At 36.7% G+C, this 144179-nt stretch overlaps 1 long non-coding RNA gene across 3 annotated transcripts; it reads left to right on the top strand.

Annotated features, from left to right (window-relative positions):
- Window positions 1–60583: 60583 nt before the first annotated feature.
- On the top strand, window positions 60584–133596 carry LOC121490449. Of its 3 annotated transcripts, XR_005987682.1 has the most exons (4): window positions 60584–60898; window positions 81594–81648; window positions 129363–129503; window positions 131300–133596. It is a non-coding gene; the product is annotated as an uncharacterized LOC121490449 (long non-coding RNA). The 3 variants fall into 3 exon arrangements; XR_005987681.1 differs by lacking the exons at window positions 129363–129503; window positions 131300–133596 and adding an exon at window positions 113901–114499; XR_005987680.1 differs by lacking the exons at window positions 129363–129503; window positions 131300–133596 and adding an exon at window positions 94616–96307.
- The last annotated feature ends 10583 nt before the right edge of the window (window positions 133597–144179 follow it).

The following is a 144179-nucleotide window of genomic DNA, read 5'->3' as shown; positions in this document are numbered from 1 at the left end:
AGAGGGAGAAAGTTGGATCGTGAGAATTTAAGAGTGCAGTGAAGATGCACGAAACATTCAAATCTAAACTTTTTTAACGGGACAGAATGGTTTAGGAGGATCATGAGTCAATAAATGCAAGTCCTGCCTTCAGTGTATGGGACTGAAGGGTCAGGGAGGCAAGGAGAGAGGCAAATATGCTGAAGCTTGAGATGCCCGAGTACTGGGGCTCCTGGGTTCCTCACTGTTCCATTCTGTGTGCCTATGGGAAGGCCATAGGGGAGCTTGCTCTGAGACTTGGGTAACTGCTGGCCTTAAAAATGAGCTTTTGGGTGCTGGGTGGTTCAGTTGGCTAAGCATCCCTGTGGCTCTTGATTTTAGCTCAGATCATGATCCCAGTCATAAGATTGAGCTCTACATCGGGCTCTGCGATGAGCATGGAGCTTGCTTAAGATTCTTTCTCTCTCCCTTGCCTTCTGCTTCTCCCCCACCTAGTGATCTACCCCCCCAACCCCTCAAAATAAAATTAAAAAAAAAGCTTTTGTTCTTGTTCTGCCACTGGCAAAGGGTCTCTATAAAAACATACATGCACTTCGCTGACTGCTCGGATGATGGACATAACTCTGCCCTTCTGTGATCATCAAGGATCCTTTTTGTGAGCCTCCTTCAGGAGCCCAGAAATGACTTTCTCTTTCTACTTTAAACTTAAATGCATCTTGTGGATTCATGTGGCTGCTTTAAGATAGGGACTTGTTTTATTTTGCTCCTTTTCTTGCCTGCACCTTATCTTGTGTTAGCCTTAGACTGGGAAAATGAAAACCCCGGGGGCAGTTGGGAGCTTCTGCAGCCCAGACAGCAGGGGCCTGAAGAGTGCTCTCCTCTCTGTGTTTTTATGTCCTTTCAAAATGTCAGTTAACACCTTTAAAATAAAGTCTGCCATCAAAGACACACTCTTCTCCTCCCTGTCTGGTGTGCCAAAGATAGACATTACTCTGTCTGCTTCAGTTCTCAGCTTCCTGTCATGTTTGGCAAAAATTTAATTGCCTCTCCTTTCAGAACAACTTTTATTTGTTTTCTTAGCCTCAACATCTCCTCTACAGGAGAAGTGGGGTGTTTTTTTTTGTTTTATTTTTTTTCCAGAGAAACATAGCTTTCGATTCTGCCTCTTCATGATTGGCTTCCCAATGTCTTCTAAAATGAAATTTTGTGCCCAGAAAAGATGCCACGGGAGCCAGGCAGTGTTGGTTTATTCAAGGGTGACAGTTCCCACAGGGAGCCAGCTCGACTCAGCCTCCACTCTCGGCTGTGCCTCCACTGCAGGCAGCAGCATCTCTCTCCTGCCTGGTAATACCCATCACAGGCTGATTTTGCAAAGTGAATTAAATAGTAATTATAATCACAATAATACTTCTTCTCTGTCGGCTTTTCTTATCTTAAACTTACGTTCCTTCTCTTTAGAAGGCCCTTGCCCTTTATCCTGGTGATTTTGTATTAATCCTTTGAAACCTGGCTCAGATGTCATCGGGGAATGAATACAGCTTTCTTCTCCATTGCCGGAGCCCTTTACACATACACAGTGATCACAGTGCTGCTGCACTCAGTGCACGGGAGGGTGACTCTGTGCACACGGACCTGACAGCTCCACACTCGCACTCTCCTTGCCCCAGACTGTGAGATGCTTAAGGTTAATGAACATATCTTTTACTTGATTCATTCTCAGATCTTCAACATCCAGCCAAGGGTCTGATACATAGTAATCATTTAAAAGATATTTATTAACTAAGTGAATGAAGGTGAATGGTACTTTTGCACACAGATATCACAGTTCATCCCATGGTATGTGGGATGCAAGTTGATATCCCAACAGGAACATGGATTGAAACTATTCATGGATGAACTGATTATGCAAGTGTTTACATAGGACCAAAGGATGAAGGAAAAACAAAGTTTAGCTATTAAATTAAAAGGAATGACTAGCTGTCTCCTTTACTGTTTCGTGAAAGAACTGAGAACTGCTTGAGACTGGCAAGCAACCGGAATGATAAGACTTAACAACTGAGAAAATGAGAGTACATATTCAGGAGGGTAAGCTGGTATACCAGCATGAGGAAAGGACTTTCAGAGAAGGTATGGAGAGTACAGGCTTTCTTGGTGTGAGAGGTTCTGAAGCAGGGATGCCACTGGTCTTTAATAGAAGGGAGTGATCCTGACTATAGATGGCCACCCGGGGGGAAAACATCTAGAGAGGTTGCAACTAGAACTGGGGACTTGATGTTTTGGAAGAAATTGCTGGAAATCCAAGCGAGGATGAATCATGCATGGGCCATGTTGTTAACACTGTCCCAGACCAAGCCAGCCAAAAAAAAAAAAAAAACAAAAACAAAAAAACAAACAAACAAACAAAAAAACCCATCTCTAAGTTCATGACCCCAGCACATCTCTTTCACCATTACTCGGTGACACAGTGTGTTATGGCAAGAGAGGGTCTCTCATGGCAAAGCAGACATCTCACCCATTAGCCATCTGACCTGCAGAAGTCACTAACCCTTGCTAGGTCTCAGTTGATTTATTTGTAATATGGTAATAATGGCATTTTATCTGCCTAAAGGGAAAGGATTGCACTGAATGATGTATCAAGCTCTTTAGCTACTATAAAATCCATCATATCTCCTTGGAAATTCAACATTGTGTCACTGGATTTTCTTAAGAGTCTACTGTTTGAATTATTTCATTATCGAGCTTCATGATAGATGTTCGCCACGTAGCTCAGATAAATCATGTGACCCACCTTGGGTGACCTAGCATGACCACCTTTGGAAAGGACTTTCTTGTTAGCAGCATTGAAAGCCTGCGTTAAAGCCAGATGAGCTTTATATTTTAATAAGATGGTTGAATGTTAAAAGTTGACTTCTCCTGAAGATCTGAAGTGTATAGAGCTAGAATGATATCTAAATATTACATAGTAGTAAAACTCTCACATAAATGTAATTTTCCTTTAACTTGACGAGATCTTGGCATTTTGGAGCTCATCAAAGATATGTCTAGCTTTCTGAAGAATTAGGCATTCTAGAAGGTTAAATAAGACTTCTAATGACAAGATAATATACATATTTTATTATATGAAAAATATAAATGAAGAACCCCAAAGAAGAAAATTAAAATGGCCTCTTAGAAATAACTATAACATCTCTCTTTCAGTGTATTTATATGTCATACATATCTACCTTTTCTGTCTTGTGTGTGTATGGAAACCTCTATCTACATACATACACATATACACACATGAATCCATAAGCGCCTACATATATATGTATGAATACCATTTTATAACTTGCTTTACCACTTAATAATTTAGCATTTGAGTCATTCAAATTACTTTGAATCTTAAGAGAAAAATGCAAACAATAAAGAAAATTGTAAGAGCATATAAAAAAATAAAAATTTCCTTTACCTTCCCTTTCTCTTTCTAAGCTCCACTCTGCATAGGTGACTGCTTCAGCTCTTTCAGTTTGCAATTTTCTAATTAATATGCTTAAGAATGTATGACTTAGTTTCATTCCAATAGGTATTAGTCTTTTGCTATGGCAGATGAGAAATCAGGACTAAATTCCCACCTCCCTTTCTCTTCCCTCTACATCCCCATTTTAAAAGCTGTATCATTACTTTTCTTAGTCTTATTGTGGGTTCACTTCTAACTGTAATTCGTATATTAAATCAGCTTTGAAATATGCACAGCAGGTCTTTTCTATGTAGGATGAAGAAAGAACATACCTCATTTTCATTTAGCCTTCTCCTGCATTCCCTTAATTTTACATCATCAGTGTGTATAGCATTGTTCTCTTGACCTGTAACCATAATTGTGTTTTCTGTGCTTGTTTTTTTTTTTTAGAAATTTTATTTATTTATTTTTAAAGATTTTATTTATTTATTCATGAGAGACACACAGAAAGAGGGGCAGAGACACAGGCAGAGGGAGAAGCAGGCTCCATGCAGGGAGCCGGATGTGGGACTCAATCCTGGGACTCCAGGATCACACCCTGAGCTGAAAGGCAGATGCTCAACTGCTGAGCCACCCAGGTCTCCCTCTGTGCTTGGTTTTTAAGTTGATTATAAAAATTAAAAACCAATGAAATAATGTAGTTGGTAAAAGTACAGGCCTTGGAACTGTATCACTTGCTTCAAAGTCTTCTATTTTGTGTCTAGGTTTTTAGTAATCTTTTTATTTATTTATTTTTTTAAGAGAGATTGCCCCTGCCTGTGCACACAGATTAGTGGATGGGGGCAGAGGGAGAGAGAGAGAGAGAGAGAGAGAGAGAGAATCAAGTAGATTCTGCCCCCAGCAGAGCCCAATGTGAGGCTTGATGTCACCAACTTGAGATCATGACCTGAACCAAAATCAAGGGTCGGGTACTTAACCAAATGAGCCACCCAGATGCCCCTGGGTTTTTATAATTTTGGAAAAGTTATTTAACTTCTCCGTGCCTTGTTTTCTCATATGTAAAATGGTCACAAAATAGTATCTACCTGATAGCAATATTGTAAGCATTAAATGAGTACTTGTCCAGTCCCTAGAACAAACGGTGTGCATGGTACATAGTAAGTGCCCAGTAATATTTCTTGGAGAACCCCAAACTATGAATGGGTCCATTTCACTAAACCTGTGCTGTTCAAACAAAAATGTCCTAAGCATTTAAGTGAAATGTTTTTTCATCTTATGAGTTATTAGAAGAGAGAAATGCCCTCATCACATTGTTAATCTCTTTTAGGAACTTACTTATTAAATTAATTTAAATAGAGATGGAGAATATAGCAACAGCATAGAGAGGCTTTCTTCTTGTAGATTATTAAATTTGATTTAATGTCTGTCATAAAGTCTTTTCAGAACCAGATTTGATTCTTTGTCTGGCCTCAAAGACCAGTTCAACATGGCAATCACAAGTAGAACTGGTTGACATTTTTTCTATGGTACATTCTGCATCTCTCATTATTCTGGCTTAATGCATCAGATTGGCTTTCTATGACCCTGACTTCTTAAGAGTTTTCTTCATCTGGAAAAATTACTTGGAGAAGCGAACTAGGTGGCTTTTTGCACCTTGAGGTTGGTGCTTCAACTTTATTATCTATGCACTACCTCTCTAGTACTTTATTCAAGGCCAAGTTTCCTAGACTGAAGTTGGAGTTGTTCAAATAGCCTTAGTGACCTGCTTCTGAAAAGGGCTGTGCAGAAAATCCCATTCAGAGGCATCCATGTGTGGATAAGCACTTATATTTGGGGAACAGTAAAAGTTCAGCATGTTTGCAATTAAGGGAGTTCTGAGGGAGTAATGAAAGATGAGGCTAGATAGGTAGATGAGTTGGGGGGAGATGATGGAAGAATGTAGAACAATTTTCCAATGAATTTTAAATTTGTTCTGTGCTATATAAAGAGGGAATGATGGGAACAGTTACTGTGGAAGAGTGCTGTGATCAGTTTTGTGTTTCTGAAAAGAAATCCTGGTGGAAGTTTTTAAGATGATTATGACAATGAGACACTGGAAAGAAAGAAGACACTGATTGGAGGCTATTAGATTTAAATTTTTGGCTTAAACCTTAACACCCAAACCATTTTTAATAGAATTAGTGGGTCATACTATTCAGTTAGATATGAAAGATTATAAAAAAGAACTGAAGTTTATAAGGTAAGCATTATAGCAGGTTTTGGGGAAGAAGACAAAGAATACTGGCTTTTGTATGCCTGTGAGATACTCAGATAGAGATGCTTAGTTGGTAGTTGGAAACAAGGATTGGAGATCAACAGAGGGGAAGCCTGGAGACCATGATGTAAGAATCATTCAGGTAGAGGCTGTGGCCAGTGATACTGGATGAGCTCTTTTCATAGAGACTCTATTGTGTAAGAGGGGGTCTGGGGACAGGAACAACCCATGGACCACAAGTATTCAACAGATGATTTGAGGAAGAGGAATCAGTGGTAGGGAATGTATCTTGTTCACCTTTGTGTGCCCAGTGTCTAACATGATCTCTCATACAGATGCTTATTGAGGGGCTTTGTGAGACTAAAAAGAGAATTTAGGAATGAAGAAATGAAATCAAGAGTACTAGCGATCTGGAAAGCAGAACCAAACAGAAACGCAAGCAAGAAGGAAGACTTAAGTTAAGATGAGAAATGTCCTTTGGATGAGGCTTTAGTCATTTCCTACCTTCGCAAGATTGTGTGTTTTAGTAGGATGGTGGAGTCAGAACCATGTTGTAACGAGCTGAGGGATTCATACCAGACAAAGAGGAGGGTGAAAAAGTTAGATTGTGAAAGGAAAAGCGGTATTTATAAGATGAAGAGTAAAAATCTTATCTACTAATAAGCATTCATATTTGATGATTTTGTGGGGGATGGAGGGACCTGAGAAAGGAAAGACTATAGAATGAATAAATAAAATATTTTAAAAAATCATTAAAAAACAAAAAAAAAGAATGGAGAGCAGAGGGCCTCTCACTTGATACTGAACATTCATTGCCTGGTGTTGGTTACGTGTTTGTGTCTGAGTGTGATTTAGCGCAAGAAGACCATCAGTTGTTAAGAGGCAAGGTCTCACCCCGTACTTCTATTCTTCCTCAGCCTATCTAATACGTGACATGTATGTGGTTATTATTGCTTGAGTTATAACCACTTAATATCACTGTAAAAGGAAGTATTTAGAGGTGATTTTCTGGATAATTGCTTAATTATTTGTTTTTAAAGTAGACTCAATGTTGAAACAGTGCCACAGATCGCTTAGCAGTCAGCTCCAAGCCTCTTGCTGTGTAAGTTGGTATGTAGTTGTGCACTTGAATTGGTCTAATTTGTTTAAGTATTTGAACACTGTCACCTCTTTTTAATGGGAAAATTGGCTCCATTCTTGGTAACATTAAGAAGTTGCTAACTCTACACTTTGGATTGGGAAAGCAGATTCTCTCTTCAAAAAGATAAAATGTTATTCCCATTTCTCTCCATTTCACCTGTTCTATGCCTTTTTTTTTCTTTTTTAACCTTCCAGAGGCCGAGGACTCTGCTGAAGCTCTGGGCGCACATAGATTTCTCTGATTGGCTGGCTTTGCAGTCTCCTGCCTATTTTTGCAAACCAGTTGTCTGCTTACATTGAAGGCAAAGGGGAGAAATGTTTTTACAGTTATGCCTTGAACTTGATGGTACCAGTAGATGTCACTCTGGACAGCAGGATAGAGTATCCCTATTCTTAGCTCTGGTTCAGAATGGTCTGTGATATTCCTGCTCCCAACCACTTTCGAACATCTCAGCACTGACACATCTGAATTATGACATTCTCTGCATTGCCAGTTTTACTTCTATGTTGTGAAATAAGAGGGCTGGGAGAAGTGCCATTTCATCTCGTTCTCATTCAGCTGGAATGCCAAATGCTTACACAGTTACACCAATCAACTAGGCAAGAAAAAAATGGTTCAGGGAAGAATGGGGGAAATATATATTTTAAAGCAGCGTATCTGAATTCGGTGTTCGGGCACATTAAATTCTGCTGAGACTTAAGGCAGGGGAGAAGCAGTGAATACTTGACTTACTAAATATGTATCCAGATCTGGACTAAGCTGACCTCTCCCTACCTATATAATATCACTTTCTACTATTGACCCAAATCACTGATTTTCAAACCAGGTCCTAAATTAGGGAAAAGAGGAACCTTCCTAAAATTTGCAGAAGTCAATAAAGTTAAGAAATAAACTTTCCTCAAATTGATTTTTTTTCCTTCCATATCCCATCCCTTCTCCACAAACCTTTGGAGTCTGCTTTAGCACATAACAAGATCAATGAGCAAATAGCAAACAGGAAATGTTGAGAAAAGGATAAGTTTAGCTGGGTAGATTCATATTTTGTAGACATAGGTTTGTGGTTGTCATTCTGTATGTAATTTCATTTCATCATATTTTCTTTTAAAAGTGTTTCCATTATGGGCATTGTGTACATTGTATATAAGATTGTGTGTATCAGTGAGTAACGTTGTCATCTGAGCAAGAGTGAGGACAGTGCCCTCCGTGAACCGCCCTCCACAATTAGTCTTGGATATTCATTTTACCCTGTGCAAGCCCTGCCCACATTTAGGTCAAAGCTCTTGTTAGAGCTTGAATCCTTCACTTGGAATTCCCTTCCCCCTTCCTTACTAAATGTATACAACCCCACCAACACTCAGGAGCTCAGGACCTCTCTCCAGCACCCCACTTCCCCATAAGGAAATGTTGCTCAAGCAATAGAGATTTTCAAAGAAAGGGAGTACCAAGATGGTACATGCAGAAATAAAAGACTTTTCCTTGGGAGGTAAACATGTGACAGTTTGGGGGCTAGAGTTAATGGCTCTGAGAGCTCCTGGGAGGAAAGCTCACTTCCAGCAGGTGTGATGGGACACATCTCTTACGAGGTAGAATGGACACTCAACTCCTTGAAAGCTGTAGTAAATAGGATATGGGTCCTCTAGGAAGAGAGGACTTGAAGAAAAACACAGAGATGGGCAAGGTTCGAAGGGGGACAAGTGACAGTGAGGTCCAGTTGTCTAGAACACAGGACTTACAACTCAGAGTTATTAGAGACAAGGCTCATATGACTTCCTACTGAGTTTTCCTTTCTACTGGGACTGAAGACCAAACAAATCATAAAAAATATTTTTTCAAGCACATGTGACTCTTCCTTCTCCATGTCAGTTGTGAGTTTGTGAGTCCTTCCATCAATCCCATCTTCCTTATGTTCTTTATATTATCTTTTTTTAAAAAAGGTTTTATTTATTTATTCATGAGAGACACAGGCAGAGGGAGAAGCAGGCTCCATGCAGGGAGCCCAATGTGGGACTCGATCCTGGGTCACCATCCCGGGTCTCCAGCATCACACCCTGGGCTGAAGGCGGTGCTAAACCACTGAGCTACCCAGGCTGCCCCCTTTATGTTACCTTCTTGAATGTGAATCAACAAGAATTAACAAGTTTAATAATAATAATAAATAAATAAAAGACAGTGCCTGACTTTTCTATATATCTTGTCAAGGTTTGAGGGACTTGGACTACCACTAATCTTACTGGTGTTGTGTCAGCTCAAAATATGTTACAAAGAACAGGTATATAGAACGCAAAAGGAAAGAATTCTTAAAGGTATAATCCTCTTTTAGAGAGAGAGGAAGAGACACAGATAATACTGTTTAAATTAAGGTTTTCTTAGTATCTCCATTATAATTTCCTTCTTCAAAGGTTATATAGGTGTTAAATCTGTGACACTGTACTGAACAAGTGAATACCTTTCAATACCGGAAACAATTTTCTCCCTAATAACTATATTCTCAAGATATCATTTTAATACTATTTTTTTTCAGAGGTTAAGGACACATTTCTGTTTTTCCATGTTAAGATGACCTCAATGTTTTACAAAATGAGATAGGTGTGCTTCCAGGGGCTTTCTTTTAAAATTAATATTATTTAATCCTCTGAAATTAATGTATTTACTTAGGAAATATCCTGCAGAGAAATAAAAGGATGACTTTCCACTATATGAAAAGTTTCAAGCTAAATCTCAATCTTCTCTGTTGACTATCCAGTTAGATGAGGCAGTGAAGTATTGGATTTTCTTAAGAGTTATAAAATCCTTATTAATCAAAACATGTTACTGCAAAGCAATGGATTAATTGTTTGCTTTGAAAATTAAGGAAAGAGCATACAGAAGAGAAAAAAGATATTAAATAGTATGATATTTCATTCTGTTCGGAATTTAATGAGCATCCTGATCACCTTATTTGAATTTCTGACCTTTACCATATTATCAAAATTCATTATGTGCACAAAAATCTGTGGAGATTTCAGATCCACTTATTACAGATGTAGAGGACTTGAGAAAATGTGAGACTTTTGAAACTTTGTTAAAAGGATTCTGTGATGTCATTTAAATAGGGCACATGGGAAATACCTTTTAACATTGAGTCATGCAGTATTTACTTGGTTGTAATACGAAGTTGCAAAATAATTTAACTTCCAACATGGTCACCCTTTTTGCAGAGGTTTTTACAGAAGTAGTCTCCTCTTTTAAACTCATAGCACTTTGTACTTATAATAAATGACAAGTGCCACATAATACGTGAGAACAAAGACCACAATTTTCCCACCTTTCTTTCACCAACACAGCCAAGTAATTGAACTTAGAATTGGTAAATAAATGTTTGTGAAGTAAATGTCATGACCCACTTGATGTCAAGTATTTAAAACCAAAGAGGCTAAACACAAAATTATATTTCAGCCAAAAGAACATAGAATCACATTGCTGTGACATCCTCTGTATTGTAACATAATCCTTTTGGCCAAACATTTATCTTTCAAAATTGAAACTAGCACATGTAAGAATGCAGACAATTTTCATTTCCATCCCTCTACATGTCAGTGTATCCCTTTTCTTCCCTCTCTACATCTCTTCTGCAAAAGTAGCACAGGAGCACAAACTTAACTACTTTGCTTCTGATTCCAATCTGAAATGGTTTTCTAAGACCCGAGTATAAATGAATATGGAAATTCCAACTTTATAGTATAGATGTAGAAAGGAGAAAAATCACCTATAAATTATCTCAACTAGATCTAAATTAGATTCAATATTGTCAATGATTTTCTTCGTGCTAGGCTTTAGATTGGGAACTTCATGACTACCCAGAACAAAAATTTAGTCTTCCCAGACAAAGATCAACTTCTTAGGTAATTTTCTCTCTAAGGCTCAGCAATGTAAGTTAGAGAGCCCCTGGCAGTAACAATTTGAACCAAGATAATGCCCTTTAGTGGAGCCACATCTATCAAGAATATTAATATTTGCTCTGCTGTTTTAGATGTACTTCTGAGATACTCTCAGGACAATAATAATTCTAATATTCACTAATATTTGAGTGTTACTTATGTGCAAGGCACTGTTTTAATCTCTTAACAGGTATTACCTCATTATAGAAAACCAATGAGTTGAGTAATTGTATTATTTCATTCTCTGGATGAGTAAATCAAGGAGTATATCACCCAATCTTATTGCCTCATGTTCTTTTTAAAAAGCATGTGTAGCAAGTAATTATCCTGACTAAGGGTAACTCAGGACTTATGCATCAGGGCTTAGATTGATATCTTCGCAGGATAAACATACTTTAGCTTGAGAAAAATGGGGAAATTTTAGATTTTTTGAGGATACTGATTTAATAGTATGGGGCTCTTAATACCAATTTTGCTCTTTGCCTCAAATTGTAAAATCGGTTTAGTATTGTTAAATAATCTTTAACTCTATGTTATAAACTAAAATGTTGTGGTTAGTACTTAAGTCTGCTCTTTTATATTTAACTTTTTAAAGAATTTTATTGCATGGTTGTAGTTATTCATATTTTTAAAACAATGCTGACTTCTAAATAATATGAAGTTTCATTTTTTGGAAAAAAAATAGATCCTAGTGTGAGATTTGACAAATATATAGTAAGTGCTAACCTGTGCACTTAATAGAGATTTTTATAAGTTAGTTTTAGAAGACTTTTCATATTTAACATGGTGCTCTGATTTTGCTTAACTGGCCACTGGAGTTGGTATAGAAACTTAAAGCAATCACGGTATGTACAACTCAGTTGTTTTCTTTTCTTTTTTTTTTTTTTGTTGTTGTTTTCTTTTCTTAAAGATTTTATTTATTTATGAGAGAGAGAGAAAGAGAAAGAAAGAGAGAGAGAGAGAGAGAGAGAGAGAGAGAGACACAGGCAGAGGGAGAAACAGGCTCCATGCAGGGAGCCCGACATGGGACTCGATCCTGGATTTCTAGGATGACACCCTGGGCTGAAGGCGGCGCTAAATCGCTGGGCCACCGGGGCTGCCCATTTCAGTTGTTTTCATTAAAAAAAATTTGAAAATTAGAATCCATCTTAATATAAGGAAAACCAAAGTTAGGGAAAAAATGTGAGCTTGAGATTTCTTCTAAGACGGAGTTTGCATATGGCTAATTTCTGAATAGACAACCAAATAAAGCCTCCTGATAGTTCTTTGTAAACGGGAATTTCTATTCTTAAAATTTGGGGAATCCAGAGTCCTGAGTTCTATTTTTGTGCCTACCATGACTTTGGGGAAATTATACCATTTGTATTTCAGTTTCCTCAAACCAGAAAGGGAAGAGAGGAAGGATTGAATTTTATCATCTTCAAGGCCCTTTTCAACAATAAGTGGACCATTTTATTCTATTCTAAGCCAAAAATGGCCCAGATCCTCTTTACTCTAGTTTAAAAGGGAAATTAAGCCAATCTAAAATGACAGTAATGAAAAAATGGGTAACATTCATTGAGCATTCAGCAATTCAGTTCATTGTAAGGGCTTAGTATATATTTACTGATTCATTACTCATACAACACTGAGCTTTTGAGCTCATTCCTGTTTAAAATTTAGGAAGCTGAGGCACAGACTTAGGGAAATTTGTGAAAGGTCTTGTACCTTGTAACAAGGTGGTAGTTCCTGATCCAGTGAGCAGGGTTAAACAGGCCAGAGCCCAAGCCGCAGCACTGCCATCCTAGAGGAATCAGAGTACTTCAGTGGAGAATGGTCCCTTCTCTGGGTTCTTATCTTTGGTAGGGATAATGGAAAATATGAAGAAATACTTAATAGCTGAAAAAATCAACTCTAAATCTCTTTGGGGACTACTTTATCATTTTAAATGATTTCTGAAACATTCTTCTTTCATGCTTAAGCAAGATTCTGATATAGTATCATATTGGCAGAGGTTGTAAAGTGTCTGTCAGGTTGGCATTATAGTGCTACCCTGGGCTTTTCCACTGTCCAACTGAAAGCAATATTTATATAAAAGATCACAGAGGCTGAATTGCAAAGCCTTTCTCATTCAGGCCTTGCTGGTGGCACTTAAATATATCAATTTCAAGCAGCCATGGGCCATGGCAAATAGATGGGGAAACAAAAGAAATGCTGCACAATATGCTCCTCTTTGATGAATTAAAAGAACAAAAGAGTTCTTCAAAACATTTTGTAGGAAGTGTGCCTGTGCATTTTAAATGGTGTTTTAGTTTTAAATTATTTGCTGTATATTTTTTCAATATAAAGGTTTCCTGGTATTTGTTCATCTTTGTTTGTAGATTATGAATTATTTTTACAGTCATGGGTTAAAACTTGGGAGAGACATATATGGCCAACTGGCTATTCAAAATCTCTCAAAAGTGGAATTTTGGCCCCACCTAATTTTAATGTAATGTATTTTCACTGGGAGAAGGTTTACCTCCAACTGATCCATGCCATCTGCTCCAAAATCAGATTGGAGAGTTCAATTTTCTGGGACACTTTCAAAAAATATTCTCATCAGCCAGTGGTAAAAATTTGTTCTATTAAATTGAACCTTTTGAGTATCTGTGGTAGACAGATCCAGCCCTGTCACTGAGTTTTAATCTCCTCATCTTTATCCTCCAGTGAAAGAAGGATTCCCACACTCTGGCTGTGGGGATGGCCCAACACGTGACACTGACAATGGACAGATAAGTTCAAAAAGTTTGTTAGTCACATATCTACTGTCCAAGGGAGCAGGACTCCACATGTCATGCAGGTAGAGGTTGTACTTGGAATAGAGTAAACAACTATTCACTGTTACTGCTGTTGGAAGTAGGTTGTTTAGTGTTTTGAGGTTGGAATGACCCTTGGTTTTTATAGGAGGATGTGAGTGGCTTGAGAAAAATTCTATGAGCTGGAAAGAAACAAACTTGGTACTCAAAACAGGCCTCATCTGTTCTTGGCCTCTGGTGAAGAGGGCTGTGAGGCTATGGTTCCTTATCTGTGGGAATGGAGGGATGGGTAATCTATGAACTTAATATTAGAGATTGTACAGAAACCTAAGCTTTCTGATGTTTATTCACATCTCACTGAAACAGGTGGGCTTGGGTACAAAGTATATACCACCCATATATGAAAAGGAATTAAAACAAATTTAAATGTGTTGGATCTTGTGAGCATCAAGAGTCAATTAGTTTCTTCACCTTCCCTAGCTGTACTTCTGGTATTCAGAAATTAGTGGCTAGGGGGTGGTGAGAAAAGATTGGGCCACCCTGCCTGTGTGCTTCTCAGAATTGCAGCCCACCCTTTCTTCTCTGGTCAATTTCTGGGAACATGATTGATGAGAACTTTACAGGTTTCTGAGAACAGAGATAATTAAAAAGCTCCAAATTCTATTAGAGATTAATTTTAGATAAGGACCAAGAAGTATTTAGGAACATTAATGGAATTTACTTTATGGAATCAACCAGATACATATAATGTTTTCTTGATGTGTATTCATTAAAAAACAATGTAGAACACTGAAGCATAGACAATTATTGTTTTGAGAGCTCTGGATAATTAAAGAGCAATCTCGGTTTATTAGCAAAGAAGTCTTTCAATTCATTTTGTCTTGGTTACTGGTAATGTTAGATCATATTTTTTTTTTTTAAAGAGTGAAGGTTATCTTAAGTCATTGGATACTTTAAGAGACGCTTCAGATGGAGAGGAGGTTAAGACAATTTGAGAAAGGAGTTAAGTCAGTAACAAAATCTTTGCATTTTGACGTTAGCAATCACTCTGTCTAGGTGTTCCCTGGTCCAGAGTATTTGTTATAGCAGCCCAAGCCAACTAATACCATTACATATGTACCAATATGCCCTCTTCTTCCTACCTTATAAGGATTTCAGAATCTCTTGGAATGGTATGGAAAATATTTATAAGAGCAGGGCTGGATACAAAATTTTGAGTTTCTGTGCAAAATGAAAATGTTGGGACCTTTGTTCAAAAGTGTTTTTGGAAAAAGGTGCCATTTTTAGAAGCTGTAGTATCTTTAAGTTACTAAAATATACAATTTTTTCCTTTCTCCCATGGTTTGTCTTTTGACTCGCCATTTTTTATTTCTAAGAAAAGAAAAATGAAATAATTTTAGATTATTAGCATATGAATCACTAAACTGTACACCTGAAACTAATATTACACTGAATGTTAACTAACTGGAATTTAAACAAAAACTGGGAGAAGCCTAAAATATTATTAGCATGTATTTTTATCATTCATCTTTATAGTTAACACATGAATGAACACAGGTTTGAACTGCGTGGGTTCACTTATACACAGATTTTTTTTTCAACAAATACAATACAGTACTATATACATATATTTTATGACTTTTTTGTTTATATTTTTGAAGTATAGTTGACATGTTAGTTTAAATTGTACAACATATTTATTTAACAACTATTTGTGTCATGAATTGTTTACCATGGTAAATGCAGTTACCATCTGTCACCACATAAAGTTATTACAGTATTATTGACTATGCAGTACTTTTCAACCCCCTGACTTATTTATTTTATAACTGGAAATTTGTACCTCTTAATCCCCCTCATCTATTTTGCCTATTGCCTTATCCACCTCACACTGGCAACTGCTAGTTTGTTCTCTGTTTTTCTTATTTGTTCATTTGCTTTTTAGATTCTACATAGGAGTGAAATCAGATGGTTATTTGTCTTTGTCGGACTTATTTCACTTAGCACAATGTCCTCTAGGCCCATTTTTATTGTTGCAAATGGCAGGAACTTGTTCTTTTTTATAACTGGGTAATATATATATATATCCCATGCTCTTTATCCATTCATCTATCAACGAACCCTTAGGTTGCTTCCATATCTTGGTGATTGTAAAAAAAAAAAAAAGCTTCATAAGCATATGGTACATGTACCTTTTCAAATTAGTGTTTTTTGTTTTTCTCAGATAAATACCCAGAAGTGTAATTATTCGATCATATGGTATTTCTGTTTTTAGTTTTTGAGGTATCTCCATACTGTTGTTGTCCATAGTGGTTGTACCAATTTATATTCCTACCAACAGTGCACTAGGGTTCCCTTTTCTCCCCATCCTTACCAAGTTGTTATCTCTCATCTTTATGATACTGGTTATTATGACTGGTGTGAGGTGATAGCTCATTGTTGATTTGCATCTCTCTAATGATTAGTAATGATGAGCACTTTTTTATGTGTCTGTTGGCCATCTGTATGCCTTCTTTGGAAAAATGCCTATTCAGGTCCTATGCTCATTTTCCTTTTTTTCAGAGGGGGGGTGGGTGGGGTAGTGATAGGAGCAGAGAGAGAGAGAGAGAGAGAGAGAGAGAGAGAGAGCCTGATGTGGGGCTCCATCCCACAATCCTGAGATTGTGATCGGAGCTGAAGCAAGAGTCAGATGATTAACCAACTGAGCCACCCACATACCCTACTCTGCTCATTTTAAAATCAGACTATTATACAGCCCCCCCAAATGAATAATAAGTTCTTTACATATTTTGAATATTAACTCCTTATTAGATATAGGATTTGCAAATATCTTCTCTCTCAGTAGGTTGCCTTGTCATTTGGTTGATGGTTTCCTTTATTGTGCAAAATCTTTTCAGTTTGATGTAATCCCAATTGTTTGTCTTTGCTTTTTTTCCCTTTGCCTGAGAAGACAGATCCCAAAAAATATTGCTAAAGTTGATTTCCAAAAGATGATTGCTTATGTTTTTCTTCTAGCAGTTTTATGGTTTCAGATCTTATATTTAGGTCTTTAATCCATTTTGAGTTTATTTTTGCATAAAATATAAAAAAAGTGGTCCAGTTTTCCTATAAGCATTTAAGAGACTTTTTCTCACAGTGTATTTTTGCTTCTTTTATTATAGATGAGTTGACCATATAAAAATTGGTTTACTTCTGAGCTCTTAAATCTACTCTGTTGGTTTATGTGCCTGGTTTTGTGCCAGTACCACATAGTTTTGATTAGTGTAGTTTTGTAGTATAGTTTGAAATTGAGGATTGTGGTATCTCCAGCTTTGTTCTTTCTCAAGATTCCTTTGGCTATTTGGGGTCTTTAGTGGTTCCATACAAATTTTGGGCTTTTTTAGTTCTATTTCTGTAAAAAATGATATTGGTGTATTGATAGGGATTAATTAATCTGTAGATTGCTTTGGGGAGTAGTAGGGACATTTTAATTTTTCCACTCCATGAGCATGGTATACCTTTCCACTTGTGTTGTCTTCAATTTATTTATCAGTATTTTTTATTTTGAGAATACAGGTCTTTAACTTCTTTGGTTAAATTTATTACTAGGTATTTTAGTCTTTTTCATGCGATTATAAATGAGATCATTTTAGTTTCTCTTTCTGCTATTTTATTATTAGAGTATTAGAATGCAATGCAACAGATTTCTGTATATTGACTGTGTATCTTGCAACATTACTAAATTCATTTATTCTAGTTTTTTTTTTGGTGGAGTCGATGATTTTCTATGTATATTCCCTTGTCACTTGAAAATAGTGATGGTTTTACTTCTTCCTTACCAATTTGGATATCTTTAATTTCTTTTTCTTACCTGATTTCCATGGGTAGGCTTTTCAATACTATGCTGAATAAAAATGGTAAGAGTAGATATTCTTGTTCCTGATCATAGGGGAAAAGCTTACAGCTTTTCATTATTGGTATTTGCCCATTTGTAATATATGGCCTTTATTATTTTTAGATATGTTCTTTCTAAACTCATTTTGCTGAGATTTTTAATCATGAATGTATGTTGAACTTATCAAGTGTCTTTTCTGCATCTATTAGATGATCATATAGTTTTTATCCTTATTTTGTTAATGTGGTGTATCATGTTGATTGATTTATGTACATTGAACTGTCCTTGCAACTCTGGAATAAATCCCACTTGTTTGTGGTGAATGATCCTTCTAATGTGTTGTTGAATTTGGTTTGCTTATATTTTACTGAGGACATTTGCATTTATGTTCATCAAGGATATTGGTTTATAATTTTTTCTTTTTTCTTTTGTTACATTGTTGATTTTGTTATCAGAGTAATGCTAGCCTCACAGAATGAATTTGGAAGCATTCCTTCATTTTGAAATAGTTTAAGAAAGATAGGTATTGAATCTTTAACAGTTTGGTAGAATTCACCTGTGATGCATCTGGTCCTGGATTTCTATTTGCTGGGAATTTTTAAATTACCAATTCAACTTCATTAGTAGTATTGATCTGTTCAGATTTTTGTATTCCTCCCTATTTCAGTTTTGGAAGACTGTATGTTTCTGGGAACTTATCCATTTCTTCTTGTCCTCTCTTGCCTTTATTATTTCTTTTTTTCTTCAACTAACTTTGGGCTTGCTTTTTTCTTTGCCTCTTTAGATATAAAGGTAAATTGTTTGATATTCTTTTGTCTTGAGATAGGCCCATATTACTGTAAACTTCCTTCTTAGAACTGCTTTTGCTATGTCCCAAAGATTCTGAACTGTGGTATTTTTGTTTTTATTTGTCTCTGTGTAGTTTTTTATTTCCTCTTTGATTTTTTCATTGACCCATTGCTTATTTAATAACATGTTATTTAGCCACCTCATGTTTGTGTTTCCTCCAGTATTTTTTTTTTCAGTTGATTTTTAGTTTTATACCATTGGGGTTGGAAAAGATATCTGATGTAATTACAGTCTTCTTAAATTTACTGACCTATCCTAGAGAGTGTTCCTTGTGCCTTTGAAAAGAATGTGTGGCTTAAAGCGGCTATTTTCTTATTGGTTTCCTGTCTTAATGATTCATCCATTGATGTAAGTGGGGTATTAAAGTCCCCTACTATTGTAGTATTACTAGCAATTTCTCCCTTTAAGTCTGTTAATATTTGCTTTATGTATTTAGGTACTTCAATGTTGGGTGCATATATAATCACAATTGTTATATCTTCTTGTTGGATTAAACCCTTTATCATTATGTAATGACCTTTTTGGTCTCTTTTTAGAGTCATTGCTTTAGAATCTATTTTACTGGATACATGATTATTTCTAATCCAATTGGTTTTATGGATTTATTTTTCTTCCATTTGCATTAAATAAATATTTCCATCCCTTCACTTTCAGTCTGTAAGTGTCTTTAGGTCTGAAAAATCTCCCGTGGGCAGCATATAAATGGTTTTTGGTTTTTAAAATCCAATTAATCACCCTAATGTCTTTTGATTGGAGCATTTAGACAATTTACATTTAAAGTAATTATTGATAGGTATATATTTATTGCGATTGTGTTGTTTGCTGCTTGTTTTTGTAGTTCTACTCTGTACCTTTCTTCTTGTCTTGCTGTCTTGTGTTATGGTTTGATGGCTTTCTTTATTGAATACTTGGATCCTTTTAAAAATTTTTGTGTATCTATTATAGGTTTCTGGTTTATGCTTACTGTAGAGTTCATATATAATACCCTAAGTGTATAGCAGTCTACATAGAGTTGATGATCATTAAGTTTAAAAATATTCTAAAAGCACTACATTTTATTCTCTCCTCCATTTTATATCATATTTTATACCTTTTTGTGTATTCCTTGACTAATTTTTGTATATATAATTGATGCTCCTATTTTAAACTCCTTACTAGCTTTGTCAGTCATTGATCTACTACCCTTACTGTATATTTAGTTAGGTTTTTTTTTTTTGTTTGTTTGTTTGTTTTTTGTAATTTCTTTCTTTCCTAAGTTTCTTCTACTTATGGCCCCCTTTTCCCCCCCACTTAAAGGATTCTCTTTAATATTTCTTGTAAAGCTGGATGGACTCCTTTAAATTTTCTTTGGGTAATACTTTCTGTGTCCTTTAATTCTGAATAAGAAACCTTCTGGGTAGAGTATTCTTGGTTGTAGGTTTTTTCCTTTCAAGATTTTAAATCTATCATGTCCCACTCTCTTCTGGCATATAAAATTTTGCTGAAAATTTAGCTGACAGGCTTCTGGGGTTTTCCTTATATGTAACTATTTGCTTTTATCTTGCTGCATTTAAGACTCTCTTTTATTTTTGTTAATTATTATATGTCTCATTGCTGGCCTCCTTGGGTTGTTCATTTTGTTGAGGCTGTGTGTGGATAGGGTTTTTTCTCCAGTTTAGAGAAATTTTCAGCTATTTCAGGTAAGTTTTCTGTCCTCTTGTCTCTCTGTTCTCCTTTTGGGATCCCTATAATGTGAATATTATACTTGATAATGTTGTGGGAGTTGCTGAATCTATCCTCATTTGTTACTATTCTTTTTCTTTTTGCTGTTCAGCTTGGTTGCTTTCTATTACCTTTTTCTTCTCAATCATGGAGTCATTCTTCTGTACCCTCCCAAGTCTTGACTATTTTTATGACCATTACTTTGACCTCTTTATCAGTGATTGCTTACTTCTGTTTCATGTAGCCTTTTTTTCAAAATTTGGGACACACTCCTCCGTGTCCTCATTTTGTCTAACCCTCTGTGTTTGTTTTCTTATTAGGTAGGTCAGCTCTATCTTCTGAACTTAAAAGCACTGGCCTTGTGTAAAAGGCTTCTTTTGGTGCCCTATCACATAATCACCTCTGGTTACCAGAACTAGGTACTCTCTCGTGTCCTCTCTGCAGCTGTGTGTGTCCTTCTTTTGTGGCTGAGCTGTGACTGCAGGGCCTGCTTTCTGTGCAGCTGGCTGTAAGGCCCAATTACACTAACTCTGGGTGCACTGATGGGCAAGGTTTGCTCCCATACTCCCTAAGTATCGTGTAGGAGATGCTTTGGAGTGGTATCTGCTGGGGCAAGTGGGTTGCACCAGGTGGGAATGCTAGGAAAATGCTCGTGTTGGTAGCAAGGAAGATGGAGAATGTCAGCACTGGCTCCTGAAAGTGCCTGCCTACCTAGGCTGGGAGAGGGCAAGACAAAAGACACCCATCAACACTTTTATTCCCAGAGAAAGCTCCTACAGATCCTGCCCCTACAGCACATGCCCTGCAATTACTTAGTATATCTCCTTCATGTATATCCCAGGGACTTTACAAATTGCTGCTTTTGTACTGCGTCTTAGGCCAAGTTATTCCACATGCTGGCTCTTTAAGCATGGAGACTCTGTTTCCTTTAGCCCTGTAGCTCTCCCAGAGTTAGGCCCTAATGATTTTCAAAGCTAGACGTAATGGGGACTTGCCTTTCCAATGTGGGTCCCCAGAGCTAGAGATTTTAGGGGATGCCAGATGTAGGGCCTGATCCCCTCACTCCTTCATGTTTATGATATCCCTTCCATGTGTGGGTTTTCACGTTGGGGGGTTGATTCCCAGTCACAACTCTGCCCTTCTTATCTTTTCTGATTTGGCCTTTTCTCTATGACTAGCTGTAGAAGATCTGTTCGGCTGGTCTTCAAACCTTTTTCAGAGTGAGTTGTGACACATGTAGTTGTTTCCTTCATGTGTCCATGGGAGGAGATAAGTTCATGATCCTCCGGCTCTATCATCTTTGAGATTTCTCTTTTATGATTTTCTTAATATTTTCTTTTCTATAGCTTACTTTATTGTAAGAATACAGTATTTAATATTTTGTATGTTTATGTGTTATCGATTAGTAGTTAGGTTTTTAACGAGTTAAAAGTTAAATGTGGATTTTTTTTTTTTTTACTGTGTGCATATATGGAGGTGTAGTTGGCATGCTTACCTCCCACACTGTTCAAGGGTCATCTGTATATTGTGCAATGCAGATTTTAAGTGCAAATATTAAAGCATTTAACCTGTATGCAGAATCACCAAAGTTGCACATTTCTTATTTTGTAGTTTGTACATGTACATTTTGTTCTCACCAGAATAGCAGAAATACTCCACAAAACTAACACAACTGTTTTTACTTCACTTGTTGGTACAAATTTGCTTCATCCACACTCACTACCTATGTCTATCTGATATGTCAGGAACGATTTAATGGAAAAAAAAAGACTATAGTTCTATCTTTTCTTCCTATATCATCATTTTCAGTGTGGGCTATTGGCTAAGACAGGAAGTAGCAGAAAGAAAGGATACAATAGGATTCTTTGGCTATTTGTGTTTCTTAAAACACCACTGTCATCTTTCTGTGTTTGGAACAAGTTCTGTTTTAATGTGAAAGCCTGGCCTCTTGGTGCCCCTGCTCATCTGTAATAGACATACACATTTACCTTGTCCTTGCTTTGAATCTTCCTGTATCCCCACACATTGTGGGTCTACTGACATTCTGTGGTCCCCAGGCATTGTAAATTCTATATGCAAATAAAATGGCAAGCACAGGGAATATACCTACTTCCCATTCTCCTCTGCTCATGTTGTATTATCCCACTGGTGTTCCAAAACACAAGTTCAAAAGTAAAAGTATAAAGAATTCAAGATAGTGACATCAGGTACTAAAATAACTGTGAGACTCTTCTGAGCAACAGACTGTATGACTGCACAGATCATATGCCCATGATGTCATCATGGGTAGGTGTATATATACACATGAACATGTTATACTTTTTTTTGACAAGAAGATACAGACCTTTTTTAGATTTTCAAAAGAGTATTTGACCATGACAAACTGAAAAAAATTATTTTTGAATGATCATAGTTCAAGAGAAAACCATCACTCTGCAGAGAAGATGGTGATTCTTCTTCCCCTCTTTCAAACAATCTAAATTGCTGGTACCACTCCCAATGCATTTCACAGAGCCATCAAGTTTGGAACTTCCCCTTTGAAGGTTTTACTGAAAGGAAATATGGGTACTACTATATCATAAAATATCTGAGTTAGAATAATATCTATCCACTCCATTTTTATATATGAGGAGAAGGGACTCTAGAAAGGTTCATTGCTTGAGAGCTTATGATGGTTTAAAAGCATGTTCTGATCATTGACCTTTAGGATTATAAAGCTAGGGGAGAAGGCAGCTCTAGGATGGTCAAAGGAAAGCTGAGACTCTTAAATACTTGAAAATAATGCTTTTGGCCAAAGCAGTCACTGTTCAGTGATGAGTAACGTCTTGGGTTACATGTGGCTGGCAAAATAAATTGCCTGCATCCTGCCTCATCACCTCTGTTAGGCAATGATATCACACAGTGTAAAAATGGGTGTTTTATGCAGGGAAAGGACACTAACATTTGTGTGCACCATTCCGGAGTCTTTGCTGCTGGTGGATGCTGTGATAATTACACACAAATATTCATTCAGTCTGCCAACCATTTCTTTGTAATTGACAGTTTCTGACTCCTGGGCTCACTGGAGAATTGTACACTTGGTGCAGCCCAATAAAAGCCAGGAACGGGTTTGTATACATTGCTCTGTCAGGCAGACACAGTTCTGGGATGTTGGAATCGTTCATTTCAGCCTTTGCCACATCATCCCACACAACTCCAGCCAGGATTCAGTTGCATGAAGAATTGCTTTCAAGCTTTTAAAGTAAGATGGTTTGTACTGTGAGATAAAAACTGGGAGATTTATGATTGTAGCAATAGTTTTCCTACCCATTTACCAATGTGGACTTTTTTTTTTTTATTTACTAGTCAATATTCATAGGTTGAAACAAATGATTTACCTCTTTGATTTTGCCTAATGGTAACTGAAACAAATTTGAAAAAGGCACTATAGTGGTAAAATGCAAACTTCTATCTCTAAAACAGGGAAGGCAAGGTGGAGAATATTTAGAGGTTACTTCTTCCTTTTTAAGTTTCAGACTCCACGTCAGAAACAGTCAACATAATGTGTCATTGCTATTCAACAAATGAAGCAGTCCCTGTTTATAATAAAAGCATATGGTAATTTGGAAACATCAAAACACATGCTATAAACATTCTGGAACTAAAATATTTGTCTAAAAGCCTTGACTGATCACTTGCATTTTATATGCTTTGTCAAATATTCCTTCTCCTTATGTGTCAGAAAATAAAAGCAAAGGCTACAAATGAGTACATGCCTATAATGGCAGGGGAAGAAAAGATGACTGATACACATAATTCTGCATATGCATTATTTTCTGCCTTATTAAATATTGGGGTGAGTGAAAACTAAGATCCTTTTAAGTATCTAAGGTTATGATAAGTTTATTAATTTTTTTTCTTTGGTTTCATTTTCAATCCCTTTTCTTCATCTACATCTAGCTCAATTAAAAGGACCTGGAACTACTAGCAATAACTTTCTCTTTGCAGGGTCTGTCATTTCTATTCTTTGTCATATACTTATAAGAATCACTTTGAACAAGGAGATATTACAGCAGGGTGGCTAAGAGCATTCACCATAAGGACCAGGATATCTGCATGGACTCCTGCATTCCTCCTTTTTTTTTTTCCAGAGCACCAGAGTCTTATCTTTAAAAGGGTATTAATATTTAATACCTCACAGGATTACTATGAACATTACATGAATTAATACATCCTCTGGACCTTGCTTGCCTCACATTATTGACAGCTAAAATTGTAGTACTAACAAATAGAAGGCAAGTTTTCTTTTTTAAAAATTTATTTATTTGAGAAAGAGAGCACAAGCAGGGGGAGGAGCAGAGGGAGAAGGAGAAGCAGGCTTTGCGCTGAGCACAAGGGGGCTCAATCTTAGGACCAGTTAAAATCAAGAGTTGGATAGTCAACCACCTGAGCCACCAGGTGCTCCTAGAAGGGAAGACAAGTTTTAATTTAAAAAATTCTAAACTATTTGAAAAGTTTTCCAAAGATTTCAATTTGGCCTACTCGCTAGTTGGTTGCTTTACTTTATAATTTCAGTCTGTCTCTTGCTATGTGTGAAATTGGCCTTTGGCTTCTCTTCCCCCATTAATATATTTCTACCTCTTTTCCTCAATTGGGGGAGCCTTTCTCCTTCTCCTCAGATATTACATGATTTTGTTTAAGGCAGTTCAGGATGGTGCCCTTCAATGAATTTACACTGTTTGATCCCAGTTGGCAGTGACCATTCATGGCTTTTTGTCACCATAATCCTTTCTTATGTGCTTGGTTTAGCTTTCTGACATCTGCTTATGTAGACTGTAAGTTTCAAAAGGCTACTATTTTCTACTATCATACTTCTTACAATAGTAAATATCTATCTTCTACCCATATGTACACACACATATATGGTGTTTACGAAATGGTTATTTTTTATTTAAATTCAACTTTATGGTTAAATAAATGCTTGTTAAGCAAATAATATACATTCAGTATGCCTCATCTGGAAGTTAGAATAAGAATTTAGATTTGGGGATCCTTAGCACAGTGCCTCTCACATAGTAGGTGTTCAAAAACAGTGCATTGAATTCAAAAGCTACTTATTTTCCAGGAGGCTTTGTTGGTTCTTAGTGACATAGCACAATCCTACTAAATGATTTACTGAGAGCCTAAGGAGAAATGGCCTCCCCACAATACAGGTGACCCTTGAACCATGCAAATATTAGGGGTACCAACCTTCCATACAGTCAAAAATCTGCAAATAACTTTGGCTTTTCAAAACTGTAACTCACTAGTAGCTTCTTGTTGACCAGAGGCCTTATCTATAACATTAACAATTAGTTAATATGTATTTTATATATGTATTACATACCATATTCTTAAAGTAACTTACAGAAATGAAAAATGTTATTAAGAAAATCATTAGAGGTACCGGGGTGGCTTGGGCAGTCAGGCATCCAACTCTTGGTTTTGGCTCAGGTCACGATCTCAGGGTTTTGAGACTGAGCCCACGTCTGACTCCATGCTAAGTATAGAGTTTGCTTAAGATTCTCTCTCCTTCTCCCTCTGCCCCTCCCTGCACACACACACTCTCTCTCTTAAAAAAAAAACAAGGAAAATATATTTATACTACTGTATTGTGTTTATTAGAAAAAAAATCCGAACTGGACCTGCACAGCTCAAACCCAGATGTTCAAAGGTCAATTGTAACATGCAGAATTAGTGAAACCGCTCCGGTGAGGTACCACTATGATTCTAAAGATGTAATGTCAAAGCATCACCATCTTTTACAAGCATCTTAGCTTTCAGTTTGCTAAGAGACATTTATAGTTCTGTGCTAACATTTACTTTTCCTGGGCTATCTACATTTCTTTCCTGTAACCCTTTTCCTTCTATTGAGGCTCCTCAATTAGTACCAACTCTCAGTTTCATTTTTCTAATTATTTGCATGGGATAAGTCATTTCTGTACTTATTATAGTTTTTATTTCATATTTTTATGGTTTGGCTTTTCTAGCTTGGGAGAGAATGCCCCTCCTGATACTAGCTAATTCTTGGAGATTGCAAAAGGCTCAGCCTAGAGCATGCCTTTGATAAGTAAACTAATGGCTACAGAGCCATACCTCTATCTAGCTGGTACACCAAGGAAGCATTATTCCTCCCTCTGCCTTAATTATCCAGGGCTGGGTACCAGGCAACTAGAGACTACCCCTATGGATCAGAGTCTAGCCAAGCCTGAACTCTTTACTCTGTATCAACTTTCCTATGGGAACCCTAATAGTGGCTTAGGTTCGCCCCTTGATCCTGCCCCTTCTGTGTCTTGACTACCCTGGTGTCTTTCTTATGTGGCCATGCATGGCATGCTCCTGTCTCTAGGACCTGCGGGTATAGCCAACTTTGTTTCTCCTGAGCCTTTCCTATATCTTCTCGTGTGGCCATGTATGACTGAGTATCACAAAAATGAAAACAAAACAATTTCTACTGTATCAAAGAGTTCTTAATTGACAAAAGTTGCTACCTGAAAATAAATATAGACCATGCTTTAAATAAATGTGACATTGGGGAATAATTATTGTAGTTACAACATATGATGATGAGTACTGTAATAGAAGTATATTCAAATGAGGGGGATTCATTCAGGTCGAAGTAGTATCTAATGGATGCTTCCTGGAGGAGGTAATATGCCAAGTTCACAAGTTGGGAAAAGGATAATTCGGGTATAGATAGCATGGTATTCAAAGCATTGGGAATATGAGAGAATGCTTGGGTTGGGTAAAGCGATGGAGAAAGAGGACAAAGTTTATATAGAACAAAGACTCATTCAAAGCTTTTTTTGTCATGCTAAGAAAATGTATTTTTATGTCATGATCCTCAATTTCCATTCCCTGCCCTGACGTACATGGAAGATGATGTCCACATAGAAAAAAAATTCCCGATTTAACTAAAATGCTTACTAATTTGATAACTACATTTAACAGTTTACCCTAGCTCTCAAATTAATAGTTTTGCTTAAGCAATTTTTATTTTAAAGAATAGCTCTAATATTCTCTTTACTATATGAAGTATGGAAATTACTCAAAAGCTTTGCAGCTTTGTTACTAGTAACAAAAAAGATGACACATTGATCATGATATAGTTGCGTCTTGATAGATGGTTTCAGAATCCCTGGAAAAGAACATGGTTTAGGTGCGAGAGAACACTGAAAGTACAATACTAGCTAGAAACTAATGGAAATTGTCCATTTGGTATCTTATGAATGACAGTAGGACTGGAGGCAAGGCAAGACCAAATCTATTGTTTAGGTTGAAGGAGAAGAATGAAATCACAGTGGTTAAACAGCTTTTGCTACCGTTTAGATGATGAAATCATTGTTATTAGAGAAATAAAGTTAACATGAGCATATTTAGAAGTAGAAGGAAATGTTGGAGAAAGGAAGTTTAATGCATCGTATAGGAATACATTCTGCTACATATCACACACCTTCCACTAATATTAACTTAAATAGGAACTTCTGTTATTTTCATAAATGATGTCCAGGTTTTGGTAGGTATTTGGCATGAGTCCTATTATTCAGAAACACCTTGGGGGATGCAGACTCTTGTCATGTTTTGAATCTACCATCATTCCTATGTTTGCTTTTGGCTTCAAGATTATACTGCAGCTACCTCAGCTTCATATGTCTCTTTTCAAAGCAAGAAGGCAAAAACAAAGGATATCTGTGTAGCAGCTTAAAATATCATGTCTACAAAAATTATACATTGGGCACATAGTGTATAGGAGTCATTTATTAAACATCCATGTACTAATAGGTTTCTCAAAATAGTTTTGGTATACAGAATATTAATGATGAGAGGTAAGAGAGTAGATGCCATCAATCAGGGAAAGATTCCAGAGACAAAAAGAGAAATGAGAGATCAGTAGGGTATACCAGTATACAGGTACTTGGTTAGGAAGAGAACCGAGGTTTGGAGATAAAGAAGCAACAGTGAAGGAATTGGAAGACAGTGCTATCAAGGACCTAACAGGAAGTTTCCTTAGTGTGAAATGATCAGAAGTATCATAGACCACAGAAAGGCCACAGAAGAGTGAACAAGAGCTCTGTGGTATTAAGATGGACTTCAGTAGCTTCTTTAAGAACTGTTTTCATTAAGTCTGAAAACAGTTGCTGGTGTAGTGAACCATGAATCAGAAGTGTTAAATAAACATGAATGTGCACAAAAGTTTGGTAGTGAAGAAAAAAGGGGAGAAATTCAGAAGTACCATGAAAGATGAAAAATAGGAGGTTGAGAAAGAAGAGTGAGTGAAGAAAATAAGTGAAACTAGATATGAGAATATTGTGTAATTTTTCACAAAAATTGTGATGAGCATTTAGGTCAAGAACATAGGGGATGCCTGGGTGGCTCAGTGGTTTAGTGTCTGCCTTCGGCTTAGGCTGTGATCCCGGAGTCCCGGGGGTCGAGTCCCATATCGGGCTCCCTGTATGGAGCCTGCTTCTCCCTCTGCCTTGTCTCTGCCTCTCTCTCATGAATAAATAAATAGAATCTTAAAAAAAAAAGAGCATAGGCAAGTCCTGGGTTTCAGAGAAAACTTGTTTTAAATTCTCTCCAATGATCACGTGTTGCAATTATAATAGAAAGGAAAAATTATCATTAAATGCAGCTTGTGTTGACCTTGGAATAAAATACGGATCATATGTGGACAGAGCCCAGTGCATTGTTTGGCATATATTCACATAGTTCCTCTTCCACTGAGATAAAAGGGAACCATTTGATTTAGGTACTTTTAGAAATGGAACAGAAGGGAAAACCATAGCTAGCAAATTCCTTTAATTTTCCATCTCTCAGAATACTGCTAAGCTTAAAGGAGTAAGAAATTAATATACTCTCTGATCCTATTGAGGAAGGGAATCATCTCGACCTGAAGAACAGCTATTCAAGTAATGTTTATGATTAAGGTCTTGTGAGAGTACAACCCAGTTCATTAACTGAGGGGTTGGAAGTCTTGGATACATGGATGAAACCCTGACCTTTCCATCAGAGATGACCAGCCCTCAGGTTTAGCAGCTCAGATCTTACCATGTGAGAAAATACCAGAGGCAGAGACTACCTTATTTATTCTTTTTTTTTTAACCTGTAACTAAAAATAAACGAAATACTAAAATGGTTTTTATGAGTGATCTCTATGGAGTGATTTCTCTGCGAGTCAGAGAGAGGCCATCTTTGGATGTCTGGGAGAGATGTCCAAATTTTCTACCTCGAAGCTTATTAAATTCTAAAAGCACGCTTACACAAAAGATTCCTGGCCATAAAGAATGTTATCACACACGTAGTGCAAAATACAGTCCAACCACTTCAAAATGCCTCAATAACCGTCCATTATACTTTAACTTTGGACTTCAATTACCTTTTCATAGCTGCATGGGATAAGATAAGTGTCCATTTACTTGAGAGGTATGGTACTTCTACATTCCCACATAATTCTATCCCTTCAGTATGCTATGGGACTAGGAGCTGAAATAGCTTTCTTTTTAGAGAAAGAAGGGAGAGATGTTCTTTCATTTTTCCATCCTGCAGGTATTTATTAAATAGACTAGGGAGGAAGATCCAAGCTTTGTCTTAGCCATTTACTCTATCAAATCTGTAGAGCACAAGCCCTCTAGTGCTGGAGTGAGAATCATCATTATGATGAAAATCCAGATAGGATTCCGTTGCTCCCCCAGAGAAAATATTATTCGTTTTCTGGACCAAACTCTCCTATGCTACTCACTTGCCTTACATATTTCTATATTTCACAACGAAGGACCTCCATTCTTGTGTGTAGGACTAAAGCAAGTTTGCAAGACATTTTAAACTTTCAGTATATGAAATGAGCATAAAGACCTCATCTGTGGCCCTTGTTCCAGCAGTTTTCAAAACCAGTTAGGAAATACAACAGCAGCAATGGGAACTAGCTGACTGGAGTCCTTGAGACATAAAATTTAAGAACCACCTCTAAGAGAAACTATACAACTTTTCTAATTCTAACTATAACCAACATATATTATCCTAGGTACACATAAAAATAAGTGAGCAGGCCAATATACTTCCCTTTTCATGTCAGCCACCCTGAGAAGAGTAGAAATAGCTACCTCTTAATACAATTAAACTCTATCACAGGTGCAAGTTGGGCCTTTTGGGAAGTAAGCAGTAATGGAATCAAAATAATTGCAAAGGTGTCAGGAAAAGATTGTTGGGTAAAAAAAAGTGAACATGGTTCTCAGGACACATTTGTCATCTATGGAAGCCCCAAATCTTTTGAGTATCTCTGCCCTACTCTGATGGTTCTCCAGTATCATGAAACTAGGCTTCCCTAGGTAGAATTATTAAATCATCTTTCCTAGGTTCCATGGGCATTAGGTGTAGACATTTGACCAGCTTCCATCAAGCAGACTTCCTCCTCCAGGAGAGGGGAGAAACTTCCGTGACTAAGGAGTCCTGGCAAGCATGGTCTCATGGAGTAGTGGGACCTGTTGCATCGGCTAAGAAAACTGCTGGCCTATAGTTCTGTTTCCGTAGCCTCAATTAACTAGCAGAAAAAGCAGTGGGATTTCCACTGAAACAGTTTTGTGGTATAAAAGGTATTTTTCCTGTTTCAAGCAGTATAGCATCCAAGCTTGGTACATGGTCCTTGTAGACATTTTGTAAGATATCAAATGCCTCTGGATAAATCAATTTTCTACTTATCTAGAATGAATTCTCTTGTCTGAAACAAAATATTGACTGATAAACTGTTTGGTTTAGAAAAGGCTGTTGTATGTCTAGGATTCTTGGATGCAAAAGCACAGAGGAACCTTTAGAAGTACTTGGCTGAGGAAGTAGCTCCATCTACAGCAGTCCTTTACTATTTCAGTACCTACAGGTTTTACAGGGAGTTTTGCTGTTGCCAATCTCATTTTGATGTCCAGCTGTAGGAAACATTTCCTTATCATTAAATAGTGTATCAACATCGATGTGATAAAAATAGGATAGGATTTTACATAGGTCAACCCATTTTTCCTAGAGGTATATTATTACCTCTGGATAAATTGACTACTATTATGTTCAAAGATTTTCAGTGACTGCTATATCGATTTCTGTGATAATTTTTGTCATACCATAAAATTCCCATATCCTGACCTGATATGAGTAGTTCCTTAGAACTAAATCTGTAACATCACACTACTACGAAGTGAAATTAACAGTGTCACAGATTAATGCGTCTTTCAGTAGCTCTAATAACTCAAAAGGTTTAATGTCTGATTAACTAGAATGTAAGTACTATGAAGGCAGGTGTCAGTTTTGTTTACTGATGTAACCTGAGCCTCTTAGAACAGTGTTGGGACACATTTGAATGAATATTCATTCAATGAAAACAGAGGCCTGCTTTTAGCCTCCAGGTAAGTGGAGAGCTACTATTGCTATGACTTCCGGTTTATAATTCTCCGTGTGGTAAGTCTTACTCATAATTAATCTCTGATATATATTCCATGGGCACTGCTGAGTTGTTTTTACTTAGATTCCAGTTAGTTAACATAGAGTGATATTAGTTTCAGGTATACAGTATAGTGATTCAACAAATCCATACATCACAACGCTGAGTTTTCTCCCATTCTCACAAAGTACACTTTGGTTTCCTAAAGGGTCAAACTAGTAGTTGAACATGGGCCATCTTTTTAATATCGATTTGTTTTTAATTTTTCTTTTTTTCTAAAGAAATGATAAATTATGCATATTTATCTCCTTTTTACTTCAAGAATTTCTGCGTAATTTGTTCTTTTTTATGGAAGGTTTGGATTAGGAAATTTTTCTGCCTACTGTAGGTTTCCTGCCCCTTTTACTATACAGTTTGGTGTACTTTAAATATGGCTTGGTTTATTTTGCAGCCTGTCAAGGCAAACTGTAGCAGAGACAAGATAAGTGGGGTTGATTTTTAAGCACTAAAATATCTGATCTGTGGTGAAATGTTTTAAAAAACCTGAATAAACTTTTTTTTTTTAAAGTCAGTGTACCTTTATCATGCACTTTTATATACAATAGCCTATTGAGTGCTTATAACTGTGCATTGGAATGAGTTAACGTTTGGAGATACAAATGGTACTGTCTATACTTTTGCAGAGATTTTTAATCTCTGCTTTACAACCTAAGACTAATATCACTATGGTTTTTTTATTTACTCTAAATCTGAAGTGATTTTATTATGTAAGGCAAATGGAATCTGTAATTTTAAAGCCAGTCCACAGGAGAGTTGACAATTTGCAAGTTGGCTTCATCAGATCAGGCAAAATGAAAGAGTCAGAGAATCCCAGCAAGACAGACATCTTAGCATTTTGTAACTTCATCTTAGAAGTGACATTGTATCACTCTGACAGTACTCTTCTGTACCTTAGATTTGAGTCACTAGATCCAGCACACATTCAAGAGAAGAGTAGAGAGGATGTGAATAGTAAGAAGTGAGGATTATTGGGAGCAATTTTAGGAGGTGATTTGAATTCTTTGGTTCCTGGACAGACTTGCAGAATAGTGTTCCAGATGTGAGTTTCTAGTCTCACAGACCTGCTTCAACTTCCTTCCTCTCAAAGGGAAATATAAGAGATGAGCATAGATCTGATGTTCTCCATCCTGGGTCCAATCCTGTCCTCAAAGTGTGACTTCAATATGACCTTGTTGCTAATACTCATTCTTGTTCTGGTTGCTCCTTATCTTGGTTTTGTGGTTACTGTGCCAGTAGATGGTTCCGTTTTGTACTTCACTCTCTATCTACCTCGGCCAATTTCTTCTCATTTCCCATAGACCTGTACTTGTGAAGATGAATCACCAGAGAGTCACACACTCTACCATTCACTGAGTGCTATTTGTATGCCATGTGATAGGAGATATTATCTAACTTAATATCCACAACCACTGATGAAGTAGGCATCATTCTCATTTTACAGATCATAAAACTGAGAGCCATAAAAGGTATACATCAACATCACACAGCTAATGAGTAAAAAAAACAAAACAAAACAAACAAACAAAAAACCCTTGGATTTAATACAAATCTCTCTGAATTCAAAACTCAGGCCCTTAACTTCTGCTTTCTTTCCAGAAAATCTCACGACTGATCTAATTTCCATAGGCTGTTATTACATCCTACACACTGTAAGTCTGACTCACTTCTCATGCATTAAAAACAATTCCATTTTGAGGAAAACTGCTTGTCATTGTGAACTACACTGAGTTTTGAGTAATCCTCTATTTCTGACCCTTTGCATTATATTTGGTGCTAAAAAACATCATTATTTACAAATGAGAGGAAAAAAACCCAGAGCAATAAATCGTTTGCCCATTTCACACAGTTATTATGAAGTAAACTGTCAGTTGCGCCTTTGCACTAATGTATGCTGTCTCTTGATCATATTTTCTTCTTTCCTGTGAAATGGCAGTAGGATTAAATGACTTATGATAACTCTGGCAACTCTGACTTGTCACCTTCCGATCCATCCTTCATTCATTACCTCTTTAATTTGCTAAGCAATCACATATTTGCACTTACAATGTGGCAACATAATTCATGCCAGCTTCTCTCCTTAGGGCTGGTGTGACCTAGGTGCCTAATACAGTCTCCATCTGTTCCATTTCAGCCACTGTTCTCTAGTCTAAAACCTCCTTCCTTAGCTGTTGCTGGCTGACCTCAGGGCCCCCTGCATTGACCATTTACCATATGCAATGCCTTTCAGTTATTTGCAAAGTCAGGGTTTGAAATATATTTCCATTACCATCCCTCCCCTACACTCTAAGACAGCATCACCACCTGCCTACTAGTCAGAGCCTCTTTCCTTATCTCTGAAATGTGAATGTCCTGGGGAGAGGGCAAACCATACCTCTCCATTCTAGCCAGCCCTCTGGGGCCCAGTTTCCAGCCATCAAAAACTTCAACTTTATCTATTGAATCTATTAGGCACAAGGCACTGTGGGAATCTTTAGAGAATATCTCACATTGACTCATTTGCTCCCCAGGTAGCCAAAGAACCAGGGGAAAGTTATATATTGTCATGGCATTTATTGAACCCAATTCTGTCCTCAGTTTGGAGGAGAGTATCATTTATGGTTAAGAATACCCCAAAGTTGCCATTTATCTTACCCTTTCTCTAAGTCCTCGCATTGTTTGAGTTTTGTGGAATTGTTAGACTCTAAAAAATATTCTCTACCCTCTCCAACCCTTTTAATCCTTGTGTCCACTATCTATCTATTATTCACCGATTGTAACTGTACCCAGCACAATCAGGGAATCTAAGGAACATAGTCAATACCAGATGCTTCACCCTTCAGCTATCTGTGCAAGCCTGAAAGTCTGATTTATTGTCCTCTTATTTTTCCAGTCTCCAAACATATGGCTTCATATTTTAGTATCACTGACTGTACCTGTGCAGGTTAAAGCTTATGTAGGTGCAGTTTTGGTTTTTATTTTTAAGGAACAGCTATAGGAAAGCTGCATCCTTGCATTGCTATTCTCTAGGACAATAAGCAGAAGACATACACTTTCCTTAAGTTAAAAGGTTCCATTTACCTATGTAAAGGAGAATACAAAGGGGGCATTATAGTTTCCATCTGGCAAATCAAACTGCAGTGTCTTTCTTAGGGGCACCACTGAATAACTTTGGGAAGAGTAGATGTTTGACTCTCTTAGGAGTAGTAACTTGTTCATGTTACTAACCACTATTAATCTCTATCAAGTTTACCAACTGGATTTGCTTCATTTTCTCTTGATTTATTGTCTTCTTATTGAGGATGTAACACTAATGAGTGTAGACCAATGCAGTCCCCTAGGTAGAAAAGCACATGGGCTAGCATTGACAGGCTTCCGTTTTTGGAAGAAAATCTCTTGCTCCCTGCTGGGGGCCATGAGCATATAGAACAATGTAGTTTCTCTGAGCCTCAGTTTGCTTGCATTAGAAACAAAAAGTAAAAATAGTACATTCTTCACATTGTTGTGAAGATTAAATAAGCTAAATTAAAGAAAGTGCCAAGTACAATCCCCATCACAAGCAATTGTCCCAAATATATGATAGCTCTTATTGTTAGTTAATAAAGGAAGACAGGAAGAGTGGAAAGCTGTTCATTCCCTAACAATCTCTATTTGGGGTAAGTTATGACTGCTGAGGAAATACTGCGAACATCTGTACTGGCGTGGATATCCCTTATTGCACAAGGCCAAGCAGTATCTATGTCCCTTTGGGCCTGCACTTTGAAGCAAAGATCCAGAGCATGGATCAGATCCAGAGTCTAGGCTGCAGTGATATCTGCCAGTGGGTACCCACTCCAGTTTGCATCAAATCATTCTATCGGGTACTTTATATTATAGCCTTTCTTCCTGGCGCAGAATATCAGGAAAATGCGTCAGTTTAAACAACCGACAAGTAAGTGTGGCAAACCTTTTGATCAACCCCAGATGTGTATGATTCTATATCTTGATCGGCTTACTGGATAGTCTGCATGAACTTATTTTCACTGGCAGGCTTGACAACCAGAAGCAATCAATTCCCCCTGAGAAGACCTTCTGAAAACGGGTCAGGAACCAGGAGATACGAGTCACTTAAATTGAAATGAGAGATAGCAGGGTAGAATGAAAAGCACTGGACTAGGGCCCAGCTTAACCACTAATCATCTGCATGACCTTGATCAGACAAGGCCTCTGATCTTCCAGTTGCATGAGGGGACTATGCTACATCAGCATTTTTCAAAATGTGTTCCATGGAATATCAGCCCAGAGAGATGGCCATAGAAAGAAAGTTCTGTGGTTAAGTTAGTTTTGTAATTGTTGCATATTAAATAAGTTTAGAAATCTATAGTGTCTATTAGGACACAGTCCTTAAAGCTGCTTAAGATGGTTTAATTGTTTTTCCTCCTATGTACTTCTGTCAATATTCCTCATACCACGTTTCCACAGACTATTCTCTGAGGAACACAGGTCATCTCTCAAGTGTTATCCAATTGTTGACTTCAAATTAGTCTCTGTTTTATGAGATTTCTAATTCTGATTTAAACTGATTTTTTTGGGGTAGAAGGATATGCAATTGGGGCAGACCCATGCTGTGCCTTGCACTGATTTCAACCCACCTGAAAGTTGCTTACAGGAACAATTCAGTCTCTCTCTACCTGAAGGCTTTTTAGCTGTGGGGTCAGACCTACAAGCACAGCGCAATCTTGCCCTTCATGCTATATATCTCCAGAATGTAAAGCAATCTTTAAAAGCCTGAAATTTTATTTTTATTTTTTATATATATTTTTATTGGAGTTCAATTTGCCAACATATAGAATAACACCCAGTGCTCATCCTGTCAAGTGTCCCCCTCAGTGCCCATCACCCCATCCCCCTGCCCACCTCCCCTTCCACTGTCCCTTGTTCATTTCCCAGAGTTAGGAGTCTCTCATGTTCTGTCATCTTTAAAACTCAGCTCAAAAGTTTGGATGTATAAGCAACAAATATCATCAGCATTATACCAAACAGAAGTTAGTAGAGAGAAAAAGCCCTTGGCATATTTTTAAACATCCTATTAAACTGATGAGCATGCGCCAAGGTCCATGGGACTGCAGTTTCCTATCAGACACTTCTGCTTCTCCTAAATGTATATAGATAATGGTGGTGGTGTTGTTACAATGAAATCTAAGAAAAGAGGAGAATGACAACTGTTCGTTTTTTTTCAAACTTAGATAATCTCCTTGAAAAAAGTCTCTAAAATCACTCTTATCCATTAATGTTAAAAATGATCCGATATCAAGAGGCATTTTAAACATAAGTAATTATTATAAGCAATTATTCATCAGTAATTATTTATCAGAAGGGAAGATAGAAGGGGCATAACACTTTTCTGAGTCATTAAGGTACTTAGCATGAAGGCAACAATATCGGTAACACAATGTTGGAGTTAGAAAGATCTAACCAAACCTTCCGCACTAGACCTAACCTTTCTAAAGTTTTTTTTCAGAGAATATCTTGAGTGATGAAAAGTTCCCCATTTCCCTAAGGCAGCCCATTTCATTGTTGAGTGGCTTTTTCTTATACTTATCCCAAATCTATTTGATAGCAAATGTTTTTTCTGTATCAAGTGAGAGCTATTTTAATAATCTGAAAATTATGTAGATCTAGGAAGTATTTTTTTATATTGAAAATAGTATTCCCTCATTTCTCCTGAGAAGTAACATTTAATGAACATTGTGTATTTTAATCCATGACTGCTGATAGTATCATGCTAAACTTATCAGAGTGACTTGCACCTAATTTTAGAGAATTTTGAGCGAAGATCAAGATATCCTACAACTTCACTTGGTCACAGAGTCCTGAGCTTTACTATGTTATGGTGGTCTAACTTATCTGTAATTACCTAATCTGATGCTTTGAAACTTGGGATTCCAAATTGGATTTAGGAACTATTACTAAGAGCTTTGTAGAAATTGAATCTGCAGAATATTAACCAGGCATTTTAAATAAATGAGCTGGCCCTCCAACTTCTAGACTTAATTATTAACTTGATCCTTTAAGCTTCAACATATTTGGAAAGTTTGAAAATAAATGCCTGCTTCATACTGTGTTGCCTTCATGATAGATTATAGCTAGATCATTGCCAGCAGGATAGGTAGGAAGACCCCCAGTACTGGTAAGGAATTGATAGGAGGAGTCAATGTTACACGATGGAAAAAGTACAGCATTTAAAGACAGAATTAATACTTTGAATTATGATATTACCCTTCAAAATGTATGTAATCTTGAAAAAAAATGTGAGCCTTGTTTTTAGACCTGTGAAATAAAAAGTAACTTAAAAATTTGTCATTATTTCAAAGTGATTTTTTAAAAAAGATTTCATTACTTATTTTAGAGGTCGGTAAAGAGGAACAAAGGGAGAGGGAGAGAAAAACTCTAAGCAGACTCCACACTGAGTATGGAGCTTGATCTCACAACCCTGAGATCACAACCTGAACCGAAACCAACAGTTGAACACTTAATTGACCATACCACACAGATGCCCCTCAAAGTAATTTTTAATGCTGAAAACAGGTGCTTCTATGAAAACCTTTCATTATGAAGTGCTACGCAAATACATACTATTTTTCAATTTAAAACCTTTAATATTGCATAACTCCCTATAGCTGGTCCGTCCTTAAACAAGGACAAAAACAGACAAGAACTCTTTTTATATCTGAAAATCATTACTTTTATATTTGGTACCCTGTTTTGTATTCCTTTTATCATCTTTCCTGACAGATGTCCTTTACCAATTTCTGTATTCATAGTGGCACCCCAGCATGTTGTGGCTGGACATAGAGGTCAGGATGCATTATGGTTTCAGGGATAGAGTTTTTCCCCTGGCACTTGAAGGGCAAAAATCCAAGTGAGTTAAAGAGAGATAGGTTCCTTTTGAGTTCATACCCTCTGAGAGACCTCTAAGGAGAAATAAAAAAAACAAAGACCTCTACATTCCTTGTTGAACAATTAAGTTTGGTAATATGTAAAATAATACTGACTTGTCTATCTGCTCATGTTTTATTTGGTGAAACATGGAAGATGTCACCTTCCTTTTGCATCTTCAAGTACCTCTATTTGCACTGAGCCAAGTACAATAAACATGTGGCTAGGGAGTGAGCAGATTACAGTCACCAAAAACTGTTTAAAAAGTATACTGTATTTGATATTTTAAGGTGAACATAAAAAAGACCAGGACCTAGGGCATTCTTTCTTAATAGGTATGGAATTTGGTCTGGGCATTGTTTTTTTTTTTTTTTTTTTTTTTAAAACTCCCCTAGACCCTAATGAAAAGAAAAGCTTAAGAATCACTGTTTTCGGTTAGCTACCACCATTTGCTGTGTTTTCTTTTATGGCCAAGTCCACTTTTCCCTGTGATTTGGATACTTTGTAACGAGCTCTTTACTGCTTTTCATTACTGGCTAGAAGGGCAAATTTTTGCACAGTTGAGATAGGCCACATTTCTTCCACCCCACTGCCTTTTAAACTTTATAAATGAGAGTTGATAATAGCAAAGGGACACACATGTTAAAATAATGGTATAGACAATGAAAAGGGAGCTATTAATGAAAGAAATCTCAACACATTTTTAGATAAAATGAAGATCGAAAGGAAGAAAGGTAATGACTAAAGGAGATAGATAAAGGAAAATGAAGCCTAGACAATGTCCAGAGGAAGATTCACCTAATGAGAGAGACAATCAAACTGCTAAAACCGTAGAGGTCATTGGCACTCCTAAGCTAAAGGTACTATGGAAGGCTAGAGTGAGAGTTGATACTGAAGATAGGGCAGATATTAATTCAACCACAGTTAAATTGTTCAACCCTCCAGGTATAGTGTACCACAGCTATTTTCTACCAAGGCTAAACAAACAAGAAACCCTCTAAGAAATTTTAGCCCTAGAGAGAAAAGAAAGACCTCTCTAATAGGGCATTGTAGATTTCTGCATCATGAATAGCTTCTTGTCTATGTAATTTAAAGTATGCCAATAAATGTACAAGCCCTGCAAACGTATACAGATCCCCCCAGTCAGCTTTTTCATTGTTTCCTTCCCAAATATGAACAGATAAGCTCATATCCCCTAATATTTGATGATAGCCTATACATTAAAAAAGATTTAATATGAATAAACAAGAAAGAATGACCCCATAAAGCCGATATATCTCTATATATCAAGATATATAGAGAACTTAGGCATTAAAATACTAAATGCAGAACTGAGTGATCCAAAAAGATATTTTATCCATATAGTATTAAGATCTTGCTGCCATCTGATATAAACAGGAGAAGAAGTATATCTGGAAAAGTAAAACTAATCACCAAAATAACAAACTCATTAGAACTGAAAATTAAGATGATTACCTAAAAAATATGGAGAGCAGGTGTTGAATAAAGGCATAAAGAAGCATAAACAGGTATAGCTAAGAGTAGGGATTCCAGTAAAGGAAAATAGAAGTGGAGAGGAGAATTATATCATAGAAGTAATGAAAGAGAGAACATTCTCCTCCAGATTTAAAGATTATACTAAGTGCCAAAATTATTAATAAATATACTTACCTGTATGACTACTATGTAATTTCGGACACCTAAGAGGAGAATCTATGTGAAATAAAATTGTTTGAGAGGAAAGAAATGCCTATAACTAGAAGAAAATTATGAAAAGAAAAAATTTCACAGGTAAAAGCAAACATATAGTATAGTTTGTGTTCAAACTTAAGTGGCCATCAGCTTACTATAGATTGCTATAAACATAGGATGTTATATATGAAGCTCATGGTAACCACAAACCAAAAACCTATGATGAACATACAAAAAATAAAGAGAAAGGAATCCAAGCATTTAACACTAAAGCAAGGCATCAAACTACAAGAAAACAAGAGAAGAAGAAAGAGACAAAGAACTACACAAACAACCAGAAAACAACAAAATGGCAATAAGTATATGCCCACTAGCAATTAATGTAAATGGTGTGAATGCTCCAGTCAAAAGACTGAATGGATTAAAACAACAACACGAGAACCATCTATATGCTGCCCACAGAAGACTCACTTCAGACCTAAAGACATGCAGACTGAAAGTAGGAGGCTAGCAAAACACACCATGCAAACTGAAACAAAAGCCAAGGTAGCAATACTTTTATCAGACAAAAAAGGCTGTTTTTCTGTATGTTGGTAAATTGAACACCAATAAAAATTAATAAAAAAAAAAAAAAAGGCTTTAAAACAAAGACTAGGGCAGCCCGGGTGGCTCAGTGGTTTAGCGTCTGCCTTCAGCCCAGGGTGTGATCCCGGAGACCTGGGATCGAGTTCCACGCCGGGCTCCCTGCATGGAGTCTGCTTCTCCCTCTGCCTGTGTCTCTCTCATGCATGAATAAATAAAATCTTTAAAAAAAATAAAGACTATAGCAAGAGACAGAGAAGAATGCTACATAATGATAAAGGGAATAATCCAACAAGTATATATAACAATTGTAAGTATGCAAACAACATAGTACCTTAATGTATAAAACAAATATTAAAGGCATAAAGGGAGAAATCGACAGTAATATAATAATAGTAGAGGACTTTATAACTCCTGACTTATATCAAGGGTAGATAATCCACATAGAAAACAATAAGGAAAGAGTGGCTTTCAACAACACATTAGACCACATAGACCTAACCCACATATAGAGAACATTCCACCCATAGCAGCAAAATGGACATTCTTTTCAAATGCACATGGAACATTCTCCAGAATGTATCACATTTAGGTCACAAACAGGTATCAATGAATTCAAGAAGACTGAAATCATTTCAACGTTCTTCCCTGACCACAGCAGTATGAAATTACAAAGCAACTGCAAAAAAAAAATCGGAAAAAAATATATGGAGGCTAAAAAACATGCTATTAAACAATGAATGGGTCAACCACGAAATTAAAGAGGAAATTTAAAAAATAGAGACAAATGAAAATGAAAACATAATGGTATAAAAGCAGTCCCACTTCAAGAAACAAGAAGAATCTAAAACAACATAATTTTACACATGAGAAAACTAGAAAAAGAATAAACAAAGCCCAAAGTGAGAAGAAAGAAAATAATAAAAATTCGAGCAGAAATAAAGAAACAGTAATGAAAATAACAATAGAAAAGATCAATAAAATTACATGCTGGTTCTTTAAAAAGATAAACAAAACTGATAAACATTTAGCTAGACTCATCAAGAGGAAAAGAGGACTCAAATGAATATAATCAGAAATGGAAGAGAAGCAACTGACACCACAGAAATCCAAAGGATTAAGAGAATATAATGAAAATCACGTTAAAAAATTGTGCAACCTATAAGAATGGGTAAATTCCTATAAAGATATAATTAACCAGGAAGAGGCATAAAATTTGAACAGACTGATTACTAGTAATAAAATTGAATGAGTAATCAAAAACACTCAACAAACAAAAGTCCAGGACCAGATGTTTTCACAAGTGAATTCTACCAAACATTTCAAGAAGAGTTAATATCTATTCATCTCAAGTTATTCCAAAAAAAAAAAAAAGAAAAGGAGGGGGGGAATTTCCAAATTCATTCTGGGTGAGAGCAACATTATCCTGTTAACAAAACCAGGAAAAGATATTACAAAAAAACTACAGACCAATATCCTTGATGAACACAGTGCAAAGATCCTCAGTAAAATATTAGTAAAATGAATTCAACAATACATTTAAAAAATCATTCACCATGATCTAGTGGGATTTATTCTAGGATTCAAGGGAAGTTCAATACTTACAAATCAATGCGATGCATCACATCAACAAGAGAAAGGATAAAAATCCTAAGATCATCCTAAGAGATGCAGAAAAAGCATCTCACAAAATATAATATCCATTCATAGGAAAAACTCTCAACAAAGTGGGTTTAGTGATAATGTACCTCAACATAATAAAGGTCATATATGACCTATAGCTAACATCATATTCAATGGTGAAAATCTGAAAGCTTTTCTTGTAAGATTAGGAGCAAGACAACAATGTCTACTCTCACCACTTTATTTAAAACAGTACTGGGTGTCCTAGCCACAGTAATCAGATAAGAAAGAAAAATAAAAGGCATCTAAACTGGTTAAGAAAGAAATAAAATTATTTGTAAATGACATGATACTACATTTGTAGATGACATGATAGTATATATAAAAAATCCGAAAGAGGTTGCAGGATACAAAATTTAAAAAAGAAGTCTTGCATTTCTATACATTAAAAATGAAGTAGCAGAAAGATAAATTAAGAAAACAATTCCATTTACAATTGCACCAAGGAGAATAATATACCTCATAATGAAATTAACCAAGGAGTTGAAAAACCTATACTCTGAAAACTATTAAACATTGATGAATGAAACTGAGGATGATACAAATAGAAATAAATTCTGTGCTCATGGATTAGAAGAATATTGTTAAAATGTCCATACCACTCAAAGAAATCTATAGATTTAATATAAACTCCATCAAAATACCAACTGCATTTTTTTACAGAACTAGAAAAAATAATCCTAAAATGTGTATGGAATGACAAAGTATCACAAATAGTTAAAGCCATTAAAAAAAAAAAAAGAACAAAGCTGGAGGTATCACAATCCCAGATTTTAAGATATACTACAAAACTGTAGTAATCACACAGTCTGATACTGGTACAAAAATAGACTCCATAGATCAATAGAACAGAATAGAGAGCCCTGAAATAAATGCACATATATATTGTCAATCTTTCATGAAGGAGGCAAGAATATACAATGGGGAAAAGATAATTTCTTCAACAAATGGTGCTGGGAAAACTGGACAGCTATATGCAAAAGAATGAATCTAGAATGAATCTACTTCCTCAAAATGCTTTAAAGACCTAAATGTGAAATCTGAAACCATAAAACTCCTAGAAGAAACATAGGCAGCATTTTCTTGGACATCAATCTTAACATTTTTTTAAGCTATATCTCCTCAGGCAGGGGCAACAGAAGCAAAAATAAACTACTGGATAGGACTACACCAAAATAAAAAGCTCGTGCACCATAGAGGAAAGCATCAACAAAACAAAAAAGGCAGCACCCTGAATGGGAGAAGATATTTGCAGATGATACATCCAATAAGGGGTTAATATCCAAAATACAAAAACAAACAAAAAGTAAAAACAAAAAAAAATCCCTATACAACTAAATACCAAAACAATTAAAAAAATAGGTGGAGGATCCTCCCAAAGAAGACATAAAGATGGCCACAGACACACGTAAAGATGATCAACATCACTAATCATCGGGAAATACAAATCAAAACCATGAGATATCAACTGAGACTGTCAGAATGGCTATTAGCAAAAATACAAGGAATGACAAGTGTTGGTGTGCATGTGAAGAAAGGGGACCCCTGTGTACTCTTGGTAGGAATGTAAATTGGTGTAGGTACTGTGGAAAACAGTATTGAGTTTCCTCAAAAAGGAAAAGAAGCTGATCCAGGTATTTCACTACTGGGCATTTACCCAAGAAAAACTAAAATAGCAATATGAAAATATATATGCACCTCTATGTTTTTTGCAGCATTATTTATAATATTGAAGATATGGAAGCAACCCAAGTATCCACTGATAATTGACTGGATAAAGAAGAGGTAGTGTGTATATCTATATAAAATGGAATATTATTCAGCTATAAAAAAGTAAGGTTTACCATTAGAGATAACATGGGTGGATCTAGAGGGCATTGTGCTAAGCAGTCAGAGAAAGAAGTTGAATAATGTACGATTTTACTTACATGTGGAACCTAAAAAATGAAACAACAAAGAAATAAACAGAAAATGGATTCTTAAATACAGATAGCAATTGGTGATTACAAAGGGGAAATGGGTAGGGAGTTGGTAAAATAGATAAAGGAGGTTAATCGGCATAAACTTCCAGTTATAAAATTTAAAAAAATCACAGATGAAAACAACAGCAAAGGGAATAGTCGATCATATTGTAATAATACTGTGTATTGACAGAGGATGACTATAATTATTATGGTTAGCATGGATAACATATAGAATTGTTGAATCAATAATGTTATACATCTGAAACTAATATAACATTTTTTTTAAATGGCTAAAATAAAAATATTGTGAAATACATAGTTTGTAGGCATAAGAAGGGACTATCTATAGAAAATGGTGCAGGAGGTGAAATAATTGCATTTGGTGATGAAGTCTGGGAGATGATGGAAGCTTACAGAAGGAAAACCACTTTTTATGAAAAAAATGTTTTTTAAGATTTTATTTATTTATTCATGAGAGACACAGAGAAGAGGCAGAGACATAGGCAGAGGGAGAATCAGGATTCCGTGGGAAGCCTTATGCGGGACTCGATCCTGGGACCCTGGGATCACAACCTGAGCCAAAGGCAGATGCTCAACCACTGAGCCACCCAGGTGCCCCATGAAAAGTCTTTAGTAGTTTGGGAGGAGGAGTTAAGATGGCAGAGCAATAGGGGGACCCTATGTTGGCCTCATCTCTTGAACGCAGCTAGTTATATATCAAATCATTCTGAATATCCAAGAAATCATTCTGAATGCTCAAAGAACAAACTGCAGAACCAGAGTGAGAAAAACCACCTCGTGGAAGGTAGGAAGTGCAAAGACATGATTCAGGGGAAAAGAATTGTGGGTACTGTAGGGGGGAGCCTTGATCTTGAAGAGAGAGCAAGAGACAGAGACACGGAGAGAAGCCATCATAGAAGGGATTGTATAAGACAAACACTTCTCCAAAACCACTGACTGCGAACACCAGAGGGCCTGATTATCACAAGTTTTTATAAGCAGCAGAGCTCAAAGGTCTGAAGTTTTAGAAGTCCCTACCACCACCGGGTGGAGCCTGGTGGGCATCATGATGTTCATGTGGAGAGGAGGAAAGAGGCCTGAGAGCAGACAGCAAGGTTCGAAAATCCCTTGGGTCCCAATGGAAGAGACGGTTCTCCTTCTTATAGTGCACGTGACAGGGGTGGCATGGCCTCTCAGGGGACAAAAGAGCTGGCAGGGACCAACATGCTGCCTTTTCATTAGCATAGAATAGAGTCACCTGCTGAGGGCAGCAAACCTTGGTGCTAGCTTTTTTGCTGTGCTTAACCATAAACTGGTCATGTGATTGCTTTTCCAAGACTAACTAGCACCAGCCATAGCGTGGTGAGACCTTCCTCCAGAGGATCAGCTCAGGTCCATGCCACACCAGCTCCCTAAAATTTGGAGTTCTGAAACCCAGCTGTGTGCCTGAGATAAAACACAAGAGTACTGTGCCATCTGGCAGGCAGACAGCTTGGACATGGACAGGGTGAAGGCAAGGATCTGACCAATGCCAGGACACAAGAAGGGGGAGATTATTTACTCTTCTGTGAAGCCTTCCTGAACAGTGGGAGGCATGAACTCCCTACTCTAGAAGCGAAAGAGCTGGGAGACACCATTGTCCCCTCTGCTCATCATCACTGACAGACTTCAGTGAGTAACAGCTCACTGAGCACCCTCCGGTGGAGGCTGGAGCCACATACACCAAGCCCCACCCCCCCTGCACTCTGCAAGTGTATCTTAGTAGGGCAAACCAGCCTGAGAACCAAAACAACAGGTCCCTCCCCTAGAAGACCAGCACAAACCCCTCAAATGCACCAAGTCTGTTGGGTACAGAGTGCTGCAAAGCTGCAGCTCTAGGGGAAAGAGGATCCAGCCTCTTTCAGCAAGGACACTAAAAACACATCTAGTTACAACCTGCCGCACAGGGGACACAGGCCAAACACTCCCCCCTTAGGCAAGGAGAAACTCCACAGCAGGCTGACATGAGAGAAAGGGCAGCCAAAACACAACAGCAGAGTGCACACTCTGAAACACTCCCTGAAGTTATTCTACAAGGACAGCATTGCCTTGAATCCAAAACCAGACAAAAAACCCCACTAAAAATGAATTATGGACCAATATCCCTGATGAACATGGATGCAAAAATCAACAAGATACTAGTAATTCAAATCCAACAGTACATTAAAAGAATTATTTACCACGATCAGGTGGGATTTATTCCTGAGTTGCTAGGGTGGTTCAATATTTACAAGTCAATCAACATGATACACCATATTAATAAAAGAAAGAATAGAAACCATATGATCTTGTCAATAGACGCACAAAATGGACAAAAGACCTAAATGTGAGACAGGAAATCATCAAATCCTAGAAGAGAATGCAGGCGGCAACATCTTTGACCTTGGCCACAGCAACTTCTTGGGAGACAGGTCTTCAAAGGCAAGGGAAACAAAAACAAAAATAAGCTTTTGGAACTTCATCAAAATAAAAATCTCCTGTACGGTGAAGGAAACAATCAATACAAAAAGGCAGCCTATGGAATGGGAGAAGATATTTGCAAAAAAAGATATGAAGAAAGGGTTAGTATCCAAAAATCTGTAAAGGATGTATGAAACTCAACACCAAAAACAAATAATCCAGCCAAGAAATGGGCCAAAGACATGAATAGACATTTTTTTCCAAAGATATTCAGATGGCCAATGGAGACATGAAAAGACGGTCAACATCACTCATAAGGGAAATACAAATCAAAACCATGATGAAATGCTACCTCATACCTATCAGAATGGCTAAAATTAACAACACAGGAAACAACCGATATTGGTGAGGATGCAAACTGGTGCAGCCACTCTGGAAAATGGTATGGAGGTTACTCAAAAAGTTAAAAATAGAGCTACCCTATGACCCAGCAATTGCACCATTATGTATTTACCCAGAGGAATGATTCAAAGGGCTATATGCACCCTGATGTTTATAGGACCATTATCAAATGTGGAAAGAGCCCAAATGTCCATCAACTGATAAATGGGTCTTATCCGTCTATCCTTTGGAATATTACTGAGCCATCAAAAAGAATGAAATCTTGCCATTTGCAGTGACTTGGATGGAGCTAGAGTGTATTATGCTAAGTGAAACAGGTCAGCCAGAGAAAGACAAATACCTTATGATTTCACTCATGTGTGGAATCTAAAACAAAAAAAAAAAACAGATAAACATAGGGAAAGGAGGATTAGAGGGGGAGACAAACCATGGACAACTATGGAAAACAAAGGGGCGGTGGGCAGGAGATGGGCTACATGGGTGATGGGTATTAAGGAAGGCACATGTTATGTTGAGCACTGGGTGTTACATGCAAGTGATGTATCACTAAGCTCTACTCTTGAAACCAATATTGCACTATCTGTTGACTAACCAGAATTTACATAAAAACTTGAAATAATAAAATAATAAGATACTATTTCAAAAAGAGACTTAAGTGATTTACTTTAATCATGTACAATTTAACCACAATTAGAAAAGTATATTTTGAAAAAAATATATATTACAAATCTCAAAGAGTGGAGGCTGAGAAAGCTTTTGCAAGCTACTGCTTGTGTTGGGTAGAGGAAAAGCTCTTTGTCATTACTGGGTGATAGAGTTTAAATATCACATAGATGTTATTCCCAAAAGAAGTTTTTTAGGTACATTTACTTCACTTATACATAAACTTGTTTATCTATGAAATTTGTCTTATTCTCTTTTAATTCATTATTTTAAACTAATTTTATATTTACAGAAAAGTTAGAGAAATAGCACTGAATTTCCATATTACACATCACCCAGCTTCCTTAAATGATAGTATGTCATATAACCATAGTACAATCATCAAAACCAGGACATTGACACTGATTCACTAAATCTAATCTACAAATTTTATTTGACTATCACCCAGTCTCCCACTAGTACCTCTTTCTCTGGCTCAGAATTCATCCAGGTTCTCATGTTACATTTAGTTGTCATGGTTCCTTGATCTTTTCTGTTTTTTCTGGTTTTTTTTTTTTTTTTTTTTTTTTTTTTTTTGCAGTTCCTCAATTGTCTTTTCTCTGTTTCAGGAACCTGATGCTTTTGAAGAGCCAACTATTCTATATTTTGCCTCTCACACTGCATTTGTCTAATGCAGTCTCATGACTAGATTAAGATTATGCATTTTTGGCAAGAGTACTAAAAATGCTATATTGTGTCCTCATTGTATTATATTGGGAGGAATACGATATTTATGTCTCCTCATAGGTGACTTTACTTCATTAGAGTGGTGTCTGCCAGATTTTCCACACTGAAGTTATGATTATTCCCTGTGTAACTAATATTTTATGGAGAGAAGTCCTCAGCCTTTCTTAAATCTAACATTTTTATCTAAGTTGTTAAATGTGCAATGCATAAAAAATGCTAGTTATTTAACTGTTCTTATTATTTGAAAGCTTTTAAGTATTTTTCTTAACATTCATTTATCTTTCATTCAATGAGTATGTTAATTATTTAGGACCCTTTTCATAAAATCCTGCCTTCAGGCTGGTGGGCATTTGTGATGTTGCATGTGTTCTCGCACAGGCTAATATAAATTTGATCCTACCCTGCATAATACCTGTAGATGGGACTAGTTACCCTATACAGGTCTTTTGGCCTTGCTATGAGGATATAGTGTATTTTCTCCCCTTACAGTAGTGATTGTTACGGGGTGGGTGGAATTCACTGCCCTTTGAATGAGCTCTACATTATGAAATCCACGCACAATGGAGCAGATCAGAGATATGCAAACTCTTCTTAGACAGACTATTCTCAGATCAGCCTTCCTTGACTGTAAATTGATTGAATACATTAACATACTTAAGGAATGTGTCAATCAGAAAAAGATGAATCAGGCTATGCAAGCATAAAGAAGAGTCACTCTGCAAACATTAGCAGCATCTATCTAAGCAGTGTCTAGAGGAGAGAGTTTTGATCAGTTGCATCCAGGCTTGTTGCATTCAAAACTCCAAGTGCTAGAGCTAGCTCCTCTTGTTTTGAGCCCAGATGACCAAATGCGTGTTTGAGGACACTGAAAAACCAAGATCACAAGAAAATTAATTTTGAAAGAATGTCATATTTGATGTTTCAATGAGAGTATGAAAGTCTTCATCACGGGGTAAATGGAAACTTCGTTGGACACTTCACAGTTTTGTAGTTTTGTGTTGTTTTAATTTTGAATAACGTAAGGGAAGCGGGGAGGCATGCTAAAATGCTTGTGGCCTCAAAAGGTCTTCATCTTGCCCTGTTCTGATCTCATACTCACTAAGCAATCTTCACGTTATAATTTAGCTGCCCAAGTAGGAGTTGTTATATGGTTTGCTGGACTAGAATGTTGGCATTAGTATTCCAGTCCACGTAACAGCTATTTTTCTCATTGTAAATCAATAAATAGGCATTCTGGTTTTATGCATCGGTCTGTGAGCTTGTTTAATTTAAGTCTGCCCCTGAGATAGGAGGTACTCTCAGTGAATGACAATATCAGGTGTATAGGTCTGTCAATCTAAAATCCAGAGTCAAGTCAATGTAGGAAAGGGAGACCTTTTTAAGAAGTTTCATCTAGCTAGGTCTTCCTAGAGACTTTTAATTAAATTTTTGGTTTTTAAACATCCATCCATGTTTGAGGATTAACTCTTCAAAATAAAAGCTCTTTAGCAAGAAAACGTCATGTTTCGTGGTCAACAAAAATAGAAGAAATGTTAATGCCCAGCAAGACAATATGATATGGATTCCAAGTCTATATCTACAGGGAAGGAAGAAATGTTAACAAATCTATCAGTAGCAAGCTTATTTAGGAAAATAGACTCAGAAATAAACAACAGACTTAATGAAGTTAAGACTTCAAAGAAAATCATTCCCTGAATATCAGTACATGGTGATTTTAGTGGACTTGATAATCTCCTGTTCCAAGGGTTTCAAAATCTAATGAACAAGACAACTACATAATGCAAAACTCTTAAGGCAGAAATGCTTTAATATTTATGATGAAATACAGACTGGGGGAGCTAATTTCATGTGTAAGATACCTTTGAGAAAAGCATAGATGTAAAGGTGAGTCAAGGTTCTTAGAGGAGATTTCAGTCAAGAAGAGTGATGTGGGAGACTCAGAAGATCATCTGGGCAGTTTAGAAATGGTGAGGTGTAGGAATAATCACATGAAATTCCGTATGTGTAAAAGCAAGAGCCTGCAAACTGACACCTTAGAGATGGATAATGGATAGTCTTGAAACCATGTTTGTGTTCATGATGTCTCATGGCAGAGGTAAGCTGGGGAGGCGCAACAATAATTTTCTGGTTAATGGATGCTTGCATAAGTCCCCTGTCTTTTCCTTCCAAAAGAAAATGGTTTTTATTTAGTGTAGGAACAAAGACAAGGAGGTTCTAAAGGCAGAGAGGCAGACTAAAGTTTGGTGAGTTTCACTTTTTTAATAGTAAATATGAGTTTATTTTTTTTTGTGAATGGCCAAAACCCTTTTTCCTCACTTTTAAAAGCAAAGTATTCAAGTGTCCCTGCCCATCAATCTGCAAACTCATATTGACAACCTATCATCCAGACAGTTAGTTGAGATCATAGAAGGGAAAGTAAAAATTCAAAAAATGGAAGCCCGCCCTTTATTGATTATAATCTGGTTGGAGACACAAGATTTACACATGTAGGGATCCCTGGGTGGCGCAGCGGTTTAGCGCCTGCCTTTGGCCCAGGGCGCGATTCTGGAGACCCGGGATCGAATCCCACGTCGGGCTCCCGGTGCATGGAGCCTGCTTCTCCCTCTGTCTATGTCTCTGCCTCTCTCTCTCTCTCTGTGACTATCATAAATAAATAAGAATTTAAAAAAAAAAAAAAAAAAAAGATTTACACATGTAAAATGTTAACTTGAAATTTAAAGCAGAATATCAAAAACTCTCAGCAAGTGATTTATTTCATCTCTCTAGGCTTTATTTTCTTGATCTACAAATTAAGAAGCTTGTTTAAAAGTACAAGGATGCTGAAGTATCAAAGGATTGTCTCAGACAATTAGTGGTTCAGAGAAGAGAGAAAAGTGTGGGCTGGGATATTCAGCAAGCTTTAGGGGTCCTAGTCTTTAAGAATAGGTAGACTGGGTTAGGGAATATCAGGACAGAAGAATGTTCAAGAGAATGTATGAAAATAATCTTTTCTGATCTAAAAGGAAAAATTCGGTACCTTTTGAAACATCCTAGATCTACCTTGACCCAAGTTTTCTCTTGAACATCCTTTTAAAAATAAACACGTCTGCCATGTATTTTTCAAAACCAGACAGATTTTCAAGGTCACCCTCTGTGATTTCTCCTAACAACCTATTTCCCCTGACTTTTTCTGCTCCTGCCATACTGCACTGCTCACTCTGCCTTGAACTCCAGATGTTCTCTCTTGCCTCGACTAGCTTTTTCTTTGTGCTTCGGATGTTTCCCCACTTCATCTTGTTTATCTTGCAAACACATTCCAAATCATGTTTTAGGGGACCATCAGAGGACACCTCCTTTTCTATCAGGTCATCCCTACCCTCCCTATTCCTCATGCCTTGGAGAGTTGATTACATCCTCCTTTGGGCGTCACTGCTGGTGCACATTCTTCCTGATACTGGATCACGCTATATCCCAATTGCTTGCTTACACAGCAGCTTCACTATTCATCTGTGAATTCTCTTATATTAAGTGTCATATGTCTCATTTGTCATTGTCACCTCAGTATATAACAAAGTGCAAAGCATATAATAGATGCTAACTAAGGTAAATATACACAACTGAAGAAGTTGGATGAATAAGTGAATCTTTGGAGTATCTGTTAATCATCCCTTTCTTAAGAATTTAGACTCCATGACAAGGAAGACAAGGTGTCATTCCTCTCTTTTTGCCACACTTGATACTGTGAGCATTTGCCTTCCTCAAAAGAATGTTTCAATAATGGTTTGCTAACTAGGCATAAATGAAAGCAAAATGAGAGCTCCACAAAAGCATGGCCTTTTTATGAGAAAGAAATTTTATGAATCATTGCCATTTTAAATTTATACTCTAGTATTTTCTCCTAAGGGCTCTCACTCACTAATGACTTAGAAAAAAACCCCTGCAAAAAACAGTTATCAAATCTATCAGTTGTGCTTACCACTGAAGCTATTGTCACCCACCCCACCCCCCAAACTGTTAAATAAAGGCCAAGTCAGATTATAATTTAGCTAACATTTTTCCTTTCAGAATAAGCAAAATAGATGCCAAGTAGAGCAGAAAGTATTGCTTTTCCCATTGTCTAATGGCCTGGTGACTGCCTGGGAGGGATTAACTAGCTTTTTGGAAATGATAGCTTTCTCACTGCCCAGGACATGTCAGGCTTGATGCCATCCCTGCCATTTGAAGATAATGAATCATCACACTCTGTCAGAAATAAGAACTTACTTAATGAATAGTAAAGCTAGCAATCATAAGCAAGAAAAGTGCTTCAGTAGCGTTTCACACCATTAACACACATCTAACTTGATTTTTTTTTTTGGTTCTTTTGATACATTCTTGCTATTTTTCTGGGCTCCTTCCTGATGCTTTTTATTTTGGTAGGTTTCTTCTTTTGGCCACCTTCATCATGTTCTCGCTCATTCTAATTCTTTTAAATCCAACTTCTCCAATCCATATACAATTCATAATTACCTACATATGCATAGTAGTGTTCTAAACAAGAGACTAAGGAACATTTCAGGCTGCCCGAAGTTGTATATCCAATGATCTAAAATGACTTTGAAAATAGTATTTTAAAATTGTTTTACATAGAAATTCCATCAAACTTGGAAAGGCAATATGCAGACATCACTGTGAAATAGTACCCTATCTAATTCATAACTATTTGCAGACACATTTTACCAGGGCCTATTCAAATTTTGAATTAAAACATAATTTGGGAAACGAGAAAGGGGAAGAAGTAGGTATAAAACAATTTAAGTGTTTTGAATTGCTAATTTAGTAGTATTTTATGTAATAAGTTTTTTGCATAAGCCAAATAGGCTCACTGTGACCCCTTATAAGCCGTTAGATGAAAGATGTAATGGAGTACTCCTGGAATACTGAAAGCACAGAAATTAAATCCTAATTCACTACATCCTAGGAAGACTCTCTAGGGCTCAGTTTATTCATTTAAGGTAAGGTGCAAAAACTTTCAAGCCAGGCAGTCAAAGATTAACTCCCAGCTCTAACATGGGCGGACTCCTTTCTGTGCTTCAAATTTCATGCTCTGTAAGATGGATATGATAACTGTACCTACATCATAAGTTTGTCATGAAATAATACATTTATAGCACTTAGAGCAGAACGTGGCACAGGGTGAGCATATTGTAAGCATTTGTTATGATTATCCGTGTAATGATCATATCAAGCCTTACCATGCACGCAATTTTTATGTAGCATAAATTAAGTTACAACTAGGATTTTCATGGTGATTTGGTTTTCAGAGCACTTTTCACATGTCCACCAGGGATATATTTAACATGCTAATATCCCTCATAGATGAAATATTTCATTAATGTACAAATTGGAAAAAAAAAGTTAGATGTCTTACCCTTTTTAAAGAACCACCTATAAAACTCTATGCGCTATAAAATGCAAGTGAATACTGTTTAAAATACATTATAAAATAATACTCATGATAATACTTAATATTTATTGAGTAGTCTCTGTATGCCAGGCATTGTGGTAAGGGTTCTATTTGCGTTGCCACGTCTAAATGATCATGTAAGTCCCTGAGGAAAGTACTGATAAAGGCTAAGTAAATAAAGGCTAAGTAAATGACTCAAGGTTATGCGGTTGGTTTGTTACAATCAAGGCTTTGAACTCCGGCACCCTGACTCCAGTTCTTGTGTTAATATGCCAACTTTTCAGATGCCATATGTTGCCTTTAAAATAAACCATATAAATAATCAAACCCATGTGTGGTGGAATGATAATTATGTAGTTGAATCAATTCATTGTTACCTCTATTTTCTGTTCTTTGATTTTCTGGCTTGCTTTAAGATTATATTCTTTGTCTTTAGTTTTCTGCAGTTTTATATTATGATATACCTAGGTATGCATTTCTGCTTACTTATCCTGAGTAGGATTCTACAGAGTTTTTGAAGACTTGGAATGGTATCTTTCATTTCTTTTGTAAAATTTCAGCCATATTCATCTTAAATAATGCCTCTAACCTATACTTTGAGCAGCAAGCCTCTAGACTACTTCTTCTGACCTATCTTTCTATACACTAATTCTTTTTACAGCAGTGTTTAATTTGGAATGAAATCCATCAGTTAAGTCCTTCATTTGGGTTATTTTGATTTTTACTTCCAGAACTTGTTCCATTATTTCTCAAACCTATTTTACTTTTTATAACTTCCTGCAAATATTTTGAAGCATGTCTTTGATTCCTTTAAAGATATTATCATTTATTTTTAATATGTGTCCAATCATTCTAGCCTCTTTCTTTTTCTGCTGCTTTTCTTGCTTTTTGTTTCTGTATGCACTCAGGAGCTCAGTCACCTTTTATTTGAAAGACTATTCATAGTAATACTTTGAAGTTTCTAATAAAATTCCATTGTTACTGAGAAAATTATTCATAGGAATACTTTGAGGTTTGTAATAAAACTCCATTGTTACCGAGAAGATTACTGTTTACTTCTGTCATCTGTCTAGGGCTCTTTACCATTGTATGGACACTTCCCAGTTCATCTAGAGTGTGAGGATGTTGGCTTCAAGTTTATGTAAGTTTATTTCCAGTTTAAGTTTCTCTGGACAGTATCATCATTCAGAAGCTTGATTTATCAGACGACTCTCTACTTAAGGAGACCCTGTGTTTCAAGTTATGTTTTCTTAGACTGATTAGACCACCAAAGCAAAAGCTTAGCCTTAAATTTCTTAGCCATCTTTTTTCCCCAAAAGGGAAAATGGTCCTTGGGGAAAGGTCACTTGACCTTTCTCTCTGGTGTCTCATTGGCCTGTTAAAGTCCTTACTTGTTTTTTAAGATTTATTCATTTATTTAAGAAAGAGAGAGAAAGCATGCGTGCACATGCACGCATGCGCAGGGGGAGGGACAGAGGAAAAGAGAGACAATCTCAAGCAGACTCCTACAGTATCCTACACTGGGCTCTATCTCATGACTCTGAGATCATGACCTGAGTTGAAATCAAGAGTTGGATGCTTAACTGACTGAACCATCTAGGCACCTAATTCCTTATTTTTTAAAAAGGCTCTTTGGTGTTTTAATTTTTCCTAGTTTGAATAATTGCTCCAAATTCTTTATTCTGCTGTAACCAGAAGTTCAGCTCCACATAGTTGGTATTACTTACCAATTTTTATTTTTATCCTGAAATTCAAAGTTGTCCTCCCCTCAGACTGATGTCAAATATTCCTTAGAGAAACATTTATTACTGGGTGCTAATACCCAGTCCCCAAAACTTATTAGATATCATGTTTAAAATCCAGCTTTTAGGGATGCCTGGGTGACTCAGCAGTTTAGTGCCTGCTGTCGGCCCAGGGCATGATCCTGGAGTTCAGGGATCGAGTCCCACATCAGGCTCCCTGCATGGAGTCTGTTTCTCCCTCTGCCTGTGTCTCTGCCTCTCTGTGTGTGTGTGTGTCTCAGGAATAACTAAATAAATACAATCTTAAAAAAAAAATCCAGCTTTTGGCTTTGCACTCCAAAGTAGTAAACACCTGTTCAACACTTCAGCATCTTTGCCCCTTTCTAGCTACGCTGCTTTCTAGAAACTCTAATAAACCCAAGTTAGAGAATTTAAGACAGTTCCTTTAAGGAAAAAGGGGCCAGGGGACGCGTGATCTTTAAAATCCCTGGAGTGAGTACTAACACTGCAGGGGAGCAGATAAAAGTCATCAGTGTGATAGCATGTACCCAGTGTGTCTATTCCCTGGTTTCCTAGCAGCACTGCCTCTGGATTAAGACCAATCTCAATTCTGACTCAGTTGCATTCTTTAGATATTTTCCTTATTCCTCACTAATATGTTTTTCCTTGTGTCTTTAGATGAAGGAAAGTTACTATTAATCGGGGAAAATCCTGATGCCCAAGGGTCTCTTTCATGATCATTCTAGCAAACACTCAGGCATTGGCTCTGCCCTAAAGCTCAGAACACAAGAACACTGGAAGAATTATTTTCACTTGCTTATTTCATCAAATAGTTTAGCAATTTTACTAAGAGTCCATCTCATATTAAAGAACTTAATTCCCGTTGGCCTAGTTTTAAAAGTAACATTTTATTATTTTGTCTACCACTTATTAATAGATGCTCTCCCAGGTATACTGCCTCATTAAGGAATAAAAAAATAAGCAGTAAACTTAGGAATTTTACCCTCACCTTTGTTAGAATGATAACATATCTTTCTGGATTTCATTTAGCAACTGCTCATATTTATAGAAAATTGTATATCACATTATATAATTAACATAGATTTCATCAATTGTCTGTTAACAAACCACAATTTGATGGGGACTAAGATAGGTACAGATTTAATGAGTACGAAGACAAAAGGAAGAATTAAATCAGTGTTTGAGAAATTGAGAATAACATAAAAGTACTCATTAATTAGTCAAATCCACATGCTTTGGCCTGTCCATACTTTTGACTTGAGAGCATACTCATTTTAAGAAGGATTTACTGGATATAACATTGTTTTCAGAATGGTGGAGATAAAAAAAAAGGTATAAAATATGGTTCCTATCTTCAAAAGATAAAAAGTGATTCATGTCTTGCTGGAAGAAGAAAATATACACAGAGCTGAGGTGAGAGGTGGCAGAGGTAAGAAGCCCCCGTAGGGACAACATATGGAGAAAATACATGTGATAAGTAGGAGTATATTAAAAGTGAATGCTGGAGAGTAATGAGGCAAAAGTCTGGATGAAAAAGATCTGACATTACTATGAAACAAAGGGCTTCAGCTATGGAATTCGTAACTGATCATTTACTAATGGAGCCATCCTAAAATTTCTGGACATGAAAAAGCATGATGAGTAAGAGTTTATGGTCACTAGAGATTTTCCCAGTATTTCTGATAGAAAGTAAAGAATGAGTTGATGTTGGGCAAATCTTGGAGAAGAAAACAATTCGGTGAATATTTTAATAATTACATGCTTTTACTTAAAATGGCAAAATGGCACAAAGATGTTTTCAGAAAAAGGAATGACCAGGCTCAACCCATGGAATTCAGATTATCAAGTCTGGTGTAGTACCCGGGAATCAGGAAAACAAGATTGGAGCACTAGTTGTGATTTAAAACAAACAAAACCAGTTTAGGGTAGTGATAGTAGAAATAGAGAGGAAATTTATCAGACAGTGTTTCTTAAATGGAGACTCAGTGGATTTGGATTCTAGACATGAAAAACCAGAAAGAAAGATGTATTGCATCAAAGATGATTCTGAAACCAGTACCTAATTGGTATAAAACAAATCTTCATTGCCTGAATCAATGCCCTTCACATTTTAAAGTTAAATTTCAGTAGAATAATGGAAGGAAGAATTGAAGGAACTCAAGCTGTTAGTCCCTAAATGTATAGTGAGATCAGGAAATGCAAAACTAGAGCAGAATAACAAACCCCCAACCTCTCCTGTGATAAGTGGTAATTTAATTATCACTGGCAATCAGCTATATAGAAGAAGAAAAACCTTATAATCAGGGAAAAACTGATTACATTTAATTTCCCTAGATGCACAGCTCAAAAAAGCAGGAATAGTCAGGTATTGGTATCCAGTGGAAATTATTCCTGGCCTGATTTCTTGAGAGAATTATTTTCTTTCTAGAGGCAGTCTTCAGTTGTGTTAATCTTTAAAATGGGACAATTTGAAAGCAGTGGAGAAGAAAAATTAGTTGTAGTACACGACCATGAATCGGAAATTTCAGGCTCTTTTATTAACTCCAAATGAGTGAACTACTTTATTGAAATGAGGGAGGAATGTACCAACAGTCTCACTGGATTACCCTAACCAAGTCTCTCATTCTCTCTCAGCTAATTTCTTTATCTAGAAAGTGGGGGAATTGGACTAAACACTTTCGAGGTCTACTGTGGTTCTAACTTGTTTCTGTGATGTCAGCTGGATGATTGATATCCTTAAATGATCAAATGTATTATTTATATTAGAACTAAATAAATGTGAGAGGCTCATAAAAACCTCAGGAAAAAGAAAAATAGGAATTAGATAATACTTTTAATAGATCTTATTCTATCTTTTCATGAACTAATGTTTATTATCTCTTCCTAAAAAAGCAGAGAGAAAGGATGTTATTAATAATGATAATGGTGATATCACCATCACTTTAAAAAATACAAGGCAGCATTTTTCATTATTTTAAAAATTGCTATTATATAAATTTCATTAGTGCAAAGAAATCTTGAATTTCCTCAGGGATTTCTCAGATATAGAGTTTCCCTTTAGGATATCTGATTAATCATTTGGTACAGCCACTAAAATGAGTAAATTCTATATTTAAGAGGGAAAAGATGAAAAAAAATAGAATTAACATGATATCTTCACTTAAATACCTATTAATTTTGGTGAAATATATGTAAGAACATGAGTCATATCTCTTAAATATGTGTATATCTTGCATCCATATGTTTAACGTTATCATTACACGACTATGCACAAAGGTATTTCTTCTACAGATGAGAAGAGATATAAATACATACTCCACAGCTCCTGGTCATTAGTTGCTTGTTCTCACAGATTTACCATTTCTTCATTAGTCCTCCCCAGTGTCTTTCCTTCTAACAGTCACCAATATTCCATTCTTGCTATCCACCAGAGGGTGCATCCCATCACCTCCAGCTTGCTTCCATCTCTCTTTAGGCTCACGTGTATACCAGGAGTCACACCCAACTCCAAGTGTTTGGCCTTCTGCTCACTGGCCCAGTCAGTTCGGTTCAGTCATTTTGGATAACACATAAAACATACAGCTATATCTATTGATGAAAACTCATGGAGCACACTATTTTTGCTTCACTTAGACCAAATATTTGGGTTGAGTCAGAGGTTAGATTATCTGAGACAAGTGGAGTTGGGCACTTGCTTAAAAGCATTCTGTGTACTCTATGTACACTAACCCCCTAATTGCTAGAATCTTCAGGTTACTTCCTAACATTATAAAATGATAAGGAACCCTGAAACACATGTCAGGGGTTAGATCAGGGGGAAAGGGTTTGACTGGTCAATAATGCATAGACTAGTTTGATGGGCTGAAGGACCCCAAAAGAGACAGGACTGAAAGAAAATACACAAGAGTTTCTTGCACTAAAGTGAAGATAAAAAGAAAAATAGTGTGGTAGAATGGGCTAGACAGATTATTTTAGGGCCTAGCTGGTCAGCAGGAGCAGGGAACGTTCCAAGTACATTATGAGGTTGGGCTACACTCAACTTGCCTTGGCATGTGGTCTCTGGGGGAAAAGCCCTTTGTCATAAAGGAAACAACTATGTTACTAGGATTCAACAACCATGCTTTCAGGGGCAGCCTGGGTGGCTCAGCGGTTTAGCACCACCTTCAGTCCAGGGCATGATCCCAGAGACCAGGGATCGAGTCCCATGTCAGGCTCCCTGCATGGAGGCTGCTTCTCCCTCTGCCTGTGTCTCTGCTTCCCTCTCTCTCTCTGTCTCTCATGAGTAAATAAATTCTTAAAAACAAAACAAAACAACTATAGTATCAGAATACTCATAGAAAGAGCTGGTCAAGAGATGCTCACTCCTAGGAAACTATGGAAAGACACTGTTTTCAGGAGTCAAGGAAAGGCAGGCAGGGATAGGGACAGGCTTGGGCTCCATGCAGTAGAGCCTCACAGAAAACTCTGCACATCCTACACCCTTGAAAAAAACCTTTAGCGTTAGAGTTGTACAATTATGTATGTCATCTGACTCTCGGTATTCTCTCAGATATCACTGAAAATCATCACCTTGTTGATGTAAGTGAGGTAGGAAGCTGAAAGGACTCCATTTTACAAAGGCTCCATCTCTGTTTTCTGCCATTTACTCATGTTCTATATTTTGCCTCTGAATGGACAAATAAGCTTTGTTCCCACTTCAAGGGGAAAGCAAACTAAAGTTAATTATTCTCTGAGTTTTGTCCTAGGCTCCAAACACCTGATAACATCTAAGAAGAGCCAGATTCCAAACATGTTCCAGGATGTTAGCTTCGAACAAACCTTGCCTGATGCTGGTTCCAACATTCCGTAGTGTGTTCAGTGATTAATGAAATGACACCTGCTATTTACCTGACACTCACCCTACCCTGGATTCCTGAAGAAACATGTGCCCTAGATCCCTTTTCCAATATAAACCCCTAACCCTTCAGCAACCACAAGACTCATTCTCCTTTCCTTTCTGAGTCTCCCAGACATGACTACTGCTATTCTGTGTCACATAGGCTATTCAATAAACTCTGCTTTCACTTTCTCTGGCTCACATTTGATTTGTATCCTGCATGAAGCCAAAGACCCTCTTGACCGATCCTGTGAGATGTCTCTCCAGGTCCTTTGACCCAGCCTGCCTGCATCATAAGGAGTTGGGGACTAGAAACATTGACACTGGGATACCGTGACTTATCTGTACATACAAACAGGTAATATTGCCATTTTTGTTACGCATAGTCTATAATGAGCCCGATCAAAGTTTAAAAGCTAATTTTTGGAGATTTCATAACATGTATGTTTCTAAGTGTTTTTACGTGGATTATCTGATGTAATACTCAAGATTAAATGTTTGCATCTCTTTGTATTTAAGATTATTTGCATTTTACAGGTAAGGAACCTGAGGCACAGTGAGTTGCAGTAACTTGCTGAAGATCAAATAGCTCTTAATGGTGAATCAAAATATGTCTCAAAACAAAAGAAAGAGAAAACACAATATTCCAAAACCTGTGGGATTCCGCAAAAGCAGATGTAGAGTGAAATTCATGCTATAAATGCTTGTATTAAGAGAAAAATTTCAAATCAACCACTTAATACCACAAGGAGATTGCTGTTTGATTTCTTATTTGGCCCATTGCTTGTGCAGTAGTGTGTTGTTTATGTATTAAATATTTAATATTTTCATTGTAGATATTCCAGCTTTGTTTTGTTGTTGACCTTTAGTTTTATATCACAGTGGTTGAAAATATACTTGGTATGATTTCAGTCTTCTTAAATTTTTATTATTTGCTATATCTCTTTTTATGTGATTTAACGAGAGGAAATCTTCTTTGTGTACTTGAAAAAGATGTATATTCTATTTTTCTTGGATGCAGTGTTTTATATATACCTTTTAGAACCATGTATTCTGAAATGCGCTTCAAGTAAACAACATTCTTGTTGAAAAAAAAAACTTTAACTGAGGGCACTTTGTTTAAAATGAAGCTTAACAAAGAGAAGGCGGGTAAGAGATGGGTGAAACAGGTGAAGGGGATTAAGAGTACACTTATCACAATGAGCACTGAGCAGTATATGAAACACTGTATTGTACACCTGAAACTAATATAACACTGTATATTAACTATACTGGAATTAAAATACAAAAACTGAATTAAAAAAAAAACAGCTGCTAAGAATGGAGATGGAACATAAATCTGGAAAGCCTAAATCCAAGGGTCATGTTTTTATTTATAATACCATAGTGCTTTGACAATCAACTGATTATTGTTTCAACTGAGAGAAGAAATGGGAGTTACCTTTTTTGTCACTGCAGGTTGTATAAGCAAATTATATGAAATTATATGTAATTATTTTTTTTTCCAAGATCTTTTCCTCACTGCCCTTGACTATTGTCTATATCTTTAATGTACAGTGAATACTGTAGACCATCACATAGTATAACTGGATCAGGCAACCAGTTCTTTGGTGGATAAAGTAAATATATCATTATCTCATTGGAAGAACAGTTGTTCACTTTTATAGAGTCCCTTAGTAGTCTAGTGCCCACTGCTGTCCCTGGACATCTAACACATATCTTTAATTTACAAATTACCGCCTAAATGTCTTCTATAGGAGCTCTAAGAGCCATATCAGATAATTGTTTCTGTTTCAAATAGTTTCATTTTTTTCAAATAGCAGTTGATTCAAGAAGCAGTATGCTAGATATCTTTATTATACAATACTCCTCAGTACACATACTCCTTGGTGCACTTGCACTGGTCATTGTTGCTCTCATTGCAAAATACGGAGTGGAGCTTAGGACTTCATTCAGCCTAAACAACGACAGAACCCCCAAGCTTTCTCTGACACCATTTACCCAAAGTATAAGGCCTTGTCCGTGAGGACATCCATCATCACCTCATGTCCCATTTGCCATAAATGTCTCTGATGAGGCCACTTGTACCTATCTTTACTACCATTTACTACCTATCTTTACTGTCTTTACTACCATTAGGTAGCCAGTTTACTCTGGATTCACGAAGGTTAGAAAGATAAACTTCTGCTTTTTGCACCATCTTAAGTCTTATTGACAAAAGGGAGAATTGAAGAATTTCCAAGAAGACTGGGCAAGGAAAGCAGTTTTAATTTCACCTCCTCTACTTCTCTTGAGCTAGCACCAATGCCTACATCATGCATGAATTCTTAACCAAGGTAAATTAGTGAAGTAGAGCTCTGTCACTTTATCTTAAAAATTACCTCTCACTCAATGAACATATCAGCTGTGTCTTTAATGAGAATAGCGGACTCCCTTTTTACTTCTAAAAGGACAAAATCCTATTGTCAATTTGCAATGCAGAGTTAGTTTTGCTGTTGCCTACTGCCACATTCTTGACTGGCATTGATGTATTAGAGAGAGAAGTTACTGAAGCCTTGTTGCAGGCGCTTTTGCATCCTTAGAATGTGAGCCGAATATACGAATTAGGAAAAAATCTCTCCAATGCAAGTTAATAAAAAAATACACTTTAGTATCGTTTCACTTATGATCAGGCAAGGCAATAAGACTCTTGAGTTACATTCCTCCAAGTTCTGTATTAACTTATTCCAAGTGTGTGTGTTTTAGGTGAAAGACTGTTTTTGTATTTTCTATTGAAATGAAAAGCTCCCTGCAAGGGATCAAATAGACAGAGATTTACATTCACCCAAAGGGGGAAGCTTTAAGTACAATGGTGTTACTATAATCAGTAGAATGCAAATTGTGTACTCCAGGGACCAGAAGGCACAATTTTAACTTCAGAGGTTTCCAAGTAAAGGAATAGTGCTATTCATTTCCTAAGATTTTCAGATAATATTATGGCAAATTTGGGAGAGCCTGTGATAGCACCTGATCCAGATAGATGTAAACTTGTGAATTAATAACAAAAATATTAGGATATTGCTCTGATATTTAATTTAAAGTGTTTCTATCCCGGAGGGGAAAATATGGTTCAGCACTGCTCACAAAAATACGTCTTATTCTTTTTAGTAAATTCACTCATATTTTATTATACTTTGTTAGTGCTGTTTCCTTCTGTCTTTTTTTTTTTTTTTTTTAATTCATGAGAGAGGGAAAAAGAGAGAGAGGCAGAGACATAGGAGGGAGAAGCAGGCTCAATTCTGGGAGCCCGACATGGGACTCGGGAGTCCAGGATTGTGCCCTGGGCCAAAGGCAGGTGCCAAACCGCTGAGCCACCCAGGGACCCCCCCTTCTGTCTTTATTCTTTATTTTTTTAAGTTTTTATTTAAATTCTAGTTAACGTAAGGTGTAATATTACTTTCAGGTGTATAATATAGTGATTCAACACCTCCATACGACACTGAGGGCTCATCACAAGTGACCTCCTTAAACCCCATCACCTATTTCACCCATCTACCACCCACTCCCCGCCCTTTGTAGCCATTAATTTGTTCTCTATAGTTATGAATCTGTTCTTGGTTTGCCTCTCCCTCTCTTTTCTCTTTGCTCATTTGTTTTGGCTCTTAAATTCCTCATGTGAGGTAAGTCATATGGTGTTTATCTTTCCTGGAGTGACTTGTTTTGCTTAGCATAATACTTTCTAGCTCCATCTATGTCATTGCAAATGCCATAATTTCATTCTTTTTTATGGCTGAGTAATATGCCATATCTTCTTATCCATTCATCAGTTGGTGGACCCTTGGTCTTTATTTTCTCCTTAAAAATGGATTTGGAGTAAATCAATTTCATGGGACAAGAGAAATCTTTTTAATGAATGTAGCCTAGAAATTGTATTTGTTGCATGTGGTATAGGACATTCTTTATTAGATATATGGCACTTGGGTACTATTCCATTTAATTAACATAACCCTATTAGGCAGATGCTACTGCCATTATCTTTTTATGAATTAGGAAATTGAGGCATAAAAAAGGTAACCTGTTGGGGCACTTGGGGGGCTCAGTGGCTGAACATCTGCCTCTGACTCAAGTTGTGATCCTGGGGTCCAGGGATCAAGTCCCGCATGGAGTTCCCCACAGGGAGCCTGCTTCTCCCTCTGCCTATGTCTCCATCTCTCTCTGGGTGTCTCTCATGAATAAATAAATACAATATATTTTTTTAAAGGTAAACTTTTATCACATATGCATTAAATAAAAGAATATGAATTTGAATCCACAGTGGCCATTTTCAGAGACTGTGCTTTTTAGTTCGGGTGACTATATGTAATTTACCACCCAAATTGAGATAATTTTGAGAGTTAAAGGGGGCCCTGGGCATAATTACACTGGGACAGTAAGTATAAATTGAGATATCTCAGGAACACCAGGATAAATGGTTACCCTACTTTTTTTTTTCTTTTTTAATTTATTTTTTATTGGTGTTCAATATACCAACATACAGGATAACCCCCAGTGCCCGTCACCCATTCACTCCCACCCCCTGTCCTCCTCTCCTTCCACCACCCCTAGTTCGTTTCCCAGAGTTAGGAGTCTTTATGTTCTGTCTCCCTTTCTGATATTTCCCACACATTTCTTCTCCCTTCCCTTATATTCCCTTTCACTATTATTTATATTCCCCAAATGAATGAGAACATATAATGTTTGTCCTTCTCCGAATGACTTACTTCACTCAGCATAATACCCTCCAGTTCCATCCATGTTGAAGCAAATGGTGGGTATTTGTCGTTTCTAATGGCCGAGTAATATTCCATTGTATACATAAACCACATCTTCTTTATCCATTCATCTTTCGATGGACACCGAGGCTCCTTCCACAGTTTGGCTATTGTGGACATTGCTGCTAGAAACATCGGGGTGCAGATGTCCCGGCGTTTCATTGTATCTGTATCTTTGGGGTAAATCCCCAACAGTGCAATTGCTGGGTCGTAGGGCAGGTCTATTTTTAACTCTTTGAGGAACCTCCACACAGTTTTCCAGAGTGGCTGCACCAGTTCACATTCCCACCAACAGTGTAAGAGGGTTCCCTTTTCTCCACATCCTCTCCAACATTTGTGGTTTCCTGCCTTGTTAATGTTCCCCATTCTCACTGGTGTGAGGTGGTATCTCATTGTGGTTTTGATTTGTATTTCCCTGATGGCAAGTGATGCAGAGCATTTTCTCATGTGCGTGTTGGCCATGTCTGTGTCTTCCTCTGTGAGATTTCTCTTCATGTCTTTTGCCCATTTCATGATTGGATTGTTTGTTTCTTTGGTGTTGAGTTTAACAAGTTCTTTATAGATCTTGGATACTAGCCCTTTATCTGATATGTCATTTGCAAATATCTTCTCCCATTCTGTAGGTGGTTACCCTACTTTTAATCTCCATTCGGTGCTGCCCCAAGTTTATTATCACACTATGTTGCCAGATGGAGCCTGTATGTAGGGTAATGGTAGCTCTGTAGTAAATATAGCCATTTTATCATTTATGGAAACTATATGTACATACCCAGTAAATACTTTCATCAGTAATGAATCCCTTTTCTCAGTTGCTACTACCATGTGGAATATGAGCTACTACTAAGGGTGCCACTTGGGATATTTATTTTTAGGGGTACCCCAACTTCCTTGTCAGAGGAAATTAGCTACATCCCACTTACTTAAATTTACTGCTGTGAGAATGAAGTCCAACTTCATAAATTCTGTAGCATAGACTTGCATCACAAAATAAAGTGAATGGTGACAAATCAAAATAAATTAAGCAGTGTCAGCTTTGTTAGTCTTCTGTCATAACAACATTGCTTCCAGAATGCAGATCAAGCTAAATGATCATTAAGGTAACCACACAATACTTTCATCTGATGAAAATACATTAATTCATTTCTAACTCACTGAATGAAGTTACATGCTAAGAGACTGATGGAGTCTTTCCTGAGGACAATGAGGATTTAACTGGAAAAATGTCATTGACAGAGAATAACTAAACCTCAGATAATGATGGCGGAATTCAACTATTCAGAGCATTTCTCATACATGTGAAATTTCCTTTAAAGGGAACATGTGAAGCTGCCATAAATGTAGAGTCACCAAGTGCACAAATTAGCTCTTATAATAAACAAGATTAAAGACTCTGAGCGTCGCAATGGGCTTGTTTAATCGATAGGCACTTGAAGGAACTTTAAGATTAATCAGAATATAGGTTCTACATTCCATCTACAGGAATGTCTCTCTGAAATCCTGTATATACTCAATCATCATTTACTTTGCACTTAGATGTCGAGATCTAGTGTGTATTTTAGTTGAATGATAAGAAATAGTCATTCCAGTTACATTGCCATTTAGTGGGGGGAAGGGGAGAGAAAGTTGCTATTTACCTAAGTAATTTTGCAGCACATAATCATTTGGTTATACATTAAAATATCGAATGTTAGAGAATATCAAAAGGAATGGTAGGGTAAAGATATCTGGAAACCTCTCTGTAAAGTCATGAGAATACTAGAAAAATTTTCATAATTACCTGGAGATTGAGATATTCAAAAGGTGCTATAAAAAAATTCCAGCTCATAGTTGGGAATCTAGAAGTCCTTGCACATGGGCAGGCCTATATGTATGCCCTACAAACATCTAAGGAGGCCCTAAACTCTCAACTCTGGATAATGTTGAGGCTCTGTGTGAGCAGGCAGTGAAACCTAAGGTGGAACTGTGAACTGCCTAGTAGAGTGGAGAAGGCATAGCCAGCCATCACAGAGTTCCTGTATAGCTCTGACCTCTCCTTCTTTTATTCTATTATTGTCACAGATTCTGTCTATATAAATTGTGTGCCCATCTACTGGGATTTATAATTATCACCTTATATAGATCTCTTAAATTAGGAGGAAAAAGATGATAAAAAAATACATATATATTTTTTTCTAAACTAAATTGGTATATACTAGGTATTAATCCTCTGGAATTCACAAAGAAAATAATTCTTAAAATACAGCAAATGAAAAACAAGGAAATTAAAATAATTCAAGTAAATTCATTTCTTTAATATCAATAAAAGTATTAATAGATGAAGGCAGAAACAAAAAGTCATAAGACATAGACAATAAATAGCAAAATGGATGATGTGAATCATATCAACAATTCTCTAAAATGGAAATGGATTAAACACTGCAATCAAAAGGAAGAGATTAAAAGAATGGATTAAAAAATATAACTGCGAAAGAATGAAACCTATCGACCAAACAGTAAACAGAAATTTAGAATGGCTATGCTAATACCAGGCAATGTTAAGACAAAAAAAATGCTACTAGAGAAAAAGAAAAAAAACATTTCCTAATGATTAAAGTATCAATCCATCAAGAAGACATAGAAGTATAAGCATATATGAAACTAACAACACAGCTTCAAAATACAAGTGGTAACATCCGACACAGCTACAGAGAGAAAATATTCAGTAGTTGGTAGTGTCAGTATCTCATATTCAATAATAGAGAGTCTGGCGATCATAAGAATCAGAAGATCAACAACTTAATGAAAACCGGCTAGACTTAGCAGACAGCTACCCAAAACTCCACATAACAATAGAAGAATATATATTCTTCAGTGCACATGAAACACAATCCAGGATAAACCATCTGTTATCCCACGAGACAAGTTTTAATATGTTTAAAAGAATTGAAATCAGGGGCAGCCCTCGGCACTTTAGCACCGCCTTCAGCCCGGGGCCTGATCCTGGAGACCTGTGATTGAGTCCCACGTTGGGCTCCCTGCATGGAGCCTGCTGCTCCCTCTGCCTGTGTCTCTGCCTCTCTCTCTCTCTCTCTCTCTCTCTGTCTCTTTCTCGTGAATAAATAAATAAACTATTTAAAAAAAAGAATTGAAATCATGCTATGTTCTCTGACCAAAATATAAGTAAATTAGAAATCAATAATAAAGAGAAATTTGGACAAGTCATAAATATGTGGAAATTAAATAATACACTTGTCAAAAAGCAAAGTCTGCACTTGGATAAAACAAAGCAGAAAGCTCAATTTAAATGTGAGGCTTTTGACCTGCAAGCAGGGAAACTCCAGGCTATGGGTCATTAAATTCCCAGTTACTCACCAACTAAGGGATTTTTATGGAATACAAATGAAAGTTATTTCGCTTTTTCAGCTGATTGGTTGCTTAGGGGTCTTCTTTCTCATTTGGATCAGGGTCACTGAGTCAGGGGAACAAGGAAGTCCAGAGATGACTTGGATAGCTTTGGCATTTGGGAATTGGCTAGTACCCTATGCTGATTTCTAAGAAGGGCTATAAACTCTCATAAGGAAGGATTCTGTTTCCTTCATGTGCCTGGTTTGATCATTTCTATTTTGTTCCTAACGTAAGTGACTCCACTTTAGTTAGGTTGTGCACACTCCTCAATAACCATTGGATGCAGAGGGAATCATTAGGAAAATTAGAAAAGACTTTAAGATGAATGAAAATAAAAAGGCAACATACCACACTTAGGAGATTCAGTGAAATGATTTCTGCCACATGGAGCTTTGATTGCAGTAGGTAGAGACAAATAGTAAATATAATAATAAATTGACTAATCAGGTAGTTTTCTTAAAGGCCATGGTCTGTGTCACATGTCTTTTATCACAGTTCAGGACATTTTCCACTCTGTCACATGCTATGGTTTGAGGAAAAGACTTTTTTTGAAAAGGAACTACTAACAAGATTTTATTGGTAAGATAAGAAAAGCACTGGTGCTTTCTTCATCTCCCCTCCTTCCCAGAAGAGGCAGGCTGGGGTCAAGGTAGTGACTGACATGCAAGGCATACCCGTATACCAAGAGAGGGATTCCTCTCTCCCTTGTGTTCTTCTTTTTCATGGGTAAGTGTGGAAAGCATTGTTTTTAGTGGGAGAGTCCTCAAAAACTCTTTGATATGAGACAGTCTGGCTTTTCGTACCATTAAGTTACTGCCTGGGAACCAGGAACGTGCACTTTCCTAGTGCTGGTTCCATGTTTCCAGGCAGTGAGGATTATAGGCACCCCACCTTCTCTTCCCCCATGTCTTATCTGAGGGAGGGAGCCAGCAATCCATGGGAAGCAGACATGGGTACAAGGTCCAGGGCTGCCCTCTGCTAGCTCATTGTTCAGGCAAAATGGTAACCAATTATGTATCTCTATCTCAATTTTGACTAAAGGGATTTTGGCTATTAACTGCATCAATATGCTGAACTTCATATTACTTCGTGTACTTATTAGCATATCTCAAAGGTCTTGGATATCTTATTTTAAAATAAGGAAAAAATATAGAAAGTGAGCCATGGGGCTAAGGAAACCTCCCTTCCATCTTGAAATGAAGGGATTGCCCGTGTTGACAACCACATACTGACTAAAGAGATTTCAGCCTCAGACTCTCGCTCTCTCTGGAAACACTATTTTCATGGTGCATTTAGCAAATGCTTTATTATAATTGAACTTCTATGAAACTACATATTATGCAAATAAATTAATTACCATTTGTAGCATTACAATGGCTAGTAAATCAATTCATAATTATATGACACTTAAAATAAATAGAATAACACTCTTTAAATTTCCCTGTTGAAGTGCTAATGCATAATATGCTCAGTAGCAGAGCAATAAAATAGTAAAAGGCGAAGCAACATCATATGCTGAATCACGGGTACTGAGCGTAAAATGAAGCCACAATGACTACGAGCTTTGCTCTCTATCCCTGCACACAGAAGCCTTTTGAGCACTCTAGGTACCCCAAAGAACTGCCTATAAATGTATCAGTTATACTTTTATTTTCATAATCAGTAGCTGACATTAAAGGCCAGAACAGAGTATTTGTTGAGATAAACTTAATTTTTCTCTAATATGGAATATTGTTCCCAAGTAGTCGCTTGTTTCAAGAGCATTGCTTTGCCAAGCAAGAACTGATAGGGTAAAATGTAAAAATAAGAAAGGAAAACTCCTACGCGAGCATTGTACTTGCAAAACACATAGGGTGGGCACAGTACTGCTAGTGGTAATCCTCTTAAGCATTTCAGTGGAGGAAGTCTCTCCAGAAATCGAGATATAATTCATCTCTAAAGACAGGCATTAGATGAATCTGGGGCTCTGGAGAGACAGCAAGAATAAAGCATCAATAAGCAACTATTCCTTATTTCGTGTTTCTTTATATCCTTGTCAATATCAGAAGATCCTGTAATCCAAAAAATGGCTATAATCCAGGCAAGCATTTGATGTATCCCAGAGGTTGCATACATTTGAAGGCCTTCAATAGGTAAAAGAGCCAAACTGGCTTATTTTATTTTATTGCTACAATAGAAATTGCACATGTACATATACACTAGGAGCCATGCTCTGAAGAGCAAATGGAATGTATAATGAGATGTGGCTTTGTCATGCTTGGTTGGCAATGTTTTCTCCATTCCATAGTAAATCATAAGAATGGCAGCAACATGCTGTCAGAATGTATGATAAATAATAATTTCCCAAGTCCCAGTCACTCTGAACCTCTAGATGAGAAGAAAACCAATTTAGAAGCAGTTTTATTTTGTGGCATGTGGTCACAAGAGCACAGTTCTAGCAGCAGGGTGCCTGGGCTCTCCAAAACACTTATTTGCGGCCTTGGAAAACTCAGTTCAATCCTCCAGTTCTAAAATCTGTAAAATGTGAAGATTTGAAACCTTACCGATTCACCTCTCATAAAATGTTGCAAGCTTGAGATTAAATATTAAAATAACTAATTATCACAATTGCTAGATTCAATAAAATTGTAGGTAGGACCTTTGTTAATCAAATCTCATGTCTGTTGATTCATTACCTAACTTTAGAAGCACTCAAAGGACAATTGTTTCTCTTTTAATATTTGTCAAATACTGATCAGTGAAATTACTCTGAAATGTAGTAGAAAAGATCTCTCTTGAGGCCAGTAGAGGGGAAAAAAACCCCCACAAAAAACAAAAACACCTCCATCTCTGCAGGGTGTTGAAGCAATTAGAGGCCCGTATTGGTGGAATGCAGGAAAGTGAGAGTGGTAAGTCTGCAGGGAGGGTTAAAAATGTGGATTGACTTTTAAAAATTTGGGGGATAAAGAATAGTTGCATGTGCACACTCATGAATGTGTGTGTGTGTGTGTGTGTGAGAGAGAGAGAGAGAGAGAGAGACAGACAGACAGAGACAGAGACAGAAAGCATTCTCCTCTGCTGGGTGACCCTAGTTTCACTGAGGTCTCTACCTAGTTAGAAGAGGTTGGAGGCCCTTCACAACTCAAGCAATGAGGAAGCACCCATGGGAAACTGAAACTCAAAAATGTGAGACAGAGAGTGCTTGGAAAGTTGAGGAGGCTTAATGCTCATCTTTTGTACGGAAAGACATTAGGGAAAAACACTCATTTTCATTCCAATTCAGAAGCCAAAACTGAGATGAAGATGCTCCTCCTTGCTCTTGCTAACATTACCGAGCCCCTCTGCTTCCTCCCTTTAGAAAACAAGAGAGGCTGTGGCAGAGAAATTTTCTTGAACACAGACACCAGGCCTCATCAAGTATGCTTTCTTGGCTCTTCTATTAGGTTTCTGCGGAATTTACTCAATTATTTCTTTAAAGCAAAGGGAAGGGTTTAAAGTAGTACCTTTAAGTGCTGTTTTGCTAAAATCTCTGTAAGTGGGCTCAAAGCAGGGTATCATAAAATTTGAGGAAGGCATTCTCTACAGAAAAGCCAGTATGATCTTTAAAATGTTAAAACCAAAAAAAATTAAAAAATAAAAAAAATAAAAAAGTTAAAACCTAGCACATTACTGCTATGCTTAATATCCCTCCATGGCATCCTACCGCATCCCGCTGCTCTTAGAACAGCCTGAGTCCTTGCCACAGCCCAGATCGGTTGTCCTACATCTTCTGCTGCTTCTTCATTTCCATTTGCTGGTTCACTGTACCTGAGGGGGGCACCACCTCCTTCTGTTTCTCAGACAGGTAGGCACGCTTGAGCCTTTGAGACTCTGCACTTACTTCCTCTCTTGGAATTTTCCTCCTTCATCTATTTACATCCCTCAGATCCTAGATTAAGTGGCTCATCTTGTGAGATGCATTCTCACTGACCTTATCTGAAGTGACTTACCTCAGTTATTTTACTTGTTGCTCTGTTCACTTCAAGGCGCTTAACGCAATCAATAATTAATTTGCTTATTATGTCCATCTTTATGATCTCTATTCCCCACTACAATGTTACCTCCATGATCAGGGATCTCATCCTTTTATTTACCATGTTATCTTTAGTACTTAGAACAAGGTTTTGCACACAGTACAGACTCAGCATTTGCTAGATGAATGGAGTTGCACTAACCTCGGCTGTGCTTTTAGTGCTAAAATCAATTCAGCCAGAGAGAGCTGTGCATTTTGTAGAATATTAGAGATGGATCACTTGTGAGAACTAGCCTCCCATCCTTATTTACCAGAGATGAAATGAGACATCATATAGTTATCCTTGGGCCAATAGTAAGTACTGCTATGACCACATCACTGAAGGAAACATGCCTCCAGAGAATTTCCTAGAGAAGCATACATCTTTGAAGTCTTTTGGTGACATAATGCTGTGTATTGATGAAGGTCAAGCATATTATCAACATTTACCATCTGAAGAGAAAATTGGCCTTGATTTTTCCTAGAAATAGAAGAAATTTTTCCCACCCAGTATCAACAATTAGCTCAGGAAGTCACACAGCTTTTCTTAGCATCCTTATTCAAGAACCATCCCCTCATTTTTTAAAGAGAGAAAGAGAGTAAGAGAGGACAGGGACAGAGGGAAGGGGAGAGAGGTCATCTTAAGCAAGTTACACACCCACTGTAGAGCCCTACAGGGGGCTCTATCTCAGGACCCTGAAATCATGACCTGAGCTGAAACCAAGAGTTGGTCGTTTAACCAACTGAGCCATCCAGGCCTCTATCCTTTATTCTTTTTATTATGCCTTCATTATGTTTTTTCAGCTCACAACACTAAGAGAGATTTTGTTTATATTAACATCCAACAGGGAAAAGACTAGAATACAATCTAACATTTGATTGAAGTTAAATTTAATTATTTTCTTTATCAAAATACTACATAATGAAATTCTACTAATGCCATATCAGCTGAATTATAAAGACAAGCATAAATCACAAAATGAAATCAAATTTGTGTAGATTAAAATACTTGAGAAAATTCTGAAATATTTAAAGTCCGTATTTAGAATACTATCAAGTTTCTCTTTTAGACCTTATGTTTTCAGCAGAATGAGATGTCTAAAGATCAGCTAAATCATCTCTTTTCCTTCAGACAAAGTTCTAAAAAAATACAATGACCACATAAATTGAACAAACATGTCTCGATGCTTAAAGAGAAGACAAGGAAAAGAACTTTAGTGCCTGACTCAGTTAGGCTTTAGAATATTGAAGCTTCCAATTTCTACCTATAGAGCCTCTCACTGAGGTGGTAGTTTGGCTGCTGGTTATATGTAGAATCTTCTATAATTACTAATATCAGATCAAAACTGAAACCAAACATATGTAAAGATCTAAAACTTTAAAAAATAGGGAATAGGATCACATACACATTTGAGGAATAAAATTAAGTTGTGAAAGATAAATACATTTAACAGAGTTAAGTTATAAGCTGATTAAGCAGAAAAAAGCAAATAAAGTACATAAGGGTTCTAGGTACCTGGCTAGCACTCAACAGTTGGTGTTTTCCTTCACTGTTTTATATTCCATAAAATTGTCTATACATGAATAAATATGCTCAGTGACCATGTTTCATATAGAAGAGGGCTTTTGTGAGGAATGACCATTTAAAAGCATCAGTTAGGCAATGCCACAAAATAGCTGATAGCCTTTTCATATATACATACATTAGCCGCACAAAGCAACAATTTTACTTTTGCTTGCTTTTATTTCAACTTGCAGACCATTTTATGCCATTAAAGACATATAAAAGATGTGAGAAACACAAATGAACTATCCATTGTATACACTCTGTTTCTAGAAGCTTAAAAGGGAAACTTAAGTCATAGCCTATTCTATTGTTGAGATCACTCAGAAAACCAAATCCAAACAATTAAATTATATCCCTTACTGCTACCCAAGTACAGATTTTCTGGATTAAGATTTTCTGGTCTGTGATAGCATCTTTACTTAGCATTACATTCAGGTTATGGAAGAACCCTGCAGTGCTATGCTACAAGGCCATCCTGAACCAGGAAGACTAATGGCTAGAATCTAGTTTTTCCCTTGATCATAAAGGATAGCACTCTGACCCTTGTCTCCAATTTATCACAAGGTATTCTATTTCGATTCACCTCTCCCCTGTAACATAACAAATTAGCCCGAGTGGAACATTTGGCTGTAGTGCTTTCACAAGAAGGCTGGACTAGATTTATGTACACTTAAACCTGTGCCATTTGCTACTTCTTCTCCATAAGAATAATGATGGTAATGAAAGATTAGAGTGACCATCTGCATTCCTCATGGACAAGGCATGAAAAGGCTCACAAAAAGCACAATGTTGACTTTCCACTTCAATATAAAGTCTACAGGTCAGAAAGTAACAAGTTTTCAGAGGTAATATTTGAGAGAATCCAGCCAATGTTAGCATTTTTCTCTCTCAATTTGGCTATCCAAATGAGATGAAAAGAACTATCTGCCTCACGAGAGATCCTATGAGAGCATGGAAGATGTGGTTGTTCCTAGTATATTTTCAGCTGCTAAACACACCATCACTCAGCCTTAATATATATCTATGTATATAAAGTCCATGGGGAAATGCAGTTCTAGCATTTGGCTGATGGACAGAGGAGAACAAAATGAATTTTATATTTCAGAGGAACAAAAAAAGAAAAGCAGCTTAAAGTCAAGAGCATTTATTGGTATAAAGTCACATGCATAAAGCTAGATTGCTGGAACTGACTTAAGGCCTTTCTCTTCTCTGGAGGCTCTTTACCTTCAATTCTTCACTTTCTGTCTCAAAAAAACCAGCTCCCAATTGTCAGGTGTGAGAAATTCTCACTAGCCCAGATTTCTACCTTTTTACCCCATTTCCTTTTCACTAAATTCTCCTAAGTAAATTCCCTTTATTGTTATTCCTGCAATTTAATAATGTCTGTGAGATGTTCTTTAGAATGTATATTAACTTGAAGGAGGCAGAACTAGAATTAAATGTAATACTAGCATTAGCTGTCCTAGTGAATGATTACGCTTCCTGTATGGCCAGTTTTGTAGACGCGCAATTCAATTTAACAGTGCCAAAGGAACGTACTGTTTGTATAGGTATTGAGTGAAGTGATCATTTCATTTTTACCACAAAGCCTGAAATATTTCATCCCTGTGGGTGATTTCTAATAAACCTAAATGTTCTGTACCATCTTCCTATTCCCACTAAAATGTAAAAATCTTCTAAAAGAAAATGAGCTTTTCTCTCCCTTTGTAGTTTTTTTCTTTTGGATTCCAGGATCACTGGCAGATATTCTTAAGCTTATGTTGTCTTACATAGTTCACTTTTAAATTGTTTTTAACCTACTTTTCAATTAAATCGTAAACTACTTGTTGATAGAAATTTTATGTATTCCTCACAGCGCCTTTTAGTATAAACTAGATTAATAATCGTTAAGTGGATTATACTTAAATTCTATTGTCTTATTCTTCTTCCAACTTGGACTGCAGTTCTCTTTCAGGTTGCTCATGTCCTCATCTCCATTTATAGTGCTTTACAAAAAATCAGATGGGCGAACATAGGGGTAATATGTATTTTTCTTCCCTCAACTATAATCCTGTTCTGTAATTATTAGGTCTGATCATATAACATATAATTGGCTGATGGATCAGTATTATATTTTTGAACCTGTCAAATTATTTTATTTTCACAGATAATAAACTTTGTATATAACGAGACTTCAAAAACATTTAAGGAATGTTGTGTATAATACATTATCATATTAAAAAAACAATATTTTACCAACATGAAATTTCAACCTTGATATGTTCTTGTGACAATTCACTACTCTTGATTTATCTTTTTATTGACAAGGTTTACAGTAAAGATTATCTGTTTAAAATCCATGATTTGGCATGTATTATACGATAAAAAATGATGAAAAAAGTAGTTCACTAAGAGTCCCAATGTCAGAAGCAGCTTTTCAAATACTCAGGAGTTCAGATATGTCATGGGAGATGTGGTAATGCAGTAGAAATATAACTTAGCAACATAAGATCACAAATCTAACAGTATTTCCCCATTAGTACAAATAATAAGATGGGATGAGCTTGCAACAAACTTTGAATAAATGAGAAAGGACTATATACTCACTGAAGAAAATGTTTGATAAGAACAGCATTTCTGTTTAAAAAATACTGTTTAATTCTATGACTATGTGACCATTTAATTTGGATATCAAATTCCATTAATTTATAGTTTATATTTTATTATTCTGGTAACCTACCATGATAAAAATAGGGATGCAAGGCACCAGTCTTGTTTTTGACATCTTGACAAAGAGGTACTAGAATAGAACCATTTGGTACAATTCTGTACAAATCTACTTCTACCATTCATTTCTCACTAATTCTATACAGGTCACATGAGTGCATGAGAATTCTACTAAACATAGCACCCTTCCCCCAAAGAAAAATCCAATCTGAAAATTATTGGTAAAACTGGAGCAGTGAGAGCCAGAGTCTATAGTCTACCACTTACTAAAGCAAAAGCTCCTTGGAGGTGATTAGGAAAAAATAAATTTTTATGTTATTAATATTTGTACTTCCATCCTGCCCTTCTAGCATCTACAGTGCTCTTTATAGAGTAGATGTATAGGGGCATCTGGGCTCAGTGGTTGAACATCTGTCTTAGGCTCAGGTCATGATCCCGGGGTCTTGGGATTGAGTCCTGTATTAGGCTTCTTGCAGGGAGCCTGCTTCTCCCTCTGCCTATGTTTCTGCCTCTCTGTGTCTCTCATAAATGAATAAATAAAATCTTTAAAAAAGAGATGTATAAATTAAGGAATAATTGATCTTGGGAAAATAAATTTTCTTCCCAAGGTTTAATACAACCTTAACTAGAAGAATAAATCTCAAAAAAGGCAAGAAGGATCATTTGTCTTCAATTTTTTTGGTATGACAAGAGGTCATAGAACAGATCCACAAAAATTAGAAGATGCTATACTAGAAAAGCTTTATACACATCTTAACTGACGTTCTGTAAGCACTGTTTTCCAAGGCAACTGCAAATCAAACTCTGATACAAAATCACAACACCTCACTCACAAAATTCAGCATCAAATTACCAAATAAGCACAATGTTTGTCCCTACATGCCTGGCTGACAATATGGCAAGCAGGAAATTGCCCATGGGGAAGATTCTGAGGTCTCTCCAAATGACACCAACACTGGACTGAATCACCTCCTCTATTATTGCTGATTAAATGATCTATAAAGGTGTGGGTTTTGCCTCCAGGTCTCTCTTAATTCAATAAGTATTAATTGTGTTTTTATGATGTTCTAACACATATGAAACTGTAGGAATGTCAAAGGTGACTAGGACATGATTCTACTTTAAGATAACTCAAAATATAGTGAAAAAGACATGCACACAACTATCTGTAATGTAATTTGATCATTTGTGAGATTAAATGTCTGATGATTTGGTTTCCAAGACTATGAAATACTAGTGAGGACTGATTCAATGATCAAGGCAAGGCTGAGGGTAGGCACCGTGACTTAGCATCAACTGGCCATGGTGGGAAAAATCCTGAGGGTGATAAACTGATAGGCAAGTCAATGGTAAGAAAGCTCTGCTAAGATAATCCAACAAATTTGTAGTTTTGGCTGTGATATTCTATATTTACATTCTTATTGAAATTAAACTGCTAAAAGCTGTGAAATAAAAACAAACCAGAAAGTTGAGCTCCTTGAAAACATTTTGGACGGTCACACCCTGTTCTCAAATTCAAAAAATCAACTTCTTTCTGAATCCTGAGGGAGAGGGCTTTAAGTAGTTGTCCTAAGTAATAGAAATTGTCCACTTTTTGTCCTGCTTATGGAAGTTAGAGAGAGCTGTATTTTAAAGACAAAAGGACAAAAATTAGAGCAATATATTCATCCTCTTTTTGAGTGTAAAGCCCCTAAGATTTGCAGAGTCTGTTATTGTATGAGACATTTGTCAGCCATGGCATCCTAATGCAGACTAGAGAACAGAATGTTAAAAAGAGAATATGAGAGAGAAGATCTTCCTGTGATAAAGACTTTTTTTTTTTTTTTGCATTTTGTTATCAATTCAGAGGCAAAGAAATGAGAGTGGCAGGTTACAGTTAATGAAATCAAGGCCATGGTTTGGTTAATAAATAAGCAATTATAGAAAAAAATTGGACAATTACCTAAAGGAAATATATGTAGTGATAGCTTATTGAGCAATATTATTTTGATATAATGTTATTTAGTTTTAATGCTTGTTTTGTAAATTTTTAAGAGTTACTTGGAAGATCATAAGAATCCCAGATACTTAGAATTTAATACCACTTGGACTTTATGACCCAGCTCAAAGTGACTGTGACAGAAGGGAATACTGTAGAGAATCTGTGGCAGGCCCTAAAAAGACAATCACAAGAGTAACCTTGAGGGTTTTAAAGCAAAGTCATGCCTGCTTCTTCAAATAACTAGTTGCTTTCAATAAATCACTCCTGGCTTAGAAGTGAGGCTGCACGGTGCAATGAGGAGTTAAGTGTGTAATCCTTGGAGTCAGATTCTCTGAGTTTGAATCCTAGATCTCTCCCTTAATAGCTGTATGACCACCCACATGATACTTAAACCATGCCATATTTGTGCCTGAAAAATAGGGAAAATAATAGCACTAGCTTCATAGTGTCACTGTGATGATTTAAGTAATTAATATACAAAAAGTGTTTGTGAAAGTGTCTGACAAGTAGTACAATACCATATTCATATTTTCTATTATTACAACTGGATCCTGGTAGAAACTCCATGTCTGCCCTTGGGGCACCAAATGCTCATGAGACCAGAGCTCTGTGACATAAAGTGTATTATTTGATTCTCTAAATGCTAAAACATGCTCAACCATACCCCCATCATCAAATGGCTATGATTCATACCCAGTCAGGCTCAATTTAGGCCTCAAGAAGGCACCACAAAGTGTTATGAACAGATGATTAATATTACCAGCGCACCCACTCAGCTTGTAATTTCTTCCTTCACTTTTTTAAGTTCCTTAAAACTAGTGAACTAGGAAAAGCATATCTGAACCAGAAAAGCATATCTGAATGGTTCCACATGATATTCTCCCTAGGTGGAAGTGGAAGACTGCAACACATAAGATTGTTCTTTGCCAAAGGTTGGTCAGGGACTTGGAAATAATGAGATTGAAGCTTTGAAAAACAATTCTTCAAAAGACACTTGGTAATAAGTTTCTTAGAATGGGTATAGAATGTAAGGATATCTATATCCCATGTGGATGTTCATCAAAGAATACCAGCTGCAGAAGAGACTCTCAACAGTCGGGTAGATAGATGATCTATTTCTGGATGTAAATCTCTTTAAATGGACACTCTTGTCCTTGGTTCAAAAGCTCATAGATAAAGTGGTCATGATGGTTGAAATCTAAGTTTGCAAGTGCTTGATGAAATGGACTTCTTTATAACATAGCTGATCGGACTACTATTACTGTTCAATGCCCACTCTACCAAAGTTAGAGATCAGTGTAGATGGAATCAAGACTCAAGGGAACCTGGTCATAAGTTCATTATTTTTTTGAGTCTATCAAGAAAACTTGTTCTTCCTGGGCTAGATACTTCTTATGGATATGTATACACTTTCCTTGCCTACCATACTCCGCCAGCAATGATTCTGCAGTGTTAGAGTATTTAAATAGCATCTTGTATCTGGCCAGGGAATTTAACAGGAAAAGTAGTAAGGAGTGGGTTTATACCCACGGCATTCACAAACATATTCACAATACACATTAGCATATAGTCAATCATTCATACATCACAGACCTTAATGAAAAGTGGAAATGGCTTATAGAAGATCCACTCATGGTGATAGCTATGAAAGCACCTTGAAAGGTTGGTTTTGGTTCCTCTGAAACCAGTATATGCTGTTAATTAAGGATCATTTTATGTTGACTCAATCTCTACCAAAGGAGACCACTAAAAATGAGAAATTAGAAAGCTTTGATGGTGAGTAAATTCTTAATTCTGGTGACAATTACAATTATCTCATATATGATATAGCATTGTTTTTCAAAGTGTGTTTCATTGATCATTATCTCCCCAGGATAAGTTCATAAACACTCTATCATCAAGTTATTTTGGAAAATTTGAGACTTAATAAGTTAAAAACTTCCTTTATTATAAAATGTGTTAGAACATTTAATATGGCAGCCTGCTTTATGAATTTTCAAAGGTGTACTATGTATTAGCAGCATACTCCAAATTTATTTGATCATGGAACCCTATTTTCTTCTGAACTTTTATTTTATTATTGTGTTACAGGGAAACATTCAATGGAAAATTTGAGGGGATGTTTTAAATAACGGTATCTGGGTTGGAATCAAGTAAGTGGTGAGGAGAAAATTATGGCTATTATATCTACAAAGAAATTGTAAACACTGTAATAAAAGAGCCCTGGACAAAAAGGTTTGTTAGAGTTGGTTTAAACATACTATTTGGCCAAATTCTTTAGCTTTGGGAAAGCCAGTATTTAGATGTGACAAATTATCAACCAAGAGTAGTTGTATTCCCACAGTCTCAGTACCTCCATTTACTACTATTAAAATCAAAGTCGTGAGAAATATGCTATATGCTGGATTTATAGGCATTTACTCAACGATATTTAACAGTTTTTAAGAAATTACTGGAGGCCTCTTCTCTCTTTTAGTCAAGAATATATGTAATTATTTTTTGCAAAAATTAGAAAATATTTAGTCAACAGATTTGACAAATACAGTAAAGATATGAACATCTGCAATGTGAAGACACATTTGTTTTTATTTTCAGAACATTTTGAAACGAGGAGATGGAATTCAATTCTCAGAACTTGACAAGCTACCAGGTAAAGAAATGGAATTGTCGATCTTCAAACTGTGACAAAAGATACAAAAGGAACTAATTGAACAATCCTGCTTGATTGGCTTATTTTTATATTTTTCACGCTAGAGAAAAAACTAGAGGAGACTAAGTGATAGACAGAAAATGTTACGTACAAATGAACAAGTACTTTCAAATCCATGTGTTGATGGGACATTTCATTTCTGTCTTCAGAAGAAGATCATTAAACACTTAATAGTGCTATTTTGGAACTCATAAAACCTGACATCTTAAACAAGTCATGCTTGTATCGCTTGTTCTGTGATGAAAGTATCACCTATTTCCAGTTTTTCTCTTCTTTGCTTAAAAAGTATTTCCAAGATCTGTTGGTGCTCTTTTAAAAGCTAAATTACATACTCCCTAGGTTCAGTTTTCCCAACTGGATATGAACATAAACTTTCAAACAGGAAACTATGTCATTTAACAGAGGCCATCAGTTACTAGAAACAGTTATTTCACATACCAGTATCCTTGCTGGGCATGATTAGTCCATGATTAGTCCCTGGAATCTCTAGTGCTGATACTTTACTCAACTTTTCAGACAATTCACAAAGTGTCCATTTGTAAGTGGTTAAGCAACCATTTTGGATCATACTTAGCTAAAACTGATCAATTTGTTTTCTCAATGCATAAAGCATAGTAAAAGGAGAAAACATAGAGCTTCCTTTTAAAGGGTAACTTTGTATGCTCCACCACAGAAAACCATGCCATCACCTCTTCCTTGAAGATGTTATAGTAGGCCACGCCAGGAATTTTAGCCAAGAGAAAGTGATTCATGTACCCAGGCTATAATCAGCACTTTATAAATTAGGCTTTCATCTCCCCTGGTTCATACGAACACCATTTTCTATTTAATTTATTATAATTAAGAATCAAATAAAAGGAGCTGAGGAGAGAATGAGATGAAAAATAGGTAAATCATACAAAATGATTTTTAACACATTATTTTATTTTATATTGTCTCTGCACACTTGTTTTATTTTATATTATTTCTGTATTCTGATAGGTCTGGCCAAGTTAGTGGAAATTTTAGATTTCTTCCCCTCTGTGCTACATAGCTATCTAGGTTCCATTCTACAGCATTTATCACATTGTAGTGGAGACATCTGTATACTTTCCTGACTCTCCACTGGACTGTGAACTCTTTGAAAGGAGGACTCTAATGCATCTTTTTATGTCTTCAATACAAAATGCTGAATGAATACATGAATGAATGAGTAAATGGAATTTTCTTTACCATACTAGATACTAAGAAAAAGTGGCTAAAAAGCAAGCTCAGCTCTCCATGACCTTATAATCCACTATGAAGGACAGGTATTAAGAAATAATTACTGAAATATAATTTTATTAATACAGCTATGCACATAGAAGACAGGAAAGGGATTGCTTGTAAAGTCTTTGGAAGGAAGGTCTGGGGAAAGGCCCTATTAAAGATTGCTCAAGTGGGTCTTGAGAGATGAAGGAGAGACTGTGGGAAGAAAGAACACTCTAATTAAAGGAGAAAACATGAACAAGACCATGAAGATGAGAAGTGGTGTGCCGAATGTGGCAAATAACAAGCAGTTCACATTTAATGGAACATAAGGGGAAGAGATGAGGCTGGACAGGTGGACCAGGATGAGCTCTTGATCAGGGTTTAGGTGATATGAAACCCTTGTAAAGCTTTAAGCTGGCCGGTGGCATGGTCAGATATATGTTTGAGTGGGACAAAGTTAAATAAGGGATAAGAAGCTATTCTACTAGTTCAGATAAGAGATACAGATGGGCTGAATTAGGATGGACATAGGAAACAAGAAGAGCAAAGCCTTATAAAGGTACAATGCCTTTCTTTCCTCTGTAACACATAGCCTTCTAGCTATTATTTTATAATACTTAGCACATTGCATCAGAATCAACCACATTTAATTGAAGTCAATTTTGAAATTCAATGAGGTGTGGGATATATGTGAATGGTGGAAGTCAAGACTATGTCCTAGGTCAACTAGCTTGATCAACTGGGATGACAGTGATGTTGAGATAGAAAATACAGAGATTAGTAGATTTGGATAAAGGATAGGACTTAGAATGAGATGCTTACTGATTCATTTCTAGACATGCTGAGTTTGCGATTTCTGTAATATATTAAGGTAAACATGTACCACGGAGAGTTGATTGTGAAGCTAGGAATGAATGTGAAGTGCAACCAAGACATCTAGAATTAAGATAAAAATATAAGCAGTAGTTAGATGTTGAAATTATAGCAGATGAGAAGATACAAGAAGAGGGTATAGAACAAGAGGGTGAGTAGTCTGAGGAGATAGCCTGATAAAACAGCTCTAGTTAATGGTGAACACAAGGAGAGTCTGTGAAGAAGATACGGTAGGTCATAGTAAGTATACATGATATGGTAAGACACATAATTACGACATGATAATGGTAAGATACACTATAGAATCAGAAGAGTTTGGCACCACGAACCCAAAGGGATAGACAATTTTAATAATCAAGAATAACAAATGGTGTCAATTAAACTCCAATAATGGCATCTTTAAAAATGTGCCCTAGATTTGGCAGGTTGGGAACCAGTGGTGACCTTCCCCAAAAATAATGTCAGTAGAGGCAAGGGCCAAGTTGCCAAGGTATATCAAAGATTCTTGGAGGTTCTTACTATACTCGAGGACAACAAAGCCTCAAGACGGACTGCAGCATAAGTCCTGCTTACATTAATTAATTAATTAATTAATTAATTCATTTATTTACTGACTCCTCAACTACACTAACTCAACAAATTTTTTCTCCACATAACATGAATATAAGAATGGATCTATATTCATTAGAACACACTTTAAGAAAGATGGGTTAAAAAGAAGAAAATATAAAATCTGTAAATAAACTGCAAATTAAGAAAACGAAAGATGGTTTAACAGGACATTTGGGTGGCTCAGCAGTTGAGCGTCTGTCTTTGGCTCAGGTTGTGAGTCCTGGGATCGAGTCTCACATCAGGCTTCCTGCAATTGAGCCTGCTTCTCCCTCTGCCTCTCTCGATCTGTGTCTCTCATGAATATATAAATAAAATCTTAAAAAAAAAAGAAAGATGGGTTAAAAACTTTACATATTTAACCATTTAGAACAGACAAAGTGATGTATTGAAAGAAATAATCTGAAAGGGAGAACAGTAGAGGTTTGTAAATAAGGAATAAATCATTTCTCAAAATTCAGAAGTGATGATTTCTAAATCTCCTCAATTTTTATGGGAATACCAGTATGCCCTGACATTTGGTTCAGCTGTATATAGAAAACATATGCAACAAAGAGGAGTAAAATACTTTTGCTTTTAGGGGGATTTTTAGATTTGCTTATCTAGATTTGAACAGAAATTAAATAACTACTTAATATATTGTTCTCAGCTAGAGACCAGTGAAAATACAGATGTAAGAGGAGCAAAAACACTCGATCTAGCATTCACAGCCTCCTGCAACTTGTCAGAAACGACTATTTTTTAAAAATAAAATCTCTTTCACTGAATTGGCAAGTGCAATACTGTCCAGCAGCCAGGCATCTGTGTATTTAGAGTCCATTACAGTGGAATTCTCACTATGAAGTAGGTGGCACAGAGGCACTTTTTTATATCATAATACATTAACAAGTAAAAGAAGCTAAGAATAATATTGGCTGGTTTTCACCTCTTTTTTTTCTTTTGTTTTCGATTATGAGTTCATTTATGTGTTTGTGAGAGAAAGGAAGTCATTTTTTGTTTTTCTTCTTTGGGAACAAAATAATTTGCTCATAAGCCAATAGGAAAATGTAAGAGACCAGAGAAAAATCAGTGATATTAGATATGCCTCCACCACAGTGAATTTATCATCAAATGAGGTATTTTTTAACATACACATTTATTACAGATTCTCCATACATCACCAATGCTCATTTTATTTCAAGGAATTTGACTCTACATAATTTGCTATCAGTAGCTCTGGAAGAGACTAGAGAACCTGTCAACAAAGACTAAGCAATTCTCCTCATTCAAATGCATTATCTCTTTTCTGGATGCTAATTGAACCCATCCTCATTCACTGGTTTCATAATTAAAACCAGGAACACAACCAAAAGATCAGATAACTAGCGTGGCATAATATTAACTCTGGAATGAAGTATTGGATTTTTGACGATTATGGAAAATCACCCTTATGTTACTTATTTCTTTACCTAACACTACTAAAGAGTTCCTTTATAAAAAGCAAGAACAAGTGGCAATTAAAAATCGGTTAATCCATGTATAAAATCTACTGATCACTTAACCTATGCAGATCACTCACTAGGTTCTACGGAATAAAGAAATAATTTCATTGTCTTCACCAGCAAGATCTAGAAATCAAATCAAGGCATTAATACACAGATATGCATTTTGAGAGTCAATTCTAAAACTGCATTTTCTCTGAAGCTCCATATATATCAAGTATCACTAAAGAACATTGACGCTGTCATATTTTCTTTCTTCCTGCAAGAGCTAGCTCTAACCTACGTCAAATTTTTTTTTTCAGTGATACCATTTAATCATAATGGGATAAAGGGCAAGGGAAAGACAAACAAAAATGCATTTACTTTAATGAAAAAAGAAAAAAGAAGCCTTGTTATTTTCTTAATGGTAATAGCAGTAGAAATGACAATGGTAATAAAAATGTTATCATCTCTTAAGTACTTATTATCAGTCAGGAAGGAGACTTGGTGCTTTACAAACTTTAATTCATTTAAGCCTGCCAAGAACTGTTTCAGACAGAAAAATCCACATTTTACTAACAAAGGGAAGCAAAGATAATAATTATTAGGCAACTAGTCCAAAAGTATAAAGTTGGGAAATAGGGAAGCTGGGGCCCAAACCCACATTCTTAAATACTACACTTCATTATATATACCTATGTATGCCTCTCTATACTTTTAAAAAAATCCAAGTAACATATTTAAATAGACCTCTAAGCTGTCTTATGTCAACCGAATCCTGTAATGAGTGATACCCCTGTCAATGGTCAAAGTCATCAATAAAATCGAATCATGTTACTTGCTGCAACATTACATTTCCCAAAGGTGGCGAAACCAATACACTCCACCAAAAAAAACCCTCTTTTTAAAATGCAATGTTAACTATTTTTCATTGAGAAGTGGTCTTTCTCTTCCTCGAATATGGCCAAGTCTGCAACTATGGCACAAGTGACCCTACGTGGCTTCTGAGGCTAAAAGATTAAAGGTTACTAGGCTTCCACCTGATTCTCATGAGATCCCATCCTCGGAACACAGCTGCCATGCTATGGAGAAGTCAAGAAGCCACATGGAAAGGCCATATGTAGATGGTCTGGACACAGTTCTAGCTGAGGTGACAGCTGTCTTCCAGCATCAACCATCAGACAAATGAATGAGCAAGCTTTTAGATGGCTCCATTCCCCAGCATTTGAGCCTCCCCCAGTGATGTCTTGTGGAGCTGAGACAAGGTGTGCCCACTGAGCCCTGTTCAAATGTCAAGTCAGTGAATAAAATAAATAAATGTCATTATTTTTAGCCACTAAGTTTTAGGTCCGTAAACAGCAATATAGCCAGAGCATCTAATTTCAGCATACTGTACTCTGAGATAACACATGTAAAATCGTATTTTAAAGAGCTAAACAAATTACATGATTATCACTGCTTTTATTTGTTGTTAAAATCACTTCAAATGGTTAAACTGTTTCTAACACCTTCTACTCTTACTACTAAAAATATGGTCCATGGACCAGCAGCATGAGTGTCACCTGTCAAATAGAAATGCAGAACCTGAGGTCCCACCCTAGACCTGCCGAATCAGAATCTGCATCTTAACAATATCCCTGGGAGATTTTATGCATATTAAACTTTGAGAAGCACTAATACAGACCTCCTGAGCAGGTCCTTGATGGCGCAGGGTATGTCTATGATCAATCATATGGATTGGTTAGCCTGAGGGAGTCACTACTCCTGTGGATAGACACTAGCTCCTCATCTTCTATAGAAAGAAATGTAATGTTGAACCAGGAAGAAACCCTCTGCATTTTCATGGGGAAATTCATGAGAAATAAAAACCTTCAAAAGCTGTCTCTCTTTTAAGATGAGCGGAAGGCTGACAGAGGCGACCCAGCATGATCTGACAGATGGTGTATGTCAGATGGATGAGTGGAAAAGAAGAAAGAGAGCCTTTCAAAGTATCTGATTGTAGTTTTAGCTAAAAGCTGCCTTTAAGCCAATTTTCCAGAGTCCGGTAGCTTCCAAATGTTTTGGATCAAGGGTCCACTATTCCAGTATTTTGCAGGTAATTGGCTAGCTGCATTACCAATTACCTGCATAGGTAAAAGTGAGCTTCCCTGTCTGTGCTTTTCCTTAATTAAAATTGCTGGTTTGGGGAACAAATATGTCATTAATATGGTTCTGTGAGATCAGAGCCTTTTCAATTATAATCTAACCTTGTGTGTCAACTCCAAAATTTCCAGTCAGATCTCAGTTTCTAACTCTGTCTGGCCTTTATCCTTAACCTAAATATTAGTTTATATATTTTTTTTCAGAAAAGAAATGGATATATGAGACTTGCATCACTGCTTACTCTTAACATTATTAAAAACAGCAGAAGAGTACCTAGGACCCCAAAAATGGCAAATATTTTTTAAAGTGGAGTAAAGAAAAGCCAAGCCCACGTTTTCTTTTAAATGGGTTTTAAAACGTGACATCCTCTTTAATCATCATCATCACAATAGTAATAAATTTCGTTATTATAGGATATTTTTCAGCTTTCTGGTCGGCCTTTTCAACAGACCTGTGAGAGTAGCAAACATCTATTTTCTCTATTTTACGGATGATGAAGACAAAACATAGAGATCAATACAGATGACATCACTAGTCCATTGTTTTATGGTAGAGGAAAAACTAATGTTTACATTTGCTGACTCCTATGGACAACTCTCTGGAAAATAGAAGAGATGCCTTAAGTTCAGGTAAAAACTACACCTAAAAGCCACACAGGCTGGAATATAACCACAGTCACTTACATAATGCTGTCTGATTCCAGCAGGTCTTTCTGTGATAACAAGAATGCTCTTTGTCTACACTGGCCAATAGGGTAATCATCAGCCCCATTTGGCAATTACACACTTGAAATGTGGCTGTTATGACTAACACACTGGATTTGGGGGTGTGCAATTTTAATTAAGTTTAAAAAGTTAAATTAACTTTGCTCTGAAGAGTAGAAGCAAAAAGGGCTGAAGGATAGGCTTTGGAACACCTATGTTCTAACAATAATTTCTAGGCATCTCCTTGCACAGAGAACCCTATTATTACCTCTGCAGAGACCTCCGGATAGAAGGGAAAGTAGTTGAGTGGCCAGAGGGCAATGAGATGAGAGCCCAAGGAACCAGATTAGAGCTCTGAACTCTGCTCTCTCTGGTAAACTGTAAGAAAATTGGAGTCCATAAGTTCTAAAGCATTTTCCAATTATAAAATTATGTCATTTTTAGCAAGGTATCCACTGGTTTCTCCCTCTCACCATTCTGTTTCTTATTTTCCTTCAGTAACATCATCCTGAGATTCTTTCTAATCTCACTGAATTCAAAAAAACCACTTCCAATCTGCAATTTCATGTTCCCTTCTCATACGCCAATTAAGAATAATTTTCTTGTGTCATTTTCCACTGTAAAAGAGCCAGGTAGCGTACTCATCCAGCTTCTGAGATATGGCAAAAGCAATTAATTCAAAGCATGACTTTGTTCTTCCTATTTTCTTGTCCTTTCAGAGTCATGAATCACAGTTATTTGGACTTGGTACTTACACTTGCTTTGCCTTAGGATGTTCCAATCTTTTTGTTACAATGGTCTCTTCCACAGCTATGCTAAGAAATATGCTTTATGCCCTAGGCAGCTCTTTTTTTTTCCTGACTTCACATTAAATGCAAAAAGGAAATAGTGATATAAAATCCCCCATTTCCTGATAAATTCTCTTTAATTCTCCACTCTTCAATTTTACTAGGGCTATTTTTCTTTCATGTATGTTTCAAATACATATCTTTTCCTTAGTAAGAACCTGGTCTGAATGACATATCTTTTTCCATCCCTAATTATCCTTTTAACTTGTTTCTATTCACTCTCAATCCATCTCTTTTCCTATCAACTTTCTTAGATTAAAAATAAAACAGTTATTCATCAATTTAAATCAGATCATTTTACTTTCCCATGCTCTTCTGCTAACATTCAGATTGAACCCAATTTAAGAAAATTTGCATCTCTTCTAGTTGAATAAATGTGCTTGGGGGTTTAGCGTAATTTTGAAGATGTTTCACTTTTTGAAAACAGATTTCCTACAAGATATCAAATCCTGTGAAACATATTTAGGGCATTAATTTTCTGAAAGTCAATATCAATCCAACTTCTATGATTTTTGTTTTTTAGAATCTTGGTCTTAAAAGTAGGAAAGAGATAATAAGTCAAGATTCAGTTCATTACTCTTGATGGTTAGGGAACAGAAAAAAAAAAAGAGTATCTAAATTTAATCCATGGAGTTTCAAAGGGTTCTAACTAGCCTTAATGCATTTCTAGTTTGGGTGACTCTGGGAGAAATCAGGTGAGTTTCAGAGGTCTCCAGATCAAAGTAAGACTAGAAAGGATCTTCAGGAGAAATTCAGACTGACTCAGATCCCCCAAGAATCTTTAGCCCAGTCTAGAGCTGACTGAGGAAAACACTATCTCTGTAGACTGAAACTGGTTCTGGAGAGAGTAGGACAAGGGAAACAGCTATGCCTGAGCTTCAGCTCTCTCCACATGCCTTACTTTACCTTCCCTTTTTCTTTATGAGGAGTTCAGTCCAAAGGGCTAGGAAGCTCAGAATTCCTATGAATACTGTTTTAAGTCTGAATAACCAGCAGCTGTGTTGCTATGCCTCCCTAACCCTGTTTTAGCCTCATAGAATTCCAGCTCTCAGGGATTTTCTCCATTCTCACTTATCACATTCTCTCTTGTGCTTTCTGAATAATTAAGAAACCCACATAACCTTGTTTGCCCTCAGAGTTCCACACAAAAACATTTCTTTTCTGGCAACTGTTTTACAGGATTTTCAATATGAAAAGCTTGCTACTTGTGAGGGCAGCTCTTTTTATTCTTTTCCATCCCAACTAACTCTGCTCTGCCAGCCAAAGTATTTGTATCCTTTCATTCTGCCAAGATTGTATTCCTTGGATGGTATCACCTGTATCTTCTCCATCCTCCAGACAGCCTGAGGGAGTAGCTGGCCTTTCCCACTATCTTTGGTCTAAGGAAACCTGCTGCCACCATCTCAGTGAGCAAAGGATTCTGGATCTACACTCCAGATGTCACTGTCCACTCCTTTTAGAGTTCCTCTGTACCATTCCCCACAAGCCTCATCAACCTGTTTCATCAATCACACCCAGGGGTCAAGCTTCTCAGTTGTTATTATCCCTGAAACTCCCATGATGTCTCCTCCCGCCCCTTTTTAAGAGAGAACACAAGAGAGCAAGCAGGGGGAGGGGGAGGGGGAGCAGAGTCCCCAAGCAGACTCCCCAATGAGCAGGCAGCCCAACATGGAGCTCAATCCCAGAACTTCGAGATCATGACCTGAGTCAAAATCTAGATTCAGACACCGAACTGACTGAGCCATCCAGGTGACGCCCATCATGTCCTGCTTGTGATGTCTCCCAATCTGAGCCAATTCCCTATGCTACCCCCACATCACTGCCAAACACTTTTTCTGGATCTCTGGTACTCCTGTTCTATGATTACTGGATTTTAGTACATTTTCAAGATTTTTCCTGAACTTCTTGTTCATTGCCAACCCTCAACAGAAAACTTGTCCAACCGTTGGAAAACGTTTCCCCTTTGAGTAAGTGAAAGCTGGTTTTCCTTTCAAGAGTTGGCAAGGCTACCTCTTTTCTCCTGTTTGATATGTAATTATTCTTCTTGTCTCTTGCCACATCTTCTGTGAGACATGGTGCTTACAGGCACAGGCTTGAGTCCAACTGCTAGGTTTTAAGTCGCAACTCTCTTTACTAGCAATAGTGCCCTTTGACAATTATTTGCCTCATTCTCCCCGAGCCTTCTTGTTTTTAGTAAGTACCATACACACAGGGACAATCTAGCCTTATGTTACAAAAATTAAATAAACTAACTTGTGCAAAGAATTTATAAGAGTCACTGATAGAAAGTAGATTGGATCCATTTTACTGCTGAATTAAAGGTTCTGACGAGGCCTGAGATGACATAAAAACATAATTTTCTTTTCTTTATGCCTAAAAATATATTTGACCTCAGAACACTTCTTCTTCTGCTCCTTCTACAATGTAACTTGTACTATATTTTCTTGAAATCTCTGTTGCTAAGAACTGACTTTGGGAAACCTGATCTTGAGTTTTAAACAAAAACAAACAAGGTAAAGCCAAAGAAAGATAAAATCACTTCAGTTATATTATGATTAATGTGGACAGATCCTAAATTAGAACTCCAACCTCCTGGTATTGAAGAATACTGAAATTTAATCCATAAAAAGGAAATTGTAAAAGGGTTAAGGGTTACGCGAGAGTGCAAGTTAGTCAATGCTGCACAAATGCTATTTCATATCAATTTCTAGGAAAGAAATAACTGAACACTGCTGGCTTTCCTTTTCTAGTTTTGGTGTTTCTGCCTTTTATCTTCCAACTGACTGATTTTCACAACTGTTTCTTAGATTTACATATAGTCAGTGGACATATATTTTGTAAATGCTCAAACATTAAGTGATATTTGACAAATGCGTACACCTTTGAGTATAACCCCTATTCCTATCAGAATACAGAACCTATTGATCACTTCTACTACTTCCCAGTCAACTCTTACAACCCCAGGGAAGCAACAACAACTTTCCTGGTTTTGACCTCCTTTACTATAGTTTTGCCTCTTGCAGAGCTTCATATAAATGGAATCACTCAGTATTTACTCTGTATGTTCAGCTTCTTTCATTCAGGATAACATGAAATTGATCTCTACTGTTGTGGTATCAGTACTTTATTCCATTAGAGTGCTGAGTAGTATTCCACTGTATGAACATACCACAATCCATCTATTCTGGAGTTGTTTGCCCTTTGGATTTTCCAATTCTGAAGTCACAGCTTTAGTTGGCAAGCTAGAGTCTCTAACCCAGGAGAACAATGGTATATAGTTCCAGTCTGAGTCTGATGGCCTAAGAACCAGAAGAGCCAATGTAAATTCTAATCCAGGTCCTAGTCAAAAGGCAGGAGAAGACTGATGTCCCAGCTTAAAGATAGGCAGAGCGAGAATTCTCCCTTGCTGAGCCTTTGTTCTAGTCAATCTTCAATGGATTGGATGAGGGCCACCTACATTAGGGGGGCAATCTGTTTTACTCAGGCTACCCTATTCAAAGGTTAATCTCATCCAGAAATATCCTGATGGACATATCCAGAAAAACGTTTAATCAAACATGTGGATATCTTGTGGCCCAGTCAAGTTAACACATAAAAAAAAAAAAAACCCACCATCCCACCCACTTTGGGGCCATCATGGAAAGAAATGCTCTAAAATGCTTTTGTGTTTATATGGAAATACATTTTTATTTCTCTCTAGTAATTCATAACAGTGACTTTTCTGGATTGTTTCTCTTTTTAACTATTCTAGCAGGTACATACTACTGCTTATTCTGGTTCTAATTTTTAATTTTCATTTCCCTGATGTCAGATCTTGGTGAGCACTTTTTCATATGCGAATTGGCCATTTAGATGTGTTCCCGTGAAGTATTTCTTCCAGCCTTTATCTATTGTTTACTGGGTTATTTATCTTCTTATTGTCAAGTTTCAGAAATTGTTTTTGTATCCTATATACTAGATCATCTGACAGATATAGGTTTTGTAAATATGTTTTCCTGGCACAAGTGTTGCCTATTCATTTCTAAATGATGTCTTTTTGATGGGCACACATTTCTAATTTTGATGAAGTCTGTTTTTCAATTTTACTTCTGTGGTTGTTGCCTTTTGAATCCTGCTTCAAATCTTTGACCCCAAGTTGTAATAATATTCTTCTGTGTTTTCTTTTTCCTTTTTTTAAATAGAGGGGTGCAGAGAGAGAGGGAGAGAGAGAACCTTAAGTAGGCTTCACTCCCAGCACGGAGCTTGACTCTGGGCTTGATCTCACAACCCTGAGATCATGACCTAAGCCAAAATCAAGAGTTGGATGCTTAAATGACTGAGCCACCCAGTTTTCTTTAATGATTGTTAGAATTTAGCTTTTTAGTTTAAGACTATGATACATATCAAATTAACTTTTCTATATGGAGTGTGATAGGGGTGAAATGTCTTTTTTTCCATGTGACTATCCCATTATTTCAGTATTGGTTAAAAATTCTCCTTCCCCAATAAATTACTTTTTATTTTTGTCAAACGTCAATTGAGGTGCATATATGTGGATCAATTTATGAATTCTATATATTGTCCAATGACCTATCACCATGCTAACTGCCATCTTAATTACTGTAGCTCTATAGTAAGTCTTAAAATCAGGCTCTGTAAATTCTACCAGATAATTTCTTTTTAATTGTTTTGATTACTTGGTTATTTGTTTCCATACAAATGTTAGACTCAGATTTGGCTTTAAACTTTTATTTAAAAACCCTTGTATGATTATGTCTGTGATTACCTTTATTTTACAGATCATTTATCTTTTATGTCTACTAGAAGAAAAGGCTAAGTGTCCAGGTCACCATTGGTCAGAAGTGCAAGAACCAGTATTTTATTTGTGGTTAGATGCTTTTGTAATATTTATCATCTTTTTTTTGTGTGGCCCAGAATCTGAATCCCGTTCTTATTTTTGGGGAATTCCTCACATATGAGTCTTAAAAGAAAGTAGTACTGCCTTTAACTACAGATGTTGAAAATGCCAGATGCACATTTATTAATTTCCCTTGTATCACAGGTATGAGCACTCAACCTACAATGTACTACTTCTGAGCCTGGAACTGGGAGAGAGTCACCAAACAGGAGAATGCACCACGGGGAATATACTTTGATGCAGGTGACAGGAATAGCAGCAGCAGCATCAAAGAATTTCCAAGGGCAGCAATAGCAGTATCCAGGGTTAGGCAACAAGATAAGGCAGGTCTGCAAGCTGAGTGCAGGACTTAGCAGCAGCAGTGTGTGCACCACCTGATTCTGTGGGCAGATTTCTTTGTTCTCTATAGTCCTTGTTGCTGCGTAACTCCCGTTCTGTCAATTCTTTTAAGAAATTCACGGTCTTAAGTCCGCCAACATTTTTCTTGCTTAAAAATAAGGTCTGATTAAAGATTAATTTCAAGTGAGCCTATATCTCTCCGCAGTAGGGTATGTGTATGTGAGTGTAGACAAAAGAGGGCCTTCTAAGAAAAAATGGAAGCTTTAAAGCCTTTTGGTGTATAAAATGTTCACATAAAACAACCCAAACTTTTTCATTCCCTTTTATGGCTCAAATCTGACCTAGCTTATGTCCAATAGGATTCTGGAAACCAGTTGTTCAGCCCAGGATACATGTATTTCTCAAAGTATACAGAACAATGTCTAAGAGGTATGTGAGAATAGATAGCTTTAAAATAATTCATCACATACACGTATATACACACATATATTTATAAATTACATATGTAAATCTTGCAAAATTAAGGTATTTTAACCACAAATGGGTACCACTGATATCTATCTCTTCTCCATCACCATTCTCCTTGTGTGTCAGATGACTTTGGAGTAGTCCCAAGTGTTTCTAAGATTTGGTGATCAGAGTTGAGTAAGTGATAGACATAAACTTGGCTTGGGTTTAACAGAATATATTATGGGGTTTGCAGTCACTTTCTTATATTGTGAAGTTATTAGTAGTCCTCACATGATAGTTTCCATAAATCATTTCCAGGAATATTCATAGCACACACTGAGTCAACTCATCTGGTATTATGAGGTGCCAGACAAGGAGGCGCAGAGCCAGAGGTCTTTCTATGATATGAAGACACCCTATGCTGTCTAGCGACAAAAGCTGTGTTATTGGAGCAGAAAGAAAGGTTTAAATTTAGGGACCCAGGAGCTTGCCTTCTCTGGAGGATTTTTCCACTTGTTAGATGTGTGAAACTATAAGATGACTATTCACCTAGTGTTCCTCATCAATATCCAGTCAAAATTGAAATTCTCTTCTGTCAGGACTATACATATAATGCAACACAGGTGATTATAATACACCACCTATTTTCTTCTTTATGATGACAATCACACAAAATAGATTTGTCAGAACTTCTGTTTTTGTAGGTCACAAACCTGTAACAGCTCTAAAAATGGCAAATAGGTCTGCTTGAAGTTATAGATGAAAGAAAGTTTTCTCCCCAAATATGCCAATTAATGTAAAAAATTTTAGATTCTTAATAATGAGTTGTGAAGTTAAAAGAAATTCTTTTATACTATCAAAATTGGTTTTGATTAACCATTCTAGAGAAAACACGGACTTACCTTTCTATCTTTCTAAAAACTAATATTACAAAATTGTTTGTCATATGAAAAGGAGGATCAAAGAGTGCTGAGGCCAAAAAATGTGGGCAAAGCAGTGAAATGTGTCAGGCAGTTAAGAAATAAAGAGATTCTGATGATTGTTCGGGATTTTGTAATGTCTAGTATTGCTCAGCTTTTATTTAAAAGTTGTATTAAAGAATAATTGAAACGTAATAAAGTACCCAATGACGCGTAATCATATTACATGCTATCAGTTTTGAAGTAGTATGCATCTATAAAATAATTAACACAATCAGGATAATCAGTATTTCCATAATGCCCCAAATTTTCTTCATGGTTCTTTGTACTCCACTGTTTTCTCCCTTACAAACGTTTCTTGTCAAAGTGCCACACAAATAAGTGAAATCATCTTATGGTTTTCCCACCAACTGAACACCATCAAGTGACCCTGGTAATAGAGCCAGTCATCAGGGTATTGCTCAAATTCCAGACTTACAAATTCATGAGATATAATAAAATGCCTGTTGTTATAAGCCATTGTATTTTGAGGGTAGTTTATTAAATAGCGATAGAAATATAGGCTATGTGCCACTTGTGTGTCAGCCACAGGACTTACTAAGGTGCTTTGCATTATAGATAGTTGCTAAGCATTTAATTATTAGTTACACCCCCTAGTAGTTATTAAGCATCAACTATATGCCAGAGACAGCACTTTGCACACATTGTCTCATCCAGTCCTGACAACATGAGTCACAAAGCAGTGCCAGTCAATTATCCATTGTCACTCAGCAATAAATACACTTTCTATAGTCTGCCCTGTCCTGTCATTCTGTGATCCAGCCACATGTCAGACTCATTTTCCAGTTAAGCACTGGTTAGATTCTATCATGAGGAGCTCCCAGAGGAAGACTGCAACGTGGTACAAGGAAAGGATGTCCATTCCGTTGGCTACCCTTATCGGTATCAGCAACAACAACTATTTCCAGTCTCAAGTGTCTGAATTTCAGCAACTCTAGTACCAGCCTTAGTATTTTCCTTCAGAAGTACTAGAGAGAGCACTCATTCTGTACCATGTCCTCAGTGTTCTGAGCACCAACCCTGTAGTGCCACCCTCCAAATCCTGAGGTAAGTTTTTCAAATTTGCTTCAGGCCACTCATTAACGAAATAAATACCTTAAAATTAAAGAATGCTTTGCCTCTCTTCTCAATATGGTCTGCTCTCCAAAGGAACTTCTCCCATGAGGTCAGTAGATGTTCTTTATTTGACAGCTACACTACCTGTTAAGTTTGTTTTTAGAAAGTATTTTATCAAAAAAATCTAATATGTATATGATTCCATGAAAAATACATATATAATATTTAGGGGTTTTAATTTAAATAGCATATTGTATACACAATTTTCCTCTACATTATTTTAAAAATTCTCACTGTTTATATAGCATAGGAACGTTTCATTGTAAATGTAGACCTCCTAATGGAATATATAATAAATATGCTGGTATTAGTTCATTTTATTATTGCTATTTGTAGATGCTCTTCATTTTGCAAATCCCTTTAATAACTTGATTTTAAAAAATAATTCACTTTTTTGAGACCAATGTGCTGTTTAAATTGGAAATATATTTTGTTTTCTTTTGCCATGGAATAATTTTATAAAAATGTTAATCAAATGTCATAACCAAAAGCTTCTAAAATGCTAAGCTTTCTTTACAGCAAAACCTATGTTCCCCCAAAGAAGATTCATCTATATAATTAATGCCTTGAGATCTTTGTAGAATCTCTAAACTCATTGGCTCAGTACGGCAAGAAAAGTGTTCAACAAAAATGGACAACTCCCCCCCTGAAGCAGACACAGTCAACTGATTGTAAAACCTAGAAAAGACACTACAACCAAACACTTTACCTACCTTCTAAAGATACTATTGAACAAAATCTATCAACTGCAAGATTATTTCTGATACCCACTACGGTTTCTCTTTCCAGAGGGACTGATTATAAAATAGCTTTAATTGAACACTCATAAACAGCTTTCAACTTTGATTAATTCCTAGAAGCTGAACCTGGTAAAAGACGAATCTAGTCATAGGAAATATATTTTCTTTCATGTGGCTACTTATCCCAGTTTTCTCAGGACTATACTGGTTTCCATAGGTTTGGACTTCATAAACGTGGAATAAAGAATGAGAATCTGACCTACCACAAATTGTTTAATCCTATCATGTCAATGTGCTGCATATGTGCTTTGTGTTCTCTATGCCATGGTGATGACCTACTTAACAGTTGACCATGCCACTATCCTTACAGAGCTCAAACAAGGCTTGCTAGTTCTTTGGTAGAGCAAAGTGATTGGATTATTCAAACCAGGACATTTTAAGAGTGAAAGAGAGAGCCACTAATAATTTCACCAAGAAAATGTGGGTGGAAAAATACTTCTCAAATTAATGTAGCTAGCTTAAAAATATTAAACATACCTCTCTGTGATAAAACTCCTTTATATTGTGTGTTAATTTAGCTTAGTTAATCCTCACAAAAACACTAAGATGTACTGTAAGTAGTATTTCCATTTTACAGGTAAGAACACGGAAGATTAGAGATATTAAATAACTCGCCTAAAATTACACAACTGGTAAACAGTTCATCTGCAATGTAGACCCATTTTTTCTTATTCTTTAGCCCTGTGTTTTTTCTAGTACATCTATTAGCACTCAAAATCTGCACCATGTCTCATCAGTGGTTAAACTGCCAGTGACCTACAGAATGATTTCAGTGATTTTACATGGGAACTACTCAAAAGCTTTTCTCCCACCAGTTGGAAATGATTCCATTCACCATGCTGCTTATTCAGAATTACTGAAACTTCTTGAGTAAAGCAAAAAAAACAACAACAAATGGAAAGAAGAAAGAATGGGTGCATCTTCTCTGAAACGGCTCAATTAAAAAATATATATTCATTCATTACCATGAGCCATCCTAAAAACTCACTACTCATGGATTCCGTATTTTCAAATTTGCCTATTTGCTAAAATTTACTTGTAACCCTAAATTCAATACATGGGGCATGTGGGGTTATTTGTGGACATGCACAGAATGGTGGAAAATTTGTTGCCTGACGCAAAGATTTCCAGCAGAGGTCAAATAAGACAATGCTATGCCTTATTTCAGCTCTCACATCATGAGAACAAGTCCTTTATATGATTTAGTAAAAATCAATTTTTCACAACGTGTACTTTTTGTTGGTGGTTTTGCTATTTAAAATGGCCTGCAAGCAAAGTGCTGAAGTTTTGTGTAGTGTTCCTAGGTGCAAGAAGGCTGTGATATTCCTAATGGATAAAATATATGTGTTACCTAAGCTTAATTCAGGCATGCATTATAGTACTGTTGGCCCCAGGTTCAGTATTAATGTATCAATAACATATATTAAATAAAGTGTCTTTAAACAGAAACACATAAAACAAGGTTGTGTAGTTCTCAGTCTGTTGTGACCAGAGGCTCTCAGGAACTTATTTGTACATTTTCCCCTAGGTGTAATGGTTCAATATCCACTAATTCAGAGTTTGTGGTGATTTTATAGACTATGACCACCATGAATGATGAGGGTCAACCATATTTATCCATTTATTTGTTTCTCATTGTTATAAAGGAAGAGAACCAATCTTTTCCCATATTTATATTGTGCAATGAGGAGTCTGACTCCATTTTTTGATGTAAACAGCTTTTCAGTGTCACTCTTTCTTCTTCCCCTTGTGCCCCACATCTGACAATCTAGCAAGTAAGCCCAGGTTCCCCTTTTGGCACTGGTGACAGACTCAAACCATGAAAACCCCTGTTTATGCACTGTAATCTCTTAAATAGCTCCAACCCACAGCCACAGTAAGAGGCCAGACTGGCCTCCTTTCTTTGTTCTCTCAAGCCATTTGGTTCTCTTTGCAAGGTCTACCCTGCTCTCTCTAGAGACTTTAATGCTGTAAGTGATAAACCTTTTTGTCACTCTTGATGAGTATGTGGTGCCCTAGGTCCTGACACTAAAACCAAATTTTGGGTGAAAGCTTCATCTGCCTCTGCAGGTGATCATAATGTATTAATACACATTCATTTGTCCTTTTAATGATTTTTTAAAAGATTTTATTTATTTATTCATGAGAGACACACAGAGAGAGGAAGAGACATAGGCAGAGGGAGAGGCAGGCTCCTCGAGAGGAGTCCAAAGTAAGAGTCGATCCCAGTACTACGGGACCACCTGAGCTAAAGGCAGACACTCAACCCCTGAGCCACCCAGGTGCCCTGTCCTTTTGATGATCTTATGTAATACACCAGCTTATATATCAGGGAGATCCTAATTTTGAGGGACATAGTACATAACAGATATAATTCAGAGATTCAGAATGGCATGTGGTAAGGCAAAGCTCAGAGTCAAAGATGAGAATTAGTGGTATATTTAACCCACACAATAGCAAAACATTCTGTCTCTGTAAGGCAATAAAATAATAGCTTACATTTTATTTGTTTCTATTTGCTGCCCTCTCCCTTTTCAGCGCTTGATGTCTTTCTTTTTCCTGTGAGGAACACAGGTAAAACTCATGGCCATTTTATAGGTTGCTCAGAACAACATGAATTTATCAAAATGAGAACTTGGCAATAGCTTCCCCTCAAGACATGAAACACCCAAATCTATAGGGGTTAGAAACTAAACTCTTGATCTAAACACACGCAGGTCTTTGTAGTGCTCTTCAGGTTGTTCTTCGCATTGCTCCTTAGTCCTACACATGGATTTTACCAGGCTTGAAAACACTCACATGCATACAGGGAGATATCGGCCATCCTAAAACACCTTCCAGTTTATAGGTCATCCCGACTATTAAGACAAATCAAACACTTAGAACTCACTCCAAATCACAAAACCCACCTACCATAAGAACAGAACAGGTGCCAGAATCCAAAATGCGTGTAAAGTCTTCAATATTATCCAGAAGAATTTCAAAGTAGCTTCTATTTTCATCAAAAAAGCTGGCATATATTGCTGCTGCCATTGGAGAGGACAATTAAGGGTTTGCTAAATGAGGGGAAAAATACACTTCTCCAGATGAATAATTTAAAGCATTGGAATTAAGAGTATCATTATCCAATTTTTTTAGAAAGAAGAATTGCTCAAGCTAGATGATATTGCTCACAAAGATAGCAGGAGAGGCTTCTACTGTCTTCTTCCACAGCATGGTTTGCTTCCTGGCTAATAGCTTTATATTACTTTGAGCAATTACTTTGCATTTATTACTAACCTGCTTTCTGAACCATGATTCAGGTATAAATCAAAAACATTTACACACTGGATTTGAACTTAGACAGGAAGCCTGGTGTGTGTTTCTCCCTTTTCTTTCCCTCAGATTTAGATGAATAATTTAAAGGCATGTTCTTCCCTGGGAGTGAAGCAAAATGTAGAGACTGCTTTTCCTTTAAAGGAACTTTGAATAAGATACTTATAGGTATGAGGTTGGGTGAGAGTTATAGAATAGATTTTTCTTTTTCTTTTTCCTGTAGATTATAGGAAGTGAAAATTATGGAGAGTTCCAGCTATTTTCAAAACTATAGTTTCAACTATAGAAGCTATAATATTTATATTTTTTGAAGTTGAATGTATTATAGGTCAAAAGACTGTGGCCATGTCCAAATGTCCCAACCTAAAAGTTACCTCCTCCCTAGATCTACATCAGTGGTGCCCTGATGTTAGTCATCTAGTGGCTCTATGCTCCAGGGGAAACTGAGTTACTTTTCAACAATCATAGTATTATCATTCCTTTTGCTAGTGATGTTGCACAAGGGATATAATTTAGCTATAAGACATTAGGTGCAAACTTCTGGGGAGTTCTGGGAAATTTTACTCTTAAAAGTGATCAGAAGAAAAGAGCTTCCTTTCCAACTTTTCACATTGGTGTATGGGGATGAAAGCCTTGGAAACCTACATCAACTTTATGGTTGGGAAGACAGTCTGAAGACAAAAAGCAGGTCTGGGAAGATGGTTAAGTAGAAAATTCAGGAGAATCTGGATCCTTGATTGTGGTACGTGATTCTCTTTTTACTTTCTCTCTGAAAATATTGCCCTGATCAATGAATTTTCATTTTAGCTCCAGACATTTTAATAAGAGCTTCTGATAATTTAAGGATAGAACATCATAAAAATATGTAGGTTAAGTAACAAACCACATCATATGTAAGTTTTGAGCTCAATATTCAAAGCCAGATTTTTCTGACTTCAGATTCTTTGTTTTAATAATAAATTACTTTTTATTCATTTTAATGTGAAATAGCTGACTATTGAGAAGACAAAATATTGATCTTGATTTCCTTATCAGCAGAAAGAATTGTGTGAATTATTTTTTTAAAAGCTAGATGTACCTGTTTATGTGATTCCTATATGAGATACATTTTACTCAATATTCACTATAGATGATGAGTTTACTAAGATTATCATCATTAATTATAGGTGGTTTTCAAGATTTTCATTCAGCATTCACTTCCAATTTCAAATTCTAGGTCCTCAATGCTTCTTTATAACTGTCTGTAGTTCTCAATTACAAGTTGCCTTAATTTTCCTATTTTCCTATGTACTTATTTTCCTATATCCTCTTATTTTCTCCCTTCAGGGAAAAAAGAAAAGTGTTTAATAAAATTCCTTTGGCATTTTACTTCCTTCATATGTGATCCAATTTATATCCAACAATATCTTCTTCTTTAAACTGTATCTCTATTTTCCATTCCTCTTCAAGAGATTGTTGCCATAATATCCCATTCCCTAGGCAACTCTGTGTGGCTGGCTGCAGAGACTCTGTCACAAACCGCCTTCTCCAATACCTTTTTCTGACCCCTCCAGTCTAGCAGGCACTAGTCCTTAACATTCTAATTCCACATGTCTGAAGATTTTCTGTGTTCCCATCATCTAAGTAAATACATTTAGACAAATACTATTTAACATGATTCTCATTATTTCTTAAACTTTGTTTTTTTCCCCTCATACTTTGTTGATTACATATTTATATCTGTGAGGGTATGTACATATGTATATACACAGGTATATATGGAACAAAATTCAATGTAAATAGTATACAGTATCTATGTGTCAATAACTATTGTTCTAAGTGCTTTATTCAAATATATCCATATTTAATCTCACAATAATTTATATAGAATAAGTAACTTTATTATCCTCATTTTTAAAGAGGGAAGAAACTGATGTTAAGTAAGTTTCCCCAAATCACACAACCAGGAATTTGTAGAGTCTGAATTCGGATTCAGGCAATCCAGCTTGAGTTGATGAAACTACTAATAAACTATGTTCATGTGAATATTCATTAGCTACTCTTATGACTCAGGCTGCGCTCATCCCTAGTAGTTCATATTGCTTGCCTCAATTGGAATCTAGTTCAGTAAGAAAGGAATATACATCTTAAAGGAACCACTAAAAATTACTAAGCATTACAGATGAGATGGCTACTTGCCATCAACATGTGTATTCCCTTTTCTTGAATATATGTTCTGGGAGGTGGCTATCTAGCGAGGATTACATTTCCCAGAAAATCCGTACATCTAGGTGTAGCCATGTAACTAGTTCTGGTCAAAATCAATTTGTATCTCTTGGGGTGCTAAAATTTTTAGGAAATTAGTGGTCTTCTTTGTCTTCTGTTTTTCCTTGTACTAGCTAGATGCTGATGATTATAAGGTATTTTTAGATGGTAAAGCTAAATGATAAAAGGAACATGGTCCTTTATGGGTCCTTCATGGGGAGAAGTCATAGCTACTGGGAATATTCACATCTGACTTTTAGTCGAGCACCATATCGTCATCTACTGATTTTGAGCCTTTATTCAATTTTAAAGTCTTTTATAACATCTAAACATCTAGCTTTTCAATAATGCAAACATATAATAGATACCAGGAATGGCATATGTATTTGCTCACCTGATTCATACTATATTCTGTAAGGCAAGTACTTTTGTTTCTATAAATACTATGGCTCATTTAGATTAATTCAGTTTGTCCAAAGTTATTTAACTCAAGAATATCTGTCTCTGATAGGTATATAGTATTAGTACAGTATTTATAGTATTAGTACAGTGTGGTATCTATAATATGTGTCTTGTTTTTGACTTTTAGCATTGTAAATCACAATGCTTTTCTTTTGCTGGTATATAGTCAGAATACTCTGAACAAGAGAACTCTCTGAGAGACATCTATCCCCCCACTTCTTCCTGGCTAACAGAACCATGCTTGGTTTTAGTGTAGCCCCAGGTGATGGATCATGCATACTTGGCTGAAACAGGTTATAACAATGGGTTTCTTCATTCCCATCTGCTTTGGTGGTCTAAGTAAGAGTCATCTACAGAGGCTTGAGAAAGTTTTTCCTCCCTTTACCGTGAAGGTGAAGCGAAGACATTCCAAGGAGGCAGGAGTCAATTACAGTAATAACTTACCTTTCATAAATTTTTATATAAAACCAAAAAATCCCTATATGCATATGCCTTAGCATGTTAGGTATTCTGTTACTGAAAACAATATTCACCAAGAAAACTATCATTCAGAAATTATTTTTTTCCAGTATAATCTTTACCAAAATAAACCAAAATCCTATCTGCGTATGCTATAGTCTTTATAACACTTGAAATGGATTTTTATTAATACTGAATATTTTTATATTTAACACAAAGCCATTATCTTCTATAAAATATCTTCACAGAAGGAATTTATTAAATATAAAGAGTTTAACTTGTTAAATACGCATATGTTCTATTTGCAGCTTTTTGTATAATGAGGGATTGAGGAAAGCAGAGGAATGTAGAAATCTACAAGGTAGGAAATAAATATTTGAACATTTGATATTTGAAGTAGTAAATCAGACAAGTTGCAGAATTCAAAAGGAACAGAGAGAATGCTTTTCTATTTATTAGTTTTTTTTCTCAGCTTAGCTTCCATATCTATAGATGATACAAATTACAGTAAGTAGCTTGTTGATTGAGTTTCCATGTTATGCACTGTGCCATGCAAATTGAAAGCCCTTGATAAATAAGAGCTGTTGTTTGCATTATTATTATAATCATCTAATAATGACAATGCTTCTGAAATGTCAAAATATCTCTGGTAAAGTGACCAATGTGAACCACTGAAGTGATTAAGGATGATAGGTATGTTCTCTAATTGACTTTATGTGAAAGCTATATGATAACTTCAGTATTAGCCATTGGATATATTCATTTACTTGGCTACCTTTTAACTTCAAAACTCCCTTAAATTTCAAACTACATTTTAACTTCAGTAAAACAGACAAAACAATGTGCAACTTATCGCACTGAACTACCAATGTGAATGTTAAGCAGCTGTCTTTCTATTCTTTCCCCAAAGTTACTTTAAAATATAGAGCAACAATACTGTTAGAAAGAAATTCTAGTGGAAGTAAGTTGGCAACTTTCAAAAGAAATTAGAATCTATGGAGAATATTTGTCCTTTGTATAAACTACTTTTAATTCCAAGCTCTATCCTGCTAGGTTAAGGGTTATTCTAACCTCTATGGAGTATGAGAAAATCTAGATGGTCCTAGTCCCTTTTAAATTACTTTTCCTTCCTTTGAAAATAATAGAATAAAATTGATCCTTTAAATGGATAAGACATCAGGTTAGAACTTGATAAAACACTTTGAACTATTGAAAATAGACTCTTCAAAATCATTTGATTTTTTCCCTCTTTTGTAGTTTATTTTAATTTCAAGAAGTATTTTAAATGCCCTGCCTTTCAAGTCAGGTAATTTTGCGACTTCAAAATTTGTGTGAGCCAAGTTTCTATTGCTTAGATAACAGATTATTAAATGTAATCTATAACTAAGTTTATATTCAACTGATTCAAAATTATCTGCTTAATTTAGTGTCCCAGGCGTTTAGAAATGCCCTTCAAGGGGCACCTGGGTGGCTCAGTGGTTGAGTGTCTGCCTTCGGCTCAGGTTGTGATCCTGGGGTCCTGGGATGGAGTCCCACATCAGGCTCCCTGCAGGAAGCCTCCTTCTCCCTCTGCCTATATCTCTGCCTTTCTCTCTCTGTCTCTCTCAGGAACAAATAAATAAAATCTTAAAAAAAAAAAGGAAATCCAGGTTCAATATCAGATGCTGTCATTAAATTCACTGTTGACATGTGGGAACACATTTTCCTTCTCCTCATCTTAATTACCTCAAATATAAAAGGAAAGGGAATGGCGTAGAACTTTAGGTTCTTCCAGCTGTGAAAGTCTATATAGTCTTTGGCAATGCTTATATAATAGTATATACAAATATATGTAACCTTTTTTAAAAATAAATATTTTATTTATTTATTCGTGAGATACATAGAGAGAGAGGCAGATACATAGGCAGGGGGAGAAGCAGGCTTCCTGTGGGGAGCCTGATATGAGACTCGATCCCAGGACTCCAGGATCATCACCTGAGCCAAAGGCAGATGCTCAACTACTGAGCCACCCAGGTGCCCCACAAATATATATAATCTTATACATAATGTTATATATAACAGAATATAATAATACAGAACATAAGAATTCTTAGAGTCCTTAAGAAAAAATACATTCCCCACAGAAAAATTGTCAAAGGTGGGGTGCCTGAGTAGCTCAATTGGTTAAATGTCTGACTCTTGATTTCAGCTTTCATGATCTCCGGGTTGTAAGACTAAGCCCTGCAGCTCAGCTCCCACTCAGTGTGGAGTCTGCTTCTCCTTCTCTTCCTCACCTTTTTTTTTTTTTTTTTAAACTTGTCTTTTTTTTTTTTTTTTTTTACTTATTCATGAGAGACAAAGAGAGACAGACAGACAGACAAACACAGGCAGAGGGAGAAGCAGGCCCATGCAGGGAGCTCAACATGGGACTTGATCCCAGGACTCCAGGATCATGCCCTTGGCTAAAGGCAGGTGCCAAACTGCTGAGCCACCGGAGCTGCCCCTCTTCCTCTCCTTCTGCCTCCCACCTCCCCACTTCATTTGCATGCACATTCCTGCCTGCATACACATGCTCTCTCTCTCAAATAAATAAATCTAAAAAAAGAGAAAAAAAAACCAAATTGCCAAAGGTAGTGAATAGGCAGTTTACAGAACAAACGCACTGAAATACTCCTGCTCATTAGTAATCAAAGAAAGAAAATTAATAACAATAAGGTGGGTTTTCACCCATCAGATTTTGAACAATTTAAAATTTTATTAATTTAATTAGTAGGGATGCTGTGGGGACAGTCATCTCTCATACATAGCTGGGAGGATATACTAACTTAATTACTTCAGAAAATTTGAAAATAACTTTCTAAAATTAAACTGCACATAGTCCACCATCTAGAAATTCCTTTTTACTATATTGTTACCAGAGAAACACCTTCCTAATTCATAAGGAGATATATACAAGAGCCTTTATTAAAGCATTATATGTAATAAATATACTTTTGGGGGGGAATTCTGATGTTTACCAATAGAAGAATCATGTAATTAACTGCAGTATATCTATATTATGAAATACTATGTAGAAAAGAATGAGGTTAATTTACTGTGCTTATTTGCACAAATGTGCAACATTTTTTGTTCCCTTAACATATAGAACAATATAAATAGCATGATAGTATGTATACCTGTGTGTCTGTGTTGGTAAATAAATTTCAAAGGATCTGGAATATTAAAGACCAAATTAATGATAGTGTTCCCCTCTGGGGAGAAGGACCAGTTTTCATGATAAAAGATCCTTCTCTACAGTGTCTACATTTTTTGTAAGTATAATATAATCATGATCACTTACGATATTAAACATTATGTTTAATTATTTAGAATAAGTTTAATTCTTGTATATTACCATGATTTTTTTTGTCAAAAATTTGTCAAAATCAATTTTTCAAAAATAAATTAACCATTGAGTTACGGATATATTTCTGGACCTTCAGTCTACTCCATTTATCTATACATCTCTCTTTATACTAGTACAGCATTGTCTTGATTGCTATGCCTTTGTAATTCTAGTATGCCTAGTATAGAATCTTTCAAGTTTCTATTTTATTTTTATATTATATATACTATTGTTTTTCTAAAGCAATGTGGATAGATTTGTTTTCTCAATGAAAAAAAAAATAAAGATAACAAAGATAAATTGCTACTTTATAGAACTACTTTCTCAAAAGACATAGGAATACACCGGCCTAGGGGACCCTTAACGGATGCCAAGATAATTTTTCCCTGATTTCATTAAATGGTTAAATAGAAACTTCCAAACATTGCCCAGGAATGTCAATCAACATTGGCATCCCTTATTATTTGAATTTCCTCTCTCTTCCTTTCTCCTATTCTGTCTCCTTTCAGTAGCTGATCTCATTAATTTCTTTTCACATTACTTATATAGATACACTTCAATTTGCCACTTAGTAAAATATTCATTCATGGAATAATGACAATCATAAGTCATATATGTAAAACACTTTAGAATTTACAAAGCACTTTTAAATTTTATCCTATTTATCCTTGTATTATATTCAGGCAGCTGTTATTATAAGTATTTTACACATGACAAAACTAAGCATGATTGCATAAACAACTTGAATGACTTCAAACAATGAGTATGTGACAGAGAAGGAACTCTAAGCTTTTGGTTCCAATTCCAATTATTTTTTTATTGTGGACTTACTAATGGGATAATGTACATGGAAATAATTGGCAAACTATAAACACTGTAGAAATTTTAGGGTTTCTTTATTGTTACTAACTTCATTATTGTTATGCAGAAGAAAATTAATCTACAATAGAAAACACATTCCTCTAAAGAAAACTGTATATGTAGGATGTCCTCCTGAAGCAGGCTGTAGGAGATACCAGAGTGAGCCTGTTTCATTAGACAGGTAGAAGTGAAGTAAGGGGAAGCGGGAACTAAAAACCTTTAATTCTATGGGTTGTATATGAATTAGGATAGAATAACTACAAGAGAAAAAATCAGTCACTGATCAAGTGGCTTCAAGTCACTTGGATTGAGCCAAAGTTTCAAACTATCCACTACTGAATACAAAATGTGTTTAATCCACAAAGTTCTGAGAAAACAGGATACTTTATTCAATGGTGCAACAAACTACTGTCAAACTAACATGTATCCCAAAGGCTTAAACATAATTCTCATTTTTACCGTATGAAGTGCATACAAAACAGTCATGATATTACCTGTCTACCCAAATGCCCCTTTAAAGAGGTTCTTGCTGGGGATTCCTGGGTGGCTTAGTGGTTCAACGCCTGCCTTCAGCCCAGGGCCTGATCCTGGACACCTGGGATCGAGTCCACCTCGGGCTCCCCACATGGAGCCTGCTTCTCCCTCTGCCTGTGTCTCTGCCTCTCTCTCTCTCTCTCTGTGTCTCTCATAAATAAATAAAATCTTTAAAAAATAAAAATAAAAAAATAAAAATAAAGAGGTTCTTGCTTTAGGAGCCACATGACCCAAAGAAAGCCAATCTATCAGGTGCTGAGTTACCTGTTGTGGTAGTTACCGATTTCTTGCTTTTTGGCTTCCAATCCATTCTTCATTGCCTGCTATGTGATAACATACATATGCCCTGTAAATCTTTATCCTAAGGCTTTTTTTTCCTCATTAGTAAAAAAGGAAAGAATGTATCTTTCAGGACTATTATGAGTGAATGATGTTATTTGTGGGAAATAAACATTAGCATATGGAACACATTTTATGTTATCTACAATTGTTCGTTCTTACCCCCTCTCCATCTCTACCTCATCCAAGTCTTACCTATGTGGATCCAGATTAAGTTCATATTCCATATGAAAGTTTACATTAAAATATAATTTTCGTAAAGGCCAAACAAGATTCTATTTTTCAAGATTAAAGCACATTGACTGGCATATCAATATATTCAATAATATGTACTGAATTAATTGATAAATGATATCTTCTCTACTATACCAGACATTATTTACTCTTATCTATTATAGTTTAATATTATTTCAGTGTATTAATTACTCTTCGTTCCCTTGAGGCCAGTTATTATGACCTTTTTTTTTTTTTGGCAGCCTTATAATAGCTGGCACAGTGCAAAGAGCAAGTACTCAAAAAAATACATATTGATTGAGTAAATGTTATTTCACAAATCCTAACACTTTTATTTTTTTTCTAACACTTTTATTAGAATAAAAATGTTGGATTTATTATAAAACTTAGTTAAGCCTATCTTTTTTCTGGACACATTCAATACCTGAGATGCCACTTTTTGCTCTGTAAAGGTTGAACTGCGGTGCAATTTTCTTCTCTAAGTTATCTTACTGTACCTCCTCCTGAACTTCTGACACTAACTGTCACTCACTGTCAGAAGAGCTGTCTCTAGGCATGAACCAATCTTTAAGCTAAGGATAAATGTGAGCTGAATTGCACAGGGTAACGTGTCTCTCTACTTCCAAAAGGATTGCCTTCATGAGAAGGGAGATTCCCCTGAAAGAATAGCATCTGAATTGCCAAGCCCATCTAGCACTTCAATTTTCAGTCAGCTGACCATGTGAATATTGAATGTACGTAGCCACAAAGAAGAGAAGTAGTTCTCTAGGAGTTTCAAATATAGTAGTGAATAGCTAAGCATAATTCCACATCTGAACTTCTCATGAGAAGGAGTGAATAAAGAACAGAGCCTCGGTGTCCATCGAAAGATGAATGGATAAAGAAGATGTGGTCTATGTATACAATGGAATATTACTCAGCAATTAGAAACGACAAATACCCACCATTTGCTTCAACGTGGATGGAACTGGAGGGTATTATGCTGAGTGAAATAAGTCAATCGGAGAAGGACAAACAGTGTATGTTCTCATTCATTTGGGGAATATGAATAATAGTGAAAGGGAATATAAAGGAAGGGAAAAGAAATGTTGGGAAATATCAGGAAGGGAGACAGAACATAAAGACTCCTAACTCTGGGAAAAGAACTAGGGGTGGTGGAAGGGGAGGAGGGCGGGTGTTGGAGGGGAATGGGTGACGGGCACTGAGGTGGACACTTGATGGGATGAGCACTGGGTGTTTTTCTGTATGTTGGTAAATTGAACACCAATAAAAATTAATTTAAAAAATAAATAAATTAAAAAAAAAGAACAGGAATAATTTTCAAGGATGACATTAAGAGAACAAAACATTAGCACAGAACTTGGGAAAATGGTGAAAGTAGACAAATTCATTTATATATAGCCTCAATGAGAGGGATTTCTCAGGAATGTCCATAAAAGCCTGAAATTGATTATGTGTGTTAAGTAGCCCTTTTTTCCCAAGCAAAGGAAACACAAGAAAGAAAGAAGTTGTTAGACATGAAGATAGCAAAGCAAGTAAGAGACAGGTCAGATGTCCTGTGCGGAACACACGTGCCACAGCCCCCTCTGTATTCTCTTCCCTTGGACAGCACAATTGATTCACATCCCTTATTAGGATGCTGATGCTAATCAGAATTTAAATGGCATGGCCATGGTGTCTGTCTATAAAAGACACAATCTCCTACTGTATTAGAAAAACAAATGACTTAACCACTTAGCTTTTGGGCTGAGAATTTCATACTTCCCATTTACTGTTGAAAATCTTAAGAAAAGTGGCTGTATCTAGCCCACTTGGGCTCAACTAAACTGTGATGGTCTCGCTACTCAGAATAAAAAAAATCAGGGATTTCTTGTAATATTACGTTTGAGCAAAATGAAGGTAGAGTGAATAGTTAGCCAGAAGCAGGGAGATTGATTACAGCCTTTAGTTGGTGAGGGTGAAATTAGATTAGTCTCCACCTGAGAACTGGGACCCCTAGCTGGATAAGAGGTTGAGAGAAAAATCATACAAGGCAGGATGATTAGTTTGTTTGTACATCTTGGTACGCTGTCTTATACTTTGCTTCACACCTCTTTTTATTGAAGTGCTGCCCCTTGCTGTGGATTTCCCTATGTAAAGTGGAGATATTTTTGCTTAATTTGCAATGGACTAAAAGAGAGCATTGAATTCTCTATTAAGAGATGAACTAGTGCAGAAAACTAATACTCCATCACACTTTCTCTGCACATGGATGATCATCAATTTAATTCTATCCCAATACTTGTAAGAGCAGTCTAAAACATGGAGAAAGCCTCACAGGGCAATGTGGAGGGATGAAACGAGGCTCTCATGGATAGAAAATTGGGATTTCCTACCTTCAGAAAAATGCCAGTACCTGGAATAATACAGCATTTTAAACACCAAGCTAATTTAGTATTGAGTTCTTTAAAAAGTTTGCATTCAAATCTCAAAAATCTATCTGCATCCCAATGCCTAATCAAGGCTCGTCTAGGACTCAGCATTCCTGCTAAGTTCTGCTGAGGACTTGATTTCCCTTGACCTGCCACTCTCACAACCAGCTACCATGGGCATGTTGTATCCTATTAGGTTAGTGTCTTGCCTTTTACAGGTAACAAGTGCAGGCTATAACAGTACTAGGAGGGAAAATGGGAAGGAGGCAAAGTTGGGGTGGGGAGCAAGAGAGGGAAGCATATAGCAAGTATAGCAAAAGGAGAAGCAAACAAGAGAAGAAAAAATAAGAATGTTGGTATAACAGGGAGAAAAAAAAATACTGTGATTTAGATGAGAGCCAAAAGAAAAAAAAAAAAGGATGAAATCTTGCCATTTGCAACAAGATGGAAAGAGCGAGAGAGTATAATGCTAAGTAAAATAAGTCAATCAAAGAAAGACGAATACCATATGATCTCACTCATATGTGGAAGCAACAAAACAAGCAAGCAAAGGGGAAAAAGAAGAAAGAGCGGCAAATCAAGAAGCAGATTCTTAACTATAGAGAACAAACTGATGGGGGAGGTGGATGGGGGATGGAGAAAAAAGGGGAGGGGGACTAAAGAGTACACTCATTGTGATGAGAAATGAAATGAAATGGAATAAATTAAAGCAAGGTTCCTTTCTTTTTAGGGAAATTTAGAAAAATTGCTTAATCTCAGTGTATAATTTAGAGATAATATCCGCCTGACCCACTTCTTAGGGTTGCTCTAAGAATCAAAGGTAACAAACTAATGAAAGTAATCTGTGCCTATTTATAAGGAACCATCAACATGCTTACCCTAAGTTGTAATCTTTATCATATTCAAGCTGCCTGCGGCTAGGACCGGATTCTAGTTTCACAATCAATCTGGGTCCAAAAAAATACTAATAAACACTTACACAGGTAAATATACAAGGTAGGTAAATGTATAAATCAGGTAGAGGCAACTTTATCAGGGTTTCCTGGGAGTATGCAGGACCACAAAGGGATCATGAGAAGAAGAGACAGCCTTAGAAGCATAGCAGTTAGGAAACTCCCCTGGGAAGGGACTTATCCCAGAAGTGAGTGAGAGAGAGGTATCGGCTCTCTTGACTAAGATACCAACCAAAGGCCAGTGGCAGAATTTAATCTGTAGATGATTATTTTAAAGGTATTATTTAAAAGTAAGCAGGTATGTGTCTAGCTAGTTGGCACTGCTCGGTAGCCCTTTCCCTGCTTTACTAATTTATCGAATATGCCTGAACGCTGAGAACATTCGAGTTTCTTGGCCTCCGGTTGAGGAATGGTCCAAATCCCAGTAGTCTATAACCTAGCCTAGCTTGAAGTGATGTGATGTGATAATTGCTTATACTTTGGATTGAAAAAAAGTGAGATGGCCTCATAGGAGATTCTCCTCAACTATCTGCTGCCATCTTGAAGCCAGTCTCCTTTCTCTCTTCAGGTTAAGAATGGCTTCTGAGAAAATAGAATTTCCTCCATTTGGTGCAAGAGACTGCAAGAGGATGCAAGCAGCTCAGAGAAGGGTGGCATCAAAGAGGAAAGAATTCATAAGGAGCAAATTCTACCTCACAATTTCTTTCCTCCTTATTTCCTATCTTCTTGTTCAGAGGTGATGACCTGAAAGAGAACAGGATGGACTATCCCAGGATTATAAGGAAGAGAAAAGAAAGTCTACACATTCCCTCCTCCTCATAGTTTTCTATTTCAGGTTCTCCTTTGGGCTCAATATCTTGAAATTATAAGGCTTTTCAGAGTACCTTTATCTATGTGCTCTCTAAATTGGAGAGTGATTTAAGAATAAAATACAGTAAAATATTTAGAGTTCCATTAATTTTGATTTGAGATAATCCTAGCATAAACAGGGATAGACATTTCACTAAGTATTGCAGTTGTGAATTTTTTAGAGTCTAATTTTTGAGGAAACAGAGTAACTTTAAAATAAATGGCATTTTCAAAATAATTAAAATGATTTTCAAATTTGTTAGACATCAAAATTCCTTTTACATGCCTTCATTTTCTTTATTCAGCAATTAGCTCTCCATTGTGAACGTGCTTTTATGTTTTGAACCCATATTTATGTAAGAGACAGTCTCAAATTGCTATTTTCTCATTAATGTATCTCAACTTACATACAGTTATATGTACCATGTTTTATAAAAATTTACAAAATTGCATTTGTAAGCAAACATTTTAATTTTCAGCTATTTACTAGATCATTCTGAGTTTCCCAGGTAATAAGCTAAACACCCAAGTTTTCCACTGTATCATTTACTAACTCCCCCACCCCCTTAGGACTACCTTTAATCCTTTATGTCACTGGAAGATCCATTAGGCCATTTTTTTCCCCCACTGAAGTACTTGGACAATCACTGAGCAATAAACTTCCTCCTGGTTCCTGAACAGACCAAGATCTGACAACTCCATAGCTTTACACAGACTGTTTCATGAGCCTGGAATGCTGTTCCCCAAAACTTATCTCTTCTTGTAAAGCTTCTGTTTATTTATTTGTAATGTCAACTCAATATCACTTTTCCTAAGAAGTCATTCCCAATTCTCAGAGAATAAGTTAGCTGTCACCACTTCAGTTGCATGTCACACCTATTTGGTACCTTACAATTATTTTTCTTATGTCTGTCTCCCACATAAACTGTGAGCTCATTAAGAACAGACACAGAATCTTATTCATCTTTTTAACCCATGACAAACACCAGAACAATTGTCTTGGTGGTAGACTTCAAGGAACCATGATCTTGAGATTTTATTTTTATGAAACCCCAAAATTTCTGGATAAGTCATGACTCTAAAGTATATAGGTTACTAGTAGAAATACTGTATTTTTATTTTACATGAAGAACAATGGATTCTGAAAAAGAGTTCTGAGATAGGTGGAGGTTTTTATTGAAGTTTCAATGGGTGGTTTTCTAGACCCTTCCTGTCACCTGTAGCATTGATAGCATTTGAAAAATGGTTTTAGCATTTGAAAAGAAAAAATTAGCAAAAGGAATGGATATTGGAGGTCAAAAGAGAAATATCTAAAGAAAAATTTTCCTGCATATGATTTCTCAAATTTGGTATACTTAGAAGGAAAAAAAAAACATTTTGGAAAAGGTATGGTTTAGAAGAGATATATGGAAGAAAGCACTTGTGCATTAAACCCAAGTACTTAGGAGGAAAAGGGACTGTAAAGTAGTTGAGAGGTCAATCACAGATGCTAAAACTGCCTCTGTGAGCAATACAAGGGGAAAAAAAAAAACCTCAGAGTGTTTTAATTAGACGGAAAGCAACAGAGATTATAGCCTTTCCACCACCCAAACTGCATAGAATCGCCTAATGCTTTCCTCTAGAACATGGCTTTTGTTCAAGAATATCATAAATTGTTTGACCAGGCTGAAACTACTGAGATTATAGGCAGATTGCAGACTTTATCACTAAATTCACTTGCACATGCCCTCCTGCACGTGCGCGCAATACACACACACACACACACATACACACTCCATTTGCTTTCCCGTCTCTTGTCCTTCATGCTGTTTTCTTTGACTAGTCCCTCATTTTTTTTTTAGTCCCTCATTTTTATTTTTTATTTTATTTTTTTTATTTTTTTTATTTATGATAGTCACAGAGAGAGAGAGAGGCAGAGACACAGGCAGAGGGAGAAGCAGGCTCCATGCACCGGGAGCCTGACGTGGGATTCGATCCCGGGTCTCCAGGATCGCGCCCTGGGCCAAAGGCAGGCGCCAAACCGCTGCGCCACCCAGGGATCCTAGTCCCTCATTTTTAAATCAAAGTTAATGTGGCACTGAAGTTCCAATATTCAGCTTGTGAAATCATTATAGAGATAAAAACACATACACATACACAGCTGGGCTGTCATATTTCTAGAGGGGAATCTTTTATGCTCTTCAATTAAATGATGCTTGCTTGCCTCTCCCTTTTTTCCTCCACAACTCATTACTGGAAAGTTTTGAGTAATTCTAAGAAGTCATATAATTGGATCTTCACTATTCATCTATTCAGCTGATAAACTAATCAGTCCTTAGGAAATGTTGACTTACCCATCATCCTGTTTTACTGACTACATATTCGCAAACTATTGATCAAAACACATCTTTTATTTGAATTAAGAAGTTCACTAATTTTGTTCTTGATCATAATTCTATAGAACCATGATAAACATTATGTCACATAGACTATTGGCTTTTAATTTAGGACCCTAGTTTCCCTGAGATTTGTAGAATTTAGCACTCAAAACTATTTGGGAAGCCTAAATTACTGACATGAAATAGGCTGGGGGTAAAAATTTCCCCCAAAGAAAACAAACATAAGCACAGATTAAAGGCAGTTAAGGCACCTACAATAGAAATAATTCCAGTGGCAAATTTTACAGATTGTTGGTTAAGACTTAAGAACATATTGAGAGTGGCTGGAGGGGTGAGAGGTGGGGGGGGAGGTTGAGGTAACTGGGTGAGGGCACCTGATATAACGAGCAGGGGGGGGGTGTTACATAAGACTGACCTCTACCTCTAAAACCAATAATACATTATGTTTACTAATTGAATTTAAATTAAAAGAAAAACAGAAAAAAAGATTTAAAAACAGGATATAAGACTTTTTTTCCTAATCGTTTGGTATAATAAACATTGAATTGGGAACAAATAATTAAATATCAGTGGGGCTTTTAGAAACAATCTATCATTTGTAAAATAGCACATGTTTGTATTAAGTTGAAAAATAAAGAAATGGCTATGCAAAAGCAGGACAAAGAACACTTTCTTTAGGTATTTACCCACAGTGAAGGCCAACTCATGTAAGCTGAAAACTGTTTCACTTCTATCAAAACTCTCTAAAAACACTTGACATAAAGAATCCTTTTTTAAAGAATGAATTTTAAGCATAAAACAAGGGGAAATGATGCTTTAAGTGTTTAAAGCAATAGGAAAATAAGATGAAAGGAAATCCTATATTCAAGAGGTTAATTTCTTCACTTAAGAATGAAATTTGGTTTAATCTGAAAAGTGCTTCACTGAAAATACACCTCCCTGATTGGATATCTTGAATGGGAGTAGGAATAATTATTGAGTAGTACCTGTGCGCCAGTAATGGGGCCAGGACCCCTGCCTACATCTCCAGATGAATCTTGCATTGCTCTTCCCTCTCGTATCATACTTAAGATGTATTACACAGCTGTGGTTAACTGAACGCACCATGCGACTTCCTGTCTCTGTGACTTTTACATACTAGTTTACCTCTCCACCTTTTCCCCTATTTCTATGTCTGACTACTTTGCATCTCTTCATCTTTTATGTTAACCTTGAGTATTTATTCACTCCTTCTACCATGGTATTTCTCACACTACACTGTAATGTTTTGTTTATGTGCCCACATCTCCCTCTAGCCTGATCTCCTTGGTAGGACATTCTAGGTCTTTTGAATTGCCTATCCCTAGACACATTTGTGCTATCTGTCAGAACATCGGCACACAGGGGAGCATCTGGGTTGGTTTCCATTTATATATGCCATCTCAGAATGCCCAGGACTTAACCCCAAGACAGCGACTCAGTGACTCTATTCTTTGCTAACTAAACATCTGATGTTTGGAAACTATATATATATTTTTTATCAAGAAAGTAAAACATTTTGACTTCAGACTGTTAATTTTTATTTGCCTGATCATAGTGTCTTAGAATGAAAATATACAACTAAAATTGATGTAAAAGATACACTTTCCTCTTTAGCAAGATGCTAGTGGGAGGATTCATTGTATGGTGGGCCCCTCACGTACAAGATCTCATTTTGTTTTTGGAATTACCTTGTTCATTTATTCAACAAGTATTACCAAGTTTTCCTCCAGTTTAGCCATTGGCAATGGGTCTATATGTACAAGTTATATGATGCCTTTGCTCTCATGATATTTCATTCATGTAGATTAGACATACTTCAATTAAGTATACACATTTTAAAAGTACCATTAAGAAAATGAATCAGGGTTGGTAGATAGTCACCGAGACTGACTGACTTGCTTACTTTTCTCTTTTTGTATTATGCAGTCAGGAAAGGGTATCCTGATGAGATGACATTTGAGGACACATGAATCATGAGAAGGGACTAGGTATAAAATATGTTGGTGAAATTTGTGCCAGGGAATAAGTGCAGTGGCCCTGGAGAAGGCACAAGCTCTGACTGGGGAATAGCAAAAAGCATAGTAACACAATGGCATGCGAAGACCAGGTAAGAGTTGGGTTATGGGCAGTTTGTAGATAATTACATGGTGTTCGATAAACTATAGATCCTATTTTTCAAAGTCCACTCAAGCTACAGAGTAGAAAGTGGGCTTTATGGGGACAAGAATGGAGGCAGGAAATTGACAAAATTGTATAACCAGACAAGAGGTGATAGAGGCAATGCTTTATATAAATGACAGGATTCAAGATACTTTTGGTAAGTAGCAGTGAACTGCTACTGGGTTATTTGTGGGATGATGTGGGAAGTATTAGGGAAAACCAAAGATGACTCCCAGGTGTTTTGGCCTGAGCAGTTGGGTACTATACTGTGGTACTATAAATTGGAGAAAGAGTATGCAGATGAGAAGGGCCAAGAGCAGAGTAGCAAAGTGCTGAATGGATGATCTGTGTTAAGTTGCCAGTAATAATAACACAGTTATCAGGAGGAAGAGAGCAAAGAAGTTGCTTATATTTAATAAATACCAGGATACCAGTAAGTGGTCACTGATGACAGTAATAAGGGCACCCAATGGGCAGCAAAGTCCAGTTTTACAAAGCTACTCTGTTCCTGATTCATTTCTATTCAAAATAGAGGGGAAAAAATCTATGTCAACATTTGGATTACATCTATGAAAAAAGACCCTTATACTTAAGTAGGTAGATTTTTTTTAAAAAAAGTGTTATAATCACAAAGTGTATAAGTCAAAATATATCTTAGAGAGCATACAATATGTCAGCTTCTTTAAAGCTATTTCGAAGAGTTTTTTTTTTTAAGATTTTATTTATTTATTCATGAGAGACACGGGGGCGGGGGGGGGGGGCGGCAGAGACACAGGCAGAGGAGAAGCAGGCTCCATGCAGGGAGCCTGATGTGGGACTTGATCCCAGGACTCCAGGATCACACCCTGGGCCAAAGGCGGGTGCTAAACCACTGTACGACCCAGGGATCCCCTTGAAGAGTTTTGTATAGTAAAGTCACTTAGTAGGTAAGTGGCATCTTTGGAACAATATTAATTTGGTCAAATGAAGAGAAGTTGGACTAGATGATTTCTGTCTGAGGTTCCTTTTAATTCTCAACACAACATAATTCATAGGACATCTTTTGGGGGGCTAAAAGACATTAGCTATATAAAAGATGGATGCTACGGAACAGATTTTATGAAAGTAATGTTGGTTTCCCACAGATAGAATATAATTTATGGCTCTGAACTAAACAACATCAGTCATATCAATTCACTCCTCACCACACTGGGTATATGTAAAAGCTGTGGGGATTACAACTAAAACAAAGTGTGCTTAGAACAGTACTGGTTGATGCCCATTTGGTTTAATTTGTATTAACAGTGCTCTCTCGTGCTTTTAAAATTGTCTTGGTTTGGAAGATAAAGCATATGGCCATGCCAATTAAAAATGATATGTGTACCATCTTGCAAAGTAAGGCAAAGAAGCAAATATTAAACAAGGAAATGTAAGGCATCTCAAATGCCAAAAAATACAGTATCCCAGAAAATTTAATATGATCCTTCTGAACATATACCTATTACCAAATAGGGGAAAGAAGCTGGAATAAGTTTGTTCCTTTTCAGGGATGAAGTGAATTTCCATAAGCCTCATCTATCTATATGCTTGATTTACGGCAGACAGAATATACCAGTGATTAAGGAATGGGCATTACCGTCCTCGAAATCTGGATTTAAATCCAAACTTTGACACTTCATGGCTGTGTGATATTGGCTAAGTTATTTGACCCCCCTAAGTCTCACTTTCTCCTCTGCAAGTTGGTATGATCCTAGCTGTCTTATGAAGTTGCCCATTGTTAGAATTCCATGAATGACAGATGGTGCCATTATAATAATTATCATGACCATCACCATTAACGTCATCATGATTACCCTCCCATCCTCTCCAAGACCCTAGACAATGTTTCATAAGTTATTCCTTTTTTCTAAATCAACTGTGTCCCCTTCATGTGTCTCCTCTGTCACCTCCAGTCTAAACACAAAACAAAATAAGCAGAATAAAACTGTATAAACTCAATCCAAAGGACTTTAGTCATCTTCTACCATTGGCAAAATAACTTCAGAAGATGGCCTTCTCTTACTGTCTCTTCTTTTTCTTTCCTTTCAATTTTCTACCCAACACAATTTGGTTTCCATCCCTTCCACTATGTTGAAAAAGTTCTCCCAAGAGAACCCAAGGACTTAAGAATTGTCAAAGTGAACTGCTCACTCTCAGTTCAATCTTACTTGACCATCTTCGATATTTGACACTATCGAACACAGGCTTCTGCTTGTATCTGCCCTGGATTCCATGACATCACCAAGTTATACCCCTATATTTCTGGTCATTAGCTCTTGGTCTAATCATGAAATAATACATTGCATATTTCATAAATACATGAACCTCATGGATTTAAAGCCAAACTTCTCTGCACAGAACTGCTCTTTCTCCATTCACTCCTACCTAATTAATGTGGTTTGAAAAGTCCAAAAATCATCCTATATTCTCTTCTCTCACATAACCATCTACAGCCAATTAATCTCACCAAGTTTTTCTCTTAAACATTTCTCAAGTCCATCTCTTTCTCTTCATTTTTACTATAGTTGCCAGATGTCAAAATCTCTTTATTTCTCATATGGACTATTATATACAACTTCCTAGTCCATATCCCTGCTTCTAGCCTTGTTCCTACATATATGTATGTTCTCCTAATTACTGACACAACAATATACCTCAAGTGAAAAGCCTTCCAAATTTCTCACATATGAGCCAAAATTTCAAACTTCTTGGCATGCTAACAAGAAGAGCTGCTATTGCTCAGTGGGTGCTTTTGTTTAAGTTAGAAAAGATTGATCTTACTCAAATAAAAAAAAAATAAGGATGTTCTATTGTTCACAGCCTGATCAATCCAATGCTTTACTCTTAGAAATCAGTGGGAGCCACTGCTCTGTGAACCCCTCTCTCAGCTGGGGAACTTTCCATGAATGTGAAATGTTTCTACAACACTTACCTATTCCCCCACACCCTGGATGCCAGATGCATATACCTCAGCAATCCTAACATTCCATGCCTGCCTCTATATTTTGTCCTGCGGATGAAGTGACCAAGTCAGGTCTGAAGTGGGGAAACCAGATGTCCCAAAGTGGCAGTGGATGAAAGAAACTTTAGTGGATTTCCAGAATGAGGTTATAAAAGGTCACAACAGCATGCACACTTCTGTGCCGGAGCATGTCTTCCTGCATGCTTTTCTGAGCTTATATATGGATAACCTAACACTGCTTCAGGTTAATTTATGTCCACTCTGTGTATGTGTTCCCTTAAATATTACACCTTCATGCGATCAACAACAGCTACAAAGAATGGCTCTGAGCTTCATTATGCCAGGGCTCCATTTTACCATCTATTTTTCATAACACCTGCTTCCTTAGAATGTATGCTTTAATATTAATAAGTTGCTTGTAAATTCAACTCTTATACCACAAATTAATAGTCCAACATCTTTACTCATGTGTCTTCCTTTCTTAGCAATTCTCTCATTCCTCTTCTTTACATGCTTAAGTTGTTCTTTATCTTGAAGATTAAGACCAGAAATCATCTGCTCTAGAAATTCTTTTTTGAAAATCACATAGCAATAAATATTCACAGATACTTCACAAGAGCAGACCAAGCTTCCAGTTTCCTCTCCTATATTTCATGGCACCTTGTTCCTATTTCTGCATATTTATTAATTTAAAACTACCTGTTCATACATGCCTCCTAGAACTAGTGTTCATGCTATTTGGATAGTTCAGATGTGTTACTTATTTTTATACTCTAACCCTTAGCACTATTTTTGCCAACAGAGTAGCTGTAGAATAAAATTTGATGGTACAAACTACACAGGTATTAGGGAATAGTACTTCCAAGTCCAGTACTTTGTGCATTGAGTTCAGTTGATAAGCACTGAATAACATACTGTTAAATGAACTCCAGCATTAGCAAGGCCCAATGAGGGCTAATTAATTTGAGTAATTTGGTAATTATTTTAAAAAGTGGAAGTCTAGCATTGTATACAGTGAACAAATCCTAACTTGTACAGCCTGATGAACTGCCACAAGTGAGCATATCCACAGTGAGCATATCCACATTCTCAGCTCCCAGACAAGAATACAGATCAGTATCTGTGCCATAGCAGTATATTTCATGCCCACCACCTGTATTTTCCTTCCAGTGGCTGGTCGGGGGGAGGAGAGGCAGGAAATGGAGAGTTGCTGTTCAGTGGATATAGTGTTTCAGTTTTGCAAGATGATTAAATACTAGAAATCTGCTGTACAACATCATCGCTATAGTTAATACTACTGCATTATAGACTTAAACGTGTTCAGAGGGTAGTTCTGATGTTCAATGTCCTTACTACTGTAATAACAACACTCACATTATTCCCACATCAGAGAAGAACATTTTTTGTAAGTGATGTCAGTTTTTAATTTATCTACTCTGGTATGAGGGTTTCTCACTGCTGCTTAATTTGAATGTTTGGGATTATAATATTAAACATCACTTTATGTGTTTATTGGCCATTTAGGGACCCTCCTTTGAGACCCCTCTCTGAGATTTTTGCTCAAATTGTTCGTTGGCTGATTTTTTTTTCTTGAATTGATTTTTAGAAATTATTTGTACAATCTGGATAGGTGTCTTTCTTGGGCTGATGCATTGCAGATAATTTTCTCTAGCTTACACATATTTATCCTATAATCCCAAACATCTAGGCTATCTGTGGGAACTTTCTATTATCTGTGCTTGTTTTCTGTATCATTGGGTTCTGCTTTCTGGCATGGCTAATAATTCTTTATTGAATGCTATATACTATGTACCAAAAAATTATGGTGACATTGGATGGTGTTATCTGCCTCTAGGGAAGGTTTAATTTTCTTTTGAACAGCAGACAGAATGTGAACAGATCACTTTGATTCTGTGAAAGCTGGTCTATTTCTGTTTTGCCTTTTTCTTCTAGGGCATAGCCCTTCTGTGATTTTAATTGAGTGCCTGGGGTTTGTACCAGGGTTCTCTCTTTTGGCAGCCTCTCTACTCTCGTTTTTGCCTCCCCAACACCATGAGACTACTAATTCTCTCTAACATGTTTAGTCTCTTAGCAGTTGCTCTCTGTTTAAATTCTCTGTATCTCATCCTAAGCATGTGTAACCGTGGAGTGTGCAACTGCCTTGAGAAGCTGAATGTGGAACTTTCAGTTACACTGCCCATTTTTTCGTTTTCCACGATCTTGTCTTCTAAAATCTTGGCTACCTGGCAGCCCTGAGTTCCATATTCATTGTCCCAGCTTAGTGAAAGAGCTGCAATTTCTAGCACCCTACATTCTGTTCCATCTCTGTGCCCCATGCTGCAGATCAACAAATACTCAAAGGCTCATTACATTCAAGTTAATTTCATCATTTTTGAGAAGGCAAATTATACCTAGTGTTCATACACATTAAAAGCATAGGAATTAAAAACATATTTATAAGGGCTTGATGTTTTTAAAAATGAAGGATAATCTAAAATAAATGTCCTTCCCTTAAATCACCTCAATTGTCTCAATCAAGACTCAAATTAAAAGCCACTTCCCCCATGACTTCAGATCCTATCAATCAGTGGTTAATAGTCACCCTGTGCATTGTATATTCTATTTATAGACCTGGAAAATAAGTGTGCCTTGTACTTATAGTACCTGTTTCTGGTGCTGTTTTTCTGTCTCTCTCCAAGGGGCACATGCCCTCCATTTACTGAATCCTACTCTGAGTACCCTAGACCACAGAACTACATGCCCAAGCAGCCCCAAAGCCATTCCAAGATTTATGTGTACCTTTGCTCTCCTCCATTCCAATGGAGGGTTAGAAATAGCCACCAGAGTGTGTACCAGTGGCCAATGGGCAAATACTTCTAGGTAGGGTTAAATACAGATTACATGCAGAATACTCAGTTAAATTTAAAATTCAAAAGAATAACAAAATGTTGCATGGACTATATACTAAAAATATATCCATTGCATACATGAAATGTGTATTTAACTGGGCATTATCTACTTTTATTTGCTAAATCTGGCAACTCTATTAGGAAGGGATGTCAGCAAAAATAGTCTTGTAAGATAATGTATCTATCATGAGTGTCCAAGGCCCCTTGCGTTCCAGGACAGAGACAGGAATGGAAAGAGAAGTAGAGCAGACTTTGGGACAGGGACCAAAGACTAAGGAGGAGTCAGGGCACAGCTCCTGGCTCTCCTTGAGTACCCTTGCCCTGGCATGAGACTCTAAGACGTCAGAGAATTCTAACTTTGAATCTGGTCTTCCAGGTTTTTATGGAAATCTGCCTATCAAGTTAAGAGGCTAGAATGTATTTTAATTAGCTTGATTTATACATTTAAGGCATGTAGGGTATAGACATATGGTATGTGGGCCTATGTTTGTACGTTTGCCTCAACACCGGAAATGTTGGAGGCAGGGCTGTTGCCTCTGCTCTGGAACTTAATCTGTTTACTTGTATGTTAATCTGCATATCCAGTTTAATTTCCCCACTAAATCACCACAAACACTAAAAGGGTCCAGGGCAGAAACTGACCTTCTTTCTATTCTCTGAGCTACTTTTTATAGGTTGAGATGCATTTTACAGGGGAGGAAATTGAGGCCAGGAAAATAAAGTAGCCTGAATCACACCTTGTGGGGGAAGAAGAGCCGAGATTGAAAGTGCAGAGGGTGAAGCAGATCCTAGAAGGATTATATAGAACACTTTTGTGCCTCAGTTACCTAACCTGTAAAATGAGAATAACAAATAGTACTGCCTCATCAGTTATCACAAGATTAAATGAGTTAATATATGTAAAGCAATGAGAAAGTTACTTGGAACATATTTAGCAGAGGCCAAATTTAAGCTCTTTTTAAGTTTTTGGCCTTGAGGTGTAATGAGAATCTTCTACTAGTTTAGTCCTGACCCATCATCCAGCTCCCTGAATCTAAAATGTTGAGAATTCAAATCCATTCTTGTTCTTCTCCAGGTCTCTTTTTGGAAAAGCCCTTTTTGGAAATGTCCCTTATCCATGACATGACTCTTAAAATGACTGGTGTGTGTCCACCAACATCATGAACATATTTTTTTAGTGGGGAGGGTTTAAATTCTAGAGCAAGCCCTGCCTGAGAGCAAGGTATAGGCACACAATCTCACAACAAAGGAAGGCGAGGAAGTATGAAAAGTTTGCATCCCAGTGATGTAGCTAAGGACAAGTGAGTTTAGAAATGGAAAATATGCTGCTTTACGAAAAATGACTTGCTACTCTAGCCTGTGTTCAGCTATATGTGGATATTCTAATGTGCTTCTTTGTACTTTGGCTATAGCAGAGTTCTAAATAAACAAAGCACTTATTTAAAAAGTGCACACATTTTTAATAGTTTGCGTGCGCCACCCCACCCCCCCAAAAAAAAACTGGTGAAAAAATCATTGGGTGACTGAGCTGTGCCAGAGTCTGATCCTCCCCACTTGGCTGGTGTCAAGAGAAACTCAAGCCTTGTTCTTATCTAGTTTTCTGTCAGTCAGAAGGGATCTTTGACCCTGGCAACTGTCTGCCAAATTCCCTGAGGCTGAAACTATTTTGCAGATTCTAGTTATTTTGAGAACATCATCCATGGGGCATTTTCCTTTTTCTAAAGGCTGCTGCCTTCTCACGCCTGGTCCCATGTTACATGTCAAACAATGGAAATGGGGATAAAAAAGTATAAACAGCAATATTTGCCCTCAAGGACCTTCATGTCTAATTGAAGACACAAAATATTTATACTTGAAAACAATTTCAACCAAAAGTATGAGATTCAGCATCAGAAAATAACATAGAAGTTACTAATAAAAATGATAGGGATAGTAAGACATAAAAAAGGTCTAATGTCGGAGCATTTATGACAGCAGCGACTATCCTAAGCATCACGCATGTATTCATGCAATGGAAGATGTGTTAGCTTCCTAGTGCGGCCATAACAACTTGCCATAAACTGGGCAGCCTAAAACAATAAATTTTTATTCCAAAGTTCTGGAGAGTGTATGTCTGAAGTCAAGGAGTCATCAGGGCCAGATGGTTCTGAAGGCCCTAGGTCTAGACTGCTCCCTTGCATTTTCCCAGCTTCTGGTGGTTCCTGTACTTCTGGGAGTTTCTTCCTTGACTGGCAGCTGCCATCACTGTCATCTCTGTGTTTATTATCATGCGGCCTTCTTCCCTTTGTCTATTTGCATCCTCTCCTCTTCGAAGAACACCAGTGACTGGCTGTAAGGCCCACCCTAATCCAGTATGAAGTCATCTTAAGTACTTAAACATGCAAAGATCCTATTTGCAAATAAGATAATCTGAGATTCTGGGTAGACATGAATTTGCAGGGACACTATTCAACCCACTGAAAAAGGTTAGAGTTATCCTAATTTGGACAAAAATGGCTACATTTTTAAAGTAATACTGTCTGTGAAAGTTGAGTGCTTTGGGCAGAAAAGATTTTGAACATTTGTTTAATAAGCATTGAGCAAATATTCTGTGCCAGGAGCCAATGGAGATTCAACAGTAAATCTGTGCTAGTATTTATTAGACTTGGCTTCATATAAATGAAAAAGGGCAAATCCACAGGAGCTTAAATAAGATTTAATTTTTAATCTCTTTTAAGTAAAAGAGGACCAAGGGTCGACTGTCCAGGGCAGAAATGGTGACTCCACCATACCTATCTCTTGGGACTGCCATCCTCAGAGGTGGCTTCTATGCTCCATATTCTAAAAGGCTGAAGGAGCTCCAGGAAGCCTCTCTGTATTTGAGACCAGCGGCAGAAAGAATCAGGAGAGACACAAGAGTGACTTTTCCTAAGAGAGTCAATCTTCTCGGATAGTTTGCCAAAGCACTTCCTTTTATAATGTGGTTTCATGGTCACACCTACATGCAAAGGAAGCTGGGCCTAGTGTATTACTGCAACAAAGACTAGAGCTCTGTTACCAAAAGCAAATGAGAAAATGGATGTTAGAACTCTGCTTCTCAGTCCTCACCTCAAGGAGCTCAAAGTCCATTGAGGAAGGTACCAAGTTAATAGATATATTAGTTTTCATTGCTCTGGTAACAACTTGCCACAAACAGTCTCTTAAAACAACACTAATCTATTATGTTACAGTCCTAGAGAACAGAAGTTCAGAACGGATCTCACTGGGCTAAAATCAAAATGTCAGCATGGTTGTCTTCCTCCTAGAGGCTCTAGGGAAAATCCATTCCCATGCCTTTTCTGTTTCTAGAAGCTGCCTGCATTTCTTAGCTCATGGTCCCTTTCCTCCATCTTTGCAGTCAACTAGGTTGAATCTTCCTGACCATTCTTCAGTAGTCCTATCTCCCTCTGACTTTGAACTCTGCTGGGAGAGGTCCTCCTCTTTTAAGGACTCATGTCATTAGACTGAACCTACCTCAGTAATCCAGGATAATCTCCTTATCTTGAAATCCTTAACATAATCACAAATGCATAGTCCAGTTTGCTACATAAGAAAACATATACATAAATTCCAGGAATTACGACATAGACATCTTGGAGAAAGGCAGTTACTCAATATACCACAATAGACAATTAAAATATCAGAAAAGAGGTGTAATGATAAAGGAAGCACAGGTTGCTTTAACAAAAACAAAGGCTTCAGGCCTCATCTATGAGCATGATTTTTTATGCTGTGTACAGAATAGAGGCTTGACAAAAGAATTGAGGAGAAATTTATATTTGAGGAAAAAGAAGAAAAATTGAGCACGTTCTTAAATATTAGGCCTGCCACTGAACATTCACTTATACACAACAGGGAAGTAGAGGCAATTCCTGACTGAGTGGTTTGATACAACTGGTAGTTTAGGGAGATAAATCTGATCAAGTGAATAGTAAAGAGTATTTAACAGATTAAGTTGCTACTACACACATTTGTGTATAAAGGAGAGGTTTTCAGTTAAGCTGGACATGGAATAAAAAGGAGGGATAGGGCAGCCCAGGTGGCTCAGTGGTTTAGCGCTGCCTTCAGCCCAGGGTGTGATCCTGGAGACCCGGGATTGGGTCCCACATCGGGCTCCCTGCATGGAGCCTGCTTCTCCCTCTGCCTGTGTCTCTGCCTCTCTCTCTGTGTGTCTCTCATGAATAAATAAATAAATCTTAAAAAAAAGGGAGGAATATTTTTTGTTTTATTTATTTACTTCTTTATTTAAATTCAATTAATTAGCATGTGTATTATTGGTTTCAGATGTAGAGGTCAGTGATTCATCAGTCTTATATAACACCCAGGGCTCATTACATCATGTACAAGGAGAAATATTTTGAAAGAGATAGATAAGAAAGGTAAAGGCAAGTCAAATTTGATCCTGAAGTTTTAAATATGAGTGACCAGGAGCATGAGAGAGAGATATAGTTCATAAAATAGGGAAAGCAACCTAGTATATCAAGTAAATGTGGTCTTTTAGTAAAATTAATTTTCATCTAATAGACTTTATATTAAAGGACTCTCAGATATATAATATATACAAAACCTCCATTTTTGCATCTAAAAATGGATAACAGTTCTAATACCTTACATTCTGTGTGTGTGTGTGTGTGTGTGTGTGTGTGTGTGTGAATTATCTGACCTTGGTTGACTCATATACTGAGCAGCCCCTCCTGCTTTTTTTTTCCTTTAAGATGAACCTTCCCATCAACAAACAACATATATCAAGGACTCATCAACGGACATAGCCCACAAACATACTAAAACCCTCATTAGGTACACATGGAAAAAAAATCTACGTAAAGCAGGCAATAATTGCAAACCTGGCCTATAAGGTAAGACAATACATGGGTGGAATAATTGACTAGCCTGCCATCATTAAAATACTTTATCTTATTGGGCACAGTATATTCGTAAAAATTCAACTGCAGGGAGCATTTATGTCAGGAACAAACCTCAAATGCTTTATTTGATAAGCCCTTGAGAAAAATCACATGCATTAAATTGCACTTTGTGAAATCTATAAATTATTTGTTATGCTTTCAGAAGGAATTTTGGTATAATCGAATTTCAGTCATCTTGAAGTTAATATTTGCAGGATCATCTTTAAAACATGCTGTGCTGGGGTCTGTCAGGCTCTTGAGTCCCTGTAGGCTTCTGGAAACAATAGAAACATTTAAAGGAACTGTACAGGGAAACTGCAGGAAGGACCAGAAAAGAAGTGAGGTCTTAGTATTTCTCAAGGAGGGAGAGGAATGCATAGAAGAGAAAAAAATGAAGTCACCAGAGCACCTGGGCATGCTGGTGAGCACTTAAGGGAACATTCATCAAGGACTCTGAAAATAGTGGAGTAGGAATTGAATGAAATTGAATGAAATATCCATCATTTCCATAGATGGAGGCCATCAGCCGGAGGAATTTGAGCTATCTCCTTTCATGAGAAGCCATTTTATTTTTAGGCTAAGACAGTAGGAGAAAATTAAATGTTTGTAGACACACAGAAACCTCAAGACCCACATACACAAACATAACAGATGCAACCAGTTTGAATGGTGTCTTTAAAGAACAGCGCTTGTAATTTTTTTGAACATGCCCCGCAAGTTCTTCTCAGCCACCCACCAAATAAGCTGAGCTTCTTTCATATGTTCAAGAGCTCTAGAGTCAGACATTTCTGCTTCAAATATCAGCTCCTCCATTAAAAAGATAAACTTGAGGGATTCCTGGGTGGCGCAGCGGTTTGGCGCCTGCCTTTGGCCCAGGGCGCGATCCTGGAGACCCGGGATCGAATCCCACATCAGGCTCCCGGTGCATGGAGCCTGCTTCTCCCTCCTCCTGTGTCTCTGCCTCTCTCTCTCTCTCTGTGACTATCATAAATAAATAAAAAATTAAAAAAAAAATTAAAAAAAAAGATAAACTTGAGCAAGTTATTCCACTTCTCTAAGCCTCTGTGTCCTTATTTTAAAATGAATATAGTTAAGAATGTGTTCCTCATCGGGTTTTTGTGAGAATTTAAAGAGATAATCCATGTTTAAGCACTTGACAGGGGCTTGAGAGATACCGTTTAACAAATGGCAAAAATGATGTAAAAATTGAAGACAAAGCTTCCCCAAGAGAGATTATCACCTGCCACCTCCCCCCAAAAGAGATACCAAGAGAAACAAAAAACATAAAAAAGTACATTCCTATTTTCATATTGCTGTATTATTTTATTCAACTCCAATATTCTCATCCCCAGTCAGCAGCTCTTGGCTTTCTAATAGTTCACCACCAAGCTGACAGCTGGGAGACTGCAGGTTTGGAGTATCATGAAAAATGTTTTTGCTGTCAGTATAAATGAATATTTACTAGCTGATGTCTGTTGCGGGCGTTTGGCAGGGGGCAGACAGGGGTAAATATTGGCTTTACCTGTAAAACTGGAGGCTGCAATTAGAAACGAGGAGTCCACAGACCTTAAATGAGGAGACTAATTAATGATAAAGCCTCATTAAAAGGCAAGCTACCCATTAGCTTAAATAGCTATCATATGAACTCTTGATTTATTAAAGCTGAGAAATTCTAACAGGACTTCCTATTTTTTTCCCCCTCCTTTCTTTTTTTTTCTTTTTTCTTTTTTTTTTTTTTTAAGTTACAGTGAAGTGACTAATTACCAGTTGAGGACAGATTATCCATTCTGGCTCTTGCACGTTTGTCTATTTGCCACTGGTCAAGAAGAGGAAAGTAAACATTTTATTCTTATGATTGGTGTCGCGCTCTAGATTCAATATTCTCTCAGAGTTGGGAACCACATAATCCCATTACAATAAATCACTTTCACTTTTAATGAATCACTAGAAAAATAGGTACCTATGATCAATGAGCTATTCCCAAAAGTGCGGCTCAGGTCCTTTATCTTTGGTCAAGTAAAGAAATACTTTTGCTTAAAAGACCCAAAAGCCATGCTACAAAAAAAAAAAAAAAAGATTGGAGAATCCAGTGAGCTGAGAAGTAGTAGAATTCACTACATAGAGAAAGGGATTGAGAGCTGGGGAGAGACTCAAAGCACTGCACAATCAAGCATCCAGCCTTCGTAGAAAACTATCCAAGGCGTGACCAATCCGGGGAAAAGTCCAGTGTGATCTTGTAGGGCTTCCCATTCTTTCTGTTCTAGATGAGAGAATTGTGATGGATTATGGATCCTGGTGTCTTCAGGGGCCAGGACAGGAATGGAAAAGAGCCACAGACCAAGTGATGAACTCCCACTTTGCTCCCATGAGAAGAATCTTGGAAGCAAACCATCAACACAAGATGCTTTTTCCAATCCCGATGAAGTGGAATTATCGGAAACAATGATGACAACAAAAAATAGCAACAGCAAAACTATGATCTTTTTTTGCCCCAACATCCAACCACACCTTTTTTCGTATTAGCACCCTAATATCCCTTTGTTTGGTTGACTGCACATCCCTATAGTACAGAGGCTATCCTTGTTTGTACCAGTTAATCCTGAGTAAATGTTCACCGTGTCCTTTCTACTCTTAAATGTAGACTCGCTTAATAATTAATAATTAATTATATAGTAACCTTACTTTTAGGGGATACCACAGATTATAGTCTTGATTGAAGATACTCTTCCTTGTTTCAGTGCCCTTTTGCCTCTTGCTCTCTCCACCTGTGGCTATATTTACACACAGGTAGGCATCAAATACAAACATAGCTGGTAAGATATTCACTCCCAGAATTTTGAATCATAAGTAAGTGACACCAATTTGGAGAGTACAAATGATTAACTCAGTTGGTAGAGAGGGGCATATGATCAGAGTGGTGCTGAGGTGTGACCTGACACTAATTCTGATAGCCTACTTTTTGGAATTTACTGTGCCACCACCTGCTCTTCACATCTATGGTCATTCAAATGTCAGTGCCAAGAGACACCAAGTTTTTCTCAATGAACTCCCCCCTTTTTGGTTTAAAGTAGTTTCTGTTGCTTACACAATAAGATCTATAGCTGTAGTCTGCTAGTGGAAGCCTAGAAAGGAGTAGCCTAACAGTAGGTAGCTAAGCAAATGGAGAATATATACAATGCTTGTTCTCATAGGGCTGACAGTCTATTGGAGGGGAACAGGTAATGATATACATAATAAGCAATTTGTGTATCATATTAAAGGAGAAAAGAGCTTTGAAAGAAAAAATTAGCATGGGAGAGAGGACGGAAAGGAGAAAAAAATGGAAGAGAGGAAGAAAAGAAAAGGAGGGGGAAGGGAGGGGAAAATAAAAGTCAAGATTAGAAGGCCGAGTGAGGGTAGATAAAAGTACACTTGGGTGGTTATATGTTGTTCATTGTGTAATATTGTATTTTTGTAATTAGGAATGCCAAGAGGCAGTTGTCTCAAAATAAAATATAAACAATAATTTAAGTATATCATGTATATTTCAATCTGTGGTATTTTCTCAGTATCACCATTAATATATAGGCATTTTAAAATATTTTAAGATCTCAGGAAAATACGATATTTTAAAGTCTCTTAGCATTAGCTAAATTGATACCCCAAAATGCCATTGATTTAATCAACAAATGAGTAATTCGTGATGATCTGAGATACCTGTTCTGGACAGAATGTTTGTGTCCACCCCCATCCAAATTCCTAGGTTGAAATTCGAAACCCCCCTACCCCCCAAGCCCACTACCATGTGATGGCATTAGGAGGTGGGGGCCTTTGGGAGGTGATCATGTCCTGAGGGTGGGACCCTCATAAATGGGATTAATGTTCCTAGAGAGGGGACTCAGAGAGCTCTACAGCCCTCTCTGTCATGTGAGGACAAGGAGAAAACAGCCATTTGCACCCTGGAAAAGGGCTGGCATACTTCAAGCCCTCAGAATCATGAGAAATGTATTTCTGCCATTTATAAGTGATATTCTGTTACGGCCACCCAAACTGAGGCAATACTTCAACTAGCCAACACCTCCTATTTTTATTTTCCATTACAAATCATTTATTGAAATTCAATGTTGATGGTGCCTGGTAGTCAGGAGATAGTGAAAAATGGTTTTGGGGGTGGAGTGGGTGGGTGGTTCTCTCAGTACTCTGTACTTTGAATTAAATGTTCTGAATGGCTTGTTTTTACCGACTACGTAAGTATAATTGACTTACAATAACACAAACATATTTAAGATGTATAGTTTTTTTGAGTGTTTGATTTGTATAACTGTGAAATCATTACCAAAAATCAAGATATTATCTGTAATCTCCCTAAGTTTCCAAGTATCTCTTGTCATCCATCTATCCCTCTATCTAATTTTCTTTCATCCATTATTAATCTCTTTTCTGTCTCTATAGAGCAGTTTGTATTTTCTAGAATTTTCTTTAAATGGAATCATACAGTATATACTCTTATTTTTAAAGGAGCTGATTCAGGCAAAATGGATGTAGATAAACTAATCATGTCTAAAGTGCTCTATACTCTATTGCCTAGCTCCTATTGAGATTCACCCCTATTGATTCATGGATCAATAATTTGTCTTTATTAATATCACCTATCTGTATGGATATATCAAAATTTGTTCTCTGTTCTCTTATTTACTGGCGCTTTGCTTCCAGCTTGTGGCTACTGAAGATGCTCTGAATGTTTGTACACAAGTCTTTGCATGGCTGTACGTTTTCATAAATACCTAGCTGTAGACAGCAGTGTTATACTGTAGGTGCATGATGGACTTTTGAAGAAACTGCTAAAATACAATCCTAAGTAGTTGTGTCATTTTACATTCCCACTAGCATTGTATAAAAGATCCAATTCCTCCATATACCTGCTAACAGTTGGTAGGTTCGGTCTTTTAATTTATTCTCAACTTTGTTGTGAATATAATTGACATATAACACTGTGTAAGTTTAAAGGGCACAACTTGTTAATTTGATAGATATTTAATGTAAAATGATCACCGCCATAGAATTAGCTAATATCTCCAATATGTCACATAATTACCATTTCTTTTGGGGGTGAGAACATAAGATCCACAGTCTTAGTGACTTTCAAATAAAGTATTACAATCACCATGCTGCACATTAAATTCCCAGAATTTATTTATCTCATAACAGGCAGTTTGTACTTTTTGACTCACATCTCATTTCCCCTAACTCCCAGCCCCTGGTAACCACCATTCCAGACTCTGTCTCCATATGCTCAGCTTTTTAAGATTCCACATATAAGTGGTATCATATAGTATTTGTATTTCTCTGTCTGACTTATTTCACTTAACGATAATACCCTTGAGGTCCATCCTTGTAACAAATGGCAGGATTTCCTTTTTCCGGTCTCTAATTTCAGTCTTTCTAGTGGGTTTATAATGGAATCTCATTTCTATCTCTCTAGTGGCTAAAACCGTGGAGCTTTTTTTCATGTGCCTATTTGTCTTTTGTACATCTTCTTAGCGAAGTGTTTTTTGCAAAACTGTTTTTTTATTTTTTGTCAGCTTGCTCTCATTCTATTCTTGAGTTTTAAGGGTGTTTTATATATTCTAGGCACAAGTCCTTCTCCTAATATGTTCTACAAATATTTTCTCCCATTCTGTGCTTAGTGTTTTCTTTTTATTTAACAAGTACCTTTTGAAGAGCAGAAGTTTCTAATTTTGATGAGTCCAATTTATCTTTGTTTTCTTTTATAATTCATGTTCTTTGTACTCTGTTTAAGCAATCTTGGCCCAATATCACTAACATTTCTCCTTTATTTTCTTCTGGGACTTTTATAGCCAAAGATTTAATATTTTGGTTTATAACCCACTTTGAATTATTTACATACAGCACAAGGTAAAAGTTAAGATTAATTTTTTTTGCATATGTATTAGTTCCAGCAATGCCTGAAGAAACTGTGCTTTCCTCATTGATTTGGCTTGGCAGTGTTACTGGCAATAAATTAACCATGTATTTCCTTTCCTGGATTATTGAACCATACTGTATATTTAAGCCAATGCCACACTACCTTGGATCTTGGTAGCTTTATATTAAGTCTTGAAATCAGATAAGTTCAGGATTTATCTTTTTTGAAACTGTTCTGGTTATTTTAGGTCTTCTCTTTTCACTTCCAAGTAATTTTTTTAAAAGGATTTTATTTATTTGAGAGTGAGAGAGAGAGAGAGAGAGAGCAGGTGTGCATGAGCATGGGGGGAGGGTGAGGAATGAGGGGAGAGGAAATGGAAAAGCAGACTCCCCTCTCAGCAGGGAGCCCTATAATGCGTGACTTGATCCCAGGACCCTGAGGATCATGCCCTGAAACAAAGGCAGTTGCTTAACTGATTAAGGCACCCAGGCTGCCCTCCGTGTAACTTTTAAAGTTTGTCGAGGACTACAGAATCTGCTGAGGTTCTGCATGGAATTGTCTTAAATCTATAGATCATATTGTGAAGAATCCACATTTTAACAACATTGGAGTCTCCCATCCGTGAACATTACCTCTGCATTTCTTGAAGTCTCTGTTAATTTCTTTCTACAGCATCTCATAGTTTTGAGTGTAGAGGTCTTGAACGTCGTTTGTCATATTTATTCCTATTTCATAAATTTTTGATGCTGTCATTATTCATGTTTTTAATTTCAATTTATAACTGCTTATAAATAATAAAACAAAAAATATAAAAAACAGAATTGGTGTTTGTGATTGGCAGCCTATAAAATGGTTCCAAATGACCTCTACTTCCAGGTATTAGTGGCTTTTTGTGTCTGTTACAGTGACTTCTAATGAAGAAAATGTGAGACTATTGATGAATATCACTTCTAAGATTACATTTCAGAAAGACTGTACCCTCTTATCCGTTCTCTTGCACTCCCTCATGAAGCCCTCCTTCTGAGGGGAATGAGTTGCCATGTTATGAGCTGCCCTATGAAGAAAGTCCTATGATGGGGATGGGGTTGGGGAAGGAGTCTATGAGCCTCCAAACAACGTTCAGCAAGAACTGGTGGAGCCCTTGTTTCACCAGCCCACAAGTATTTGAATCAAGCTGATAACCATGTGGAAAAGTTTGGAACATCCTCTTCTAGTTAAGCCTTCAGAGGAAATCATAACTTAAGTCAACAGCTTCATAACCTCCTTGTGAAAGATCTTGAGGAAGAGGCATCCAGTTACACCCTCCCTAGATTCCTAACCCACTGAATTGTTAGATAAGAAATGATTACTTCTGACACCACAAATTTTGAAATGATTTGTTGTATATTTGATAAGCTAATTAGTTCTAGTTATTTTGTAGGTTTCTTATGAGTTTCAATCTATGCAATTACAGCATTTACAAATACGGTTTTTATTTCTTCCTTTCCAGTATGTTCATTTTCTTTTTCTTGCTGTATTGGACTGGCCAGCACTACTAGTAAAATGTTAGAGATGGTGAAAGTGTGCATCCTTGCCTCATTCCTATTCATAGAGAGGGGAAGCATTTAGTCATTTACTATTAGTAATGAATAGTAATTGTAGGTTTTATGAAGATTCTTTTTCAGATTCAGATTTCCTATATATTCCTAATTCACTAGTAGTTTTTATTTTAAATATCAAGTAGATATTGAATTTTGTCAAATGCTTTTGTTGTATTGATTAAAATGATAGTTTTTTATTTTTGGTTTTTACTATTATAGTGAAAGGTATTAATTTTTGAATATCAATCCAAGTTTGCATTCCTATGGCAAACTCCATTGGGTCATGTTTTCCATGCTTTTTATGTATCGTTGAATCAGATTTGCTAAAATGTTGTCAAGTATTTTTGCATCTATGGTCATGAGGGAAATTGATCTAGAATTTCTTTTCTCTTGAAATTTTTTTATGGCCTGCTATAAAAAAAACTATCATAGACTGGCTTTAAAAACAGAAATCTATTTCTCATATTTCTAGAAGCTGAGAGGTCTAAGATCAAAGTGCCAGCAAGGTAGGTTTCATTCTGAAATTTCTTCTCTTGGCTTATATGGCCATCATTTTGCTTTGTGCTCACATGACCTCTTTTTTTGAGCATGTATGGAGGGAGAAAAAGAACAGTATCTCTGTTGTATCTTTCTACTAGGACACTGATCCCATCGTACAGGCCTCATCCTCATGATCCTGTCTAACCCTAAGTATCTACCCAAAGGCTCCATATCTAAAAACTATCACATTGGAGGTTAGGGATTCAACATATAAATTTTTGGGGAACATAAAAATTTAACACATAACATATAGTTTGGCTGTCATGAAAGGGTAATGAGGGCTTCAGGGACAAGTTGTTGGAGTTTCCTTCCTCAATTTTTTCAAAGAATTTGTATAGAATTAGTACTATTTTTTTTTCCTTAAATGTTTGGTAGAATTCATCAAAGGAGCCCTAGAGGCTTGGATTTTTCTTGTGGAAGGTTTCGATCTTTCTTTTTTTTTTTTTTTTTATTTTTATTTATTTATTTACTTATGATAGTCACAGAGAGAGAGAGAGGCAGAGACACAGGCGGAGGGAGAAGCAGGCTCCATGCACCGGGAGCCTGATGTGGGATTCGATCCCGGGTCTCCAGGATCGCGCCCTGGGCCAAAGGCAGGCGCCAAACCGCTGCGCCACCCAGGGATCCCGGTTTCGATCTTTCTAAGCAGCTTTACTGCTATATAATTTAACTACTATACACTTCATCTTTTTAATATGTATAATTTGATGCTTTTTAGTATAATCACAGATATATGAAATCATCACCATCCTCAATGTTAGATATATTTTCCTCAAGAAGAGACCTTGTATCTTTTAGTTATTATTCTTTTTCCATACCCCTCCTAACCCTGAGATCACTAATCTATCTATTCTTCACTTTCCTATGTATCAAATCGTGTACATGATCTTTTGCAACTTAGTGTTGTCAAGGTTCATTCATGTTGTAGCATATACAAGTACTACATTATTTTTTATGGCTAAGTCATATTCCATTTTAAAGATATAACACACTTTCTTTATTCACATTTAGATTTGCATTTAGATTTGCATTTAGATTCGCATTTAGATTGTTTCCACCATTTGGCTATTGTGAATATGCTACCGTAAACATTATGTATAAGTTTTTGTGTAAAAGCATGTTTTTAATTATCTTGGGTAAATATTTAGGAGTGAAATTGCTGGGTCATTTGGCAACAAGATTATTTGAAGAACTACCAGTTTTTCCATGTTTCTAGACAATTTCACCTTTACACCAGCAGTAAATGAACATTTTGATTTCTTCACATCTCCCACAAGACTTGTTATCTCCAGTAGGATCCAACAGTGCATTAAGAAAATTATTCACCATGACCAAGTAGGATTTATCCCTAGGATAAAGGCTGGTTCAATACTTGTAAAACAATCAACGTGATAGATCACATCAACAAGAGAAAAACAAGAACCATATGATCCTCTCAATAGATGCAGAGAAAGCATTTGACAAAATACAGCATCCTTTCCTGATGAAAACTTCAGAGTGTAGGGATAGAGGGAACATTCCTCAGTATCTTAAAGGCCATCTATGCAAAGCCCATAGCAAATATCATTCTCAATGGGGAAACACTGAGAGCCTTTCCCCTAAGATCAAGAACACGACAGGGCTGTCAACTCTCACCACTGCTATTCAGCATAGTACTAGAAGTCCAAGCCTCAGCAATCAGACAACAAAAAGAAATAAAAGGCATTCCAATTGGCAAAGAAGTCAAACTCTCCCTCTTTGCAGATGACATTATACTCTATATAGAAAACCCAAAAGACTCCACCCCAAGATTGCTAGAACTCATACAGCAATTCGGCAATGTGGCAGGATACAAAATCAATGCCCAGAAATCAGTGGCATTTCTATACACTAACAATGAGACTGAAGAAAGAGAAATTAAGGAGTCAATCCCATTTACAATTACCCAAAAGCATAGGATGCCTAGGAACAAACCTAATCAAAGAGGTAAAGGATCTATACCCTAAAACTACAGAACACTTCTGAAAGAAATTGAGGAAGACACAAAGAGATGGAAAAACATTCCATGCTCATGGATTGGAAGAATTGATATTGTGAAAATGTCTATGCTACCCAGGACAATTTACACATTTAATGCAATCCCTATCAAAATACCATGGACTTTCTTCAGAGTTGGAACAAATAATCTTAAGATTTGTGTGGAACCAGAAAAGACCCCAAATAGCCAGGGGAATATTAAAAAAGAAAACCAGACCTGGGGGCATCACAATGCCAGATTTCAAGCTGTACTACAAAGCTGTGGTCATCAAGACAGTGTGGTACTGGCACAAAAACAGACACATAGATCAATGGAACAGAATAGAGAACCCAGAAATGGGCCCTCAACTCTCTGGTCAACTATTATTCGACAAAGCAGGAAAAGACTATCCACTGGAAAAATGACAGTCTCTTCAATAAATGGTGCTGGGAAAATGGACAGCCATGTGCAGAAGAATGAAACTAGACCATTCTCTTACACCATACACCAAAGATAAACTCAAAATGGATGAAAGATCTAAATGTGAGACAAGAATCTATCAAAATCCTAGAGGAGAACACAGGCAGCACCCTTTTTTAACCTGGCCACAGCAACTTTTTGCAAGATACATCCATGAAGACATGGGGAAAAAAAAGCAAAAATGAACTATTGAGACAAGCAGGATAAAAACTTCTGCACAGCAAAAGAAACAGGCAACAAAACTAAAAGACAACCTACAGAATGGGAGAAGATATATGCAAATGCCCTATCAGATAAAGGGCTAGTATCCAAGATCTATAAAGAACTTATTAAACTCAACACCCAAGAAACCAACAATCCAATCGTGAAATAGGCAAAAGACATGAACAGAAATTTCACCAAAGACCACCTACACATGGGATGCCTGGGTGGCTCAGCAATTGAGCGTTTGCCTTCGTCTCAGGGCTTGATCCCGGGATCCAGGATCGAGTCCGCATTGGGCTTCTTGCGGGGAGACTGCTTCTCCCTCTGCCTGTGTCTCTGCCTCTGTGAGGCATGAATGTCTCTCATGAATGAAAAAAATCTTAAAAAAAAAAAAAAAGACGACGACGACAACCTACACATGGCCAACAAGCACAAGAGAAAATGCTCCGCATCATTTGCCCTCAGGGAAATACAAATCAAAACCACCATATGATACCACCTCACACCAGTGAGAATGGGGAAAATTAAGACAGGAAACAACAAATGCTGGAGAGGATGTGGAGAAAGGGGAACCCTCTTGCACTGTTGGTGGGAATGTGAACTGGTGCAGCCACTCTGGAAAACTGTGTGGAGGTTCCTCAAGGAGTTAAAAATAGATCTGCCCTAGGACCCAGCAATTGCACTGGGGGGGGGGGGATTTACCCCAAAGATGCAGATGCAGTGAAATGGCAGGACATCTGCACCCCAATGTTTATAGCAGCAATGTCCACAATAGCCAAACTGTGGAAAGAGCCTCGGTATCCATCAAAAAATTAATGGATAAAGAAGATGTGGTCTATACATACAATGGAATATATTACTCAGCCATTAGAAATGACAAACACCCACTATTTGCTTCGATGTGGATGGAACTGGAGGATATCATGCTGAGTTGAAGTAAGTCAATCAGAGAAGGACAATTGTCATATAGTTTCACTCAAATGGGGAATATAAAAAATAGTGAAAGGGATTATAAGGGAAAGGAGAGAAAATGAGTGGGAAAAATTAGAGAGGGTGACAAAACAGGAGATACTCCTAACTCTAGGAAATGACCAAGGGGTATTGGAAGGGGAGGTGGGTGGGCAGATGGGGTGACTGGGTGACGGGCACTGAGGGGGGCACTTGATGGGATGAACACTGGGTGTTATACTATATGTTGGCAAGTCGAACTCCAATAAAAATATTTTTAAAAATTCTTGTCATCTGACTTTTTGACTTTAATCATCTTAATGTGTATGAAATGAGATCTCATTGGTTTTTTATTTTGCCTTTCCGTGATAACTAATGATGTCATGCATATTTTCATGTGCATATTAGTTATTTGTATATCTTGTCCAGAAAAATGTCTATTCACATCCTGTAACCATTTTTAAAAAGATTTTATTTATTCATGAGAGACACACAGAGGCAGAGGGAGAACCAGGCTCCATGCAGGCAGCCCGATGTGGGACTTGATCCCGGGACTCTGGGATCATGCCTTGAGTCAAGGCAGATGCTCAACCACTAAGCCACCCAGGAGACCAACATCCTATAACCCTTTTTAAATACTCTCGTCTTTTTATCATTGAGTTAAAGTGTTCTCTATATATTCTATTTACAAGTCTTATCAAATATGATTTCTAATATTTTTCCCATTTTTGGGCTTTTTACTTTTTTTTTTTTTTTTTTTTTTTTTTTTTTTTTATGATAGGCACACAGTGAGAGAGAGAGAGGCAGAGACATAGTCAGAGGGAGAAGCAGGCTCCATGCACCGGGAGCCTGACGTGGGATTCGATCCCGGGTCTCCAGGATCGCGCCCCGGGCCAAAGGCAGGCGCTAAACCGCTGCGCCACCCAGGGATCCCTGGGCTTTTTACTTTTATAGTGAATTTTAAAGCTTATCAAAATTTTTAATTTTGTTGAAGTCTTATCTATTTTTCTTCTGTTACTTATGCTTTTGTTATCATATCTAAGAATATTTTGGCAAATCCACCTCATAAAGACTTATCCCTATGCATTCTTCTAACAGTTTTACACTTTTCCTTTTATATTTAGATCTTTGATCCATTTTTAGTTAATTTCTGTTTATGCTGTACATAAAGGGCCCAACTTTGTTTTTTTGTATGTACCTTATTTACAATTTTACTCTGGTCAGAGACAATACTTTGCATGATTTGAACCCTTTTATTATGAAAACATTTTAAGCTCAGCATATAGTCTTAAAGTTGTATATGTACCTTCATTTTGTTTCTGCTTTATGTATTTTTTTTAGACTTTTTTCTTCTTCCCTTTTCGTTAAGTTTCTATTGAGAAACCCTCAAGCATGAAGATTTTTTCCTCAACAATGTCTACTCACTGTTGAGTTCATAAAGAACATTTTTTTGTGTTATAATGTCTTTGATCTCTTGCATTTCTTTTTTTCTTAGTGTTTCCATCTCTCTGCTTATAAGGCCCATCTGTTTTTCTATGCCATCTACTTTATCCTTTAGAGCCCTTAGCATATTAATCATAATTGCTGTAAGTTCCCACTCTGATAATTCCAACATCATTGCCATATGGAATCTGATTCTGTTGTGAGTTTCTCCGCTTTTTAGTTTGCCTTATAATATTTTTTTCTTGGTAGCCAAACATGATGTATTGGATAAAAGAAGCTCAGTACTGATTCCTGTGGGTGTTTCCATGCATGGGTTTCTGCTTTGGTACGTTGTGATTCTTTTTATCTGTGTCTCAATTGGTAGTGGTTTGCACTAAGACCTTATTTCTCTGATAGATCTAAGAAGAGTTGTTGGTTTTTAAATTTGTTCAGCTTTTTACTTATTATTAGGACAGAGTGACAATTTCAAAGCATTTTACATACCAGACTGGAAGCCAGAAGTCTGCCTTGTGTATGTTGAAACACTGTACTATTAGGTAAACAAACATTCCAGGTTGTTATATACATGTGATTATTAGAGTTATTATTAAAGATAATAATTCTCATCTTTGGTAATATTTTTTGCTATATACTAATATGCTAGTATAGTCACCACAATTTTCTTTTGATTAGTGTTAGCATAGTGTATCTTTACCTAGGGTTTTCCTAATTTTTATTCTGTGTGTGTCTATATTTTTAAAGTAAGATTCATATTGAAAGCACAATTATGTCCCATTTTTAAATCCAATCTTATTATCTTTACATTTAATAAGATGCTTAGACAGTTTATATTTAAAAGAATTATTGATGTCATTGAGTTTTCATTTACCATCTTGGTTATTTATCTTCTATTGTTCAGTCATTTTCTTCTCTTTTTTCATGTTTTTATTTCTTTGGGTTATTTTTTATGATTCTATCATATCTTTTATTGACTTCACTTTACTTATATTTAGTTTTTTATTGGTTGCTTTTTTGCTTACAGTACACATCTTTAACTTCCTCAGTCAGTTGTAAGTTGTATTACATGTCTTAAATGTATACCACATAAACCTAACATATTATACACTTCCACTTTCCCTATTCCAGTCTTTGTGGCACTGTTCTCACAATTTAACTTCAAACCCTAAATCACACTGTTATTTTAAATAATTATTTCATAAAGAGATTTTCAAAATAAGATAATGGGTTTTTATATTTTTACCCATATATTCACCATTTCAAATATTCTTTATTTCTTTGTATAGATACTATTTTCAGCTAGAAATTTCAGCTATTTTCAGCTATTTTATTTCAGCTATTTTCAGCTAGAATTTTCCTTCTGCATTATGCACTTCTTACAATACTTATGGTTATAATCTGGTGGCAATGCATTCTTAAAATCTTGTATATTTGTATATACAACCCTACATATCTTTGTGATCTAGGAATTATGCTTTAGGTATTTACTCAACTAATGTGAAAATTATGCTTATACAGGAAGATGCACATGAATG

The sequence above is a fragment of the Vulpes lagopus genome, chromosome 5, assembly GCF_018345385.1.
Source record: "Vulpes lagopus strain Blue_001 chromosome 5, ASM1834538v1, whole genome shotgun sequence".
NCBI classification, from domain to species: domain Eukaryota; kingdom Metazoa; phylum Chordata; class Mammalia; order Carnivora; family Canidae; genus Vulpes; species Vulpes lagopus.
Note: the sequence above shows the minus strand (reverse complement) of the source record. Positions and strands in the feature narration are given on the sequence as shown.